General features: G+C 34.1%; 9 protein-coding genes and 1 long non-coding RNA gene across 21 annotated transcripts; 7 read left to right on the top strand and 3 right to left on the bottom strand.

Annotated features, from left to right (window-relative positions):
- The first annotated feature begins 10199 nt into the window (after nt 1-10199).
- Nucleotides 10200-10787, top strand: LOC123684975. The gene is made up of 2 exons (XR_006748221.1): nt 10200-10456; nt 10535-10787. It is a non-coding gene; the product is annotated as an uncharacterized LOC123684975 (long non-coding RNA).
- An 11664-nt stretch (nt 10788-22451) lies between these two features.
- LOC123685310 (tigger transposable element-derived protein 4-like) lies at nt 22452-24643 on the top strand. The gene is made up of 3 exons (XM_045624967.1): nt 22452-23126; nt 23183-24326; nt 24535-24643. Exons 1-3 carry the CDS (start codon nt 22754-22756, stop codon nt 24641-24643), a joined length of 1626 nt encoding a protein of 541 aa, XP_045480923.1. The 5' UTR covers nt 22452-22753.
- Nucleotides 24644-51577: 26934 nt separating this feature from the next.
- On the bottom strand, nt 51578-55622 carry LOC123684970 (cyclin-A2). The gene is made up of 5 exons (XM_045624507.1): nt 55301-55622; nt 54854-55243; nt 54008-54231; nt 53501-53708; nt 51578-52326 (listed from the first exon to the last, which is right to left on the bottom strand). Exons 1-5 carry the CDS (start codon nt 55451-55453, stop codon nt 52000-52002), a joined length of 1302 nt encoding a protein of 433 aa, XP_045480463.1. The 5' UTR covers nt 55454-55622; the 3' UTR covers nt 51578-51999.
- A 221-nt stretch (nt 55623-55843) lies between these two features.
- On the top strand, nt 55844-57517 carry LOC123684972 (thymidylate synthase-like). 3 transcript variants are annotated; one of them, XM_045624510.1, is made up of 3 exons: nt 55844-55993; nt 56400-57108; nt 57165-57517. In XM_045624510.1, exons 1-3 carry the CDS (start codon nt 55980-55982, stop codon nt 57372-57374), a joined length of 933 nt encoding a protein of 310 aa, XP_045480466.1. In that variant the 5' UTR covers nt 55844-55979; the 3' UTR covers nt 57375-57517. The 3 variants fall into 3 exon arrangements, with proteins under 3 accessions (XP_045480466.1, XP_045480465.1, XP_045480467.1); XM_045624509.1 differs by lacking the exon at nt 55844-55993 and adding an exon at nt 56091-56321 and having other exon boundaries at nt 56396-57108; XM_045624511.1 differs by lacking the exon at nt 55844-55993 and adding an exon at nt 56093-56284.
- On the bottom strand, nt 57457-85902 carry LOC123684973 (organic solute transporter alpha-like protein). 2 transcript variants are annotated; one of them, XM_045624513.1, is made up of 6 exons: nt 85326-85902; nt 67862-68013; nt 66236-66474; nt 66082-66178; nt 65748-66003; nt 57457-57688 (listed from the first exon to the last, which is right to left on the bottom strand). In XM_045624513.1, the coding sequence occupies exons 2-6, from the start codon at nt 67919-67921 to the stop codon at nt 57495-57497; spliced, it is 846 nt and encodes a 281-aa protein (XP_045480469.1). In that variant the 5' UTR covers nt 67922-68013; nt 85326-85902; the 3' UTR covers nt 57457-57494. The 2 variants fall into 2 exon arrangements, with proteins under 2 accessions (XP_045480469.1, XP_045480468.1); XM_045624512.1 differs by lacking the exon at nt 85326-85902 and adding an exon at nt 70123-70609.
- On the top strand, nt 79702-89159 carry LOC123684971 (slit homolog 1 protein-like). Its single transcript, XM_045624508.1, has 2 exons — nt 79702-79955; nt 87776-89159. Exon 2 carries the CDS (start codon nt 87785-87787, stop codon nt 88955-88957), a length of 1173 nt encoding a protein of 390 aa, XP_045480464.1. The 5' UTR covers nt 79702-79955; nt 87776-87784; the 3' UTR covers nt 88958-89159.
- A 41-nt stretch (nt 89160-89200) lies between these two features.
- Nucleotides 89201-99091, bottom strand: LOC123684969 (alpha-(1,6)-fucosyltransferase). Of its 3 annotated transcripts, XM_045624506.1 has the most exons (9): nt 98958-99091; nt 98415-98553; nt 98065-98352; nt 97843-98008; nt 97605-97791; nt 97228-97465; nt 96750-97077; nt 94686-95111; nt 89201-91038 (listed from the first exon to the last, which is right to left on the bottom strand). In XM_045624506.1, the coding sequence occupies exons 2-8, from the start codon at nt 98528-98530 to the stop codon at nt 94791-94793; spliced, it is 1644 nt and encodes a 547-aa protein (XP_045480462.1). In that variant the 5' UTR covers nt 98531-98553; nt 98958-99091; the 3' UTR covers nt 89201-91038; nt 94686-94790. The 3 variants fall into 3 exon arrangements, with proteins under 3 accessions (XP_045480462.1, XP_045480459.1, XP_045480461.1); XM_045624503.1 differs by lacking the exon at nt 98958-99091 and having other exon boundaries at nt 98415-98717; XM_045624505.1 differs by lacking the exon at nt 98958-99091 and having other exon boundaries at nt 98065-98349; nt 98415-98717.
- Nucleotides 99092-99266: 175 nt separating this feature from the next.
- LOC123684968 (transcription factor SPT20 homolog) lies at nt 99267-126965 on the top strand. 7 transcript variants are annotated; one of them, XR_006748220.1, is made up of 12 exons: nt 99267-99765; nt 99962-100091; nt 100315-100479; nt 101762-102130; nt 103390-103825; nt 104384-104763; nt 104818-104997; nt 108316-108439; nt 108526-108932; nt 108989-109541; nt 122585-122795; nt 124360-124573. XR_006748220.1 is itself a non-coding variant. In XM_045624499.1 (12 exons), the coding sequence occupies exons 2-12, from the start codon at nt 100056-100058 to the stop codon at nt 124790-124792; spliced, it is 3024 nt and encodes a 1007-aa protein (XP_045480455.1). In that variant the 5' UTR covers nt 99267-99765; nt 99962-100055; the 3' UTR covers nt 124793-126965. The 7 variants fall into 7 exon arrangements, 6 of the variants coding, with proteins under 6 accessions (XP_045480455.1, XP_045480456.1, XP_045480453.1 ...); XM_045624499.1 differs by lacking the exon at nt 122585-122795 and adding an exon at nt 124629-126965 and having other exon boundaries at nt 104821-104997; nt 124246-124458; XM_045624500.1 differs by lacking the exon at nt 122585-122795 and adding an exon at nt 124629-126965 and having other exon boundaries at nt 124360-124458.
- A 3523-nt stretch (nt 126966-130488) lies between these two features.
- LOC123685309 (MFS-type transporter clz9-like) lies at nt 130489-131289 on the top strand. Its single transcript, XM_045624966.1, has one exon. The coding sequence runs from the start codon at nt 130489-130491 to the stop codon at nt 131287-131289; it is 801 nt and encodes a 266-aa protein (XP_045480922.1).
- Nucleotides 131290-138012: 6723 nt separating this feature from the next.
- Nucleotides 138013-141076, top strand: LOC123685308 (spectrin beta chain, non-erythrocytic 1-like). The gene is made up of 3 exons (XM_045624965.1): nt 138013-138258; nt 138324-139969; nt 141004-141076. Exons 1-3 carry the CDS (start codon nt 138013-138015, stop codon nt 141074-141076), a joined length of 1965 nt encoding a protein of 654 aa, XP_045480921.1.
- The last annotated feature ends 3103 nt before the right edge of the window (nt 141077-144179 follow it).

Here is a 144179-nt window from a genome sequence, read left to right as displayed (position 1 = left end):
AAATATATAATTTTGAAATTATTCAGCATTAAAAACGTCTACGCATTTTAATTATTAATAAGGCACAGTTAAAACGGGAAATGGGTCAAGAGGTTTTCAGCCCGGCTAAATGCAGCGCTGCAAGTCGCAGATGTGCTTGGTTATGATGCACAATATTTTATTTGTTGCCTTTGGGTATCCTTCAGAGACGCCGGCCAAGATTTTGCCAGGGGTGGGTTTCTCTTTTTCGTAATATGGTAATCAATCTTTCTTCGACTTACGAGGTGCGATCAAAAGAATGAATGTAAAGTATTGCTGATTTTTCAACATAGCTCAACTAAGAAGTTGAAACTTATATTGGATCGACAGGAGTCTGCTAATGAGTAGGTGCAAACTGTTTCATCAGACAAAATTGAATATGCTGATGTGCATCAAAAGTCCTATAAAAAGCAGGTTTGCATCTTTTCATTAGTAGATTCCCTTGAACAAAGAAAGACATAGAGGTTTTCAAATTGCCAAATGAACTATTAAAGGAAAAAGAAAAACCTATAAACAAGCACAATGACGTATAGGATTTGAAAAATTTTAAGATTTGCATTTGAAGAAAAGAAGAGTACCTACCTACTTGAAAATGGACAAGATTCTTGGCAAGATAACTTGGAAATTAACAAGATTCTAACAAACAGAAAGGCAAATTTAGTGAATCTAAATTACTGTGACTGTTTAGACTAGCATCGGAATATCTTTTCCAGCCATTTTCGAATTATTGCAAAAAACTAGTTACCACCTCACTCAAAAACCAGATCTATCAAACAGATGGCACTACCAGTGCCTTAGCCATACTACTTTTTTTCGTGTTAATTCAGAGCTTCACAAAATGCATATCAAAATTTCGGGACATAGAGTTAAGTCTGAATCGAGATATTGAAGATCAAGTGACTCCAAATTTGTTGTTGTTTGAAAAATAGATAAAAAGCAGTTTCGTGTATTGATAAAACACTGTTTTTTCATGAGAAAAAATACTGATCCATCGACAATAACGGTTGAAAGGTGGTATGATGACTTAAAACGTGGTCCAAGAACCAACGCTCTGATGTTCGCCCGAATTTGACAGCTATTTCAGACACATTCGAAAATTCCTCAATATAGTTTTGGCAATCGTAAATTTAAGTTGCGTGAGATAGCGATGGAGTTGAAGATATCAGAAAATATCTATGTTGTCCATTTGTCCATGAGAAAGCTTTGCTCGAAATAGGTATACTTGGTTACCGCGGATCAAAAACAACATCGCTGTTTGGGGGGAACACCACCACGTGATTCCTCTGTTCAAAATGGAATTAGGTAGAGATATTTCTTCTTATAAATCACCGATTTTTATTGGCTTTTCACATAATTTCTTAATAATATACATTGTAGTAGGTATTTCAATATGTTTAAATTGTGTATGAAAACAAAAATAATTTTGATAACTTTTTTGGTTTTCGTGAAAGAATTGAATGTATGGTATTCCTACAAAGCACTCAAGAATTTGAAAATATTCGTAAAAAAAATTTCCAAAGAGACCAAACTGTGATTTTGTCAAAATTTATAAAATGACTCATAAAGTATTTACTTTCGACGAAAGTTGGAATTATTGTAATATTCCTAACTTCTACTGATCATTCAATCGTTCTGACAAGACCGCACATTATTTTTATCCCTGTTTCACTGGGAAAATATTGACAAATCACGAGAATGTCATGTGGTGGTGTTCCCTCTTTAGCGGAATAAACAGAATATTTTGCATCGATATGGAACAGAGAATGAATTCATCACTACACTCCTGAGTCAAAAGAGCAGATTGAAAAGCAGTCGGTGAAAGCTGTCCAAAGGGACCCAAAATCACAAACATCAGCTGGCAGGGTTATGGCATTCCGTATTTTGGGACATGCATGGAATATTGTTGACAAAGATAAAACCATCAACAATCAGCATTACATAACGTTATGAGATCGATTGAGTGGAGAAATGAAGAAAAAACTTCTCGAAGTCAAAACAAACAAATATTCGCTTTCACCAAGACAATGCTTGTCACAAATCGATGAAAACCATAGTCGAATTCAAGGAACTGAGCTTACAATTACTTGACCACCCAGCTTATTCTTCAGATCTGACCCTCAGTTATTTCTGGCTTTTTGTAGACCTCAAAAGAATGCTGCACACAGTCTAGAGCAAGAACTTTGGCTCTAATGAAGAAGTGATTGCCAAACTTGAAGCCTATTTCGAAAGCAAAGACCAATATGAGTAAAGGATAACGATGGTATTAATCAAAATACAAAGGAAATTATAACGGATATTTCTCAAGGAAAAGTGCCAACCATAGTCCATAGACACGCCTCCCATTTATGTTTTCCATAGGCAGACTCAATGGGTTTTTGGGCAACAACCAACTTCAACACGTTTACAGCTATAGCTAGGTAGCTATGTGCATGACATCAGAATCCAGGAACAACAAATATGTGTAAAGGATAACGAGGGGATCATTCGAAATACAAAGAAAATGATAACGAACATCCCTCAAGGAACACTGCTAACCGTAGACACATGTTTCGGGTTTTCGAACCTCATCAGTACGGTGATCAGTACGTTATCATTTTCTTTGCAAAGACTAATCTTTCTTCAGAAATGATATTGAAAAGTTAGGGGAGCGTTGCAGTAATGTATGATTATGTTGACAAATAGAGTATGTAGAATTTTTGAGAAGAAATATGTTTTTATTAGTAAGACCTGGGACTTATTGAAGCAAAAGAAAGCCATTAGAACATTATACAACATGAGAAGCACAGAAAGCTGCAGAGAGGTTTTTAAACGCGAAGGCGTACTTACAATTATATCTGTCTTCATTCTCACATGTGTTAATTATGTCCATACGAACCAAGGAGAGTACACAAGACACACAGAAATACACCAGAGAGAAAAATAAGTATGCTTTACCACAGCTTCGCACAAAAAGGGAAGGACAGGGCCCTAATTATACTTGCCTAAGACTGTACAACCGACTGCCAGACGATATCAAAAATCTTAGTAGGAGACAATTCAGCAGAAGAGTGAAAGAAATGTTGCTGATGAGGACAATCTATTATATAAAGGAGTTTCTCGATTGATGCAGTTTTGCCAGTTCCCGGAGTTTTAGTCTTCACTGCTCTTTTAATGTGTTGTTTGTACAACTATATTTCTGTTTTTTTATTATCTGTGGATTTTTGTTTATTGTGTTTATTCGTGGACGTGTCATGAAACTTACTTGATGACAAGATATTTGTTAGAATATTACTTCATCCGAACAGATTACGAGAGAGACAACCAACCCTACACTTGATAGTGTTATTGCATGTCGTGCGGTGGCGCTACGAGTCTGCGCGTGGCGAGGCCATCGAGGGCCATCGAGAGAGAAAACAAGAATGGACCTTCGGTGGTCGAGAGCGAAGGTCGGGGATAAGACTTTAGAGTGACAGTCTCTTCTAACCTGGCTTCTGTCAGGTCGTTCTGCCTTGTGAACTTTACTTGCTTTTGAGATAGAGTTAAGACTTACTGAGTGTCTAGAGAATAAACGATTATTATCATCATCTGTGTATTAGTGAATACTCTGTATTTATATAACCCAAATATATAATCCAATAGGTTATGGGCTCCAGGGCACGTTTAACTGCGCGACAATGTAAACACTTATTCTGAAAATATGTTGTGTAAACAACGAGAAAAACATTGAGGTAAGTTGAATTTCAACTTAATTATGAGGCTACTAGAGATATTTTATTTAGTTCAGTGAATGGAAATGAATTATTTCATATTCATTCCTGAAATAGAGAATTCCTGTTATACAGTATATACTATATTTGGTTAATGTGTTTACTTATCTATTAGACAAGGAATCAACTTTGATTCTTAACGGTTATTGACAGTTGATGTTTAGAGAAACGAGATATTTTGCTATACACATGTTTTATAGATTTAGATGATTAAGATTCAGTTTAGAGAAACGAGATATTTTGCTATACACATGTTTTATAGATTTAGATGATTAAGATTCAGTTTAGAGAAACGAGATATTTAGCTATACACAAGTTTTATAGATTTAAATGATAGATTCAGATTAGAGAAATGAGATATTTTAATATACACATGTTTTATAGATTTAGATAATTAAGATTCAGTTTAGAGAAACGAGATATTTTGCTATACACATGTTTTATAGATTTAGATGATTAAGATTCAGATTAGAGAAACGAGATATTTTGCTATACACAAGTTTTATAGATTTAAATGAGAGATTCAGATTAGAGAAATGAGATATTCTAATATACACATGTTTTATAGATTTAGATTATGCAGATGTAGATTTTGCATACTCATTGTATCAAATTGATTTAGATGTTTGTAAATTTAGAGATTTCACATTCATCATTTGAGAAAGTAATATTATGTGAATTTAGAGTATTTTTCAGAGCCATAATTTGAGAGATGTACATACATCATTCGAGAGGCTTACATGAGGAAATTTCAGAGTGTTTATTTAAACCTTTCAGAGCCTGAGATTATGTAAACTTTAGAAATTGTGCTAACATACTTTCTGTTTTAGACTGGATAATTTTATAGAATATACATACCACACCTAGAGAATTGGAGCATGTAGATTTGAAGATTCTACATACATTGCTTGGAGCATGTAAAATTGGATGTTTCACATTCCATAAACATAATCCAGAGATGGAGATATTTTGAGACTATATATATTGATGAAAAATTTGGGGAATTATTTATTTCACTAAACTACAAAAACTGCAGAATGGTAAGATTAGTGATAACTATTATTTCAGGGCTTCTCTCATACAATGCTTGCTGTGCTGTGTTGTTTGTTTGTAAGCTAGGGATATTATAGGATTCAAGTATTCATCCCGTATTTGTAAAATGGCCATACCTAACTCAACAGGTTTTCATTGCAGTGCGTGATACCGCTTTTGTAGTAAGGTTTACAAATATGAGGTGGTGATATTTGAAAACTTGATAATTCCGTTTCGGATTGTATCAGATTGCTGTGCGTCTGAGGCAATTCAGAAGCACGAAACAAAATTTTATATCTTATACCTGGTAGTAGATGTACTAAGAGAGCATATAATGCACAAAAATCTTAAGATACATAATATAAATATTTTGTTTCATAAATCCTGAAATAGATGGCAGCCAAAGGAAATCAAGGAAAACCATTGGTGGATTATCATAGCGATTCCACCATTTCCGTAAGTGCAGAAGATATAGGTTTCATGCATTACGAGGAAAGAGAGAATTGTCAGAACCAATGTAAGTTTTTCATGCAATTAATAATTGCCCATTTCCTTGATTTTAGCTGACTAGAGCAGTATCAACGAGTGATACGTAAGAGAGATGAGAAATGCTAGAGAAATTTTAGTCATTACACAAAACCCCTTTTGAGATATTAGAGATTTAGAGATTTGAGAGAGTAGAAATTGTCGACAATAGAGTAGAGTAGAGTAGAGAATATTAGAGATTAGAGTGCGAGAAAACCCAGGTATATAAAAATTTATTCATGTTACAAAGGTAACTAGAGTTCTGAGAATATTTTTGATTAAAATTTTTGGGGTTAAAATTCTAGAGTACTAGAAAACCCAGGTATTTAAAATTAATCCATGTTACAGAGCAGAATTCAAATTTTAAGATCTGGATGGACAGTCTATGATCAGAGCTTTTTGACAAACGATTTGTTGGACGTCATAGAGCCAAGTACGACTAACCAAACTTTTTCAAAGGCCAACAAATCCAAGAGAAGTAGTTGAGTATGAGATATTATCATAAACAGAATTGAGGAGAATTATTAAAAGAAAACTTTCAATATCCGAGACCCTGTTGAAGTAAGTAGAGGTTTGAGGTTCTCCAGGAAGTGCAAGTCAAATGCGACACTCTCACTTCAGGTAAGAGCTTACTTGTACTCCATTAAAATGGAGAAATACGAATCGGTCGATGATTTCTGTGAAAGATTCGACTCGATAGTATGAGAGTATGAAGCTTTCGAGGTGTGATTAAGCTAACTGCTCAAAAAGATGAGATCTGCACTTTATCAGGCTGTATTACCAGTCATATCCGAGTTACGAGATGCAGATCTGACCAGGAGACAGACCCCAAACCAAGAAGGTAATTTAGACGAGATCAGAGAGATTAGAGGTTGAGAAGAGGTCTGAAATTGAAGAGGAGACTCCAAAATTTCAACGGGTACATAAATTAAAATGCTTCCGGTGTAACAAAGAGAGACACTGGTCAACCGATTCAAATTTGTGCAACAGAGTAAGTAAGTGACTCTGTTTCGGTTGTGGGACAATCAAGTAAGAGGATTGAATTAACAATGGTGGCATGAACGAAACGTTCAATTTAGAGGATCGAGTAGAGGTAGGATGAACAAGCCACGTCTCAACACTAAGGTCGAAGCCACGTTGACCAGAGAAGAATGAGAGAGAGTAAGAGATTCAACAAAGAGGGTCGCTCCAAGGCAAGAAGGGTTGGAAGTATAAAGCATAGAGAAACTTAAACAGGTAAACTTGATCCAATCATTAACTTCTTTGCAGATTCTGTAGCAACAGACCATATCGTAAATGATTGTCTGATTTTGAGAAACTTTGAGAGATGTCAAAATATGAGTATAGAGAGCGAATAAAACGAGAAAGCAGTCATTGTAATCGATGGTAAGGGTGAGTTAATCTTATATTTAGATTCTATAGATGAGAATACTAAGAAGTGGCAAAACGTATTTGCAGAGAAAGAGATTTCTGAGAATTTACTTCCCTTATATAAACTCGCAGACTCTGGGTTCAATATTTACTTAGATGTCCAAGTCCTAAAAGTTTTCAATAAGATTAATAATGAATTTGTTTTAGAGAACAGGTCCTAAGAGTTTATAATGAGGTTAATAATGAAATTGTTTTAGAGGACAATTCCAAATCCTAAGTGTTTACAATAAGATTAATCATGAGATTGTTTTAGAGAGTCAAGCAACGATAAGCGAAGAAGATGAGATGAGCTTACAATCGCAGACACATTCCAATAACGAGTTATTAGGTTCGGAGGGAGAACCAGAATCTGCGATTGGGAGGGAGAAGTAATATAATCTCATCTTTTCAACTAAAGAGAAAGTTCTACAAGTTTCAACTGACAAAACACATGAAACACAATCTGAGCAACAAGAAAAATTGGGATTGCAGTCATATCAGTAGAGAGGTAATTTAGATCGATAACTTGGAATCACTCCAAAACTTAGAACGTGAAGTATGTATCATATCGACAATGGAAAAATTACATTTTAAAGAGACAGAATGAGAGCTGAGAAACAACAAGTTGACACACACTGACACGATGGAACTTATTAAACCACCATCTCATCCAGGTCAGTAAAGATTCATTAATGTCTACATAGAAGACTATTGGAGACTTGCTAAAGCATATCCATTAAAACAGAAGATGAGTTGGCTGAAGCATTAAAGAAATTCTTAATATCAACAAGAAACTTGTTGGAGAAAAATGAGAAGGTATATTATATCAGGTCAGATTAAGGTACAGATTTACCGAAAGGAAATTCCCAGAAGTACTGAGTAGAGAAAATATAGAGAATGAGAGAGCGGAGAGGTTTAACTTGACGATCCAAAAGAAGGTTCGTACATACATTTTTGATTCCAGACTACCTAAGAGTATGTGGGAGATTGGTATTGATGCATCTATAGATGTGTACAACAGAACACACAAGTCTATCAGATATCAAACACCGTTGACAAAGTTTGCACCAAATGCAAAATGCCACTTTGATCAAATTGAGAGATTTTGGATGTATTGGAAGTATTTGTAAGTATTTGTAGGATTTCACGTATACCTACTTATGCGTTTCGTCCCTGGCACACACACCGGACTCATCAGTGTGACTTTGGTATAATTGTGTGTGCCGTGTCACAGACGCTTGGGGAATTTATTATTATCGGGAGCCGCCGGGATTCGAACCCGGGACCTTTGTCGTATCTCGGTGCGTGAGTCTACCTCTTAACGTTTAGGCTACCGAATGCTGTGTATATATTGTTGCTATGTGGAGCTTTATGAGAAGCCGCCACATGACTCCCTCCCCAGTGACGGAGGAACGAAACTTATGCGTGTTACGAGGTCATCGGTGCAGCCGGGTGATTGCCGCCTAATCAGAGCTGCACCTCGCGGCATCGTACGGACGGGGAATGCCGCCTATTCACGTCCGGCATACCGCGGCAGACCAAGGAGCACGTATTGCACGTCATGGGAATGGGCGTCTAGAGTTTCGTTGGAAATTGCAGATAAATGGGAGCTATGCATCGAGCTTCTGCTTTCCAGGACACATCGTTAAGATGGCCATTCCCATCACGTCGGGCTTGCATGCTGTGACGACGGAAACACGAGGCTCGGCGTGCCATCGGCTCTAGTGTCCGACGGACACCCCAGTAGCCGTAACGTTGAGCGGGGCAGTGAGTCGCCTCTGCGCTCCAACGCCGCAGTTTTCCGCCATCACGTCGGGGTCACCAATGTAGGATTTCACGTATACCTACTTATGCGTTTCGTCCCTGGCACACACACCGGACTCATCAGTGTGACTTTGGTATAATTGTGTGTGCCGTGTCACAGACGCTTGGGGAATTTATTATTATCGGGAGCCGCCGGGATTCGAACCCGGGACCTTTGTCGTATCTCGGTGCGTGAGTCTACCTCTTAACGTTTAGGCTACCGAATGCTGTGTATATATTGTTGCTATGTGGAGCTTTATGAGAAGCCGCCACATATTATTATGTATTGCGATGTTCGCATACATTAAGATTCCAAAACCCAGCTTGAAATTTGGATAATGTGCCCTGAAAGCTGTCCTAGTGGGTTATACCGCTACAGGATACTTGACGTGGCATTCAAGCTCGAGCTACATGTGAGATTTAACAAGAAACTTGCCTACAAAGATGTTTATAGAAATAAACAACTTGATGACACTAAAGAAAAATTACAGACCCAGGAAAATATAATCGACTGGGATTGGATGAAAAACTCGAAAGAGCCAAAATAAGGGAACTGCCGATCAAAAAGCCAATACCCTGTTACACTTAAAGAAAATCGTAAAGGACGTAAGCTATGCAAGGTTTCTTAATTACTCAGAGAATAATATTTTAGAAATTGGGCTGAACGACCTCGGTCGATTGCCTTTGGATAACTAGTTATCAATAAAGATCAAACTATTAATATTATTATTTTAGGTAAATATGAGAAACCTGATAGAGAAGAAGATATGAGGCTTTGTCTTATTTCTTCATTAAATAGAGAACCAATAAAATTCAAGGAAGCTATAAATTCTAGAGAAGGCCACTTATGGAAGAAAGCTATAAAAAGAAGAAATTGATTCCATGATACAAAATAAGGTTTGGATTTTGGTAGATAAAAGGAATCTTCAAATATCTGGAAAACGGGCAAACATTATAGACCCGAAATGGTATTCGAGAGAAAATTAGAGGCAAATGGTCTTATACGATACAAAGTAAGATTAGTCATACGAGGCTTTAAGGTCAAAAATATCTATGACATTAGACTTCCTGTAATTAGAGCTACATTTGCAATAATAAATAAGTATGATTTACATGCTTGTCAATCAGAAATAAAAACCTGCCTTTTTAAATGGCACTATAGAGGAGATCTATATGAAGATCCTTGATGGAGTAGACATTGACAATGAGATCAAACGATCTTATGTATATAAACTCCAGAAAGCCCTATATGGACTGAAGATAAGTCCAAAGAGATGTAATAAGAGATTCACTGAAGAGATCCAGAAACTTGGTTCAGAGAATGATATACATGGACTTGTTTATATACATGGAGGAGAAATGATATAAATATAAAGAGAAACCGAGAAGAGAGGTATATAAATCAATCAATCAAATTATACCATGAATATATTAGATAGATTAAATATGAATGACTGCAATGCTCAAAATACTCCTATGGTAACCAGACAGATTGAAAATAGGATTAAGAGAAATCAATCGGAGAATCTACAAGATGACTCAGATAAACTAAAGATGAAAAGAGTTCCTTATAGAGATGAAAAGAGTTCCTTATACAGATGAAAAGAGTTCCTTATACAGATGAAAAGAGTTCCTTATAGAGATGAAAAGAGTTCCTTATAGAGATGAAAAGAGTTCCTTATAGAGAAGATATTGGTAGCTTAATGTATCCATCAAATGGTAGACACTACGTTTGCTGTTAACTATTTAACGAGAAAACAAATGAAGCCGACCGAAGCTGATTGGAAAGGTGTAAAGAGAATCATCAGGTATATGAAAGGTACTGTGAATTTAAGTCTTAAATTCACCGCTCAAACTGAATACTAAGAGGCATTTACCGATGCAACATTTAGAGACCATACCGACTTGTCATCAACTGAAAGGTATGTTATTAGATTGTTTGAAGATGTAATAGCTTGGAGGAGCCATAATCAAACCTATGCCACATTGTCCACTTGTAGAGCCGAATACCTAGCCATGAATAATGCCTATCAAGAATTAATAACTCTTGACAAGGTACTTAGATTTGTGATAGGAAAACTGATGTTTCCTATAACACTCTGGTGTGATAACAAATCCGCTGGAGACTGCACCAAGAGAGATGGTGATCACAAACTAAAGGTATTTGATGATCGTTTAGATGACGACCTAATACATAGAGAGAAATCTGGACTTAGAAGACATATGGCTGAAACACATGGTGATTTCATAAAACAATGTGTTGAAGAAAAGAAAATCACAGTGAGATGGATTCCAACCAAGGAGAATGTGGCTGACATAATTACAAAACCTTTAACCATCAGACGGTCATAAGGCATTAACTCAAAAACTAATAATTTAATACTAACTCATTGAATTTTTGTTTTCAGAGTATTTCTAGGGACTAGAGTATAAGCTAATTGAGTTCTGTTTATAGATTAGACTTGGAGTGGAGAATGCTGGTTGTAGTTCGATGATGAAGGGAGGGAGTGTTAGAATATTACTTCATCCGAACAGATTACGAGAGAGACAACCAACCCTACACTTGATAGTGTTATTGCATGTCGTGCGGTGGCGCTACGAGTCTGCGCGTGGCGAGGCCATCGAGGGCCATCGAGAGAGAAAACAAGAATGGACCTTCGGTGGTCGAGAGCGAAGGTCGGGGATAAGACTTTAGAGTGACAGTCTCTTCTAACCTGGCTTCTGTCAGGTCGTTCTGCCTTGTGAACTTTACTTGCTTTTGAGATAGAGTTAAGACTTACTGAGTGTCTAGAGAATAAACGATTATTATCATCATCTGTGTATTAGTGAATACTCTGTATTTATATAACCCAAATATATAATCCAATAATATTTCATATGTGTAATTTTTTGTATGAAATAAATAATAATAATAAAGTGTTATATATATTTTACAAGTTTAACGCCCTGTATTTCTGAAGTGAAAACAGTTAGGACCTATGTTTGCAGCAATTTTGTTTTTATTTTTATTTGTACATACTTTCTAACCTCTCAGTTTATTACACCCAGGGCCGTCGCTAGGGGGGAGGTAGGGTAGGCGGTCGCCTAGCACGCCAAAATTCAAGGGCGGCATTTCAAGCTTGATCAAAAAATATCACATGTATATAAATTCAGAGTACTAAATGAGATTTGAATCGGTCAGCAAAACAGGAAGGAATACTGACAAATTTAATCAACATCAAAAACCATCAAAGGTTGTCGACATTCGCTAAACGTTGCCGAATTTTATTGCCTCTTTGGGCGGCTTCTGGATTATTCTTTTCAATTCTTCAATCAGAATGTTGATTCCTAAGAATATAATGTGAAATATATGAGTCTTGAGTAAGTTCTGCATCTTAGTTAGAATAATATATATTGAGTTATTTCCGCACATAAGAGCTCGATTAGGACGAATAAGGCAGAAAGTTCGGCTTTAGCCGAACATGTTTTGAAACTAGACCACGATATGGATTTTGAGGAAACCAGCATTGTACATAAGTAAAAAATAAAGAACAAAAGAGAAATAGCGGGAAAAAATGTTATAAAACTAGAAATAAACTCAATGAATAGAATAACAGACTGTGCGAATATCAGTTAAATTTATTCCAATATAATAAAGGATAAAAATAGACGAAATATATAACCTAACATAGAGCAACGAGTTAAGATTGTTGATTAAAAACTGAAGGAGGATGGATGATGGATTGTTTATTTATCTAACGTTTTGCATCGAGAACACACATTTTTTCATCTGATATTACCGTAAATTTTGTGAGAAATTTATTTGGCGAGAAGATTTTCCAAGTATATAATTGCATATATGTTTGCGCATCTCAGAGATCATGAATACTAATAAAATTAACGATGGTGCTCACTCTGTTGTAGAAATACTTATTTCATAATGGTGAGAGAATTCTCTAGTTTCCTGTCTTGTGTTCTGTTGTATGTGATAGTGATTTTTTTTGTGTTTTTGAAGAGTATTTAAAATTGTATAGTATTCATTGTATTTATTTTTTTGTGTTTTGAAGAGTATTTGAAATATTATAGTATCTATTGTAAGATCTGAAGTAGGATAATTTTTTTAGACTTGAGAATGGCTACAAACAATTGCTGAAACGTCGTCATTGCTGAATAAAAATAAAAAGTATTTCACTGGAATAAATTTGGTCAGCTATACCCAATAACTCAATATATATTGAAATATATGAGAATCGATTCCATTTCATCATTTTTAACTTATCCTTCTTGAAAAATATAATTAGTTTCTTTTATTTCATACCAGATTCCAGTATAATAATAAATAATATTTTTCATTTTTTTATATCAAAACTAGTGTTGGGCGCGGGCGCATTCGAATTCAAAATAATGATTCATCCCCATCATCCGATTGTTTTACTCGATAATCTCAAAGAAAAGAACAAAATGTTTTAGCTTTTTATAGAGTCGAAATTGAGCAGAAGAACTTGAAACCGCATGTCCCACTCTAAAGAGGCGGCAAATGACGGAGGTCGGCATTCTCTACACTTTAGGAGAAATTGGGATTCCTGGTAGAATTAATTAAATATTTTTTTAAATTTCAACGAATTTCACAAATAATTTCTTTATCAACTTCGCTAACCTTTAACATCTTTGCATCAAGAATGTCTGCAACATCTATTCCAATTCAAAATAATGGTTCAACTGCATCATCCGGTTGTTTTATTTAATAATATTAAAGAAAGAAAACAAGAAATGTTCGAGCGTTTCATGAAGTTTATGGTTTATTACATTCCACGTTTCCTAAATCATATGATTTATTCGAATTTGAATCCATAAAAAATAATTATTATTGGAATGCATTTTTATTTATATTTTGATTATACGAACCTCTACACTCAACGTATCTCGCGAAACACAACTCGAGTTGCCCTCTCGTGACTCGGTGTATAATCGAATATTTTCTATGCTCTCGTGATATTATAACTGTTTATTCAATGAATATTAAATAAATATTCAATGATTATTCAGTTAATACTTATTCGAATATTCCACGTACCCTCCGATGATTGGACTATAGATCTTCGTTGATATCTAGCAAAAAATTTGCAAATATTTAACAGATCTATTTAACGAACAGAGAATACTGAACACAGTTTACTATTATCTTATGCATAAATGTAAAAACGTTCGTTATTCTTGGAAAGTCGGGAGTACTCTGGTTTTACCAAAAAAATAGTCATATTTTACAGAAATTATTTTTATTACATGACAATGTACAAATTACAATAGATCCTTAAATAGACGCAGTAAAACCTTCGCTGGGACAATACAATCTACATAGACCCATTACAGGTCCACAGATACAAAAAGAATGATCAAGCGGATTATGAAAACATTAAATTCTTCAAGAATACACTTCGTGTTCAATTATACGAAATTTTCATAGAACTTGATGTATGTACTTTTTTAGGCCTCAGATTTAAAATTTTAATTCAATTGTATCTTTCAATTTCAATATAGGTAATTTCCAGTAATTTTAATTTAATAAAACGATAGTAAATCACAAAACCCTGTTTTAATTATTCCTGAATAGTGAGTTAAGTGATCATTCAAACTTTCATTCGTAACTTCACAAATGATTCATAAATATCCAACTACTCACTGAATAGAAAACTGTATCCACTGAATAACCAGTGAATATTCACTGATTATTCAAGAATAGAAAAGTAGTCATTGATTATTCAACTATTCAGTGAATACTCGACTATTCACTGATTATTCATGAATAGAAAAGTAGTCATTGATTATTCAACTATTCAGTGAATACTCGACTATTCACTGATTATTCATGGATAGAAAAGTAGTCATTGATTATTGAGCTATTCACTGAATATTCGACTATTCAGTGAATATTCATGAATATTCGAATAATGCAAAATGCAATTATTCGAATAATTATTCAATGAATATTCGAATATTCAAATCATTCATTCATGATTCCCAGCCCTAGTTTGAATATTTTCTATTTGTGATGAAACACCCTGTAAATCAACTCCTGATCGGTTCCGGATAGCTCACGGCATTGTATGAAAGTTTCCGCCGTTGCTATAATATAATTAAGAAAAGGCTGTAATCATCCAGCTTATAATTTACATATTATATCGTAGAACGTGAAACGCAAAGACATTAAATTGTGATTGTCCCCCATGAATATTGGAGGTATTCGTGGTGCCTAATCTATGCAAAGCAGATTTTCTGGTCCGGAAAATTGAGGGTTGTGACGTTGTGAGGTCGAGTCGCAAACGCGAATACTGAAAGGGGTTTGGTTTGGGGGTGGTTTCGACCCATACTGCTTCGAGTCTGACCAACCAATCTCGATTTTACCTTGATACAATAATAACGGAATCCTCTTTACCCCATTCCAACTAGGGATGTTATGGAGCTTCGATACCGATTCCGATAAGTCGGAATTTCCTTTTGAAATTATACTTCTGGTTCCGATTTCGATTCCGACACTTTTGAATTGGATAATAAGAATTTTACTATAGGGGAGAGTGGGGCAAGTGAGCCATACGGGGCAAGTGGATCTTTCGCAATATCTCCCTTGACAGGCAATATATCCGGCAACAATTAATACAGTTCACGAGTGAATCAATTACCTCGTGGTGTCAATGAAAAACTTTGTGACAAATAGTGAAACTTAAGTGGATATGGAGATTTATCGTAATACAACTTTTGTCTTGTTATATTTCAGGTGAATTAAACAAGGCTTTTTCATAATTCATAGGAAAATTCTAAATATTTCATAGAATACATCATATTACATCAATTATATATCATATTATTATTTGGCTTGATATTTAGAACATTGCCAAACATAAACATTAATTTCACTTCTCATGACACATTGGGGCAAGTGACTCTCGAGTACTAAAATAATCACAAATTAATCCTATAAAGACCAACTAAAAAAAAAAGCAAAAACAGCGAGAACCAAAGTAGTCATAAGCATTTGAGAATGCTGGACCAAGTTCTTTGAATAAAAGCAGAGAAAAAGAGAATGAACTCTGAGGACGAAAAGAAAATTTACCGGAAAATCAACAACGATATCAGATGAAGAAAAAACACAATATAACGAAACATATTGAGACAATTTTCACGAAAAATGAATAATGTGTATTAATATAGCACCTCCATGAACGAAGAGAAGGACTCACTTGCCCCACGATATGGGGCAAGTGAGTCATTTGAAGTTTTTTTCAAGTCAGAAATTTTCACCTAAGAATTATTATTTTGTTAATTTTGTGTGTTGTGTATTAAATACATATCTAAAGTTGTTTCTCAATCAATAAACATTGTTTTATTCGCAATTTTGAGGAAGTTATATACCTCGTTAAACCTTAAGGTGTCTCAGTTGCCCCACCCCCCTCTACTGAATTACCAACGAAGTCAGAGCGATTTAGATCGACTGGCAAAGCATTAGAGCAGAGGAGTCCATGCTATATCGTTTTGAAGAGATTATACCCTGTATCTAAGCGATAAAAATATTCCATTAATACAAACACTAAAGTTAACATTACAGAATATAGAGAATAAAAACCACACACAAATGAAAGATTTGAAACTAATAAAATGAACGTCTACCAACAGAATTCAAGATTCGGATTCACTTAGAAAATGTTATTTGCAAAAGCCACATATCTGGATCTTCGGTATAAAACAGTGAAGCAACCATGGAGATGATAATTTCACATCAGACGAACATGCGATTTCGGACAAAGTTCTCATATTCAAAGGACTATTAGATGAATACAAATTAGTCAAGATCCATTATTCTGTTAGTAAGCTGAGTACAATGAATTAATAACAAGTTTTGATACTTAGTTAGCCAATATGTAGCAAAAATTAATAAAGATTCGATAAACTGTTATGATCAAGACAAAAAAGTAGGACTCCAAGAAACCGAAGGCGTAGCGAGGATCAAAATTAGGGTGGCAAACCATGATTGTTCAGGTTACCACATTTTATGAAATAACAATAAATTCCCCTAATTTTATAATTTTCAATAGTATAACTATTTTTTATTATTGAAATGGTTATTGCAAGAATTGTAATTAATTGCTGCAACAAAATTCAATAACGATTTTTTTTTGCTTCCAGAAGGGGCAGCTACCTCTTGCCCCTCGCTGAGTACATCCATGTTTGCAGGTCCATGTTTATAGAACTGTTTTCCTTGAAATTATCCAAGAAGTCTCTCATTTTCCATATCAGATATAATGTTCGAGCATAATATTTGACCAGAAATAAATTTCAATAGAACTCGTCATAACTGAGTAATATCAATTATTCCCTAGAAAGGCCCATGGAGCCACATATATTTAAACACAGTACTGCGGTCTCCAAGGGCGCAATCAGCTCATGAATGAAAGAGCGCACAAAAGCTTCTATCTTCAGTGGTTTCCTCATTTTTCAGTTTTATTTGCTGAACATGAAAAATCAAGCCCTTAAAATATTCTGCATAAAATGTTATAATTTAAGAGGAATCAATTATTTTACTCGAACGATTCTGAACGAGTAGTCAAGATGAGAACAAGGATTCTGGATTAAAATATTCTGAGGAGATATCAATAGCGTCCATCTCAACCTAACAGTGTCAGATCTTAGATATATCCAATATCACCCTCGTCTTTGAGTTGAACTCATATCAAACAAACTTCTTGAAGCATAAAAATACTCATTTTATTCACAAAATTGGTAGAGAAAGATACCAAGAAATTCATGTCCAGTAGGTGCCCCTGATATGATGAATTAATTCCTCGTCTATAAGGACCGGAGTTATCAATTTTCCCTTCATTAATTGCAATAATAATTAATAATTCCAAATTTTTCAGGAAAATAAAATATAATTCTTGATTATCTTTAAAATCATTGCATTTATTTTTTCCATTAACAAAATCAAACAGCGTACCTAGATTTCAAACCAAAAATGAGCAAGTAGGTACTTAGCACAATTGCAGAGTAGTTTGTAACTGGACGATTTAGTTGATTGTATTGTTGAATTGTCAAACTGGCAGCCACAAAAATTGTAACAACATAAAAAAAAAATTATTCTTCCAAACATATATATCAGTTTTGGAAATTTTCTTTTGAATCTCCTAATTCTAGCTGTTTGCATCATATATAGAATCATATATCATGTTTAATTCAGAAAAATCTATCTTGCATGAACCATATTAAGGTAATTTACTCCTTCGAAAGCGGGAGTGAAGTGAAGTAAGTCTCACTTCCTTGGGTAAAAACATAGCATAATTCAGTTTATTTTATGTTATGTGTTTACCTACTGGACTAACATTTGTTATTTCCGTAACTTACAAAAAGTATTAGTTCTTTTTTACGGTTCCGCAGAATCATGTTCTTTTCACAAATGGCAACAAAATCAAAAACAATTTGCAATGAAGAGTATCGGAAACGCTCTATTTATATAATTTTTAGTGGAAGCCTTAAAATAATTCTCCTTTCGGCAAAATCTACAACAAAATTATTCTCGCTATGAAATTCATCTGCCTTACTTACCATTTGTAATTTTTCGAAATTTTTGTGGCAATAAATCCTTTACTTTTTTTACCGCTGCTTATTGAAAAGTATTGAATCTATAATCTATATACCTATCTAAAAGCAAGATGGCTATACTCATTTATCATTCGTCTTGGTAATCAAATTTAATTTTGTATGCCATACAGATTTTTGTATTCTCAAATTTGAAATGTCATAATGATTATTATTGATTTATTTATTTCTATATATTTCCAATTAAAATGGTTGGTGCATGCACAGAGTGGAGTCTTGCAAAAAAATAGTATATAACTCGGGAATGCTTTTTACCCTCAGTGTTTTGTGGAGCTCTCGAACATCGCTCTGGGTTCAGTAAAGAACTTTTGGAAAAATCATGCATGTTATTCTCTTAGATTAATATAATCTACTATTAGTGCCACTACTCTAATTGTCAAACATTTAGCCGCCACAAAAAGTCACACTCTTACTCCCAATAATTTTTAATTAATTTTTCACATTTTTGGGCGTTCAACTAGCGAAAAAACATAATCTACTAAAAACGAATTTAACCCATCACAATAAAAAATGTTTGAGTCCCCCCCTGAAGACCCCAACAGTGAACAGTGTTGGTTGAGATGAACTTCATATCGAGATCTTTCACTTGACTGCACGATATATCAGCTTCCCTCAGCTACTGTTCGAAGTTTTCTTCGATTTAGATTCCTCGTGACTAGTTTCGTTATTAAAACAAGAAATTTTTTTAACACAGCATCCTTCAACCTTCATGTTACCTGAGGACGATTCGAATACACGGAGAGTAAAATTTAAGATGGACTTAGTTTTTTATAGACCGCCATGTCGTCTCCAATTATCCATGATGCTTCTTTTGTTGGCCTTCATGAGGTGATTTCAGTGCTTTCATGCGAAATAGTAATTCGAGTTATTCGGTTTTCTAGGAATTACACAGATCGCTCCAAAAATGTATATTACTACATAAAAAACGAGGAAAACCGGGAGCGGTCTTTCCTTTACGCGACAATTTCTATCTTGAAGACCACATAACTGTATATAGGCTGCAATTGACGCAAAAAAATTCAGGGCATTTCATTTGAATAAGTGCACTTATTGACATTTCAAAAGGTAATTTTTGAAAAATTGCAGAATCTTTCGGGCTACCTGTAAAGTGATAGGTATATTTGCAGAAGTCTTAAAAACTTTTCAAGAATTCAATGAAAAAATACAATTGTCTAGAAGAGTTTCAAGATATGATCTTCAGTTCAAACCTTTAGCTCCATGAAATTATTCTAAAAAAATGGCCTACGTTAAAAAAGTAACATAAATAAATAATGACAAGTGGAGTATTTCGAAATCAGAATTTAATGGAGATTATGAGTATGATATGAAAATTGGACATTCTCATTTGAAGAAACAGGATGTTATTCTGTTCCACCTATTTCGGAGCAGCCTGTAGAGTCAAAAATAATTTAAGCATATGCGTTGAGTAGGTACTGTCGATTCCGTCAAAATTTGAATCATTCTCCCAGACCTGAATTTCCAAGAGTGATCGACCGATCGAGCACTATTGATTCACCCTGTATTTGCCAAAGGATATGTAGAATTATCTAATCATGAATTTCAAATTGCTATACGTAACGCTAATGCTGAGTCAAAAAATCAATTTTCCTGTCATGTGATGAATATAATATGGTCTTAATTTTCACATTAATCAGTTGCATTTTGTGGTCAATATCGAAACAATTGTATTATCTCAACAAGATAACTTGCCCTTCTCTAATATGTTTAACACACTTTGATAGCACTAATGACAAACCAATAAGAAAAATTCAACATTTTCTAGGCACTAAAACCCCATCTTTCAAGCCTTTCAATTAGGGATTCATCAAGCCAAGTAATAATAATAATAATAATAAGTTTAATCACCAAAAAAATGTTTTACATAGATAACAAAAGAATAGTTGAGATGTAAATAAACATTGAAATCCCACTAAAACTAAAGTTGCGCTTGACATTTTAACCAACTACTCGACTTGAAAATCAAGCTCGTGAAAAATTACATACTTGAGCTTGACTTGACTTAATTTTAGATATATACTGCTTGATTTGATATCAAGCTACTTGACTTGACATTTATCGACTTTATTAGTAGTTTTTTCACATTTCTTTTGAATCTATTGATAGATTTTAGTAATTTCAGAAATCGAAAAGCTGGAGCCACATTGAAAATGTAGGTTTGAAAAACCATTGAAATTAATTGATGTTTTTATTCAATATGAAAAAGACTCGGAGAATACCAGAAACAAGAAAAATATATAAAATTCATTCAAAAACTATTACACACTTGATTTCACACATGATTTTTATATGAAATTAACTAGGGTTGGGCGTGGGCGTAGTCGAATTTAAAATAATGGTTCATCCGCATCATCCGATTGTTTCACTTAATCATCTTGAAAAAAAAAATGTCTGCTCTAGAGGTGCCGCAAATATTGGATGATGGAATTTTCTACTTTTTCCAAGAAATCGGAATTCCTTGAAGAGTGGATTGGATAAATTTTACATTTCACATATATGATTTATAGTGATTCAATTTATTTTTCTATTTAAAAAAAAATGATATTTTCGGTTCTTTTATACAATAAGTTTAATAAAAAAAATTGTTTTTTTGCAAGGTTTCTTCTCATTTCATTATTTTTCATTGATGTGATACTACACAATAAAAGTGCTAAAAACTAAGTAGCTTGATTATGATTCAAGTACTGGATAAATAAATACTTGACTTGACTTGAGATTGAAAAACTACTACTAGACTTGAAATCAAGTCAAGCTCAAGCCAAATAGCTTGAAAATCAAGCCAAGCAGTGAATCCCTACTTTCAATATTCATTAAAACACCACTTTCTTTAAAAAATAGTATATATATGGTTTTATCAAGAGTATTTCGAACAGAGACTAAATGCGAGCGAAAAATCAATATAATCGCACCTTGAGGAACTCCACAATCTGCCGATTCGAACTATATAGAAAACGCCGAACCCCCTAGCGGGGGTGGTAATCACAGAATTAACACTTGTTGATCATAAATAACCCGCTAATTCTTATGTTGACTCAGAACCCCGCGGTGTATAATCTGTAGGCATTGAGAAAACAACGATCTGTCCGATACGATAATCGTCTGTTATTTTCACCTCCTTACAAATTAGCGGCCCTAGGCAACCTCGGGCAGGGAGAATCACAACCACCTGCCCATAACGAAATATTATGTGAAGGAGCTGCTCTTATCTGATCCCCTGTGTTTCAGACTGTGTAAAATGATGGGTAGAACACTTTGTATCGTTGCTCGTACCGCCCTGTAACGAAAATTGATTTATTGGTACGATCAAAAATGTTACGGGGGGTTGAGATAACAGAGATACTTTGTTGGATCGTTTCTTTTTTCAGTTTTTGTCATACGTGGACGACATGTTTCGATTGATGAATTCGAAACACCTTTCTATAACACTATGTAAAGTTTAAGGCTTTAATGGCCAGTTGCACCATTTACCTAAACAATGATTAAAATGTTAATCAACGATTAGACAAATGGTGCAACTGGCCCTAAAATTCACAAATCTTACTTGGCATCTAATTTGGCATTTGAGGTAGAGAAAGGACTTGGCTGCAACCCAGCGAACTACCCGCATATAACACTGCAAGCTCTTTTTGACAGATGATATAGTTGTGCTCATTCTCAGCATTTTCTTCTTATGAACTAAGGTCCGATTCTTTTTCGATTAGAAGTTACAAGAATTTAAAATAAGTTATTTTCATTTTTTAATATAAAGTAGTCCGACTAAAAAAATACTTGTTGATATGACAACTAGAACTTTGTCGATGCACAAAATAATAGTTTCATTTCGGATATCATGTGGTGTGACGAGGTTAGGACGGTATCAACAACAAACATAATTAACATATATGGGCATTGCAAAACTCATAGACCATTTTAGACCAACACGATTCCAGCAACGTTTAAGTAGATTAATAAGAATAATGTGGTTTATAGGTAAAATGTAATGACTATGACAAGTAGAAGAAATGCGGACAAAACGACATATGCGGACAAAATGAACTTTTAGATTTTTTCAAAAGTGGCGCCGTATAATTCGGGGTTTCCCAGTGATTCAGTGTCTGCTAGTGATGATAGCAATCCTGCGAAGAAATTGACATCCTACTGTCTGTTTCACTGCGGTGCAATACAAATGTGTTTAGGTCGGTTGATTTTTTTTGTTCACTTGGTTTCTGAATTGCTTCTGGAGAGTCTCATTACAATATATCAATATCATAAAAAGTACGTATCGGACAGAATGACATACAGTGAAACCTCTACTAACGGACACCTCCGTTGAGCGGACACCTCTATTGAACGGACGCATTTTCATAGTCCGGAATTCGGTAAATGCAAATCCTTCATATGGTACCCTCTCTTGGGCGGACGCTCCCTTGGGCGGACACGGACACCTATTTTTCGTATACTAGGTTTCGAAACTCTCCCTTGAACGGACAACCGAAACATATGCAACGTAAATATTTCATGAGAGGCTTCACTGCGTACTGTGCAAACTGTGTTCACATGGTATCTGTGATTCACAAAGGGGGAATCCCCGGTTGCAGATGATAATCAGCATCGGCTTTCATGGTCTAGTTCCGTATAGTTTGATCTTCCCGATAGCGTGTCCGATATATTCCGTTGAGAAAGCAGAAATGTCTACAAAACGTCGAGTATTGACTCTCGAAGAGAAAATTAATGTAGTGAATATATACAATGAGCAAAAACTTAGTGTGAGAGAATTGTCTAAACGTTGCAATATTGGAAAAACAGCGGCTGCTGAAATTGTCAAAAAGAGGAGTGAATTATTGGATCAGTGGCGTTCTAATGACAGTAAGAGTAAAAGGCGAAATTTTTTAAAACCAACGGGCTCAACTATTGACAAGTGTTGCTTTGAATGGTTCATCAAGGCGAGAAATAAAGGAATTCCGTTGTCAGGTAATTCATTTCTATTTATAACAAGAATCATCTCCTAAAAACGTTCTGAATTTTAGGGCCCATCATTCAATCGAAAGCAAAAGAGATTGCGAACAATTTAGCCTATAAAGACTTCAGTGCATCCTCTGGTTGGCTGGAAAAATTCCGTAGAAGGCATAATATCGCTTTTAAAGCCATATCAGGGGAAGCTTCAAGTGTAAATCCAATAGACGTAGAAATGTTCTTGAGTAAATTGCCCATGTTACTGAAAGATTATTCACCGCGAAACATTTTTAATGCTGACGAGACAGGGATATTTTTCCGCGCCTTGCCAAATAAGACCCTAACCTTAAAACATGAAAAATGCACCGGTGGAAAATTATCTAAAGAAAGGCTCACGATACTTCACTGCGTAAATTTGGCTGGAGAAAAGGAAAACCTCTTGGTGATTGGGAAGACTAAAAAGCCCAGAGCTTTCAAGAACATTAATGTGAGTGATTTACCAGTTTTTTGGAGGAGCAATAAAAAGGCTTGGATGACATGTACAATAATGGAGGAATGGTTGAAAAATTTTGATAGAAGAATGGGTATGGAAAGGAGAAAAATTTTGTTATTTTTAGACAACGCGAGTTCTCATCCGAAAGACATACGTTTAACAAACATTCAGATAATCAGTATCATTAGGAATTTCAAAACTTTTTATCGAGCACTAGTTGTGAAAAAATTGTTGTCTGAAATTGAATCAGTTAGCAAGGCTGAAGTTCTTACAAAGAATATAAACGTACTCGATGCTATTTATTATATCAAAACTGCCTGGCAGAGAGTAACAGAAGAAACTGTTAGGAATTGTTTTCACAGAGCTGGATTCAGACAAGAATCAGTCGAACAGACAACGGAAAATGATATTTTTTCAGCTGAAGATGACATCCCTCTATCTGTTCTACAAGACATATGGAGAAATGCGCGAACGATGGGCTATAGAGATAATCAAGTCGAAGATTTTATCAATATTGACACAGATTTGATGATAGAAGAAATAGATGAAAACGTTTCTATCTATAATGCTGGCGAAGCAGATCAGTCTTCCGGTGAATCGGACGAAGACCCAGTCGAAAATGAGGGTATTCCAAAGAATTATTCCCAAGCCAATGGCATTTTGAAGACGTTGAAAGGGTTCGCCAAGAATAAAGGAGACTCAAAGGCAGTAGAGATGCTGTCTGAGTTAGAACTTCATTTCCAAAATCAAGTTTCGCGAACAAATACACGCCAGACATCATTATTGGATTTTTTCTCAACCACTTGAAATATTTGCATATTCGTTTCTTTTAAATATGTTTTTTTCTAAAATTTTTTTGTTTTATAATATATACGTATATATGTCCAGATCTCTCGTTTTATTGAATTCACCTTTCAAATATTTTGTGGGCAGGCCCTCCCTTACACGGACACCTCCGTTGGGCGGACACTTTTTCACGGTCCCAATGGTGTCCGCCCAAGAGAGGTTTTACTGTACTATTCTGATGGACAAAACGACATAGTATGTCATTTTGTCCGATAAAATATATTTTTGGAAATAATATGGAATTTTGTTGATTGATTTTCACGTGAAACTAATGAGCTCACCTTCATGTTGTTTTGTACTCATTTTGCACGTACCATACGCGATATAACGTGAAATTCTGCTATGTATCTTGTAAAAAATACGATATCCTTTCCTACTGAAATTTTTTCACCACTTCCTCAGTGACAAGGCATAAGAAAGCCAAAAGCTCGCAAATGCATGTTAACGCCTTATTTTGACAAAACCAAGGCTAAATCTGCTGCGACCAATCCATCCAAGAAGAAGAAACAAGAAATTACTGAAACATTATTCAATGATAAAAAAAACCCTGTGATAGAAAAACAAGGCCGTTGAAAAATGAAAAAGTCGTTGACGATGAATAATTCGACACTGAACCGTTTCAAATTAACAATAAAAATGAAGATGTCGATGAATGCCCTTGCATTTATTGTAATGTCGTTTTTTTTCGTTTCATACCTGGTGAGAAGTGGCTGCGTTGCATGTGGTGTTTTCACTGGGCTTATACATCGTATCCTACTGCCTCGAGAACCAAAACCTTCATATTTTCGAACTTTGCATTCAAATATTATGTTTGTCATTAGGTCAATTACTAGTATGTCATTTTGTCCTTAGTATACGGACAATAAATGGAAGTATTATTGCAATAACTAAAAATATATGATTGAAAAACAAAAAAGTATGTCATTTTGTCCGCATTTCCTCTATAACATAGAACAAACAGGCAAAATTTAAATACCAGAATAGAAGAACATATAAAGGACTGTAGGACATCAAAACAAACTAATGGACTATCAAAGCATGTTTACGAAACTGACCATGTGATGAATTTTGCAGGCCCTAAGATCTTTTCTGGAGACCCTCGAAATCCACAATTGTGATAACAATGTTAATTTTATGACAGATTCTATCGGACTGGACCCTATTTACTTGTTTGTTACCTATTTGAATTGAATGGAAAAAGAGACAGCCAAGTTTGACGCGCATTTCTGTGATATCACTCTGGTAGATTTTAGTTCTATGACATTGACATCATTTTTCATAAGCCATTAGTATTGTTAGGAAAAATTTTTGAAGTTTTTAGTTTTTCGGACCATTTTTTGCTAGTAGGTAGAAGTTTTTATGATAGTTATTAGAAGTAACCATTTTAGAATTGAAAGTTTATTGACATTTATGATAATGAATATTGTGACCTTTTCACTTGAATCAGTTTCTTGGATAAAACAGTTTATTGAGGAACAACTCACTTTTCGGAAAACCTCAATGGCAATGTTGTACGTTGTTTTGATTGTTGGTTGTTTTTAACTAACTAAAGATCCCTGAAAATGGCTATGACTTGGATTCATGAAATAGAGAGTTTTGCAGTGATCTTTGGATTCCATTACCCGATACTCACCATCTTCATAGGATTTGGGTAGGGTTTTCAACAATGTTTTGATGCCAGTAGATGTCAAAAATGATTGCTTAATTGCATATTTGTATGAAAATTTTTGAAAGCACAATATTTCTGACTTCATTGATGATCTAGAGCTCAACATTGTTGGAAATTTGTAAATGTGTAAATGTGTGTGAAATGGTATCAACACGATGATGTACCACACACAGAAGGAGATGATTAAATGCTTGGTTAGATGAAAATTTCACGAATAAATGAATTGCTCAAAGGGGATAAATGCCAAAGCCACCTCGTTCACCGAATCCCAATCCGTTAGATTTTTATTTATGGGGACACATAAAGCCTCATATCTACCATGTTAAAATCATATGTCATCAAAAATTAATTGATAAAATTCGAGATGCAGCAAACCAAAACCAAAACGACGCAAATCTGATCCGCCGAGAAATAGAAACTTCAGATCGTCGATGTGAATCTTGTGTTCAAGCCGATGGCAGATATTTCAAACAGTTTTTATTGTTGAAGAAGGTTGATACAAAGTATGAAGTTCAGACATTCAGAGCTTTCAAATTTTTTTTTTCTCAAATTCTTTTAACTTCTCAACGAAAATGAATCGTACCAATGTTCATAGAAAAAAATATTCCGAATGTGTGCAGCTATCATCTTTTAAAGTTTGCTATAGAGATTGAAGAACACCCTATACATATTTGGCACATTTGAATTTCAATAAATTCCGGAAAATTACTAGTTCTTCTGCATGTTCGTTGCAATTTTCTTGAGCGAAGAAATATTTCTTTTTCGTGATTTGAATAAAATCCGAAAACGGAACCCAAAATTTCGGAAAATCCCTGATAATTGGAAAACCGGTCCTGTCCAATATCAAACAATTGAAACCGTACATGGCGAGACTGATTATTCTGTTTTTTCATAAATGTAATTTGTTCGACATCACGTAGAGATATAAAGTTTTTTCTTTATATTCTTTTCAATCCTCTGAAAACTACCATATCGATCGCACGAAACTGAGGTTTTTGACAGCAAAACAACCGAAAAATTCGGGAAATCGAGACCTGACTAAATCCGATATTATTGCCAAATTTGAGTTCGATATCTATAAAAAAAAATTAATAGTAAAAATTTGTTGAATTCTTACAGAGGCGTACAACTAGCACTTATACGCTTTGCTAAGGAGCTTGAAACAAGTTATAAGGAATTTTCAAATCAAATTCTGACAAGACAAAAACAGTGTGTTATTGCAGAATACCTACTGAATAAGTACGACAAATCTTTGAAATACAGAGTGGCCACTTTTTTAATGGGATATTATTGGTAACTTTTAAACCATAAGAGTTAGAAGGTCGGTCAAATGGAGAAAATGTTGCATGCATAGAAGCATTGTCAAGTAGTTCAAACAAATCGAGATTATCAAGGCCGGTTATTGAGATATCATAAGAAAAGTGAATTCTGTCATTTTGAAATTTCTTTTTTTTCCACCTTAATTCAAATATTATCAAAAAATGTTACAGGAATTTTATATTCGACAGTAAATTATCCTCAATTTGACGTAATCAGATTTCGTATCCAACGTTTCATACTCTCTGGATCAACGTCAACCTCATTTTTTTCAATACGGACCTGCATATTTTATGACACTTTTCGAAATAGCTTTTAATGCTGAATTCAACGATATATCATACAATGTCATTCAAGTTTTAAGGTGATATTAAAAAAAATGAGATTGACGGTGGTCCAGAGAGTACGAAACGTTGGATACGAAATCTGATTACGTCAAATTGAGGATAATGTACTGTCGAATAAAAAATTACTGTTACATTTCTTGATAATATTTGAAATAAAGTGGGAAAAGAATAAAAATCAAAATTACAGAATTTACATTTCTTATGATATCTCAATAACCGGCTCTGATAAGCTCGATTTGTTTGGACTGCTTGATAATGCTTCTATGCATGCAACTTTTTCTCCATTTGACCGACCTTTTAACTCTTATGGTTTAAAAGTTACCAATACAATCCCATTAAAAAAGTGGCCACTCTGTATAATTTCTTTCGCAAATGCTTCATATTCTGAAATACGAGGTGAAAATGTTTTTCTTAAAAACTGACTATTTATTTATTGCTCCGAAACCGGTTGAGATATTCAAATGAAATTTGATGGGTTTCATGGGGTAGTTATTGCGCATTTTTTCACATAGTCTTGAACAGCACCTTTTTTGCTTCAAATGGGGCCGTTTCTTAACGATTTCATTCTTTAAACGATCCAATAACGCTGTTGATGGTACCTTGCACATCCCAGTATACTGATGCCATAACCTTGCCAGCTGACTGTTGTGTTTTTCCTCGCTTTGGATTCCGTTCATCGTGTGCAGTCCATTCAGCTGACTGTCGATTGGACTCCGGAGTGAAATGATGGAGCCATGTTTCATCTATTGTCACATATCGACGCAAAATTCAGGTTTATTGCACTTAAACAGCTTCAAACACTGCTCAGAATCATTAACACTTTGTTGCTTTTGATCGATTGTGAGCTCGCGCGGCACCCATTTTGTACCCATCTTTCTCATGTACAAATTTTCGTGAATGATTTGATGTACACGTTGATCTTGATCAACTTCACTTTACGGTCATTTAAAATTATGTTGTGAACTTTTTTATTTTTTCGTCAGTCACAGCCTCTTTTGGGTGTCCACTGCGTTCGCCGTCTTCGGTGCTCATTTCACCACGTTAAAACTTAGCAGACCAATCAATAATGGTTGATTTTCCTGGTGTAGAACCCAGACTCTTCATCAAGCTAAGATTTTGCTTCAACTGTATTTTTTCCCTTCAAAAAGCAAAATTTTATCAGCACACGAAATTTTTTTTCCATATTTTTGCAAATACAAAAGTAGCTACACTTACAACGAAATATCTCACAAACTAATGGTCGGAATGCTGACAAGATTCGTTGAAGGTTGGTACTTACTAAAAATCATATGGATTTAATAATAATAATAATACTAGCACAACATCTGTGCATCGGACCGGGGACTTTTCAATTGGCCTAATAAGATAGTTCTTGATAATGTTAAAATTAAGATGTTTAATTTTTTTGGTATAAAACACCATGAATGGTTTTTGTCACAAATTGAACAAGAAATCGAAAAATGATTTTTAGTATAAAATGTCTCTGTGGCGTAACATTTTTTCGTTAAAGAAATTTAGAGCAATTAATAAAAAGCAGTATTAAATAGAAACTTTAACACTATGCATCTCGGAATAAGAAGCATTCGCGAAAAAAATTTTTATAATACTCTGTCATTATTCTTCCATGAAGAATCACCCCCTGAAGTTTGTCGCACTTATTCACTAACACCCTGTTTATTTAAACTATAGGAAACAGACATTAATACAAAAATCCTTATCAGCGTGCGAATTTTGAAAACAGAAAATTTCATTATTCTCACAGTACAGTATATCCTCGAGCTGCACTTAATTAGAGTACATGGAATAATTAAAGAATAATCCAATTTGATTTTGGCTGGCATATGTCCCAATGCAGATGCAAGAAACTTAATGCATTACAAGAAAAAACTTTATATCTCTACGTCATGTCGAACAAATTACAGTGATGAAAAAACAGAATAATCAGTCTCGGCATGTACAGTACGCAAAAATTGAAAGTTAATGAATCGTTCAAGTAAAAACGTAATAAATTTACGTCCAAAAATGGTCAAATGTGGGATATTAAATAACATAATTACGGTGGTGTAATTAAAGCGTGATATAACGGCTTATAGCTGTTGCATGTAGGACATGGAGCCACCTTCCAGACATCCATCTTCTTCATTCCACCCTACATTTCACCTGCTCGAAAAGCACGTCTCGAAAAAGGAAGCGTTTTGAATCACGATTCGATGGAGATTGATTTTCGGTTGATGGACGAAAAAAATTGTTTCATACTTGATGGTTGATTATGATTCAAGTTGTTGCTTTTTGTTGTTTCGTTTTGTTGATAAATTCAAATTTGAAATATGTGGGATTGTTCACTCAAAAAGTCGATGTAGAAATTCTAGATGAGTACTTTCATTGCACTACAAGCTCGTCTTTGACCGAGGTTTATTTTGTTTCCTTTATCTGTCCGCTTTGTCGCCCCTTGTTTCGCCATCTGTGATTTTTGCATTCAGTATACGCTCTTACACGTTGTTTTTGGTTTTTTGTATCATTCTCGTCGCAAAATTTCAATACTGCAGTTATCAAAGAACTGAACTGAGTTATTCGCATCGAAAAATTGTGGTGTGTTGTATTGTACAATTTAATGTTTTTCATTAATATTGCAATTTATTTGTGAAGACATCAGTTTTGAATTGACTATACAGGGTGTTCGTAAATTGAAGGAACAAACGAAAATGACAGATTCCTCGGATCATTTCAAGAGAAAAAGTCCTATACCATGGGCTCGCAAACGCTTTGTTTTCGAAATACAGATGTTAAAGTTCCAGTTTTTTTTCTCATAACACCTACCCTTCACAAAATATTCAACTCAAATTTGGCATAGATATTCCAATTCAAAATTGTCATCATGTGATATGCTAATTTCCAATAATTTCAAATAATAATAATAAATATCAAAATAATGATATCTTTTCTGGAAGTGTGCCTGCTTCTTTCCTTCAGAACTTTTTTTTCGTGAACCACTAGTAGTTCCGAAAAATGTAAAAGGAAACTCTGGTCCAGTACAACACTCTTTGGTTTCTTGTAGTTTTGTAGGATCTGCTACTGAATTCGAAAAAAAATTCAAACAGCTCTCTAGTAATCCTCAGAAAAATCTAAATTTTTATAAAGATCCATTCAGTAAAGTGTGATGAATAAATTAATTTCAAGTTTTAGTTCTTATTTACCTAATATGTAGCGACAATCGAGGCGACAATTAATGAAGATTCGATAAACAGGTATGATATATTATGAGCATCACAAAAAAGTAGGATACAAGAAACACCCTGGATCTCAAAAACAAAGCGTTTCGGGCTCATATTAATTGAACTTTTCTTTCTTAAAATTATCCAAGGAATCTTTGATTTTCTTCGTATCCCCCAATTTAGGAACACCCTAAATAAGGTAAGAACAATCGAATCGGTCATCAAAATAAATGCTATTATTATTTCGAATAATTTGGTTCAAACTTCGTTATCAAACCTCTTTTTCTCAAATTACAGATATGAGTAAACGTTGTCGTCAAAAAAAATTTTTCGATTTCCCCCCAAGAAAAAAAGATCTACGCCCTCGACTATTGTCTCATCCTGTAAAACGCACTCCAATGAAATAATCTCCCAGGTAAACTCTGATCTCGTATTTTCTATACATTATCCAAAGCAAAAAATGAAAATTTGAGTGAAATCGCATTTTTTTTTTCGAATGTTTATATTTTAATTCATCAATCTAAACTGAAACAGAACCTCTATTTTCGACTCAGAATTAATTTTCAATCGCCACAAAGAATATGAAGCATTTCTACAAAAATTATCAAAATATTTATCGAACAATTTTGATACATCATCATTCATCAACAAACTAGCGAAACACAATTCACTATTTCTCATCAGGATCAGGCGGTAACAGACCAGGGAACGTACCATCCTTCATCTGTTGTTCCCATTCACTCACCCAAGCGTTCGGGCATAACTGACCGTAGGTGGTTCTGAAGTACATGCAAGGCTTGTGACCTTTTCCCATCAGTCTGAGACATCTGTGCCAATCCAGAAACGACCTGTAACACCAGTAGGTCACGTTCTGGGTGGTGTACCTGGGGTCGGGACACAGAGTCGATTCCCCTTTCTGGATTTTCTTGATATAGCTTGGATCGGCAGACATCACTGATTCTGCGAATTTATTTTCTGGGTTTTTGTGTTATGTCAAAAATATTCACCGAGTGAAATGACAATTGTGGAATTATTTGTTTCTGTGTTCTAGTGTTCTATGAACAATGTCATAATCTGTGTTTTATAAGTCTATGGGCAGTGGACGGCAGACAACAGATAATTCAGGGAAGCCCAAAATTTCCTCAGTGAGTCTTTTGTACTTACCATGATGGGGGGCTAGCAAAGCGCGGTAGCGGTGGCTTCAGCTACACTCAGGAGCGACAGGTTTGATAATTTTATGAACTAAAAAAGTATTTGGTAATTTTTTACTTTAACGCCCCCTCGTGTTTTTCACTTTTTTGTTATTTTATTATTATTTTTATTTATTTGGGGAAGCTGCCTTTTGGATATGTTGAAATACACTCTTACAGCTATTCAAAAAAGAAACGACAAACGATCATCACGGTTCTGAAATGGTGGCAGAAATTTTCAAAATAAAAAAAAAGGTATTTCAAAAGTATTTTAGGAAACTTGAAATTCATCTATATATTAGATATTCTCCGAAGTTTTATACTTCTTCTGACAAATGTCAGATTTTCAATTTGTTTTCAAACTTTAACACCCTATTTCTCTTGAATGAAGTTTGTTAGGATATATGTTCATAAAAACTTTTTCATGAAAAGAGTTGTTCTATCTGACACCAAAGTTATTGAACTAAAATCTGGACCATCCTGTATTTCTATACTCGCGGGGGAGAAAGATTTCACCGTTTGCCAGGTCAAACGAACCGACGTACCGGTCTGCATTTCGAAGTATAAGCTTCTGAAACTTCAAAAAATAATATATATAATTTTCAAGTTTCCTAAGTTACTTTAGAAATTCGAGGCTTTATTTTAAAAAACTGTTTATACAATTCAAAGTATTGTTCTTCGCTGTCCACTACTTTCTCCCATCATTCGGGCAGCATACGAATCCCGCGCTGAAAAAACTTGACATTTTTTGAAGCGATCCACCAATCGATCCAAATCTATCAACACTTAGGTGTTGCACTAGAAAACCGGATCTTGCAAATACAGCAATTCCTCCATGATCTTGTTCTGGTCTGCAATAATAAGCAGCAATTTGGTAACCAGCAGGTGCCATAAAACCATTCCTCTCAGACGAACACCAGTGCTCCACTACACTGACACAATCGGGGTGAATAGAATCGAGAAAAACTTTCAGGCGGGTCAGTTTATTAACATTTACTTACATTTACTTGTACTATTTTTAAACCTTTAATATCACAGTTTGTATGTGTATAGTTCATTTTGGACAAGTCATGGTTTACAACTTTCATTTGACTTTGGCTGACGGTTGGTGGGATTTCCAAAAAAACTTATTTATCATGATACTTTTATGCCGAAACGATGGTTCCAGTACTTGAGGGAGAAATTCGGAAAGAAACGATAACTTGAATGTGCATAATGGCCAGGTTGTTCGGAATTTAATTTCTCACAAGACAAATTCGGAATATTGCCATCGAAAAATGTTTTCAAGTCCTTGGCAGATGTTGAGGGACCAAGCCTAGACACATGAACATGAGACAGCTTCATTTTAGGTAGACTTGGAATCCAACGAGCCAATTATTGGCTTGCTGAACGTTCTGGGTTCTTTGACATTTGAAACTAATGGTGTTTCGTTGACCTTTTTGATTTTAACGTTTGAATTCGATTTCCGTCCCCTTTCCATTATCTTCCAGTATTCAGCATTAGTAACGAGTTGGGCTGTTACATTTTCATCAACGATAATCACTGCAGAAATTGGTTTAGGTGAACCTGGAAGTTTAATAGGTACTACATCCACAAATTTTTGGAAGAACCGTAGTCACTGGATTGATGGAATAATTAGTTTTAGGATTTTTCGTCTTATCAACGGAATTCCCATCAGCTGTTTCATTAAATGAAGCTATCATTACATCTCCCTTCAACATGTGAATTTCCGCGAAAAGATTATTTATTTTTTTATTTTGAGAAAGAATCAATTTCATTAATTTGAGTACGTAAAGGAGAACAATCCTATGCATGGCTCTAAGAATAGCAATGTCAATCGGAGCATCATCATGCTTTATTTATTGAGAAAAAATCAACAAAGAACTTGGATCGCTTACGGATAAATAGTTTTTACAATGCCAACTACTTATAGATCCATCTTCACGCATTCTACCGAAATTTTTAATAGAAATGCACATACACTTTAAATGAAAGCTATTTTCACACATAAAACACTCAATTGATTCTTCATATCGATCAATTTTATTTGAACAATGAGAACAACTTAAACCACATACTCTACTTGTCTACCTTTAGATAATCTTCTTCAATTTTCTTTATTTCTGGTAACGGGACCAACATAAAATCTTGCTTAAGGCTTCAAATTCTCATCTCAATCGAACCTGCAGTTTCGAAATGAATAGAATACAAAATTTTGAACGGCCATATTTTCGGATCCCCTAGTAAGATATTGCCCATTAACAAAATTAACTGCGACATTTCAAATTCCCTGAAAATTTCAAGTTTCTAGGTCCTTCATAGGTTTCTAGGTACGATCGTACAAAATCCAATTTGATTCGTCATGAGTAAGTCGAAGTTTGACTAATCACGAATTCTTCCTCAAATTCAATTATGTCCGTCCGGCCGCGGCCGGTTCGATAACGTAGGTTATCGTGGACTCTTCGATAATCAACAACTCAAATAACAAAGGCACTTGAAACTCTCAGCGTATGTTCTGTATCCTATAATGACGTTCTTCGCAAAAACTTCATCGAATTTTTATATTCTTGCGATGTTTCCTGCCACCCTGACCATAAATTCTACCTTTGTCCAAAAGATTGAATGATCCGTTAGAAAAGAATCCGAAATAGCTACTCAATTCACCACAAAAAAACTTCTGCCGATGAAATGCGAAGTTCCAAACTAGACACCTAATGCATAATGCAAAAATATGTCGCGTTCTATCGGACATTTCGCCAGAAGGCTGTCTTTATTATCACCTGCATGAGAAATAGCAATCACAATCGAATCACATCGCCTATTGATCTTTTTATGATTTTTTCCTGGAGAACTTTTTGAGGCAGGTGGAACGTCTGACGATCGGCAAAATACCAAATATTCACAGCAGGTGGTTGGATTAAATAGAAAATGATAACCTGCGGATCTGTTTGGTTATTAGCCGATCTGAGAAACCCTCTGCTGTTCCGTATCTATATATCACACCTATTATAACCTCATAATTTATGCTATTAAGTTAGATGGGGAATGGAAGATATACACCCTGTGTTTTTGGTTAAAAGCCAACTTGCAAATTTGTTGATAGCTGCATGTCTGTAGGCTTTTGGGATTTAGAACAGCGCGGAGATTTAATTTCATTATGGGTGGAGTTGAGTTCAGAGATCTGAAATGGAATTTGGATATTTTAGATGGTTTGGATAAAACCCGAGTTTTTTCAAATTCAATGTTTTGGAGATTTTCATGGAAAGGTAGGTTCTCAATGAAGAATCGAATGAGAAGAATAAATTGGTGGTATACTTACTCTTGTATATCATCTAAAAAAAATTATCTTTCAAATTTGTATATGATACGATGAATAGTGGACCTATAAACCAAACAAATTCTTTTTAAATTTCTCACATTTGAGAACTGATTTCAATAGAACAATTAAACAATTGCTAAACGTTGTTGAAGCGTGTATTTTTCCTCGAATGAATGGCATAACCTACTGAACAGTGAACACAAATGGCATAAAAGGAATACCAAAAAATAGTACAGGATTGCCATTACAACCATTTTGAATTGTATTGTTCCTATTGCAAAAACCATTTTGTAGATACCAAATAATCAAAAAAAAAAAATAGGTACCTATCTTTTTTTTTCTTCATTCGAAGTTCTCTTTATCTCGAATCGAATACACCATTATCGTGAAATTCGCACTTTTTGGAAGTAAATGCTGCGTTCTTTCCATGAACCTACGAAAATTCTATCCTTCTTGTATCTTCTTGCATCCTGGTAATTTGTTCGACCCTCTCTTCGATCAACCGAAAAAATTCTAAACAAATCATTGCGAATGATATTCTGTAGTTCAATAAAAAAGAATTTATTGTTTGCCAATAGAAATGCTTGAATTATTTGAAGTGTTCACCTCGATTTTGAATTATATTAGTACCTTATCACACTTCAGATCTCGTCAGGTCTCCAGAACAAAGAAAAATAACTGCAAATTTTAATTGGCAAAAATAAATGTTGATTATTAATGTCGCACGATTTGGTTGGAAGTGTATTGGTTGGAAGATAAATCATGGACTCCAATTTAGAGGTCACGACCGATTTGTCAAAATCACGATAATCGTGACAAGTTTCTTTCGTATGAAGAAAGTTTGATCTCTTATTATTATTTTATTCTCTTCGATGTCGATAAGTGAGGAACGTCAATAGATTATCTTACGCAATATTATTTATCAATAGAACTAAAATTACCGAAAATATTCGTTTTGACAACTAATTAAAATTCCGTTAATTCAAATCAAAAAAGTTACATTCCAAAAAAAATCTCCTAGGTATTTCAATCAAAATATTATCTTCCTAATACTGATATGAATAACATAGAAATTAATATTTCCTCGACAGTATATTGTACCTAACTTGGAAAATTTAGTGCCAAATCAAATGCTGCGTGGTTATAATTTATCAAAAATCAATAAAACATAAGTTACTAAATGGCTCTATGTTTCCAAACAATTAATAAGTATGTACCAGACCCTGCGCGAGTAATTTTGACGCCTGAAGCAAAAAATTTTCGGTGTCCCTGCTGAAAAAGTATTAACAACTCTCCCTCATAACCATACCCCCCTCAAAAAAAAAAAAGCACCTGATGCGAGGATAATATAGAACTTTCTTCTTCCGATGAAGAATCTTGAAACCGTATGTAAAAAATTAAATTCTAGTGAATGAAGACAATTGAAATATTTTAATATGTACAATGTTTAACCAAGTGTTTCTAAGGTTTTTTAATAAAATAAAACTGCAAAACAAATCAAATACATATTAATAAGTCAAAGATATCGAAATACAGATTGTATATCGCAAACATAAAAAATCCAACTTCCACATGACACTGCATACGATCGAAGAATGATGATTACCTATCACAACACCAGATATAAAGGGCGGTTGAGCATGCAAAGTTTCAGTATTGCTTCAAAAACTAAATGAGATTGCAAACATGTGTTCCGCTGAAAGCATTCGATATTTAACAGCAACTAATTTGGAATGCAAAATCGTAGGAATTTTCCGAATGTTGAATGTGTAAACATCGGCTTCCCAAATACGAAAGCGAAGGTATCTACAGAGTTGTTTTTCGTCTTTGTGGAATACATAATGATTTTATCCCCCTTTCAATGAGGGTAACAGGAAATTCTGTTTTTCTCCGATTGACAGAAAATATGGATTTTGCAGACACACATCAATCAACAAAGTATCACTTTTCCTGACTGGGCAGCAAAGTCTCTACTTTCCTGCCTAGGCTGCAAAGTGATTATTCTCAATGCGAATAAAACATTCGACATTTTCCAATATTTTTTCCAACTTCCTTATTTCTGGAGGAGTAGGTACTTATAAGTCACTATTACTGTCCATGATATAAAATATATCCGATATTTTTCCAGAAAACTGTCAGATATTTCATAAGTTGTCAAACTATAATAATCATGGACATATGTATCTATATACATTTCCAGAGCAACCAACCATTTCAACAATTGCGATTACTATCAAATTTCGTTTAAATTTAACACTACAGGAAAAATGAAAAGATTGTGGGAATTGAAATAATTTGCGAATCCAATATTCTACTTGTATCATTACAAACAATCGAAGAAAAAATTATATGTTTAACTCGGCAAAAAAACTAGATTCTGGCTGAATTCCTAGACTCGCTACGCTCGGTTATGAACTATCAGCCTCGGCACTCAGCAATCAATCTACTAGTTTGCTGCATAGTAAAGGGTGTTTTTTTTTAGAGCTATAGAACTTCAAATTGCAATGAAACAACGATGAATTATTCGATTGACATGAATTTTATTTATCCGCAAAATAATCTTGTGGCATTACATTTTAAATATGATTTTAGGCATATGACCGCCACGGCTGGCTCGGATGTAGTCCAATCTGGACGTCCAATTTTCGATGACTTTTTCCAACATTTGTGGCCGTATATCGGCAATAACACGACGAATGTTGTCTTCCAAATGGTAAAAGGTTTGTGGCTTATCCGCATAGACCAATGAATTTACATAGCCCCACATAAAGTAGTCTAGCGGTGTTAAATCACAAGATCTTGGAAGCCAATTCACAGGTCCAAAACGTGAAATTAGGCGGTCACCAAACGTGTCTTTCAATAAATCGATTGTGGCACGAGCTTTGTGACATGTTGCGCCTTCTTGTTGGAACCACAGCTCCTGATGGACATCATGGTTGTTCAATTCAGGAATGAAAAAGTTAGTAATCATGGCTCTATACCGATCACCATTGACTGTAACGTTCTGGCCATCATCGTTTTTGAAGAAGTACGGACCAATGATTCCACCAGCCCATAAAACGCACCAAACAGTCAGTTTTTCTGGATGTAACGGTGTTTCGACATACAATTGAGGATAAGCTTCACTCCAAATGCGGCAGTTTTGTTTGTTGACGTAGCCATTCAACTAGAAGTGCGCTTCATAAAATGGACGTAGTGCGCGATACGTATTCCGCACAGAACCATTATTTTCGAAATAAAATTGCACTATTTGCAAGCGTTGTTCAGGCGTGAGTCTATTCATGATGAATTGCCAAACCAAACTGAGAATAAATCATTTGACAGCTGTTAAATCGGTCGCCATCTTGAACAGTAATGCCAACTTAAAGTTATATACCTCGAAAAAAAACACCCTATATAATTTATTATTGGTTGGGCTGCGTTTTGTTATTTATTGAACAGGCGATGGTTTGGAGATGTTGTTTTCAAGAATCAAAGATGAAATATGAAAATGCGACCAGCAAGCTGGGTCGAATTGCCACCCCTTAAATAGAGGCGCCTGCAACGGTGGCTTCACTGTTTCACTCCTAACGCCGGGCCTGATAGATACGATTAAGATGTTTAAAACACTAGTAAGAGTAAGTGCTCACTTACTCTTGAAAAAAGTTGGCTATTTTTGAAGGGACCAGCCTTCATAGTTTCTAATGAAATTGCTTCCTTTTCAATTGATTTCAGCATCGTGTCTTATGGCGCTCACGCCGTTTTTCATTCAATTACGATTTGGTGCCCCGGTAAAATGACCGGCGGCAGCCCTAATTGACCTTCCAGTGCGTGGTGCATCTTTAACATCGAAATTACCGGAACGGAATCGAAGAAACCCAAATTGCTTGTGATTGGCTATTACAGTATCACGTCCAAAAACACTATTTACATTTTCAGCCGCCTGACTGGTATTTTTGTCTCAATCTAAGAAAAACTATAAAATTTAGCGTATTTCCTTTTTGCTAGTGTCCATCTTTGTGGCGCGCTCAAACTTAACTGAGTCAACTCATCACAAAACTGCCAGAATGTTTTTGTAGTGCGAAATCTCATCTTTCTAACGCCATATAGTGAAACCCGATCGGACTTGTACAACGCGAGATACAGATAACTAAAGCTATCTATTGGAAAAATAACGAATTCCTTTTTACTACACCTATTAAATAAAAACATATGATCAAATATTAAAAATTGTATAACATTCTAGTTTCCTTTTTTTTGACTAGCGTATTTTTGTATAATATTTTCAACATTATTCAGACTGCTGTAAATTATTCTATGTATATGTATTCACCCATGTGAGTGCGCACGCATATTTTTCGATTTTTCAGGATACATTTTTACATTTATAAGGTCCGCAGGTCCGCGAGGGGGGGCCATGGCCCCCATGCCCCCCCCCCCCCATATCCCCCCCTGTCTCAAACGAAATCTAATCACTGAATACACCAGTATTTTAGACATCTTAGGTACGAGGAAGATTCATCCTAATGAACAGTTCAACATAAACTAATAAACATTTCAACTTTCGAACAAGCAAAATATAACAGAAGACAATTAATTGAAAATCTCCTGAAGAAACCTCAAACTTATCATCTTTATAATACGCTCAATAATACGTATGATCGGCTATCTATTCGTGGTTAGTTGCAAAATTATCTGATCGATGAAAAAAATATCTTTATTGTTAGTCTACATTATAATATTAAATTTATAATGAATGTTCAGCGAATAAGAATAACTCTTCATTTGCCATCTGTACTATAACATTGGTACCAAATATTAGTTATGAAATTTTGGCATAGGTGGCGAACCAGCGAAGAAGTAATCTTTATTATTAGTCTATAAGCGCGTTCGGTTATTACCTCGGACCGCTCGGACTTGTCTGTTTATTACATCCAGATTGAGGGGAACACACATCTGGAGCGTTCGGCAAAGATATCTGAGCAATCCTTAGAACATTAATAATTATAATTATCTATATTCTAAGGAGCAATCAGATGTCAATCTTTTTCGTCGGAGTGTCGGACGTTTTCGACCTAGCAAAACGATTTTATCCACAGAGTTTACCTTTGTCTATGGATTATTGGATTTTATCTGTCTTTGATGTTTGTTCATTTATAAAAATTAACATTTCGTCGTAGTTTGTATTGAAAAATTTCAATATCTAACTTGTTATACTTCTATAATTGGATTTTAAATAAAATTATGGGTATGGAATGCAGATAGGAAATGAATAGGCAGTGTGTATATTTTTGGAATGAGATATTTGGTGGTGACTTTGGACAATATCATTAGTAAGACTTTGGGGACAGATAATTTTTTCGTGTAATTATATAAAGCGTTGTGCATGTTCAGTTTATTCAGGAGAGCGATGGACATTCAAGCTAGGGATATGAAGAAAAAGGCCAAGCTTTTAAAAAAGCTGACCATGTTTACAATATATGAAGTGGACTGGTTTCATTACTTCTAAATAAATGAGACAGACTTCAGTGAATTTTCCACCTTATTATATCGAAATTATGTAATGGATGAAGCAGAAGAAATTTACTCCTTCAAGGGTATCGACTGGGACATCAGTGTCCCAGAAGTATTTTATGAATGTCCTGTTCGGCAATAAATATACCCAGCATGGAATCAATTGGGAATATAAAGCCAGATCAGTGTATTCAAGGTACTATATCTATATTTGTGTCAGCTAATAGTTTATTATCATACGAAAGTTTCAGAGAAAAAAATACCATATTCAGGAAAAGGACTCGAAGTTTGTCAGTTGGACCCGAGGCTTGTTGCTTTTCTGAATGGTGTTATTCTCAAGAATGGGGAGTCAGTGAAATTATTGGAAATCAAATGTCTATTCATTGGTAAGTTTCCAGTAAGTTATAGAGATTATTTATATAATTGTTTATAATTTCAGGTCAAATTATTTCTGCTGAAAATACTGAGCACCATTGCCAATATTTGAGAAGAGGAAAAGCCAGCTAATTTGAAAGAATGAATAAACATTATGCTAGAGTCTGATTAAGTATGGCAACTATGAATTTGAAAAATTACGACTCTATAGTGTTCTCATCTGGTGATAAGACGCTCAAAACTGTTAGTGAGCCATTTGATGAAGAATTCACAAAAAATAATTCTTAAAACTTGTAATGATTTATTTTAAAAATATGCTTTACACTTTGTGTAGCATGAAAGTTTAAATTTTTCAATTAGAAAGATATTTTTCCAAGCCTTTTAATTGTGCTGTAATAAGACCATCCAGAATAAAAAAAGTTCCGAATCATACATGTCTGAAGTTGTACATGTTATAACTTCCAGATTATTGAAATATTTGAGTCCAGTTGTTATTAGTAAGAGAGTAAAGGATTTGCTTTTGGATCATACAATATACAGGTTGAGTGATTTACTTAGGAATCATTTTTGTAAATATTATTTGATAATTTGTAACTATACAAACATATTTATTTTTTCATTACAATGACTATTAATACTATTCATTTATAGTTTAAGATTTTTTGATTGACAAGCCATGTAAACTTTTGATGGCGTATGTTTTTATGGATATCTTGTGTGCAAATAAATTATTATTATTATCAAATACTGCTGTTGGGACATAGAATAGAATAGAATAATGTTTATTTTCCCAAAACAAAATTAACAAAAAAAGTTCTATACAATCAGTAAATATAGTATAAACCTATTAAAAATAAACATGCTGTACTTCATTGTTTCATGCTTCACATGTTATATTTTTTGTAGTGTGTTATTGTCATTAAGACACAAGATTAAGTTAGAACGAAGTTGTCAATAAAAAATCGTCACAAAAAGTCACCTTCCAAGTATTTATTTTATATAATTAGAAAGCAACTCAACAACTGCATTGATTTTACATATCATTTATTTATCCTATGGCAGTAAGTTATCCCATCACACATTCCCTTGGCACCATAGTTCATTAAATTACTGATGAAAATAAAAAGATATCATCTTCCAAATCACTTGGATCAATTTGACATGAAAATTTAACCAATTCCTTTTTTTCTTCTTAAACTTCCATTGAAACATTTCTAAGTATATATAAAACCGCTTGCACATATACGTCAAACTTTAAACGTAAAATCACAGCCCAAACGGGACCATCTAGAGCAAAAATGACAAGAATAAGACCCCCCTCAAAATCGTCTGGAGATCCCGGGAAAAATCCCAAACCTTCGATTCTCCCCGCGGTTTTCGAGTATACGGGGTGTTTCGGATCATTTTGACATTTCAAGTCCCATATATCTGTGGACAATTTGGCTGTCAGTGTCATGTTAATAATAAATATTCCATCGATATATGAAAGTTCTTGAAAAAGTTTGCAGTTTCCAAAATTGTTATTCAATATTTAAATAAATGCCGACAGATAAAATGCAAAGTCTACGGCGAATCAAAAATTCGATAGATATTTGTCAAAATTTGGAAATGAACATTTATATCATCGAATGCATTTTCCTCAATTCAGGTTTGTTTGAAGGGTTTGTATTATTTGGAATTAATTGGATGAATGTTACTTTATTTCAGGAATTTTTCGTTTATTTTCCACAATCTATAAAACTACATTTCCTTTCGTGAGAATTTGAATTTATTGCGACAGAAGATGGAACTACCAAAGAGAACAGAAGCTTCATTCATCAATTCAGTCTTGGATTGGAGTAAAAGTTATGCTACTATGAAACAGTATTAAACAGATAGAAAGACTCCTTATGGATAATTCACAATTGGCTTTATTACTGGAAAAAAAAGAGCCAAGTTAGTCAGATAACAGTCAAAAGTTTCCATGAGTTTTTTGAATATCTAAAATATACACTTTTACGACAGAGGAGTGCAAAAATATAAGTGACCCCGTTTTTGAAGAATTTGAGTGCAGTGCTGTTGAATTTATAATGAATAAGTCAACTCTTTCATACTAATAATTTCAACTATATATACCCTGTTATATTATATTCCGCTCAACTGAAACATGTATTAATAAGCCTTGGAAATTAGAGACTCTCAAACTTATCACCTGATTTCTCAAAAAGGTTTCACCAAGATAAGATATTGTAGGTAATTGCTTATGAGGTAACATAGGCCATGGGTATTTGAAAGGCAAGTCTATTCATTATGTCTCTTTTTAGTTGGTTTATTATAGCTATACTGAATATTTCTAAAAATAACATTCACTTTAGATGTGAATTAATAACATTCACTTTAGATGTGAATTAATTAAATTTGGACTTATGCATCATATCATATATGACTATGAAATTGAGAAAGACATATTTTTCTAAATTCCATTATAAGTCTTTCGAATAGTACTTTGAAGATATTGATTTCAATGACGTATGGAATATATCAGTTGAAATACTAGTCAAAATGTTACGACAGAAATAAATTTTGAAGGATCATTCAGTATATGAAGAATTTAACATGGCAGTCACTTTCGAAATTGGTATCAATTTTCCAGCAATTCAATGAAGGTATAAAATACTTTAAAAAGCAACTATTTATTGAAAATTTCCATGTCATGAATGAATGATCAAATTTGTATAAAAATGTTGATACCTACCTATTTGTTCACTAAAGTTTCCAATCTTTTAATCGTTATAGGAATAGGTGCTATATGGCCATTTCAAAAATGCTATCCTACTGATTTATTCATTGCTTTTCATTTTGGTAAGAATTAAATTATTCATTGATTCAGATCCAAAGTTAACATTTGAAAAAATCAAGTCAATGTAGTTATTGACCCATATGGGTCAATAGTATTGGCCGATACAATTTTAGTACCGATTTCAAATACTCAGTTCCTTTTGACTGAAGTAAAAATTGAACAATTATCTTTGTATCTTGAAATGAATTTTGCACTTTTCCAGTGTTCAACAATGAGATCATTATTAAATTGACTCAAGAAATTAACAGAGTATGCTATATCAGGACTAGTTAATACTGCTGAAGATATTAATAAACCTATTAATTTCTTATATGGTTCATCATTACAACTCTCTTTTGTTGAATCAAAATTCAATTTAGTTTTCACATGTTCACAATCAGACATGTTGAATTATTGCAATACATATTTGAAGAATATAATCGATAGCTTTACTACCTTTTCCATAATTTCTAGTAATATTCATCCCTAATCATTTTTTAGCTTCCCCTAATTTCTTTATCATAAAATTTTCTATCAGAAAATTCATTCAGAATTAACATTAGTTAAAACAAAAAAGTCATCCATGTACAATGCAACAATAGTAAGCCAGTTATTTTTTTATTTATGTAAATACTATGATCAATTGTTGATCTTTTGAAACTTTTATCTATCAAAATTTTATTTACTATATAGGACATAAATTGCCCTGTTTAATTCACTTCTGAGTAAAACCCAGAGCCACAAGTCTCGTTCTATAACATAGCATCAATACAATCTTCAGATACTAAAAAACTCCTTAGTTCGTCAGGAATTTCCAATAGGTCCTTCAAATTGTTCAATTATATTGTATTTCTTCACAAAATATGGAATAGAAGAATAATTTGCTGCTCAACTGAAAAATGTATTGATAAACCTTGGAAATGAGGGACTTCTTATAACCTGATTTCTCAGATATGGGTATCCGAAAGGTAGATCTATTATTCATTCTGCCTCTTTTCAGTTTGTTTATTACAGCTATACTGAATATTCCTAAAACAACATTTCACTGTAGGTCTTTTCATAGATCTTATCGAATGATTATGTAAATTCAATATTTGTCAAAACTGAAAATAAACATTGAATGCAGTTTCTTTATTTCAGGTAGTATTTCTATTGACTGATAACTCTCACATTTTGATTATGCATTTTTCCCAAATTTTTTAAATAAGAAAGAAATTGCCATTTCTAGAGAAATGAGAATTTCAGATTTCAAAATGTCTCATTTCTCCAAAAATGACTAATTACTACTTCAAATATATACACCCTATATAATAGTTGATCAAATATTGTGTATTTCTTTACAAATTAGTTAATAATTTGAAGCTTTAATCTCAATTTTCAGACTTGAATTGGTCCAACATCTCTAGATATTTCTAATTGATATTCCACAAATAAAAATCCTGTATAATTATCCATCCAAATCCTGTATAATAATCCATCTTCTGAAAAGAAAAACAGGTGAATGTTTACTATATAAAATTAATTTTGATAATGATTCAAAAGTGATGAAATTTTGCTTACTTACTAATTTTGGGTATTAGATCACGAATCCGGTGACATAAATTCCTCAATCCTGCTGGTTTTTTTTTAAAATTTGTAAAATTGGCTTGATGAAGGTAAGGTTATCCACATTAATAGCTAGTTTTCTTGTATTTTATCAACTGATTCTCGTTAGAAATGATTAATTAATCACATTTCAAGCTTTTCCCTAAAAAAAATGGCTTTTTCTCGTCAAAAACTACTATTTTATTCATTGTTTACATCCGGTGGCGGCAATTATGTTCAATACGTAACGTCTGTCAAATGCCAAATAATCTGCAACGTTGCCAGTATGCCCAGATCTTCTTGATGGGATCGGTCTTTACTTGGTAGAAATTCATATTAATAAATTGTTTGAGATTATGACGTATTATAAAACTGTATGGAAACTCATAACATGACAAGTCTCCAGGGTGGCCACTTTTTTAATGGGATTGTATTGGTAACTTTTAAACCATAAGAGTTAGAAAGTCGGTCAAATGGAAAAAAAGTTGCATGCATAGAAGCATTATTATTGAGATATAAGAAAAGTAAATTATGTCATTTTGATTTTTTTTTTCCCACTTTATTTCAAATATCATCAAAAAATGTCACAGGAATTTTTTATTCGACAGTAAATTATCCTCAATTTGACGTAATCAGATTTCGTTTCCAACGTTTCGTACTCTCTGGGACACCCTCAACCTCAATTTTTTCAATACGGACCTGCATATTTTATGACATTTTTCGAAATAACTTTTAACGCTGAATTCAACGATATATCATTCAAAGTAGATTTTCAGGTGATTTTGACCCTTATCCAATTTTCTTTGGGTCGGATCTGTATTACCTTTATTCAGTTTAATTGGCAACATGCAATATGCAATAAATGTCGATAAGAAAGTCAACTTACCCATCTTGAACTAAATGGAACATATTAGAATCAAAGCAAGAAACCAGTATACTCTGGTTTCTTGGTTCTTCTTTTATAATAATCATTTAAATATTTCAATTCATAATAATTGAACGAAAGTATCATTTAACGAAAGAAAAATCAGATGATTATTCGAAAGTAAATGAAAATTAATGAAGTAAGTGTTTGAAATGTCCACCATTTTGTAAAATAGGTACACTTTACGGTTCTGGAACCCATACTTCTTATACATTTGCTTGTTTGGTCTCCTTGAATACCTTTCGAAACATTCTCAATTTTTTCGCGAGGTATCACTATTGTTGTATTTGTCATTTGTTCCGTTGAAACAAATTACAGAATCGAACTTTATTTTGAGATCATTACGATATAATTTGTGCAAGGCTTGGTATTCAAATTTGAAATCATTGTATTCGCGTCTGTTGACTATTTTATTAACAGCAGTTTTTGAAAAATTCCATTCACTGGCCACAGTTCTCGATTTTTTTCTGGGTTCGATTGAATTTGGGTCAGAACATTGATATCGTTAATAAACTTATTTTTTCTTACATACACACCATTAAATTTGGATGAGGGTCAAAATCATCTGAAAATCAACTTTGAATGACATTGTGTGATATATCGTTGAATTCAGCGTTAAAAGTTATTTCGAAAAATGTCATAAAATATGCAGGTCCGTATTGAAAAAAATGAGGTTGAGGGTGTCCCAGAGAGTTCGAAACGCTGGATACGAAATCTGAATACGTCAAATTGAGGATAATTTACTGTCGAATAAAAAATTCATGTAACATTTTTTGATAATATTTTAAATAAAGTGGGAAAAAAAGAAAAATCAAAATGACATAATTTACTTTTTTTATGATATCTCAATAACCGGCCCTGATAATCTCGATTTGTTTGAACTGCTTTATAATGCTTCTATGCATGCAATTTTTTCTCCATTTGACCGACCTTCTAACTCTTATGGCTTAAAAGCTACCAATACAAACCCATTAAAAAAGTGGCCACCCTGTAGACTTGTCTTGTTTGGTTTCCGAAATAGTTATTTAGTAATCTTCCATTCAACTCTTTCTTAGTACCTATCCTCTCAATTAATTTTTACTTTAATCTTTAATAACAGTAATTAATGATTTTTCAATACTTTCAATCGGTTTGTCAATCAGAAATGCTTGACTGTGTAGAAATAGAGTATAAAGTTCTAATAAAGAGTCAAAAAAAAATCGGTTACAGCTTTTAAGGCCTTTTTTTCAGCTAAGAAATTTTTTTTCAATGGCACCCATAGCTTCAGCAAGCGTTCAATAGCTAGAACTAGTGAAAGCCATCGAATTCTAGAATAAGAAAGAACATTGCTGTAAGTTGTTTCTGCATACTCACGAAAACCTTTCATCGTTCGACCCTTACAAAAAATATCGAAAAATATTTGAAAATTTTAAGACCAATAGAATGCACAGAAATTAAAATCATATCGGCGGAAGTGGAAGCAGTATTGTGAAGTCTATGCGCTGGACAACCGATAGTTTCATTATCGAATTAAAAAAAAACTCGCCTTTATTTTACTTCGAAGTAAGTACCGCACTGACAGCGAAAATATTTTATATGGAAATATTAAGGTACTCTAAGGATTCAATATAAAATAAAGTGATTGCATAAGACTATTTTTTTGAACAATTTTAATAATTTTATTTTCAATCCTTCGGTTTCTGAAAAATAATGTTTGAGCAACGGAAACAGCATTTCAGATTTATGATTACTGGAATCCGTTGAGATTCCATGAAAACAAATTTTGTCTCACCTACACTATATAAGGAAATATGAATCTCATAACGGTCAAATTACTGACCGGGACAATTGAATAACTAACCGGGACACGGGGACTCAATGGTCCAAACCGGGACATGTCCCGGCGTACCGGGACGTATGGCAGCTAATCGTGAATAACTTTATGATGCAGATACAAATCGACTAACATGTCGATGGCGTTATGTTCACAAATACCTAAACTTATTGTGTGACATCTACGTTATATTTATTTCTACTACCACTTACCGATACAGCCATCTATTGCAAAACGGCGCGCCGTTGCCGCGGCGGAAGCAAAGTTGTACGCCTTATATAAATATTCATATGAATATCTAAATATAAATATTTTTGAGAGGTTAGGCTTGATATCGGTGTAATATGGGATTTGGTCCCATAGAAAAACTCGAAGCCCAAAATGGCGAACCCCCTCAAAATTTAAGGCTAGGACCGCCCTTGATTTGTCGTCATGAAAAGTTAGGATTTGCATTAAATATTTTCATGTGAGCAAGGGCGAAACGGTATATTCTAGGAAAAAAATCATATAGAATTCCAACCTAGAACCAGCATAGTATACCGAGTGAATCGTCTGAAATCAGCTAACGATACAAGGTTTCGGAAAAAAAGCTTTTATTTTCTAGCCGGATACCCAGTGAAGGATCTACCGGCATAGTGACGGGGTCCAAGGGGCGGAGCCCCTTCGGCGAGCAGAGCGAGTTTGTCTTCATAAAACGAATGGAGATTTTAAAAGTGATTCCTCCTTGGAAATATACTTTCTACTAGATCAGACCATTTTTCTTTTATATCTTTTCATTTTTGTAGAGGAATTAGGTATCCGTTTTTTATACTTCTGAAATGAGTAGAATGAGATTAGATAAACGTAACATAATTTAAACTAACCTCTACAAATCTTTGGGTTAAATGAAGTTCTCTCATGACCATTATTCCTCACGTTTCACACAAAATGAGCACTGCATATTTTATGGAATACTTTAGGTTGCCATTTCTCTCAAAGTATGATCAGCACTACAATAAGTTTTAGATGAGAGACATTTGCTATCATTTCTCAAATATTCTTATCAAACTCTTCTCGCACTAATAATCCATATCTTTCCTTTTTTCTCGAGCTACTTTTTCTTATTGTAATATGAATTGTGGCAACCAATTACATATCAATGAATTTGTGGATTTCTTGCAGTAAATAATTAATAATATTAAAGTCCATACCTTCAGAATTTTTCCGTATTTTTCAATATTGAAAACAAAATCAATTCAAAACTTCTTAGTATAGTTAAAAAAAGCATAAATTTCTAACGCCTCTTCAGCAGGCAAGTAAAAGTGTATATTATGAATATTGATTATGTTTTACTAATGATTTCATTTCATTTAGCCACGAAGGGCGCCACTTGCATATATCAAAGAACTGACATAACAGCTGAAGCTCAGGATGCTCTGTACTAAGATGCATCTTACTCTGTACCGTTCGTTTATTACAGATAAATCTGTAAAATCCGACATATCTGTGGTCACGTGACTAAAAAATCCGTCCGCTCTCGGATGCTATTGCCGAACGCGCTTACTGAGAAAAACATTGACCTTTTCGTCCTTTTCTAATTACGAAAGAATTTTCATAAATAAATCACACTCTAAACTATTTTTGAGCACCAATTGATTATTTCGAAATAAATCAAAATATGTTACGCCACTGCCATAGACGCCGGTCAGACAAGGAGCTGCGAATGTTGGCATCAAAACAAATTCTTCAGTTACAAGCATAGACCTAATATCAAATTAGGTGATATCAATAATAATAATATAATAATGTAATGATATTAGGTTTATGGTTACATGGCGATTTCCATTCCTCTTATTAATGTTCTAAGGTCTATGGTCTATGCTCACAATCGACCTACATGTATTGAAGGAATCTATAGGCAAACCATTTCGTTAAATATTAACGATAGATGGCAGGCCCTGCGAAATCATATTGCAAATATTGTTAAATCAATATTAGGCATTTGTTGTAAACCAGAAAGAGCCAATCAAATGTTTTCTTTTACTTGAGCGCATGGAAAATATCCAATTTTTTGAGTTTTTTTAATAAAATATGGTTTTATGAACTAGAGGATTCCAACCCATAAGCTTTATTCAAATTGCTTAAGCATTCCACCTAGTACCGACCGCTAAGCGGATTTTAAATCACTCTAAATTTGAACCGAAGAAAAAAGATCTTAGAATAGAATGTAGATAAATTATTGTTCTAAGATTCGGATTAACGGTGATAAGTGGAGCTTAGGAAAATTGTCAGATTTGACAGAAAACGTCTACTAAGAGTTAAGGTATGAACAGATAGACGCGGGAAAGAAACTTTTGCGGGATGGAAATTAACGGCGTTAAGTAGTAAAACTTCTTCCGAGAAATTGTCACTTTCAGATTCATACTAATAATCGTGTCTCATTATTTTCGCATAGGTGTGCATGCTTGCTAGGTTGTTCTCCTATTTGGATTGTATATAGTTTCATACGAACTTCAGATTCTCGAAAAGCTTAAAATTCATGAAATAATCTTACCTTCCATGACTACACCTATAAATTACAATAATTTAAAATTGAAAACCCTCAACCTCTCTAGGAATTTATTGTACACCTGTATTCTCTGAATGAAATCATACTCAAAATATTCAGATATAGTTTTCAGTTCGGCTTTAAATCAGATTCAGTGCAGAAATCGAGGTATTCAAACATTTTAAACTTATTGAATCAAAACAACTTCCCTTTTATCTAGGTGCCCACAAAATTCCCACCCAGATGTTAGACCTACTTCAGGTCATTAATAGAAATGTCTGTTTTACAACAACCCCCGAGCTTCAATACAAAGAATACCGAAGTCCAATATGCGTATGTGAATCCAAGGTATATATTATCCAAATGCAGTATTTAGCAGTGTCTGGCATCGGGGCTGCGTTTCAATATGCGCCCTGGCTTAAGGACGTGTAAAGCAATTTAGTTCAACCATGCGAAAATAAAACCTTGAGACTTACATATATTGATCTGACAACACAAAAAGCAATCAGAAAATTTTAATATATAACTGAAAACAAAAATAGTCCTTGTTTTTTTTTTATTAGAATAACATACAATTTCCTACTCTCAAAACTTAGTTCTAAAAATCTGTAGTATAAAATAAATAATATTTACAACACAAAGGTTTTCATGACTAACTTCAGCAAAAATTTTATGTCAGAAAGATGTTCCAGTATAATACAAAAGATATAACATTTTTAACAGATTTTAATAACATATTTATAACAATATGTGACTTGTAGAAAACAATTCTATAATTAAAAAAAAAAATGCAAACGTCATTTATTCCAATTTGAAAAAGAAAAAACATGCAGTTGAGTCAAAAGTATCTTTCGGATACAAAAAGGTAAAACCTAAAAATGATAAATTAATAAAGTAATGTCCTAAGGCACATGAAAAAATCATAGGCAAAATCCTAAGCGTTACTCAATTAAATCCTTGTTCCTATTTTTGGTCTGTTTCAATTGATGGAACTTCTACCATACTAAATTCCCTAGGCAAGATTTTAGACACACCATGATATTTTGGTGACTTGTACTTTTCTTGAATTGCTTTCTGTGTCATATTTGGTGCTTTTCTGTGAATATCATCTAAAAAGGTTATGCACTTGGTCAATTGTTCAAGTTTGAAACCGGTCCCGTCTACAAACTCTTCTGACCAAACATCTTTTCCAAGAGTATACTGAGCCAATGCAATAGAGGATGCACCAAGAACAGATGGGAGAAACTCTAGGAAAGGTTCAGCCTCCAAAAGTCCTAATTCGCATATGTACTGAAAATTAGAGACAACTTTAGTAATACATTATTTAAAATAATAATATAGTAGTTTCACTAAATATACCGAAAAATGTATACATGAATCTTTTGAGGCTTTACAAAACTTCTATCGATATTTTACATGGCAGAAAAATGCTAAATTGAACTCAATACAGCTTTACAATTGGATAAGAGGTAATATGAAAATGTGAAACAGATATTTCACATTTGAATAACCTATTTGATTGATCTTTCAATTCCTCTCAAACTTTTTGGTGGCATTTGCTGGGCACATAAAAGTAGATGTTTTGTTTCAATAAAAGAAGTAGAATCCATATAATCCGTCAAAACATTGAGTCATCATCACTTTGAATTATAAACCAGCAAATACCATACAGTGTGGCATAATGAATGAATAATATGGTACCCGTGGATAAAGGACATTAGGACGGTTCAGAAAATTTTTTTTTTTCAAACATACAATAGCAACGTCATATTTTGACTGACAAGATCCTCAAAAAGTTCTACTTTTCCTCTGCTGGAAGGAAAAATGTTGTGTAGCAATGATAACTATCAACTATTATACTTCATGTCTGTCAAAATTAGTTTAGTATGACAAAAGGACCTAGGCAAATTTTCTATGGATCAATTAATCAATAAATATTTAGCAGTCTTTAATATGAATTTCATTTCAAGTTGGATCTACAGATTTTTATGAATTTTAACATTTTAAAAAAAAGTAATATATTTCATTCGGAGAAGTGACTTTACATGGCTCGTCATGAAAAGTAACACTTTTTTGTATTTAATAATATACTTTCATAATTTTTTTTTATTTTGTTATATTGAGGTGGGGTGAAGACTGCGCCTCACAGATTTTTCATTTGTTTATGTTTTATGTATGTTTTGATTTGATTTCCATAAATTTAGTGATTTTTTTGGGATATTAGACATTTTCGTAAATTCCAAAGAATTACACAATTTACCACTACTTTTGGTGGCAGGACTCCAATTGAAGGAATTTTAGATAGTATTCATTCCAAATTGACATCAACATAAGTTAGGATATTTACACCCTAACTCAATCATTAACGAACGAGTTGACATTTTTCATAGTGTCAAATAGTATATTATGGTTTTACATACCACATTAGAATTGCTACTGAAATAAAATCTGAATCATTACTCACCATAGCTAAATCAATAACTTTGGATTCATCACCTTTAACCAATATTGACATCATTTTAATGAATGAACAAGGTGAAGGTGTTGTTAGATCAAACTGCAACACTTTCAGAATCAAATGTTCCATTCTTATGAGTTGCCTTCTTGTGTAAGTATCATCAGTGATGTATACAAATTCAGTAATATCAGGTGGGTATACTTCTTCGTATTTCCTAAAATTCAAAGGAGAAATTTAATAAAAAGACTACTAGTACTAGAGGTTAAACAAGAATATCAAAAGAAAATTGGCCTACCCTAACATGATGATAAAAATAAACAATGAAAACTATTCCAATATTAATAGCATTCTTTTGAACTAATCTAAAACTTCAAAGTAATCCGAGATTACTTCAACTCATCTAATCAACTCTACAACCTCGTGAGCTAGGTTGATTCGTATAACATGAGTTGCCAGAAGGAAAGTAGGCGAACTAATCTCGAACTATAGAATGTATTCTCATCAAAAACTTACGCAGCAATGTACATGGCAGCAGTTCCAACAAGCTGTAATTTTGACCTAACTACAGACATGTAACTGAGGAACCTATCAATGAAATATATGGCTAAATACAATGTTTCAGTATGCAACCTATACTCCTCTGCAACTTCTACCAGCCAATCAACAAGAATGGTCCTCATATTATGACTGATGTCTGGTTGCTTCTTCATGTATCCAGGTTTTGGTCTGTTCTTACGCTGTGGAATAAGAAAAATTAATGAAAGATACTGAGATATATAGACATGCAGATGCAGCTACTCATTTCTATACACAAATCACTAATGAAAAGCTGGTGGTCTTTTGTTCATTTCTATTCCAGCAAAAAACAGTAAAACGTACTTAACTTTAACGACGGGTTTCATAAAACTTTGACTGATCAACTAGTTGATAGTAGTTTGAAATCTATGGATGTGTCAAAAATGAACTGCAATTGAACACAGAAATTATTTTATCAAGAAAATAATCACGTTGAGAATTTTATGAAACCCGCCATAAGAATTCTGAAAAATTGGATACAAAACAGATTTAAATATTCAAAATAAAAAAAAACTTTCACAGTAATCTTGCCAAATCTACAAGTGACCTTGAGAGATCATCTAGCGTTCGTAGCTACGTTGCCAGCTTGAAAAATTATTTAGGTGTTTTAAGAATGTAGTAGAATTAGGACAGAAAGTCAATTTTCTGCGACCAACGGTTATTAAAATCTAACAGATTGACCTTATAATAATAACTTAAATTCACAGATTACTGTTTTTGTTAATATATTGAATGAATAAACTATGTGCACAATCTAGCAAAAAAAAATAAATAAATAACTACCTCAATAAACCTCATATACTGGTATATATCGGTCTGATATTCTACAACTTCTGCTTCATCAGGCTTGTCCGTTACATTAAAACTAACATCAGAGTAGGTTTCATCCAATTTAGGAGACCTTTGAGGCAGGCGCAAATCAGATAAAGAGTAAGCTTTCTTCTCCTCCTTAACTTCTTCCACTTTCAGAGGAACTTCCTCAATTACTACAACTTCATTCATTTTTTCATCTAATGGCTTCTGATCTGTTGATTCCTGATCTGGACTATCTTCATACACTTTGAAAGCTTGAAACTGTGCAACGGGAAGAAAAAAATTACGACGATTTTGCTGTGGTTGTTGTGGAACTGCATAGGTGTTAGATAAAACATTATCACGTCTTACTCCAAATACCTAAAAGACGATAGACATTATCGTTTTTAAATTTAAGATATTACAAAATTAACATACCGGCTTTTGTGCTCCTTTATCAACTTTCTCTCCAACTTTATTGCCGTCTAATAATCCCAAAACTGACCGTTGTTTTTGGGTGGCCATAGTATCTTGTTTGTGAGAAAATTGAATACGATTCTCTTTATCTTGACTAATTTTGAAAGTGGCCATTGGTTCTGTTCGAGAAAGGTTAAAATTTATTCACAAGTTTAATGTGCTTAAAATGGCGGAAAATCAAACCGAAGAAGTAAAAACAGTACGAACTCCCTAAATATCCATCCCCAACAAATAACGAGTAACGACAAAATCTAAAAGCTGAATGGCGGTTAATTTCATTGACATTTAAAGAACATAGATTAATGTTTTTAAATTGAGTATAGAATTTTTTGACGTATTCTAGACAAACCGTATACATTTATTATTCAGTTCATAATTAAATTGAGAATTTTATTCAATCAAGTGATTTCATAGTATTATATGGAAATACCATTTCATGGAAATAAAGTAGTTAATATTAAAATTATTATCATTATATGAGAAGATGCCATTGAATCAAATCAAGAATGAAGAAATATTTTCTATGATCTTACAGTTTTCCCGCGTAAATTAAATAACTGGAGGGAAATGTGAAAAAAGGCATATTTAATATATTTTCCTTCATTTTTTTTATTTGGATATTATCATAAACATTGAAAAAATGCAAATCGAAAAGTAAGTACTTAACTTTAATTCATAATATTCATTCTAATATTTCACTTACTTATTAATCTTTGAAGCTTGTGACGAACTAACCTATTAAAAATTTTACATTGAGAAGTATAATTTTTTTTTTTTCGAAAATTCAAGTGTTCTGAAAAATGTGTGTTGAAAACATCGAAAACACTCATTTGATCAATAAGCAGCAAAGTATCAAATAACTTTAATATCATGTCAGTTGATTGGGATTCTAAAACTCAAATGAGGGTCTTTTTTAAGATATACTCCACAATTGATCATCTTATGGTCAGTTCACCTTCATTCCTAATTTTCAATGTCAGAATAATTATTTACCTTGTATCTTATGATCCATACTAGCAAAAAAATAAATAACTACCTATTGATAATGATTTTTCTTCAGAAATTATATTAATGGTAACGAAAATAAAATTAAAAATGGATTCCATAAAATTGAAGACCACGAGGAATATCAGTATCTCAATCATATTAAAAATATTCTTAATAAGGGAGTAAAAAAAAGTGATCGAACCGGTGTTGGTACCTTATCAATATTTGGGGCACAAATGAGGTATACACTTAATGAAAGCTTTCCATTACTGACTACTAAAAGAGTTTTTTGGAGAGCAGTGGTAGAGGAACTCTTATGGTTTATAAGAGGAAGCACAAATGCATTAAAATTAAGAGAAAAAAATGTTAATATATGGGATGCCAACAGTACCAGAGAGTATTTAGACTCCATTGGTCTCCCTCATAGAGTGGAAGGAGACTTAGGACCTGTTTATGGTTTCCAGTGGAGACATTTTGGCGCAGAATATAAAGACATGTATTCAGATTACACAGGACAAGGTATTGATCAACTGATGAAAATAATAGAAACCTTAAGAAGCAATCCAAATGATCGTAGAATGATAATGTGTTCTTGGAACCCAATTGACCTACCTAAAATGGCTTTGCCACCTTGTCATTGCCTCGTCCAGTTCTATGTAGCCAATGGAGAATTGTCCTGTTTATTATATCAAAGATCTGCAGATATGGGCCTTGGCGTACCTTTCAACATTGCTAGTTACGCACTTCTTACCAATATAATAGCCCACATAACAGATTTGAAAGTGAGTATTTGGGGTTGTTTGTGGTTTATTTGATTGAATGAAGAGAATATTTTCAGCCTGGAGAATTCATACATTCAATGGGGGATAGCCATGTTTACTTAAATCACATAGAAGCTCTTAAAGTTCAACTACAAAGAGAACCAAGGCCTTTTCCTACATTAAAAATTAAGAGGAAAGTGGAAAAAATTGAAGACTTCACTTTTGATGATTTCGAACTAATAAATTACAAACCTCACCCAAAAATTAACATGGTAATGGCTGTTTGAAGGGACAACTATTAATTTTATATTATAATATTTTATAGTAGTGTAACTGTAATTGACTGTTCATCAATGAAAGAAAAAAATCTTTAGTTTAAGGTTTTATTGATGTATTTACACTTATTTTTATATTAAATCACTAAGATCTGCACCTTTGTTTATTTGGCCCGTGGTTATTTTCAATTTATTATGAAAATCCATAGATGTACCTACAGTCTTAATCTCTTTCAATCTGTTTTGTGGCAGTTCTCTCTTATATAATTTATTGGCAACAAAGGACAACAGTACCATTTCAACAATCATTAAAGTGTTATGTATCACTGAAAATTCAATGAATTAAAACAAATATATTGCAATCTTCACTCCTAATGAAGGGTGCATCAGTAAGTAAAATTTCCTTTTTTTTTTCATTTTCGTGTGAATTTGGTACTGTGCGCTCCCCCTTGAATAAATCCCTTATCACGATTTTCTTTTCTTGAGTTAATCAAGTAGAAGTATTTAGAAAAAGTTTGTAGACTAGGAAAAGGGCAAATTTGAAATTTACGATTTCAATGACTCTGATAGAGATACTGATGAAGATATTGTTTCGGATTTCGTAACTAAGCGGTCATTGAATTTGACGATACAAAGGAGATCGGGGTCGAATATACAGGTGTCCCGGAAGTAACTGTACATACCCTTATCAGAGGTAGAGTAGGGCTAGGTTAGTACGGATTGACGAAAAAAAAATAATTTCTGTCTTTCCTTGGAAAGCTTCATGGGGATTTTCATATTCATGGAAATAATGAAATCAACATAAGAACCAAACTCGTCGGTGGAATTTATAGAAATTTGGGATGTTATTGACACATGCCGAGATTGAGTCAGAGAGATATCAGTTACTTCAATATTCCAGGACAGGACTCATTATTCCTCATTTAAAGTGTTCAGGTTAGAAATATTACTTTGTATTTCGAATTTGAAATCATTGTTTAGTATTCTCGAAAAGAGCATAAATTTCTGCTTTAATATGCGGTATCACTTAAAGTTGTCACATCTAACATTCTTTTTTTATGAATTTTTGAAATTGGACAAAGATCGAAAAATTGATCTATTCAGAATAGAGCTAGGTATCTCGTGAAAATTGTGAATTATTATAAAATCTTCTCAAAACACAGTGAACGTCTATGAGATGGTAAGAATATGCTAATATATGAAATAATTCATTGACAGCAATAAAAAAAAAACGAGAAAAATATGCTCAAACACGAATTATGAATTCCTCGAACATATTTTGTGGTTATTTTCTATGCTGACAACTGAAATTTGGAATAGTTATCAGTTATTGGTTGATGATTCATATATTGCTATAAAATTTACGAATTATCCAAATTACCAATCTGACAAATAGAACATTTGCTGATATTGTTTCTGTTAGGAGTTGAAAATCTAATATATTTATTATCTGTTCAACATTTTCGAAGATAAAATATTTTTTATAAATGAAATTAATTTTCTCTAATTCTGTGGTTATTCCGTTCATTCTTCCACATCTTGTAGAACAAAATCGTGCGAGAATATATCAGAAAAGTACAGTTTTCATGGTTATATTTTATTATTCTATGTTGGTACTCCGAACTTTCCGCCACGGCTTTATCTGTCAATTCATCAATTTGCCTTAAAGAAATCAGTTCTGCCAACCAACATTTTTCAATGCAAAAATCGCTAAAATATATTCATGGAAATATTTCATTAATTTCAATGAAAATGCAATGAATTAGAGAAAATAATGTATAATACTCGTACAGAAGGCTCATTCTACCACTCGTTCATTCCAAAACTCGCCACTTCGTGGCTCGTTTTTGAATTTTGAACTCGTGGAAGAATATCAATGCCTTCTGCACTTGTATTATAAATAACTATTACGACATTCAGACAATTTTTCAATTCTGAAAAAAGTACCTCCGAACTTGAACTCAAACTAGTTATTCGGAGGTTACGGGTTCGAGTCCCGCTCGGGGAGGTTCTTTTTTCAGAATTGAAAAATTGTCTGAATGCCGTGAAATTAATTCCATTTATGAACATACAGACGTTAAACGATTATTCACGTATTCTTAATAAATATTGAGCCTGTCTATGTATCCTTTTCAATACTGAAATGAATATTCTTCTAATTTTAATATAATTCCAAGTATCAAGAAATCATTTCCAATCATCCGAAATCTTCATGATTTCCGAAATCGATGTTTCTTTTTGACGGAGTGATTACCCCTTCGTGTTATGCCAATCATCTTCGATTTTGAAACAGTCATAACTGACCGTCATAGTGCAATAAGTTTCGTAAATCGTTTGGACAAAAAGTCATCCATATGGTTCACCGATGGATCGAAATCAGAGAGAGGTTCTGGCATTGGGGTATATGGACCTAAACTGAGGATCTCTAAAGCCCTGGGAAGTGAGCCGAGATACTGGATGTTTATTTATGCGCTCAGTGGTGGGATTCTGTAACGGCAAAGCGAAGCGAAAACGTGACGAAACGACAGTTTTGCTCGGTTCGGTATTCTGTAAAGGGATTCGGCAATAGTCGTGTTTGCCGAAGCAAAGAACGACCTCATGACGATAACGAAACATTTTAGGTTTCGTTGTCATTACGAAAAGTCCGACGACGTTTTTGATTGGTTTACTTTTACCACGTGACCAAGTCTTAAGCGTCTTATTATGACACTTGAATGATTTCGATTTCGAGGTTATAATTTTGAATGTTTTGCTTCACAATATCACAATTCTTAATATTAAGTTAAGTTCCTTTTTAATTTCGAAATATCTTCAAGTGCTTTTCTCTGTTGAACGAGGTTCCAGTCAGATTTTCTTCGAGTGCTTAACATTTGTTTTTTGTGATCATTAAGAATAGCATCAAGCTCTGAAGGTAAATTTTAAGCAATATATTTTGTGAACACTACAATCAATAGCATAACAATTGCTGTTATACTCTGGTTATACATTATTTCTTATTTGAATTTGCAGAATGGATTCAGAGAAAAGAGCAAAAACCAATCCGCTGCAGTGGTCAACATTTCTGGATTTCGCGGAAGTTAATCCAGAAATATTAACGAAAAAATTTCAAGGAATTAATGGCAGGAAGACATATGAAGAAAAATGGGCTGAAATAGTGACTACATTGAATAGTATGAATTAATTGAGTGATATCCTTTTCTGTTCAAAAAGGAATGCTCTTCTTCTGATGGCTTCAAGATTTTTATGTGTGTACAGTTGACTGCTCCAATTATTCCTGGTATTCCACATTTTTCAAAAAAATTCCCTTTATTTTGGGTCTTCTCAGAATCATTAGGGAATTTAATTCTTCCTTGGAATACATGGTTAATCAATTTAGTCACTTCACTAACACAACGACTGACCATGGGTTGACTTACTGCTAGCAAATATTCTTGTCCAATACCGCGTTGGTAATTTCCACTGGCAAAAAATCTCAGAGTTATCAATATTCGCTGTTCAAATGGCGTTCTCGTGTTCCTCCAATAATTATTCATAAATGGTTTCAATTCATCGAATAGAACGTGAACTAAATGTTTCGACAAACGGAAAACGTCTATGAATCTCTCATCCGTTAAGTTAAATGGATCACTTCTGTCTCGAAGAAATCTATTCTCCTCTCTTGTAAGAGTTAGACGAACTCTTCTTGAAATTTCCTCGTCGATGATCTGAATCATTGAAAACATGATGCATATTTCTTTATACCTATACACACTATTAGTTGACTCCCCGAACTTATTTTGTAGTATGGGTAGGTTTTGTAACTGGAAAAAGAATGAAGGTTTTAAATTATAATCCACTGAACGAGTTTCCATTTCGAATTTCTTCCAGTGCTCAAATAAGACTTTTTGTAATACTCAATATTTGCATTCAGGTGCTGTATTCAATTAGCTAATTCATTCTTAATGAAAAACTAAACAGTTTAAAATGGTATGAAACTCTTTGTTAACTAACTTCCAATGAGAGTCATAAATCAAAATATAATTTCTGACAATACTCAAGTTAAATACTGTGTATTATTCAAAGGACATTACAGCTAGAGTCCATAAAAGGGACTCTTATCTCATTGCACTTATTAGGGATTATCTCAGGTACCTCATAGGTCAAAACCTGCAGAATCCTACAGTAGCTTAAATATCTACTTATTTGCAACGTTGCCAATGTTCCTTCGTGTAAAGTCGGTAAGCTCCGACAACGAAACTAAAAGCGTAAAGATAACGAAACGATAACGAAAAAGACGCTTACAGGGGTAGGATTCTGTAACTTTCGTTATCATAGCAAACGAAAGCGATAACGTTACGAAGCGAAGCTAAGCGAATCGAATGCGGTATTCTGTAAGCGTCTTTTTCGTTATCGTTTCGTTATCTTTACGCTTTTAGTTTCGTTGTCGGAGCTTACCGACTTTACACGAAGGAACATTGGCAACGTTGCAAATAAGTAGATATTTAAGCTACTGTAGGATTCTGCAGGTTTTGACCTATGAGGTACCTGAGATAATCCCTAATAAGTGCAATGAGATAAGAGTCCCTTTTATGGACTCTAGCTGTAATGTCCTTTGAATAATACACAGTATTTAACTTGAGTATTGTCAGAAATTATATTTTGATTTATGACTCTCATTGGAAGTTAGTTAACAAAGAGTTTCATACCATTTTAAACTGTTTAGTTTTTCATTAAGAATGAATTAGCTAATTGAATACAGCACCTGAATGCAAATATTGAGTATTACAAAAAGTCTTATTTGAGCACTGGAAGAAATTCGAAATGGAAACTCGTTCAGTGGATTATAATTTAAAACCTTCATTCTTTTTCCAGTTACAAAACCTACCCATACTACAAAATAAGTTCGGGGAGTCAACTAATAGTGTGTATAGGTATAAAGAAATATGCATCATGTTTTCAATGATTCAGATCATCGACGAGGAAATTTCAAGAAGAGTTCGTCTAACTCTTACAAGAGAGGAGAATAGATTTCTTCGAGACAGAAGTGATCCATTTAACTTAACGGATGAGAGATTCATAGACGTTTTCCGTTTGTCGAAACATTTAGTTCACGTTCTATTCGATGAATTGAAACCATTTATGAATAATTATTGGAGGAACACGAGAACGCCATTTGAACAGCGAATATTGATAACTCTGAGATTTTTTGCCAGTGGAAATTACCAACGCGGTATTGGACAAGAATATTTGCTAGCAGTAAGTCAACCCATGGTCAGTCGTTGTGTTAGTGAAGTGACTAAATTGATTAACCATGTATTCCAAGGAAGAATTAAATTCCCTAATGATTCTGAGAAGACCCAAAATAAAGGGAATTTTTTTGAAAAATGTGGAATACCAGGAATAATTGGAGCAGTCAACTGTACACACATAAAAATCTTGAAGCCATCAGAAGAAGAGCATTCCTTTTTGAACAGAAAAGGATATCACTCAATTAATTCATACTATTCAATGTAGTCACTATTTCAGCCCATTTTTCTTCATATGTCTTCCTGCCATTAATTCCTTGAAATTTTTTCGTTAATATTTCTGGATTAACTTCCGCGAAATCCAGAAATGTTGACCACTGCAGCGGATTGGTTTTTGCTCTTTTCTCTGAATCCATTCTGCAAATTCAAATAAGAAATAATGTATAACCAGAGTATAACAGCAATTGTTATGCTATTGATTGTAGTGTTCACAAAATATATTGCTTAAAATTTACCTTCAGAGCTTGATGCTATTCTTAATGATCACAAAAAACAAATGTTAAGCACTCGAAGAAAATCTGACTGGAACCTCGTTCAACAGAGAAAAGCACTTGAAGATATTTCGAAATTAAAAAGGAACTTAACTTAATATTAAGAATTGTGATATTGTGAAGCAAAACATTCAAAATTATAACCTCGAAATCGAAATCATTCAAGTGTCATAATAAGACGCTTAAGACTTGGTCACGTGGTAAAAGTAAACCAATCAAAAACGTCGTCGGACTTTTCGTAATGACAACGAAACCTAAAATGTTTCGTTATCGTCATGAGGTCGTTCTTTGCTTCGGCAAACACGACTATTGCCGAATCCCTTTACAGAATACCGAACCGAGCAAAACTGTCGTTTCGTCACGTTTTCGCTTCGCTTTGCCGTTACAGAATCCCACCACTGAATACCGCATTCGATTCGCTTAGCTTCGCTTCGTAACGTTATCGCTTTCGTTTGCTATGATAACGAAAGTTACAGAATCCTACCCCAGGAGTGTCTTAAAATGAAACTCAAGGGGACGCATGTCTACATCAACACGGACAGCCAGACCACGCTGAGATCCCTAGAATCGTACTGCCAGGGTTCTCTGTTTACCTGGGAGTGCCGTAACACCATAAAGCAACTGTCCGTGTCCCGAGACAATAAAGTGACTCTACTATGGGTACCAGGGCACTGTGGTGTTGAATGAAACGAAAAAGCCGATGAGCTTGCAAAAAGTGCAGCGAGGTTAACACCTGCTTGACCTGAACCTTTCTGTGGGCTAGGAAAATACCAATATAAGGCAGCGGTCCAGCAATGGGAGTTGAATAACAAGATAACTCACTAAACAAACACTCCTGGACTTACTCAGGCCAAGAAATTCGTGTTGATTTCACCTACCTATGCCAGAAAGCTCTTGAAGCTGTCACGAGGTGATGATGAGAATGCTGACGGGACACTGTCGGTACAAACATCATTTGAGGACGACCTCGAAGAATCTGGCGAGATGACATGACCATAGATAAGTAGATAGCCATGATTTCAAGAGGCCTTGAGGAAAATCTATGTCATGAAAGCAAGGACTGGAAATTTGGGACGGAGAGGCGGTGACAGCTGTAATAATCCGAAATATACCGGGTGGCCTCCCCAGATGCGGATCTCATTTTGAGAGAATAAATGAAGATATTTTGAAAATCTTTTTTTGTGATGTATAAAGGGTGGTTAAAAGCACAATTTAAAATTATTTTCGTATATACAGGGTGTTTGGAAACAAAGATATAGACCAAAGTCTATTTTTTTTATCACAATACCCTGTATATGAATTCAAAAATAGAATCGCAAACTCGAATAATGATGATTTTCTTGAGATCACTTTATCCTTAGAAACACCATATAAGGGCGAAAAATTGAAATAATGGAGTTTTTTAATTGGTATGAAAAAACCCGTTACGCCGTCGATATACAGACAATATTTTTTCGAGTAGACATATTGGCCACTTCTATGCAGAAAAAAAAAACAACTCTGGATTATACAGAGTGATCATGATTAATATTCAAACATTAACTACAAATAATGGCCAAAACCTTTCTTATTTGAAATGGTACACCCTGTATTTTCATATCTTATTGAATACAAAAATTTCGAAACTTTTCTTATTTGTTTTTCCTGCACCTATATACAAGTTATTGGCCATTATTTGTAGTTAATGGTTGAATATTAATTTTGATATTGAACAAAAATTATGAAATGATAAATATTGATGTATAATATAGAGTTGTTTTTTTTCTGCATAGAAGTAGCCAATATGTCTACTCGAAAAACATTGTCTGTATAGGCGGCCTGACTGCTTTCTTTATTAATTACCAACTGAAAAAAACTCCATATTTTCAATTTCATCTACATCGTAAATGGTGCTTCCAAGGATATAGTGATCTGAGGAAACTCATAATTATTTGACCTTGCGATTCTTATGCAGGGTGTTATAATGAGAAAAGTGTAATTTTGGTCCATATCTTTGTTTTAAAACAACCTGTATATATGAAAATTATGTTAAATTGTGCTTTTGACTACTTTATATAACCACAACAAAGATTTTCAAAATATCTCCATTTAATCCCTCAAAATGAGATCCGCGTCTGGGGTGTGCCACCCGGTATACAGCAGTGGTTCCTACTCAAGAAACCAAATTTTCAATAAAATTGTACCTTTCGTTCTCTGTAGAAGTCCACGGTACCATCGACTGTGGCCCACCCCGTATATTACTGATTGGTTGAATAAACCACGTATAGGATGTAAACTTTCCCGTTAGAATTTTGAAAATTGAAAGGTTTTTCAATCATATTTCAATAATGATGAATTTCAAAACTTTTTCATTTTCATGGAATTACCAATTTTTCTAAAGTACTACTTTGAGCCAATTGTCATTTATTAATTGCTTTTTTATTTGGTAATAATTGCATTTATTGATATTCTCCCTGAAAGTGTGTACAAGAGCCAAAGATCATGCTACATCTAACTGAGATACAAATGCTTGCCCAGACTAAAAAGACCTTACTGATACATCCTTCAGTTCTGTAATAATGAAATTCCGAAAATCAGTTCAATTGATCCGCAGAAATAGTTTCACTCACAATTCCCGTAAACTGTAGGTGTAATAGGTGGCTTGCAGGGAAGAACATCAGTCCATACCAAAGCCCTTGTTATCAACCCCTGTAATTTGGCACAAATCAAAACTAGCTGTAATACCAAAAATTTCTGGGTCAATTTGAATTCATCTTCTAATACATTCTTCAGAATATTAATTGTCATCAACATTCCCCAAATGCCCATCAATATGGAGACTATTATAATAGGCTGGAGGTACATGTAATTGACTTGGTACAAGCTCTGAAACATAACATAATTTTACATAACTCACGTACTGCTCGGTCAGCCTAGGCTAGGCTCTAACAAATATTTGTCTACCTCTCTTTCTGCCCACATGACTAAAAGGATCATATAAACAAATCCTTGAACTATAGGAAGTTGGAGAACTAATATCCTCAAATAATGTAATGTTTTCCTGAAAACAAAATTACATTAGCAACATTATACTATCAGAAATCAATAAAGAACACACTTCTCCACATTGAGTGTTGGTAGACAAAAACAACAAGGCCAACAGCAACATGGACCAACTTTCAGGGTCAAAGTACCAGGTTTTAATTTTTGTACTAATTCTGCTTCACCACCACAGTAGGATACGAAAAGACACCATAATTGGTACATGCCAAACATAAACATTCCTTGAGTTAAGGCTTCGGCTAGTAAATGTGCCCTAGGAACCAAAATAACAAAAAAAGTTGCCACTGATATCACCTAAAATAAAAAAAATTATCTTAATTTTGATTCACCAAAAAAAAATGCTTTTTCCGGTCCGAGGTTTGAATTCTCGACTCGTTAGAGTCGCTCTAGCACTTTCCTAAGGTAATAAACTGAATTGCTCTGGAAGGATATTTTTATTAATTAAAATCAAAGTATGATGAATCGAGGTATTATTGCTTAGGTTTAGTTATTTACTCAGTACCAAATTTAAAATTACAAATTAATTGTCAATTTCATTGTAAAATTCGGACAAATTATAAAGCATTATTATCTGATGTCCAAAAACCATTTATTACCACTTGATTAGTAATTGCTATTTAATATAATTTTCGCGTGTACTGCATCCTAAATAAACATATAGGTATTGGAAAGCAAGTTGCAATAAAATTTCTTTATCTTTATATTATTTGTTTTAAGTTGACAAATACCATCTTTCTATGTAATGTAAGAGATGGGCTGGATAGATAGTTCGTGATTACTGAACAATATGAAAAAAACTACAAATAATACAATCTTTCAATTTGGCCCATTTTTTGATATCTACACTTTAACGTATAACCAATTAGTTAAATAATTATCAATGAGGATGATTTTCACTTTTAAATGCATTATTACGACGTTGTTTCCACAGCTTTAGTGCTATTTTTCAAAGTTCAATTCAAAAGTTTGTACAAATAATTTCGCGTAAATTCAAACAGGTCAATCTCAATGTTATAAAGCCATTTCAACCATTTCTCGATTTTAATGACCTTTTGGCTGAAATATTACAAGAAACGTATGATAATATTTATACATCTAATTGTCTCCAATGAGATCAAATGCAATTGCAAAATTTGATGTGGAATATAAAATAAATAGTTATGCTTCCTAGTATGTACTAAATAGACAAAGCAAGCAAATCCTTCTAACAGCTTTAACTTCTACAATTCTTATTCGATTTTGATGGAATTTATTATGGACACAAATTTCGTGAGTGCTTTCGTAGTAATTCAAGGTCTTCCTCATCTGCATACCGGAAATTCAATATTTCGCGATATAGGAGTCCGCTTCTGATATTTCTGATCGGGTCATAAGTATTTCCAACGGAGTTTTCGAGATCAAAGTTCACCATAATTTCATATAGGTACTTCGTATTTAATCAATTGATGAGACGTAATGAAAAAAGTAATGAAGCTTTCGGATCGTTCATAGAACAGCTGATTCTTGGTTTCAGACCAACAATAAATTCTTATATCTCAAAACGGATCACAATTTGGCCCAGATACCTAATTTAATTTCCCAGTAAACTCTCACTTGGACTCACTAGTAACTTCTTACCTAATAATCGATTACGTCAAGTTGAAATAAACAAGAAGAGTAGTTTAAGATAGTGCATACTAACCGGATATACGCCAGTGATGAAAGCAGAATGAGCTTTCACTCTCGACGATGAGTTCTTCATTATGTATTTCAAGGTGTCCAAAAATATGACCAGAACAGTTACTACCGCTAGGGATCCTATCGAAACTAATGTGATTCCATAGATATTGGTTGCTGAAAGCGGAATTTTAGTATAAATAAAATTCTGTAGATTTCTAACTAAATAAAAATCAACAGGTCAAGATCAACAAATCTCAAGATAGGGTAGTACCATAGTATAAGGATTCCTTTATACTATGGTAGTACATAGTAGACCTAAGGTTTAATCCAGCGGTTCTCAAACTTTGTTCTTCGCGCCCCCTTGTTATAATTCGAAAACTCCCCTATCTGTAGATGTAGGAATTCAAATTACACAATTACCCTTCATTTGAGAATAGACCTGTTGGACTATCACTGCAAGAAGAAGAACAACTGATAGATGTTTCATAAAGTTCCTTACAAAAGTCGAACTTTGTTAACAAATCTTTGACAAACTTCTGAACTAACCTTCCCAACGACAACTCCGTTATAAAAGCCAAAGAGCTAAGGATTCTCTTGCCCACTACTTTTCAATATATTTTTGAGCGACATCCCTTATCTAGGAAGTACAAAGACAGCACAATTTGCAGATGACACTGCTGTCTACCACTCAAATAGACAGAAGAAATAAACTCCTGAGGAACTTAAATTGAAGGAAAAAAGATTGAGTGGAAAAAGGAAGCCAGATACCTGGGAATAATTTTGGACAAACAACTCAACTTCAATAGACACATTCAATAAAACAAGAAGAAAGCGAGACAACTCCACAGACATCTGTATCCCTACTAAACCGAAGTATCAAGCTGTCACTGGAAAACAAAATGAAAATAATTAAATATGTGCTTCTCCCAAGTATAATATACGCAGGGCCGATCTGGTGCAACTCAGGAAGCCAGAAGTATAACTAACTGCAAAGCACCATTAACAAAGTAATGAGGTCATCCAAAGGAGCTCCTTGGTACATGAGAAACGAGCAAATCAAGAAAGATCACAAAATTGGAACAATCAAAGAAACAGTAAAGAAACAAACAGAGAAGATTAGAGAAACGATAAAATACCATTCAAACATCGAGCTGAAAAGAGTTCTGAAAATACCAGTAAGGAGAGCAGACAAGAGGTCTTACCTAATAAAAACAGAAAAATAGAAGAAAACGAGTCAACAGCACAGAGGGGGTTGATTGACAGTCTCCGAATGCAAAGACAGTCGAAAGACCTTTAGACTATTATTGAAAATCAAAATGATTTACATATGAACAATTGTAGAAGAACGGAATTACGGAAACTCGAGACATGAGGCATCTGGAATAAGTTCCGGCCCTCTTATTTAAAAACAAACCATGAAAGCAAGACTTTCTTGCAAGTCTTGCCTTTTCCAACGCCTTATCTTTGTCAGATTGGATTTTCTGCACTTGCTACCTTGATATCCAAATACATAAAAAAAAACTTCAAGTAGAAAATGAACTCATAGTGGCCATCTCTAACAAGGAACCAAATTTAGAGGAATATTGCGCTCAGGTTAGCCATTGATTAGTCCTTAAAATGTTTTTTCGCTTTATTAAATAAAATTTCATTGAATATTATTTCCTTTATTTTATTATTTATCATTATTATTATATTTATTATTATCTTTTCATTTTCAATCTCTTGTGCGCAAAGCCCCCCTGGCAGTCATGTAGCGCCCCACTGTGTGAGAAACGCTGGTTTAATCGTTTCCTAGGTAAGAAATTAATAATAAAAGTACTTCCCAAAGAAGTATTGAAAAGAAGACATTAATTTTTACTTGTAGTAGATGCCTATACTACTATACTATACTTTCGGTAACAATAATAATGATATATATTTCCTGTTCAATTTACTTTTGGTCTGTAGTTTCCAATAATGAACCTTTGAAATCGTTAAAGGAAAAAAATGAAATCCCAAATAAATTTTCACAATATACGTTAAGGAGGTAGACGTCCAAATATATTTTCTTGGAAACTAATAGAGCTATTTGTATGTTTGTTATTATATCTTATTGATCCTCCTAGATCGAGAATTCGATCCTTAAATTCAAAAGGCTAAAAATCAAGGGGATTAATTGCAAGAAATTCTTTTGTTCATATTGTAGGTACACTTAACGAAATGAAAATATCACACCTAACCTAAGTAAACAACATTTGAATCCTAGATTTAACAACCAAAATTATAATCGAAAATACGTCTCACCTGTCATATAAAGGGAAATTGGCGGTATATTTTCCGAAGCACATTGGGAAATGTTTTCCGCAACCACTGTTATAGGCATATTTTATTTTTTGAACAAAATCTCTCTTCAATCAAGTGACGAAATAATAAACTGAACCTCCTGGCATATCCTAGACATGAACATACGACTGATACACTCAAACAAAGCACTTTAAGCCCTTGTAATCCTTCATGATTATTTTGTTAACTCAACAACTGAAACCGCTTGATATAAAATTCTGATTTACACTTTTACTTCTTGAACATGCTATATGATTGAGACACAGGGAATAACAGAGCTATTCGTATATATTATTATGTATATGGCCTACAAGCTGGAACTTTCCCCTTTCATCCAAGCTATACGTTCGCGATTTATTGAATATGGTAATTTAAAAAAAACGCAACAAATTGAGCACGAAAGATTGCTATTTCTTTTATCTAACGGAAAATCGCACCGTAGAAAATACTATTGGAATAATATTGTACTTGTTCTGTCAGTTTTCAACTTCCAACTAAAGTATTCAAAATTTCGTTACTGTATAGGGCAAAATATTTTAATTGGTATCATCAAAATAGTTTACCTATACTCGTTGTCTTAAATTGCATTTTATTTCATTTTAATTTTTTATAGATGGAGAATACTTTGTGATCTCTTTTGGAATTGTCACGGAATTCAACATTTCCGCTAGCCTGTTGAAGGCCAATGGTAAATTAATCTGTCATTGCCTATCTGTGACTTGACAAAGTTTTCTATGATCTGAATGTACGCGCTTATGCGCAATGTTGGTTACCTTCCAACTTACTCCTTCCGTAGTTAGCAATTATGATCAAATAAAGGCGGATTTGCGGGGGGGGGGGTTTAATGGGGTTAAGTACACCCCCCCATGAATATCGAAACCCTGAAAAAAAGTTACGATACGTGGTGCACATACAATATTTCATGCAATAATTTCAAATTGGTAATTTCCCAAATATTGCATATTATTAGTTTTGAATCGTTACTAAACCCAACCCCCCTTCCCCCCCCATGAAAAAGAACTATATCCGCCCTTGGATCTAAGATTAATTATTGTAAAAGTGAAAGTTGAGTTAAAAATTATTAAAAGTAAAAACTAAAGAAGTGTTTTTCTTGTCAAGCCCACTGCACTCGCATCATAGCCGAATGTATTTCAGACCATTCTGAAAAACTTTGGTTTTGTGTCGGTCTGTGTGTCCGCAAATCCTTGTAACAGCTTCAATTCCTATAATTCATATCTGATTTAAATGAAATTTGGTATGGGTTTCCTGTTTGGGCCATAGATGCTCCTATACGAACTTCACCTCTTTCAGTTTATGGGGAACGCGTCGAGTATGCGCAAACATGAAATTCCCGCATTCTAGTGATCTGATTTTGAATGGATATTTGGGTGGGCATATAAATGGATTAACTTCTTTAGAATATACGCTGCTACAGCTGTGTGAAGCTGGCACCCCCAAATGCGAATTTTGGGATAAAAATTTCAGGATCGTTTGTCTATTGTAGGTCCACGTTGATCACGTTTGTCCATCTTTTTTCTTCATATATGCAGGCACCGTTCGAGAGATATAAGAAAATACATATTTTCCGTTCCCTTTCCGAGCAGCACCCACAAATTACAAAAAAGTGTTTAAAATGCCATAATTTCGAAAGGTTGATTTTTTGAACTCTGGGAGTGCACAAATTGAATTATTTGATGAACCTACGATGGACAAACGATACCGAAATTTTGAACTCAAAATTCGCATTTGGAGGTACCAACTCCACACTTCGCGTAATTTCGAATAGTTGATTTTTTTGGTTTCTATGGTTGGACAAATGAAATTATTGGGTGGAGCAAAGTGGACTCACGTTGGACGAACGATCTATGGCATTTTAAACTCTTTTTTTAATTTGGGGGTGCTGCTCAGAAAATGAACGGAAAAGATGTATTTTCTCGTATCTCTCGAACTGTGCCTGGACAAATGAAAAAAGGGTGGACAAAAGTGGACCTACGGTGGACAAACGATCCTGAAATTTTGATCCCAAAATTCGCATTTGGGGGTGCCACCTTCGCACAGCTCACTGCTACGCGTATATTTTTAAGCATTCGCAAATTTAAACATCTTAGGATTTAGGTACCTAATTGTGTTACCAAACCATGTTAAAGTAATGTGTAGGGCTGTTTTTTTAAGCGAAAGACAAGGAAACATAGTATCACACTCATTGGCGGGATGTTTTTGCCTATAATGGTATTTTACCTACATTAAATGAATGAATGAATAAAAAATGATTGCCTTTTTACACGCTCGGTGGAACATTCAGACATTGTATCCTTGATATTGGCTGAAATTGAAAAAAAAATCATCGTCATTTGAAAACAGACTTTTCTCTGGAAAAAGCCATGGTCAAAAAGCTAGGTAGGAATATCAACCCTATATTATTAGATTTGATTAAAGACTTCAAATAATTAGCCGCACGTCTGAAAATAAAACATAGATATTGAAAGTTATATCTTTCAAAAACCACTCTCTTATTTCTATTAGTCTAAGGATCATTGGTTTTTGACTTTGTATACTCAACCTGGGTATGATAAATATTTATGAACCAAGCTGTAAATTGTTGTCGACAGCTTGGTAATGATGTTGTTTGTAAGAAAGTACCTACTTTTATTTCTTGAAACCGTACAGTACCTACCTACAATAGAATTATAAAAGTAATTTTACCTTTTGCCGGATTTACACAGGTTCACAAAATTGAGTTCTCCGAATGTACATAAAAGAAACTCGGACTTAGGCAAACAAAAATTTACAGAACCTGTTCTATTGAATTGTGAAATATTTGCTGAAATAACTCTTAAAGTGAATAGCCTTGTGCAATAATTTTCGAAAGAAGAATAATTTTCGATTGTCATAGAGAAATACTGATATCAGCTCGAAAATTTGAAGAAAAAATTACTTCATTATGTTTTAAAAGTAGGGAAAATGTTGACGAAAATATTCATGATAATTCCTAACTGGAAAGTAGGTCAAATAGATCGAACAGATAATTTAGCGAGAAAAATTTATATCTGAGTAAACACAAAAACTAACTGAACGAAATTTCAGACATCATAACAGATAAATATCCTAAAAAAGTGAAGTGCACTTTCGATATGTTGCATTTCAACGTTTATTTTCCTTATTTTGTTATTGTTTGATGTAATTCTTATTGGGAAAGATTTGTCAGATTAGTTTTTAAGGCAATAATTGAAGGAGTGTTTTGTTATAAGTAGGTATTTCGGATTGAGATAAACTCCAGTTAATGTTCCTTCTATATAAAGTGTTTTCGAATAGGAATTATACACTTTGAGATGCTTAAGAAGCAATATACTGTGTATTATTATTTGATATTTCTCATGTCTTCAGAAGGTTATGCTTTTTAATTCAAATACGTACACGCTTCAAAAACGTTCAGAAATTGTTGAATTGTTTTAGCAAAATCAATGCCCATTTGTGAATACTACTAATGAGAAGTTTAGAAGTCATGAACGACATTATTTAGTTAATCGACTGTTTATTCGTCGTATTTTTGACAAATTTGAAGATTATTATACCAAGTACGAAAACGAATGACTATTAATCACCCGCCAAAGTGTACTTAACCACTTTTTTCTAGTTAGTACCAAACTTCAAAAGATGAATGTCAAAATTCCGGAACATAATAATTTTTTTAAATTTCGTCATCCAACTGTGATCGTTTCTGCTATGAAAAAATTATATCAGGTTATCTCGGTATGTTATGCCAAAAATTAGCTTTTCAAGAAAAATTTTCGATTAAATATACATTTCGGCTTGGAACATTGAAAAAAAAGATATTGACATTTTAATCATAAGGGAGCTTATTATGGGATTTTCGTTTCTAGACTTTTATACGGAGAATTTATTCTCAATGTTGTTATTGTTGAATAAATTAACATGCCGAGTTAGTCTGATATATTTTTTCATAGCAGAAACGATCGGAGTTGGATGAACGAATTAAAAAAAAAATGAAAAGTGGGAATCATTCCATTTTCCTGAGTATACCATACGCATCTTGGGATAACCTTTGGTCATGTTGGGTTGTCTGATTCGCTTGTAATTTTTGATCGAAAAAGAAATAACAAAACACCAACATTTGTAGCTGCGGCACTCAGAACATTTTAGCTGTAGATTTTGGCGATTTCCATTAAACTGTCGATATCTTGAAAACTGAGACACTAAAATCGAATTTGTATATTCAGGTCGGGCATAATCTAAGCTAACAGCATGCGCCACGTTTACGTCGGTTTACAGGACACCCTGTATATTACTCAATAGCTATCTCAGTAAATATTGGTCTTACAAAAACAAAACAAAAATGGGCAAATATGAAGTATTTTTTATGGAGAACTTAGATAGCTATTGAGTAATACAGGGTGTTTTAGTTCGACGGCCTATTAGACGTTTCTGGAGAACGGGGCCGATTTGAAATCCGAAATTTCGGAATATGACATTGTTCATGATGCTCTATTCAGCTAAAATATTCCCGAAGTTCCGGCACTTCCGGTTAAGTATACAAGAATTGAAAAAAAATGTTTTCAAAAAAAACATTTTTTTTTTTCATTTTATGTCTTAGATATTATCAAGATTTCTATTTTCAATTACTGTTTTCTAAAATTATCGCGTTAGTCCTCATAGTTTTCAAAATATTAAGGAAAAACCGAAAAAAACAGAGAACTTCCATAGTCACTATTACGTGAATTATTTTTACTGTGAATATCCTATGCGTATACTCAATTCACTTTCTCAAACTAGAATAATGTTGGAATATCATGCATTCTACGGTGAAAAATAAGGGTAGTGTCCAAACATGATTATGATGTCAAATTCAATAATTCAAGAGTTATTCGAGATTTTATGAATTTATGTTATACGTAGAGTCAATTTCATTCAATCTGTTTCTGCAGGGTGTCCCATAAGTGGCACGTCACAGTGACACCGGAGGTAGGTCAGCTAAAGAGGGACCTAACCAGCCTAACATGACCCCAGTAAAAGTTGCATGGTTTTCGAGTTATTACCAAATTACGTTTTTTAGTGAATTTTCACCTTTTTTAACATTGTCAGGGTCAGAATTCTGCTGGAAAGCTCTCGAAGCTAATTTTTTTTGTTGTAATTGAATCTTAAATAGTTATTTAAGATGACATGAGTATGATTCTGTCAAAAAGTTATGTGGATTTCCGTAAATTAATGGATAAATCTTGATTTCAATTGCTAGCAAAACGAGAACTTCGACTTTGGACACCTGCTGTGAAAAAAAAATTCTTGAAACAAAACGAGCAACTAACATAAAAAAATTGGGCATTTTAGACAGATTTAGAAATGGTACAATACACGAATCTTATGCCCATAAAACTAGAGGTATTTTCATCATTTTACCGATGCCCTACTTAACTAAGTTGAAACAGGTAATTTTGCCGCTTGCTATGACATTACATTTGATACCGGGCTTTGTTATTATTTGTTAAAGTCACAATAGGGAAAAAGATGGATTAGGGGAAGCGAAAAAGGAATATTATTGAAAAAAAAGGTAAATTAATTAAAAACAGACTTAACTTTCGATTATTTATTTAATTCTTAAATCTAACTTACAGTAAATGTTCAAACTGTTTCCCTCGGACTCTAATGCATAAATGACACCGTTTTATAAAATTACCTTTTTTTTCAATAATATTCCTTTTTCGCTTCCCCTTATCCATCTTTTTCCCTATTGTGACTTTAACAAATAATAACAAAGCCCGGTATCAAAGGTAATGTCATAGCAAGCGGCAAAATTACCTGATAGCGGGGTTCCTAGTTTCAACTTAGTTAAGTAGGGCATCGGTAAAATGATGAAAATACCAGTTTTATGGGCATAAGATTCGTGTATTGTACCATTTCTAAATCTGTCTAAAATGCCCAATTTTTTGATGTTACTTGCTCGTTTTGTTTCAAGGATTTTTTTTTCACAGCAGGTGTCCAAAGTCGAAGTTCTCGTTTTGCTAGCAATTGAAATCAAGATTTATCCATTAATTTACGGAAATCCACATAACTTTTTGACAGAATCATACTCATGTCATCTTAAATAACTATTTAAGATTCCATTACAACAAAAAAAATAAGCTTCGAGAGCTTTCCAGCAGAATTCTGACCCTGACAATGTTAAAAAGGTGAAAATTCACTAAAAAACGTAATTTGGTAATAACTCGAAAACCATGCCACTTTTACTGGGGTCATGTTAGGCTGGTTAGGTCCCTCTTTAGCTGACCTACCTCCGGTGTCACTGTGACGTGCCACTTATGGGACACCCTGTATAGTGCGTTTCAAATCAGTATTCTATGATCATAGAAATTGAAATATGCAATTATTTCAAAGTGATAGGTGTACTCATTTTTGAAGCTAGTAAATTATAATTACACGATTCACGTTATTCAAATAATGAAATTCTGAATCTATATTCCATATCCACGGTGAATGCAACAGAATTGTTTCGAGCACTTGTCGAGCATTCAATCAGAAATATCCACATTTACCACCAATTGACGAGAAGATATTTCGGAAGTATGTTTCAAACTTTCTGTTACTCCCTTTTCATCACCACGCTGATTTTTTCCTGAATTCATAAAAAGTATTCTACCGCTTTTTTATATGATTTTTCAGCTGTTTTTGAGCTATAAGAGATAATTGGAAAACGACGTGAAATGAAAAGTTATTATGACTTTTTTCTTATTAGTGCTATCAGGGGAAACATATAGATAAGACTCTTTCCAGAGCCACGGCGGCTATGTGGGCATGCAAAAGACTCTTTGGAAAGACATGGGGAGTGAAACCGAAAATGGTACTGTGGTTATACACAGCGGTGGTACGCCCTATTGTCACCTATGCATCTCTAGCATGGTGGACAAAAACCGAGGAGGTCACCACACGCATCAGGTTGCAGAAAATGCAAAGGCTGGCGTGCATTGGTGTCACAGGAGCTATGCGCACAGCTCCTACGGCAGCGCTGGAGGTCATACTAGACTTGCCTCCCTTACACCTACATGTAAGGAAATGTAGCCTGCTCGAAGCAATAAGGATTTCCCATAATGGAAAGCTCCTTCCTGGGAACTGGGTTGGACATATGAGGATACTGAATCAACTAGATTCAAACCTCCTCGCAAAACCATCAGATATTATGCCAACCACCTACGATTTTGAAACGCCCTTTGAAACGGTTATAAATGACCGTCATAGTGCAATAAGTTTCATAAATCGTCTAGACAAAAAGTCATCCATATGGTTTACAGATGGATCAAAAACAGAGAAGGGCACCGGCATTGGGATATATGGACCTAGACTGAGGATCTCTAAAGCCCTGGGAAGTGAGCCCTCGATTCTACAAGCCGAGATAATGGCTGTTTATGTATGCGCCCAGGAGTGTCTCAAAATGAACCTCAAAGGGGCGCATATCTACATCACCACGGACAGCCAAGCCACGCTGAGATCCCTGGAATCGTGTTGTCAGGGGTCTCTGCTGACTTGGGAGTGCCGTAACACCATAAAGCAACTGGCCAGAGGAAACAAGGTGACTCTACTATGGGTACCAGGGCACTGTGGTGTTGAAGGAAATGAGAGAGCGGACGAGCTTGCAAAAAGTGCATCTAGGCTAAGACCTGCTGGACCTGAGCCTTTCTGTGGGATAGGAAAAGACCAATACAAAGCTGCGGTCCAGCTATGGGAGTTGAACAGTAGGACAATCCACTGGACTAACACTCCTAGACTTGCTCAGGCAAAGAAATTCGTGAAGATTTCACCTACTTACACCAGAAAACTCCTGAAGCTGTCACGAGCGGAGCTTCGGGTGATGGTGGGACTGCTGACGGGGCACTGTCGGTACAAACATCATTTGTACCGTATGGGTAAGTCAGCAGACGAGATTTGCAGGCTCTGTGGATCGGAAGTAGAAACTTCTGAACACTTGATATGCAAGTGTCCAGAGCTGGCTGGCCTAAGAACCATTCACATGGGCAAGCCGGTCCTGGATACCAGAGAGGCCCCTAGGGAGGTTGTCAATTTTATTAACGTTGTTGACGACCTCCCTGGGTTTCTATGAATGAGTAGGGTAGTGAACAAAAGATCTGCATGGTCGCAGTTCCCGGAAGGCTCACCGAAGCAAAACGACCCCAGTTCAAATAATAATAATAAATAATATTAGTGCTATCAACATGAAACAAAAACATTCCAAACCTACAGGCACTTTTTTTGATAGAATCCATTGATGTTATAATTTATTTTTTATTGCCATTAGTTTTTAAGGTACCTATAATACAAACTTGTTTTTTTTAATATGTATAAACCATAACAATTTCTATAACAAATGAATGAAATTGCTTAATTTTTCCTTTTTCGAAAATATATAACATGATATATAAATTTCTTATCAAAATCATCGAAAGTTTCAGTTTCATTAGGCAAATCAACCAAGTGCCCATCTATAATAATCCGCGAACTTCAGATAATTAAAATATTCGACGGCCACCAAGGTCTCCAGATTCAACATTGCTAGATTCTTTTCTTTGGTTACATTTATAAATTTGAAAATGTTGAAAAAATCTAACGATGTTAAATCCAGAAATCTTGGTGGCCATCGAATATATTAATTATCTGAAGTTCACAGATTATTTTAGATAACCACTTGGTTGATTTGTTGTGTGAAACAGAAACTTTTCATGATTTTTTTGTTTGGTAAGAAATTTATATATCATGTTTTATAATTTTGAAAAGGGAAAATTGAGCGATTTATTTGTTATAGAAATTGTTATTGTTTCCTAAAAAAAACACAAGTTCCTACTATAACTTCAAAACTAATAGCAATAAAAAATTAATTATTACACCAATGGATTCTATTAAAAAAAGTGCCTTTAGGATGTTTTTGTTTCATGTTGATAGCCCCAAAAATAAAGAAGTTATGACAACTTTTTTACGCAAATTTCTAATTTCCTCTTATATTTTGAAAACAGTTAAATTTATCAGGTTGCGGTTTTCATCAAATCAATTCTGTCAAAAATCGATCCCAAAAATATGCCATTCATTTTTTTTTTGCTCAAAGGGGTTCTGAGATTCCCTCGCTAGACAACGAATTGGGACACCCGATAGACATATAAAAATAGTTAGAGGAGCGTTGGAGTACATGTACCACTTTTAAATATTAACGAATAGGTAGTGTTAATTTGATCTTTAAGAAAAAAATGTGTTTTTCTGGCTGGACCCGAGACTTATTGAGTGAACTGTTAATATTCGATATTCTTAATTTCCAAACCGAATAACTTTTAACAAATTCATGAGCATCAAGTGAAACTTGATGCATTGTTTCTCTTATCATTGTATATTTTCGAATTTTCAGGTCTAATTTTAAACACCTAGTAAAGGAATTCAATAAATTGCATATTTCAAACGTGAAACGGCATGATATAATGGTTTTTCCTGTGAAAATCCATATATTGGACCTCATCCAAGATGAATGAATAATTTCCGATTGAGTAGAGAACTCTATCAGTGTCGCTGATGAAAGTATCATTTTTTGAAATTTCGCGCGAATACTCACCAAGTTTTCTCGAGTGCCACTTTAGAATATTCCTAAAGGTAAATCCAGTAAATCGATATTTTTTCACATTTTAAACAAACATTGGTAAATGTCAATCGAAAGATAAGATAAGTCAAGACATGGTAGAAGTCATGGAGAACTACTAGTTGAATCAGTGGAAATAATTGTTCTGTTTCGCTTTTTTTATATGCAAACTTAGGTGAGTTTTCAATGGATAAGTCAATTAACCATCTGTAAGGGTAAATTTAGTCATAACACTCCCATCATTTAATATTTCGGATATTTAAAAAACAGCCAGATAAGTATTAACGTTCTTGCAAATATCCCAATTTAAATCAAACGCGAAAAATTCAAGTTTTGCGTTTTTCTAACGAATTCAGATTACTTCGAGAATCAATTTTCGAATTGTTTTCATTGCAACAACTTAAAAAAACCATGTAGGTGCCGACATACGCATCTACCAATAATTATTAGGCTATGTAAACATCAATAAGGTTAATAAAATATCTTACTATAAATCGAAAATACTTAAAAAATTTCCAGACAATTTATAAATAGAAAAAAGAGCCTCATGAATTATTTTTGCATTATCTTACGAGATAATGAACTGTTAAATATCGAAATTAGATCAGATCGTTTTGAAGTACAGAACATGTCTATCTAGGTATATTCAATTGTAATCGTAATTATTAAATATCAAAATTTTGGGTGAAAGGGCATCAAAATTATACAAAGTTAAAAAAAAGACAAAGATTAATATATCGAAGTCAAAGAAGGCACCTTTTGAATTAATACTCTTACGACTTTTGAAAATACAATAATCATCGAGACATTTTTCAAACGCATTTTCAAAAATCTACGTCAACACTCATTCCCCGAACAGAGCGTTTTATCATTTCGTCACAATGCTGTCTATCATTTTCGAATTTTGAGCCAAGTCAAACAATAAGGGTTGATTCACTGGTGATGAATTCGTGGTCAAATTTAATTCTATCCATCCAGCCCTAAACACGATAACTCTCGAACGGAAAAACTAGGAAATATGAATTGAAATTTTGAATTGAGATAAAGAATAACAATTTCAAATCTCATGCAATATTTCATGTCCATCGTGTCATCAAAACCAGGAGAAAATGAAAGGATAATATCGATAAGAATTCCCGAATATGTCCGTGACCTTAATAATGACGGAGTTGAAATTTCGGATGTAAATATTAATCTTAATTTGTTTTTGTTCAAAATTTGAGAATTTATAAGAAGAATATTGGGAAAAAAAAATCCCAATATTTCTAACAATATTCACAACACTGTTACACAAGTGAATTTTCTTTACACGAATTTTAAGGACTAAGTGTCTGATTTCTTCTTAAATTTCTATAAGTATTCAAAAATGAGTAGGTACTGATTTTAATAAAACAATTTAACAATTTCTGAACGTTGTTGAAGCGTGTACCTATCTTTTATATCATTAAATAACATATGTGAGTCATAAGAAATTTCAAAGAATACTAGGTACAGTGCAGCCATTTATAACCATTTAAAATTGTATAATTCTTATTGGAAAACCCTATATATATGTGAAATTGAATCACATATATCATTTATATAAACAGTTCTAAGGTCCCCAATTGGTGCTTGAATTACGATCTTTTGAAAGTCCTGACGCCAATTGAATGCTTTTCTCGATTTTTTTTGGAAATTAATCAATTCCTAATTCCTAGAATCGTGTTGCAATGAATTCAGAATAAATTCCCTAAGTGTTCTAATAACTGATAATTGCCTATATAGTATACGTTTTATAGTTGTCAGCCAATCTTCCTGGTTTTCTGAATCACTCAATTAGGAAATCAGTTCAGAACTAAGATAGCAGGTGCGGAAATTTCATTGATAATTTATATATTTTTCCTAATTTTATCAAACCCTTGAAATGGCGCCCAATCTGCTATAAATACACTCCAATATAATTTCCTGTACAAGTTCCAGAAACTGCATTCGAAGTAATTAAAAGATAAATAAATACATATTAGAGGTTAGAAGGTTGAAGCTACACTGAAAATTCCAGAATATTATTTATTGTAAACTTGGTGAATATATAAAAAAAATTGAGAAAAGCGCCGACTTGTCATCAAGAACTTTCGAGCGCTAGACAATAGACATTTCATATCTATCGAATTCGTACTTTCGAAATTATTAGTAAAACAAAAATTCAAACAGTCTTTCTCGAGCCAAATTACGTAGATGGGATTGCGATACAAAGATACAACAAAAGATGAAAAATCAGGACTATATATCGGGTGTCCCAAGGTGAGTGGCCTATTAGATTATTATGGAAACTATTGATGGTAAAGATTTCAAATTTTGTGGATAGATATTTGGCCATGTAAGGTACATTTTTAAAATAATTTCACATTTCCAGTGTTGCCCGATGTACGACAATTTGGCAACAACTTTGTTATTTTAAATGGGACATCCGGTATTTCTATTTTTTTTATGATACTCCATAAAATATTAAATCTATTCACTCTTACTTTTCCACCCCTATCTTTAACGGTTTTTGAGTTATTAATTATTTTTCGAAATTTTAGATCAAATTGGCCTATTACGAAAATGACTCTAGTTCGCTCAATATTTGAGATTTAAGTCAGAAATTTTGCAAGTCGTTAGATATTGATCTGATCTGTGTCACTGTTTTTGAATTATGGTTGTCAATAATACAGGACGGACCAAAAAAATCATCATTTGCCAAGTTACAAAATTGTAAAAAAGTCTATTTTTTCAAATGGACACCTAGTATTTTTTTCTATTTTTGGAATCAGTTCAACACACTCTACAATTTTTCTATTCACGTCCCTATACCTATCTTCACTGGATTCCGCGTTATATGTGTATATCTTTCTTGAGCCATTATTTATAGAAAAACCTCGGAACAAAACACCTGTTAGGCAATAATTGTTTATTTTGACATTTATAGATTGAACTGATTCATTGATATATCGATCTATGAACGACATAGAGAAAATAACAATACAAAAGAAATTAACGCTTATTGAATCAATGTGAAATCTAATAAACGCATATAACTCGGAATCCAGTTGAGATAGGTATAGGGACGTGAATAGAAAAATTGTAGAGTGTGTTGTACTGATTCCAAAAATTGAAAAATGTACTAGGTGTCTAATTTGAAAAAATAAACTTTTTTACAATTTTGTAACTTGGAAAATGATGATTTTTTTTTGGTCCGTCCTGTATTATTGACGACCATAATTCAAAAGCAGTGACACAGATTAGATCAATATCTAACGACTTGCTAAATTTCTGACTTAAATCTCAAATATTGAGCGAACTAGAGTCATTTTCTTAATACGCCAATTTGATCTGAAATTTCGAAAAATAATTAATAACTCAAAAACCGTTGAAGATAGGGGTGGAAAAGTAAGAGTGAATAGATTTAATATTTTATGGAGTATCATAAAAAAAATAGAAATACCGGATGTCCCATTCAAAATAACAAAGTTGTTGCCAAATTGTCATACATCCGGCAACACTGGAAATGTGAAATTATTTCAAAAATGTACCTTACATGGCCAAATATCTATCCACAAAATTTGAAATCTTTACCATCAATAGTTTCCATAATAATCTAATAGGCCACTCACCTTGGGACACCCGATATACAAAGCGTGTTTTTTTAGAGCTATAGAACTTTAAATTGCAATAAAACAACGATGGATTATTCGATTGACATGAATTTTATTTATCCGTAAGATAATCTTGTGGCATTACATTTTAAATACGATTTCTGGCATATAACCGCCACGGCTAGCTCGGATGTAGTCCAATCTGGACGTCCAATTTGCGATGACTTTTTCCAACATTTGTGGCCGTATATCGGCAATAACACGGCGAATGTTGTCTTCCAAATGGTCAAGGGTTTGTGGCTTATCCGCATAGACCAATGACTTTACATAGCCCCACAGAAAGTAGTCTAGCGGTGTTAAATCACAACATCTTGGAGGCCAATTCACAGGTCCAAAACGTGAAATTAGGCGGTCACCAAACGTGTCTTTCAATGAATCGATTGTGGCACGAGATGTGTGACATGTTACGCCGTCTTGTTGGAACCACAGCTCCTGGACATCATGGTTGTTCAATTCAGGAATGAAAAAGTTAGTAATCATGGCTCTATACCGATCACCATTGACTGTAACGTTCTGGCCATCATCGTTTTTGAAGAAGTACGGACCAATGATTCTACCAGCCCATAAAGCGCACCAAACAGTCAGTTTTTCTGGATGTAACGGTGTTTCGACATACACTTGAGGATTAGCTTCGCTCCAAATGCGGCAGTTTTGTTTGTTGACGTAGCCATTCAACCAGAAGTGCGCTTCATCGCTAATGGACGTAGTGCGCGATACGTATTCCGTATACGAACTATTATTTTCGAAATAAAATTGCACTATTTGCAAGCGTTGTTCAGGCGTGAGTCTATTCATGATGAATTGCCAAACCAAACTGAGAATAAATCACTTGGCAGCTGTTAAATTGGCCGCCATCTTGAACAGTAATGCCAACTTAAAGTTATATACCTCGAAAAAAAACACCCGTTCTAAGTTAGCATGTACAATGATTGCTAAAAAGTATACATATATTGGAGAAACATCTTTTCAGTTTAGAATAAATTCTGCATATTCCAATCATTTATTAGAATTAAGACATACGTTTAATCCGTACTTTTGAAATTCTACATAGCGATGTAGTAGCTCTTTACTTACCCGGGAGATGGCGTCGTGTGTTGCACATCTCTCGGAAGATAGGAACCACTTAGGATATAAACCTGGTCGTTCTACGGCCGAGTCACCTGAGATACAATACCACTACCGGAGTTCAAAAACCCAGTCCCTAGAACTCATAACATGAATTATGCCATGGCGATTATATATATTAAACACCCAACAAAATTCTAATGCAACAATTCCCACTAATATAAGAGAACTCTTTGGAAATAGAAACAATCCAAACGCCATCAAAGTAATTTCGGCAATAACCTTCATCAGAAATACAAGGAAGCAGTCAACTCAAGATCGTCATCATCTTCTTTAAAAACTAAAAGATGGAAAGACTTTGCTAGAAATTTGAATAATTCTAGCGATATGTGGAAGTTGATCAAATCACTGAAACTCAGAAATACTCCACGTAAAATTCCACCCTTCCAAAGTCAACAAGGTCGCCTATCAAAGACAAGGAAAAAGCAGATCATATAGCCCTGTCATACGCGGAAATCCACGACTCCACGAAATCCCTTTCAAATACAGAAACAATTATTCAATTCCAATTAAGAAAATCAAACATAAACTAATTCAACATTTGATTATGAGAATCCAACCCCTTTTCCGATCCCTCCTTAAACCATCGTCTTCTTAATAATAATAATAAACTTTATTCACCAAGAACAAATACTCATGACCTTCCCATCAACATGATTGCATGGGTTGTCAGTATAAATAATATATTTACATAAAAACGTGCATCAAACACTTGATAAAAACAATTAAAGTTCTTGTTAACCCACCTGAGCGACAGTTGTTTTCCTTCAAGCACTCGACATGCCTCAGTAAAAATTTACACTCTTTCTTAAATACCTATGTAAATAACCAGCCATATTTCGAAACTAGATAAAACATCGAGCTAGGTACTAGTCTTTAAATTATTCTTTAAGAAACACATAAACATTGTATATATAACGTTGTAACATATTTTATGGAAATTTATATAAAACTGCTGTATAGCAAAAAAAAGTTGTTTTCCTTCAGGCCGAGTCACCATGCTCCGCCATACAGATAAGGCACTTAAGGCAGGTTCTACCCTTTAATGTGCATATGCCGCTCCTGTATGGTGTCACCTAAAACCGACACCCTTAAGGCCACTTCAACTATACCAATAATAATATTCGATTAATAACTATTAAAAACAGATACAAATGTATCACCGAACTCCACGGATTGGAATAAATTTCTACCATAAGAGAGTATGTTAATAAAATATCATCAACATTAAACGAAAAACTGAATTATGTGAGCGATTCTACGAGGAAAATGACTAGAATCAGACACAACAACAAAAATTTAAACGATAAGCATATTCTGCCTTACGAACATCTGCCGATTTTCATGCAGTCTATTTGAACTGTGTACATTTTGTATATAGTTTCTTTCAATTCTCTCGAGCAGGTTTTTTATTTTTATTTTCCTGTATATAACTAAACATATTTAAACGCAAATTTCATCATCCTTGTATGAAACTTTTCAAAGACTTTATGTCCTATTTTTATGAAAACTGTAGTAAAACAAAAATTAATTGCAGGAACTATCAATTGTATATAATTAAATGAAAACTATTGAAAAAATACTTGTATGAAAAACGTGTAAATAAACTCTTTTTTCTTTCTGTTTAAGGCAGGGGCCACTGAATATTTCACTGATCCTCAGTGTTTCCGAGATGAAACACTGTATCCTCTGAGAGCACCTACAAAATTGGCTTCAGACCGCCTCGCTAAACCGCAAAAAAAATTAAAAATGATGGCGACGAGAAAACATTTTCTGGAATATTTCTTCAGAAAAAGTTTTTCTCAAAAATATTTTTTAATTTACGATCCTGCAAATACCTGGTATTAGGTATAAGGCTGTTTGCGGTTTGAACCAAAAATGTACAGGAAGTTTAGGAGAAGATCTTGAACTTGCTACTTGGACAATTCATCAAAACTCAAAATTTTCAAATTAGAACCTATATTTTTTTATTCTTTGAATCAACTCTACGGTTGAAATTAGGGGGACTTCAGCAAACCCTATATACTTAAAATGAAAATTTCAAGAGTTATCTAGAAAAAGCTTGAAATAAGGAAAAACCACAATTGAACCGCAGAGTGGAAGTAGTCTGTGACTTCTGTAAAACACAGAAAGAAACTAAAATTCGGTGTTTCGATAACTAACTTTGACATTTCATGAAGCATACATACGGCACCGAACGAGAGTAGTTCAGTCGAATGCGCTATTAGTTTTCTGTGTTTTATATACAGAAGTCGCAGACTACTTCACTCAATTAATCAGTTAAAAATTTAGGTTTTTCGTTATTTCTTCCTCGATATCATCTCTTGCGGTTTTCATTTTAGATAAAAGATTTGCTTAAGTATAAACACTCTCATTTTTATACGTAGAATTGACTAAAACATTTTTTTCTTAAGAATCCAATTAACGCATGAACCGTTAAGTTTTTACCCAAGTCATGACACATTTATTAAATTGTCATCGAATAAGCTATCTAATGATGTAATAAATATACTGGAATACTGGATGTGCTATTTAAAATAAGAAAGTAGTGGTCTGTTTCCGGTATAACCGGAAGTTGTAGAAATCTGAAAATATTTCAGAGAGAAAGATCACTGTCTCAAACTCAACATGCAAATTTTCAGCACAAATTTATGATTAGCTCTCCGTAAACGACTAATAGGCCATCGCGGTGAATCACCCTGTATATAAGAGTCTTGTAAATGACACCGGGACACTCATTTTTGCCTAATGACATATTATTCGTTTTCGAAGCCTAAGGTATACTTAACTGACCACATTCAATAAAATATTGCTCAGAAATTAAGTTCCTGTAGCTAGCTATGCCTCGAAAACGAGAGATAATATTCATAAGACATTCTTCCGGTGTCATCTACGCGACTATATGTATATGTTTGTCCAGTTTATGATGAAACATTCTGTATAAGTGATAGTTTCGTTTTGAAAATTTCAGTTATTAAAAATCTGAAGAAGGTACTGGTATAGCAAAACAATTGTTATTTTTATTATTAAAATGGGAAAATAAAATAACTGTCATTTAATTTCGATTAGAGTTATCTGTTCGGGGAACGATCGCTCAAAAACAATAAGTCTGTGTATACAATTTTCTGTTAATGAAAATAATAAACCAAAGCATCCAGAATTTTCGCCTACTTTAATAATGAATTATCTTATTTAGAAATCAATAATGGACAGATACATAGAATTCATGGGCCTCATCTCCATCATGCTGCTATCAACAGCTTTAGCTGGATGCCCCTCCAAGTGCATTTGTTGGAAGAATGCAGTGAAATGCTCAGAAAAGTCTCTAATGAACGTGCCAAATTTCCAAAGACTGGAAAACAACCCAACCATCATTGACCTATCCGCAAACGAAATAGATTTTATTGCATACGACGATTTGAGCTTCGATAAAGCCGAATTCGTACACATCTTATATTTGAATAATTCAAAAATAATCGACGTTGACGATACAGCATTCAAAGAACTCATCAGCGTAGAAATAATTAATCTCTCCGAGAATCTTTTAGGGGATTTACCGCCTAATACGTTCCTGTACAACACTAAATTAATTTTTTTAGATTTATCCAAAAATTTATTCAGAATAATGCCGAAATTGGTGTCCTCTAGCCTGGAATCACTAATCCTTACCAACTCTGGAATACAAAAAGTTGAAAACGACAATTTCGCACAATTGCCAAATTTGAAATACCTGAATTTACAGAGGAATAACATCAAGATGGTCGATTTAGAAACGTTCAAATATTTGCCGAAACTAAATTTAATAGAGCTTGAATTCAATCGGTGGAAATGTACCTGTCAATCAGTTGAATTATTCAATTATCTGCAAGAAAACGATGTATTAGATATTAAAAAACCAATCCAATGTAAAAGCAATACAGATGTTTTCATAACTTTTTTTACCGAAAATGGGACTTCTGAACCTATCAAGGAATTATGCGAAAACAGCAAGAATGATTTATCTTATAATTTTGTTGGAAACTATCTAGAACCAAAAGAAATATTCAATCAACGCAGAAGCGCTGAAAATCAACGTAAAATGACAAAGGAGAACAATCAAAAAATACAGAAATCAGAAAAGAATGAAACTAACACTGCAACCCATTACCAGATAATAAAGAAACAAAATGAAGAAAATCTAAAAACCAAGTGTAAGAAAAATTTTGACAACATTCCATCTTTCACTATTACAAATTATATAATTTTTTTCGTCGCCGTAATTTTAGCATTCATTGTAGGCTTAGCCTCAGGTTGTTTATTTGTGGGATCCTCGAGTAATAAGAGAAAAGATAGCAGTTCTAGCAGTGATTCCTTACTCAAAGGGAATATTTTAGTTTAATGAAAAATTTGGTTTTTGGTCCATGTGCAATGAAAATAAACAGATATATTCAAGCAAATAAGTTTGTACAAATTCATACTTAACCAATTGTATATTTTATAGTATTAGGTATATTTATTAATTATATTAATTAAGTAGTGTCTGAAACTCAAGAATTTGTTATCTTTTTTATAATAAATTTAATGACTGAGTTAACCAGTAAGATGCCATTTTTTTATCCTCAAAATCCAATCAAATATCGAGCAGACTTCATAGAAATATATTTCTCTCAAATAAAATTACATAAATACACAACATTCTCATCAATAAACAATATTTCTAATGTCTAATAGTATAGGTACAAGTGGGGTCATTAATTTAATATTCAAACACCTTATATCTCTAAAAACATACACTAGCAAGAATATACAATCCTTGACAAAGAGTAACAGCCATACAGATATTTTTTTACTTTACATTGTCTCTAAACATGAAGTTTATTCATTCAATATTGGTGCATACAGATCTGGAATATGAGATTAATTACAGAAGCTCTTGATGAATTATTGTATTGCACACTTTCCTTCAAATTGATTTTATTCTCAAATAAAAAAAATTGAAATTTGAGCAAGTTTATCCTGAGATTTGAAGAAAATCTCATTTTTAGTTATTTTGTTTAGTTGTAGCGGTGTATTTCAGATAAGCATGTAGAAAACAGAATATTTTTCCAATATTCATAAAACATAAAATTTCATAAGGAAAATAAAAAACAAAAAAATGGAATGAAATCGGGAATAATTATAAAAAATTTTAAAACATTGAAATAAATGCAAATATTAGAAATAAGAATTCAATTTGCAATTTTAGTGGTGGAAGCACTATAATAAGTCTTAATAGTTTGATAGTGGTAATTTTAAGACTATACATACTTAATTAAAAGAATATTTCTAACATAATATTATATTTTCTATGAAATTCATGTTGAAACTCATTATTTCCGTCAGAAATAAGTTTAATTTTTGTTACCAAGCTTATAACGAAACTCAATATTGATATTTGAATGAAAATCCTTATTGTCGAAGTGAATTCTACATTGTTAGTCGTCTCATAATCATAAGAGAGTATACTTTATTGAGAATTTCATTTGGCAGTATTTCTTAATTTATTTGTATTTCGCAGAATAAAGTAAATTTCAAAGTTTTTATCATTTTATAAATAAATATAAATAAACTAAAAATGTCAACGAAAATCTAATCATTTTCTCAATATAATGTCAATTTGAAATCATTATTATTATTATATATACCATTCCTCAGTATTTTTCACGAGATTATAAGCTGACACTAGCTTCTATTAATATTATGTGGAATCAAAACTTAGTGATTCAATGAGTGATGAAGAGAAATATTACTCTGAAATTTTTAGAAGGAATATCGTCTTGGTTATGGAAGAATAATAATGGCTCAGTAATGTAAAAAACGATAATTGAAATCAACGAATCAATAAAAAAATTAATTTCAATTTCGTTCAATGATCACTGGTCTTTAAATCTTTTTTTCAGTAAAATGTCTTTTTATGGGGATTGATATATAGCACAAATGTGACTTTTAGTTTCTCACTTATTTTTGGGCTATCAGCTATCAATCGAAAGAAAAATATGGAATAGTTCAAGATGAAACCTAAGGTGAGTAAAAATATTTTATAATGGAATTAATAAAATATGGGAATAATTTTAGGAAAACCAATTCATTATTTTGGTTTATTTATAGAATAAGTGTTGAAATTAAAATTGAAAATAAATTCACTCATTTTCAATTAATGGGAGCTGCAATTAGAAAAGATCAAAAATGAACTTGACTAGTTTAGAGTTTGTGCAAAAATAAATATGAGTTCATGTCCTAGTATTATTATATTCTAGTTCCCTGAAATAGAGAATATAAGTTTTCTTGATATATTGTTGTAAACTACTAGTATGTTTTGTAAACGTTTTCGTTGTTTAAAATATTCAATCATACTCTTACCCAATGATATACATGTTGTATCAAGCAATGGACTTTCTCGAAAAGTATTTCATTTTAATTTTTCGATGTTTGAGTAAAATAATAATAATAATAATAATAATAATAATAATAGCAATTTATTTCAAAAATTATCACAGTCTAGACAAAATTAATCACAGAATGAACAATCTATCACAGAATGAGACAAAAAGAAACAGGTCAAGCGAGAAAAGAAAAAAAATTTTCAATGCCGGATAGAACAATAATCGTAATACTCATCCAGGCAATACGGTTCACAATCCACTAAAAATTGACGAACCTTAAAGTCAAAAGAGCCTGCACCATCAAGATCCCGCATGGATTTAGGTAATGAATTGTATAATTTCATACAAGAATACAGCACACTATTCTGAGACTGTGTCAGAAATAGTCTTGGAAGATGAAAAGTATGAACTTGCCTTGTGTTGTTAATATTTTGAAATTTATTAAACAGGTATTTATGCTTGGATACAAATTGCAAAGACTTGTAAACAAAAAGCCCAGTGACTGTCAGGATGTTATTGTCCCTGAAAATATTTCTACAGGATTCCCTAAAATGCATTCGCAACATCAACCTCAATGCCATCTTCTGAGTAACAAATAGGCGACGCGCAGAAATGCTTCCACCCCAAAATATTATACCATACGCTAGTCGCGACTCGAAATTAGCGTAGTAAACAGTTTTTAAGATATCGACGTCAACCTGACGTTTTAGTACATTAATGGAATAATTAACCGATAAAAGCTTTCTATTTAAAGAATCAACATGCACATGCCACTTTAGGGTACTATCAATGAATAACCCGAGAAATCTAACAGATGTCCCAACTGGAACGTTACAGTCATCAGTAATATTTAAAGATGAAGGAAAATCATGTCGAGAGCGATCAGTATGAAAAAACACCAGCTCGGTTTTTGTTGAATTTAACTTAAGGTCATTATCAGAGCACCAACTCCCAATCCTCCCAAACACCTCAGACGCACCCTCAATAACTGAGGAAACACTGTTACCACAAACGACAACATTTGTGTCATCCGCATAAAGAGAAAGTTCATAAGAAGGTGAGTCAATAACTCTAGGTAAGTCATTTATATAAACTATGAAAAGCAATGGGCCCAGTACGCTGCCCTGAGGCACTCCAGATGTGATCTTGATTTCATCTGATAAGTATCCACTTCCTTCATATTTTAGCTCTACTTTTTGAACTCTATTGGTCAGGTAGCTTCTTATAAGGTCCAATTGCCTATCACGTATTCCATAATGCTCAAGCTTGTCCAGCAGTTTTCGGTGGTTAACACTGTCAAATGCTTTGGACAAGTCGAGAAACACACCCAGAGGAATATCTCCTCCATCCAAGACCTCAGTAATTTTTCGCAATAGATCGAAAATCGCAGTTTCCGTAGATTTATTAGATATAAATCCATGCTGAGATGGATTAAAGATATTGAACTTTCTGAAAAAGGACACAAGACGGACACAAAGTATCTTTTCAAACACCTTTGAGAAAGTAGCTAACAGGCTTATGGGCCTATAATTGCCAAAATCAGCTTTAGAGCCTTTTTTAAATAACGGTTTAATAATTGCCATCTTTAGGGCATCTGGAAATATTCCCTCAACAAATGAACGATTAATTATAAAGCTTAAGGGTTCTGCTATTATATGAATACATTTTTTTACTATTTTCATAGAAATACCGTCGAAACCACATGAAGAAGAATTCTTCATTTTAATAACCATTGATACTAATTCTCGAGCTGTCACCTCGAACACATAAAAAGAGCTTTCGTTTCTCTGTACACCACAAGTATTTCCCTCCCCAGAAAGTTCACAGCTTGTACCACAAGCAGAAAAAAATTGATTGAACTTATTTGCAACATCTTCTGGATTGCCTGCAGGAAAATGGTCATACTCTGTATGACGTTTGCCAGTGAGATCTCTGACAATGCTCCATGTCATTTTTGATTTGTTCGAAGAGTTCTTAATAAGACTCCCATAATGAGCCCGTTTGAGCTGTGTGATCCGCCTGTCATAATACTTCTTTGCAACTCTGTACTGATCTAAGTACAGAGGGTCAACCCGTGACATTGTATAGAGTATATCTAATTGTCGTTTGATTTCCAACAACTGAGGATCAGAATTGCAAAAATTCAACCTACCAGAGGAAGCTCGAAAGGAGACTGTGGGAAAGGCATCAGCAAATACTCCATTGAAAATTGACGAAAAACAGGACCACATGTCTTCTACTTTTTGTCTATTGATGTCATATAATACTGACCAATCTATATCAGTCAAAGCACTCAGAAAAACTCTTATATTCGAGGAACTAAAATTTCGGCGCTTAGACGGCATTGCTTTTGGAGAAATTAAACTATTTATGTTGAAATTGATCGATATTGCCTTGTGATCAGAAAGATGTGGTTGCATTATTCTCACCTGACCACCCTCGACATTTGTGAATATGTTGTCCAGACAGGATGACGAGAGAAGAGCCTCCCGAGTTGGTTCACTAACAATTGGTTGAAGACCATACGAGTGTAGCACAGACAACAGAGTTTGTGTATCCCTGTGATTTGGTTTGAGTATATCCACATTAAAATCACCCACTATGACAAACCTTGCAGACCTTTCACCATTCAGGATATCAAGCAATAGTGCAAGCTTTTCAAAAAACCGCTCAATATCACCCAAATTGGGTTCGCTTGACCTGTAAACACATATGACAATTAAATTCAAATTATTATTAACTTTACATTGAACAGCACAGCATTCAAAAATATACTGAGCACTTAATTTACAAATATCTGTTCTGACAAAAAATCTTTTAAAATAATCACGAATAAAAATTGCAGTACCACCATGTCTGTTAAGCGGACGACAGAAACTGCTCACAAGTAGAAAACCCGGCAGTGAATACGAAATCAACTGGTCCTGATTTAGCCAATGCTCACTTATGGCCAGAAAATGACACTCATTATCCTGAATAAACTGTTCCAGACCTTGAAATGCTGTTGACAAACATTGGATGTTCAGGTGTGTGATGCATAACTGAGAAACTGCATCAGAGGAGTCAGCCGATGTTAGTCCTTTTTCTGCTCTGGATTGATAGAACTGCTTGCTCTCTCTAAAAAAGTTTTCTCTGTGCTTCTTTCATTAGCTTTCTGAAAATTATAATAACGTGACACCAGAGCCCCATTAGGCCAAATTTCCTTATTCCAGGCTTTATCTAAATTGACCTTTTGAATAGACACCTTCATAGAAGAATATATTTGGGGATGCTTAGATTGCAGTTTTTCGCAGATAACTTCTGGAAATTTATCCAATAATAGACTCTTCATGTCCTCAGGCTTTGCACCAGGCTGCAGTCGAGATACATGTAAAGATATAAATTTGGGTACTGCCTGTATATTAGACAACTGCTCATTTGTACCCACAACAAATTTACGATTGTTACGTTTGTTTTTGGGTTTAACTGTTAACCAATCATCATTATTTCCCTTAGATTTGTTGATATCCGTGGGAACAGGAAGAGTTACAATATCCTGCATTAAAGATTTATGCTGAGCATGTAAAATTGCTGAATTAACAGTTTGTTTATTTATTTTTATTTGACGTTTGGTATTTGCCAGTTTTGACATCCCTAAATCATTGTCAATGTTCTTATTGACAGCCGTTGATACATTCGAGCTACCAGAAACTATCTATCGAAATATAATTCGAAATAAAAACTACACTCGAGTTTCCAAAAATAAATGCAAGCTTTTAGAATTTTCATATTCATTTTCAAGGAACTAGGCCAATAAATCTATCCATTATTCTAGTTGTGAGTTATCTCTGAATATGTTGGGAATTTGGCTGTTTCGACCTTATTCTTTACCTTAAAACTGGGATAGAGAGCTACTTGATTGGTTCTTAGATTATGGCCTTTGCTAAAACCATTCCAATGATTTCCGGCCACACCTATAATATCACCTTCCGACATAGCCATCTCTCCGTTCTTGAGGGGCCTATGCGGAAGAACTGCTATTACATTATGAGCATTTTGACCACCATAATAATAGATATCGTCCAACGACTTGAATCTATCGTAGGCATCGGGGTAGTACGTTTGCATTATTTCGTAAGCTACTCTGCACACCTAAAGAAAATTAAAATAAAATTTCTGTTAAACAATTATAACATTATAAGTACATTTTTTTGTTATACGAAAATGCAAATAGGATATTTGACTGATTTTCTAAATCTTCTCAAATTATTCAATGATATTTATTGCACTTGTAGAAGATATATACATATTTTTATTTTGTATAAACATTCCACAAAATAATTGCCATTATTAACTCAATAGTTTTCTTTGGGACGATCACACTGATGTAAGTATTGAACTTATCATTACTGTTTGAGGTTAGAATTCAATGTTGTTTTAAGTGCCCTAAGTATTCAATGACTTTTATGTAGGGAAAATGAATCTGTTCAAACTCTCCAAAAACCATTATATATTATTGTGAAAAATGTCGAAATTTTCAATAAAACGCTAACCTCTAAGAAGCAAAATGCAAAGGATACACGTGTTTACTTCAAATTGACGTCATCTGATTCTGCACAATCCTTTTCATCTCTCATCTCGTTATAATTAATAGGTATTCGTTCCCCAAATCTATCATTCTATAATTTCGTCTCAATGTTTGTAATTTTCGAACGTCACTAATGACGAATTCGTTTGTAAAAATGAATGAAAAGAGCTACAAACTAAAAATTTTCAATGTAGGTTCAGACATGAATTCTGCGGTTAAGTTTGTTAATGCACGTTTCATCAAGATGAAAAATTGCATTTGGATATAGAATGACAATTTATAGCCTCGTTGGAAATTTCACGTTGATCTAGTAACAAGATCCATACAAGAAGAATATCGAAAAAAATTACCAAATAATTCTGTAGCCACAAGACTCACCAAATTCAGATTTCGAATGTTTATATCAAATAACCATTTCAACCTTCATGCAAAATTTCAAACTGATTGTATCTGGATCCTGCTAACTTATTATTGATTAATATGTTTATAATCAGTATCCCTCCCTTCCCCTCACCATAGTAAATATATCAAACTGATTACATCTGGGTCCTGCTAATTTATTATCAATTGAAATGTTTATATTTTTTTTTTATATTTTATGGTTAAGGGAAGGGATAATGAATTTCGTAGTATCCAGGTTCTGAACCAAAGAAACTTGATATAAAATGAAATTGATGTATTTCTCCATCAGCGTGTACATATAATCTAATATGAAAAGAAAAACAGACTGGTTAAATATAATATTTAAAACCAGTGTGTTTTTCTTTTCATATTAGTTCATATAAAATATCGAAAAACCAAAATTCAATATTTCAGTAACAACAGATCCGACCAAGTTGAAATTTTATGAGTATCTTAAGAATAAACTTTAAAGCTTCGTGTCAATAGCGTCGCGGACAAGTAGAAAATTCAAGCAGGATATCGAAAAAAATGAGGACAACACTGAAGTGATGTCGGAAGCATTTGCGCGCTCGTCATTCATACGTCAATTGCACCCTTCAAGACCACATATACCTATAAACAGTTCTGAGGTCTCCAACAAGTTCTCAAAAGCTCCTGACTAAAGTCAGCACTTTTTATACTGTAATACTATGAAAACATGTACAAAACAGGGATAAAATGACAAAATATGTGACTGTTAACAAACTAAGGCCTTTCCCAACTTGTCGTTATGATGAATTTCCAGTACTTTCTTTACTTACTTGGGAAGAAAATGTACAAACAAGATAATCACTCATGGACAACATGTGAATGTCTAGAATGATACCAATCAAAGATGAATCTGAATATCGAGTTGATAAAGCAGCAGTTTTGGCAATGGTAGAATCCCCGATAATTTCATAGCTGGGATACTTGTTTTGTGCTTCTTTTATTACTTTTGGCTCATCTGATGCTAGGTACACTCTTCGTTTATCAACTCTCTGTTTGAGCTCCAATTGATTATAATATTCATCAACCCACACCATGTATTCATCGACTCTATGAAGAGCAGCTTCAGTTCCAACTTTATCAGTTCTTCTTACATGAACCCTGCAAAATTTTGAATTGAAAGAATGAGAAAAACAGTCTGAAAACAAATTTAAAGTCAAAACTTCCTGGTCTGTGAAATGACATGAGGCTTTTAACACAACGATAACCTTAAAGGAAAGAGAATACATTTTAGATAACTCTAATATTTACCCAACTATTGGATGTTTAAATCCTATGTTGTTCATGGCTTCCTGTATGATGGAAGCGGTTTTTTTTTGTGGCTTCAATAGGTACTTAAGAATTTGCCCCACCCACCATACAATTGGATCTCCATGCAGTCTTACCAAACGTGGAGACAAATCTTCTGGTATTGTGAGAGGTAAAAATGGTGGTCTTGGTGTTAACGAATCAATTATTGGCAAGTTCACGACTTGTGTTTGTGCATTGCCTTGAAAATATAATTGTAAGACATTTCAAATAATCAGAGCAATTTATAAATATGAGCCAATAAAAACTTGACTCATTTTTTTAGTTGACAAACTGCTTGTATTGATGATGCAAATAAATAGTTGAAAATTATTTAATACCTGGCCAGTTGCTTGTGGACTCTCCACTGGGATCCAAACAGTTTTTAGAAATAGGCTGAAATATATCTTCCCAACCTGGTTTGTGGTATCTCCATCCTTTCGACTTCAAAATAAGTGTTCTTTTGGTACCATAGGCTACCATGAAACAGTAAACTACATGGTGTAATTGACAACCATAACCACATCCCTTGAAAATCTATGTTCAGAAAGCACAAAAATTCTTCATTCAATCAATTACCTTATTCAAACTGCAAACTAACTTCTTTGCATTAGCACAGTCTGATGGATTCTGCAAATATTCGAACCGTGTTTGTACCAAATCACTCAAATTTTTAGATTCTCTCTCTCTCCAAGCTGCGTATCCATCAACTTCTTGTATTTTGTCAATATCATGAAGTAGAGACCTAAGGGATGAGCAATAAGAGCTCCAATTCTGTTAAACAATTAAGTAGGTACTCACCTCTTCTGCTCTGATCCTAATGTTAAAAGATGGTTTATAGAATTTGTAACATCCGAAGGCGAACCACTTGTTTTTTTCTGTAGATCTAACAATCCTGAGTGTATAAAATACCAAAATTCTTTGGTATTACTTGATATCCTTCTTCGGAGTAATTCATACTGACTATTTGGTTCTTCCTTTGGACTTATGAAGAGTGCATCCTGATTTTCTTTATAAGAATGCTCAGCTTTAGTGAGACGAGATTGGAAATTTTCAATTGCTTCCTTTTGATCACCCTTGAATGAACTGCTAAAAAAATGACGTTATTAGAATAAATCGGGCGAGTTAACTTCCTTTGAATGTAAACTCACTCTAATCTGATGTCTCTAAATATTTCTTCTAGTTCTTTATTTTGTTTTCTCAAAGCTTCTAAATCACCTAAAGCTCTAGCTAATCTTTCAGAAGTCTTTGTATCCGAAGATTGCATGTGAGTTCCTAATATAGGAAAAGCTGTAATTATGAAAATCATAAGCCAAATTGCTAAGAATGCTGCTAAAATTCGGTGCCATCCTATTGAATTTATATGTTTTCTTATTATTAAATACATTCCAATTGAATTTCTTTTGTTTATACTATTTGTGTCTGAAAAATTTTGGGGTTATCCGTATTTGACAGACGAAATTTTATAGTTTTCTGCTAATAATTTAGAGATAAATATTTTGAATATTCAGCACTAGATGACGTTAGCTTCATTTTCACAAAATTTTTACAAAGAAGGTTTACTTTTTTATGAATTTCAATAACTATTTCTCCATTAAAATGGGCGAAATCATATATCAAACAATTTAAAGCTCACTTCTAGAATATGCAAAGATTTATATCTCTAAAAATATAAGAATAAATTCACAACTCACCAATTTAAAATCATTTCAAAAATATTTCTGATCTCTTCGATTTTTTTCTTCCCAATTCGCAACAATTATCAAGTTAAATAACAAGTTTCACACTTTCACTAATATTGGAGCTGGAAAATACTCATATACCCCAATGCGTATAGTTTGAATAGTTGTCAACACTAATGACATTGCTCATTAATGAGAATTTGTTTCATTTGAAGTTATAAAAACATTTCTCTATTGAATTATTCGTACAAATTCTTTGATCAGCTCAAAAAGATTCAAGAACTATACTTGTTCATTCCAATAAAACATAAAGTCTTATGGTTTGACTAAATACATACAAGTTGATTTCATGTTCGATGTATTAAATATTTGGTATCAAATAGATGTTTTGTTCTGAGATTCTGAGATCCCATTTATTCGATTAACAAAAAATCGAATAATTGTTTTCATTTTCGCACATTCAAATGTTTGCGGGAATATTTCGTTGTATTATGATTGGTCTTCCTAATTTCTTCCGATAGAGGTCCACAATGGGCTCCCAGTATGTTTGTAAACTGGGTTTTTTACAAATTTTCTCGTAGATTCGAAATTTGAAGCATTATATTGTTGAGTGAATCTTTTCATTTTATTTTAAGGACATTTTTTTTAAGATCACCAGATATTTTCCTCATTTGTACCGGTTTGTACATATTTTTTTGATGACAAAAGGGGTTAGGTTTCGTACCCTTGCGGCCTTATTGAAATTTTAGATTCTAATATGATCATTTATATCGATAAAATCTGAAACATGAATGAATGGATGAAATATAAGATTCTTGAGGTGAGTATATTTTTCAAGTAAAATTCAATCTCTTGACCTACAAATAATATTCTCACAACTGTATGAACAGATCACTTGTCAAAATTTCATTTTGAAACAAAAAATGTCTCAATCACCTGTGACTGAGGTTGCACTCAAATTTTTGTAAAAAATGTGTCTCAATAACTCTTTAATCTTAACATTTAATTTTTTACAGGTCTTCAAAATTATACAAACACCAACAAGAAGTTATTGAAAATACATGACATGAAAATCTCATCAAGTAATTGTTGGAAATAAGTTTTATAACGATGCAAAATACAGAGGCATCATGTGAGGAGAGTGAAGTAAGTTTTTGAAATTGAAAATACAATATTCACATTATATAGTCTCCTGCTTCTTTTTTTATAACTCAAAAACAATTCTCATAACACCTTTTGTTGTCTTCATGAATATTCAAATTGTCCTATTAATCAATTTCAATTCCCTTGCAAGAATGAAAGATTATGAATTGAGAATATACTCATTTATGATATCCTGATAATTTCTAATATTAATTTTTTCTTACAGCGAGTAATAAAAAAATTCAAAACAAGTCGTTCTTCATTGCCTTCTCTTATATCATATGAAAATTTGAATGAACCAGAAACATCACAAACTGAATTTTGTTTGTTTTCAAAACTACTGGAAATTCACCATGAAGAAAGTAAAAAGAATACTGATGAAATAATAAATGTGAGTAAAAATCTTTCAGTGCTGTGATTTGGTGTGGCATATTTTTTTGTACTAGTAGTCTTCTTTGGAAAAATGTTGTTACTAGGAATATAGATATAGTGACTTTTCATTTCAGTACAAAAATAACCTTGATGTTGAAAAATATATTTTGAATAAATTATACCATTGATCACCATAATTTTGTTTTTCTTATTAGATTATATCATTCTATAATTTAATAAATTTCCTTTCATTGTAAGGGACAGCATGTGACTATTTTTGAAAATTAGCTTTCGATCACAATATGTATTCAATTTTGAACTGTGTTTTAGTTTTTTTTTTTTTTTTTTGAGCTGTTACTTCAATTTTTAATATAAATAATTAATCCTTGCCGTCAGAAAATTCAAATTGGCCAACAAATTTTTTATTATGATGGGTTGTTCTAATTTCATCTTAATTTATTTTAATCTCTCTATACAGGTTGCCCTAAAGTAGATTTGACAAAATGATAGGGTAAATAGTACTAATGAATATATGAACAAATTTCCTGAAAACATGGGTCATACCTATTTTCACTTCCATCACACAGGAAGTTAAAATTGGAAAAACATTTCAAAATTCGGGAAAATTTACTTTCCGTAACAACTATCCTAATTTTTCAATAGAAATCCAGTCAAATTGCAAGTATCCTTTTTTTATGGAAAATCCATTCTTTAAATGTCTGATTTAAAAATGGTGAAGTTTATAGCTTTTGACTACAAATACCATTTTTGAACAAAAATCTTAAGGAATTTGTATTCTGCTAAAAAAAAATTATGAAAATGTCAGTGGTGTTCATGTTGGGGATGTTGTAATATTGAATAATTCTCAGTCTACGTCACTGCATTTTTTTTTAAACATTCAAGAAACATTTACTTTCAACAGATCATCATCAAAAGATCCATTTTCAAATTATTGCAAAAAGACGAGTTATTTTAACACCTTGCATTTCAGAAGCGAAAAGATTTAAGGCCCATGTTTGCAGGAAAAATGTTCTTATTGACATTAATACTATCCTATTAGTTTGTTATAATTACTCAAGGGCAGTGTATAAAAAAGTGTTTATTGTTCTTTTTTTGTAGAACAATCAGTTCGAATTAGTATGATTTTCAAGTTTTATAAAGATCCATTGAGATTTATTAGTGCAAAAAGACAATAAAACCTTTTTATTTTATGACGACATTGACTCTGAATACATTGTGAAATGAAAAAAAATATATTTTGAACAAATCGATATGCATTAATTTATCAATCTCCTTTCTAGGGTTTGAAATATAGTTCTTTTCTGTTAGAAAAACTTGTAATTAAAGAAAGACTGAATACCCTTATTCTAAATCTATATCCTGGAAACAAAGGCTTTTCAATGGCTTTTCGATCTATCCCCCGTTCTGAAGTGGGATCTGAAGACACTGCCAATATAATCGAGACAATGCAGTGGCCGTATGAAGATGATGATATACTCAGGCATATAGATAATGAAGAGCTTCCGCCTACTCTAGTAGATGTATTTGAGATGCATTATAGCCACTTATTCTACAGTGGGTGTATTATTGCTGAAATCAGAGATTACAGACAAGCTTACCCCCATTCTAATTGTGATATTCATCATGTTTTGCTTCGACCAACTCTAAAGGTAGGATATAGTTTTAATGTTTTTATCTCAGCCCTCTTATACCTTTTTGAGACCTCTTACAAACTCAGAGCTTATGCCTCCAAATCTGTTTTATTATTATTCATTTATATGACTTTTTTCTTTTTCTCTTTTATTGTTTAGAAAATTATTTTATATTAACTGAAAAAGGCACTAATGTGAAATAAGGAGCTTTTTCACATTTTTCAATAGGAAAGAATTTAATGTGGTATATTACTTTTTTACATTTCTTATGTCATTTAAGCATGGAAAGAAAAATTCTGCATCAAAATTTTTGAAATTGTTTTATCAGATTCGGTGCTCATTTTTGAATACTGAGAGAAATTTCAAAATAATGCATGGATGACATTGATTTAATCGACTCATTAGTTGTCGTATGAGAAAATTGAAAGGTGTACCAAGTACGGATCAGTAATTTGTGCTAGTACTCTCGTATTATGTAGAGAAAATTCACTATCGAATTTGTCTACAATATGATGAATAGTGAGTCAATTTGTTGGAATGTGTATCTTTTCATAATTAAATGACATAACCTACTGAACACAAATGAAATGAGCAATGTCAAAAAATAACGAGCGTTCATTTAAATTCGTGCTGTGCAGAAATTCAAGTTGATTTTCTGTGACGAGTAGCGCTTAGCTTGTACCATATCACTAACATTTTGTTTACTTACTTCGAATCTGGGAAAAATATCGTACAAGCTAAGCGCTACTCACACTCACAGAAAATCCACTCTAATTTCTTTACAGCACTCTTGACCACGCATTTTAATGAACGCACACTTATTAGTATGCTGCCATCATAACCATTGTAAATTATATAATTCTTCTTGGTAAACCTTATATATACTTAATTCAGTCTTCTGAAGTAAAAACTTCCTCATCTGTGAGAGCTCATGAAAACATAAGATGATATAATATTTTCAATACAAAAGCTAAAAAATAATAAGTGTATAATAGAAAGTTTCAATTTCTCCTCTTTCGATCTACATATGCCATCAAGTATTGACACTAGATCGTGGAAGGACATTCAAATTTGTCTATTTCGGATTAAATCTACCCTTCCATTGAAATTCAACAATTTTTTATAAATTGAATTCTTCTATCGCATTTTTTCGAATTTCTTTAGAAATAATCAGAAAAATTCAATTCAAATTCGTCCACTCTCAGAAAGATGTAAAATCAACAAGTGCTTAAAAAGACTCAAAATAACTCTGTAATAATGGGATTGTTTTTTTCCAGAGTATTATGTCCGATATCAACAACATAGTAGAAACTAACAACTCAGCATCAGAAGAAAAAGACGAATGGAGTATAGAAGAGAGACACATGCTAGAGAGTCAGATTCTACTGGCTGATAATTCTCATATATGCTTAGACCCGGACAATACAGTATGTTCGACTCAATTAAGGCTGAATCACAGTAGGAACATGTGGAACTCCCATAAGTTCCATAGGATGGCTAGAAAATTCTCTCAAGTTACTGTTAATAGGAAAAGGAAATTAGATCAATTCACTCATAGAACAGGATTAGAATTATACGAGTATCTTAATAGGGTTAGGACGAAATCGAAATCCCCAAACTCTGGATCCAAGATAAGGAAAACAGAGATAAAGGAAATCAAACCCATAGCTGTACCTAATTTGGATTCTCCAGCTATCGGTCCTCCTTCTCAAGGTATGGATGCCATAAGAATGTGCTTAAAGAGGTTTGGGTGATTTTTTTTTCACCGTCTCACATTTTCAATCCGTTTCATGATTGTGTTTCGCCTTGGACCAACTCCATATGGTCCAACATTAAATTATTGATAAAAAAGTCACTGTACAGAGTGGCGAAAAAACTCAACATGCAATGCTACATACACGGTCCACTGTTTCATTGTTACTGAAATGGCATTCCATCTGAAGGCAATGACACTACTTTTTCCTTCCTCTGCCCAACTCCCTGCCTGTGCTCCCGGTTTCCCAAGGGTCATCCTGTAATATTATTGATTCAACTTTATAGTACAAAACTCAATATCCAATTGAGGTCAATTTTGATTGACGTAAATTGGGTTATGCAGACAGAAAGAGTTTTGTCCTAGAGAAATTAAACTTGGATCAGATCAGCAGAAATAAGTTTATCTTGGTATGGAAGCTAATAAAACTTTGTTACTACTACTACTCACTGGTGTTTTAATCCCATTTTTTGACATTCAACCTTCAAGTGTCAAATCTTCAATATTTCAAATTGCAGGTGTTGTCATCAATGAGTTCAAGGCCTACCAACCTCCTGTAGAATCCAATGACTATCTACCTCAAATAGTTGAAGAGTATGTATTGGAAACTAAATTACCCCCTAAGGATAAGAATAAGCAGCGTGTATACCATATCAAACTGTCGATACTGCAAAGACCTTCAAATTCGGAATATTTAGGAGAATTGTATCTTGACAGGGATCATAAAGAGAACGAAAGGAATGGAGTAGCATGTCGCTTCACATTAGGTACTCGGATGCATGTGAATAAATATTTACAACAGTTTTCAGAGACTTTTACCAAGAGTGGTAGGCAAAGTGTTGTGATGAGACGTGGTGGTCGTAACACGAACTTCAAGATCTCTTTGGGTCAGTTACAGGTAAATAATATGAGTGTTTGTATTTGATAGAATTCATTAAGATTTATAATTCAGCAGAATGCAGCTCAATCAAGTGCCCAACAGAAACAACAGCAACAAGTTGGTAATCAACCTCAGCAACAAAATCAGCAAGTTGGTAATCTACCAAACCATATTATTAATGGAATTGTGTCTGGTGGGGTGAATATCGTTCAAAATCAGGTTCATACAAGTACCTCAAGTGCTTCTGTGATGGTAAGCATAACTAAGTAGGTTTCTTCTCATTCAAGTCGAAATAACAGCAAAAATGTTATGGGAATTGCCGAAAAAGGGAGTTAAAATGTTAATATTCTAACAGTGATCTTATAAACCACAGTGGCAACAAGCACGGTCTCGTTTTTGATTGGCTAGCATAAATATGGCGGCCTTTTGTTTACATTCTCTGTTTACCTGATTTTTGGGATTTATTCAAAATGTAAGGTCTATTTTATGAAGTCACTGTAGTATTCTTCAGTTGAGTAAATTTGTTCTATATAGAATCAAATACTATCAGGTCCAATCATTTTGATTTTGACGTGTGTCAGTTCAGTTCAGTCAAAGTTCTTTGGTTCTATGTCTTCATTCGCTATTGTTAGGCTCAATTTGAACTAATTGTCGCCACTGTGTTTAATTAATAGCGTATTCGACTGGCTGCACCAGTGCAAATTAATTCGAGCTGATTATGTCATTTAGCTCTACAAAAATTCGAATTAATTCGAACTGGTGCTGCCAGTCGAATACGCTATTAGTTACTGTAACTATTCTTATTCAATGTCAATGGTTTGAATGAGAAAATAAAGATTAATGTGTCCAAATCAACCCATATAGAGGGTGATTCACTATCATGGCCTATTAGACAATTATAGAAAACAGATCATAATTTTGGGTTGAAAATTTTCATATTGGGGTTTGAGACAATCTAATTCTAATTACCTAATCGCCATTTTCTCCTATTTTTGCAGTCTTCCTCTATCAAGTTCCTTTCGCTGATGGGCTTGTGGACAGATCTTTGCCACTCAAGTTCAGGTCTTTCCCTTTTTCTGGATTGTGCTGGTTGCCATTGCAAAACCTGTTTGGGGAGTCTTGTGTCCGGCATACGTTTTACATGTCCATATCATGTTAGTTGCATATTTTTGATATCTCTCATTATGCTGTCTTCGATTCCCATCATCTGTTTTATAGTATTGTTTCTTATGTGTTTTTTTTTATGTCCTTCATCCAGAATATGCTATTTAGGCAGCCAATCACTTTCTTTGCTTGAACTATCTGTCTTTCAATTTCATTTGTATCCGTACCTGTATCATCAAAAGTGTTCCTTTTCTGTATAATCTGTTTAAGCCAAAATATGTTGTCAGTACATAATCTCCTCACACGAAAACCACTCTGCTCTTCTTGGTTCTCTCTGAAATTTTTCCATACAATCTACTCAATGTACTCATCACCGATATACCGCGGTAGTTGTTGCATTCTTGTTTATTCTTTTTTTTATGGATTGATGAAATGTAGGCAACTTTCCATTGTTTTGTAATCAGGGAACTATTCAGAAATTGATTGATGTCAAGTTTTCAAAAAGCTTTTGCCTTCCATTCTTCAACATCTCGGCGCATATTCCTTCAGGTCCAAAGGATTTGCTGTTTTTATATCAATAATGACCTCTTCTAGTTGTACATGTACTTGTTGCAAAGAGGAATCTTTGAGGTATTCAGTCCTTGAATCTTGAAGTAAGTCTTGTATCTACGTTGTCAGAGGACAACAAGCTGCTTGCTGCTATTACTGTGCTATTATATCCGTATATCTTAAAATTCACCTCGAGAATATTCTCGTCAATCGGCTCCCATTCCCATTTTATTCTTCAGATTTTTTCTTACCAGCAAAGAGACTCCTCTGGCTGCTCTTTAATCTGTTTGGACTCCAGTGAAAATGTGAACGTAATCTCCGTCGATGATGGTGCCAAACCTTCTGTCTGATGCCTTGGACCTTCCATCTCGCCAATCTCAATAACCTTTTCCGTTGCTTAGTCCGTTTGCCACATGATCCGTCCAAAATTTCGAGGCTTTGGTTAGGCTCTTTGGTACTTGATGAATTTGTTACAAGTATTGGAGAACCTGTCCAAAGCCTCAACCCCCAACCTGAAGACCAGGCTAGTTTTTGTTTCACGGTGAGTATTTTATTTCCCCACTACTCTCCGAATCCAGTGAAAAGTCCCCTAATTCCAATGGGGACGCACCCAATGGAGGTAACTAGCAAGTCCCCACACGGGTTATATGTATATATTTTAGGAAAAGAGATCATTGTCTCCAACCTTAATATGGAAATTTTCAGCATAAAATTATGATCAGTTTTCCATATGCGCCTTATTAGGACATAAAAGTCATAGCTACTCCTTGAATAGTGTAACAAGAATTACACTCTAGGTCCTAAACTGGTGTCCGCGGAAACATAAGTAGCCTCTATTCTACCACATACTCATGCCAAATGTTGACATCTTCTTGCTTTCCTTTCTGCCTCTAGTGTCTCGTTCTGCTAGACCTGTCAATGATTTCTTCCTACCTATATGGCCACTATCTGGTCGGTTCTGCGCCTCTATCTCCAGCCGGCCTCCAGAACTGGATGCCCTGCTTCTCTTCACGTATTGCTTGTTCTGCTATAACCTGTCTCTTGGAAGGGTAGAGGTTAGAGGATGTTCTTAGGAGTGGGCGAGGTATTGGCAGGAATGTGGTGTTTAGGGGATCATGGGATTGTTGAGTTATGGGGAATGTAGCAGGCTGGGATTAGCCACGCCACATTTTCTAGTCATTCTTAGTTTTGCTGTCTACAGCAGTCAGTTACTACAAGCCCTCCCACCACGTCAAGGTGCTGACTTCGGGAGAGAACCTAACCTAACCTTACGTGAGAGGTTTCATAAAAACTGATCTGGTAAAATCACAGGAATCTCGTTTTCGAGATATAAGGTGTTTTCGAAAATTCACTGATCTTTTTGATCTTGGGGATTTTTGGCATAACTGGTGACATCAGAGAGTCAACTTGTGACAAAAAATAATCAGGAATTTTTTTTTTCTAAAGCAATTTAAAAATATTTCTGAGCTCAAAATTCGAAAATTACCTGATGAAAATTTGTGACATCCGATTTGATGAACGGATCTGAAAGCATCTTTCGGGTTTTTTTTTTTTATTCATTAACAATAATACAAATTTTTGTTATTTATTGCATTCAGAAAAAATTATATTCGTGAATATATACCTGGGATTTTGTAGATATTTTTCTTATGCCACCAATTTCACAAATCACTAAAATCTTTTGACTGTTCCAAGAGCTATTTGAAATTTCTCCAAATTCCAAAAACATTCTGTATCTCGAAAACAAGAGCCCTGAAATGTTTTAGAATATCGTTTCCCTACTTACACATACGTTCTCTATCTCCACCTGACGTCCCACTGGACACCAGTGAGGACAAATTCAAAAAAATTGTTTCCTGCAACACACAATCAACGAATTTAAAAATGTAAAATTTGTATATTTTTTTTTATTCAAAGCCGAGTCACTTGCAGTCAAGTTCTACGAGTAAGCCATCAACTCAAACACTCACTAATCAACAGTTGGAAATTAATGCTCTTGCTATAAAACTGATGAATTTTGGGCAAGAGTTTCAAGCAGCAGGTATGTAAAACCAACTTTTTTTCAAATATCCATCCTTGATAGTTCAATCCCCAACTGATTGAAAAACATTTCTCTGGAACTTTCAGCTCATGCAAAACAACAGGAACAACAACGTCAATTACAACAGCAGCAACAGCAGAAAGGCTCTACAAATGCTAACAACACGATAATCAACTTACTAAATAGTGGTCCAGTCAGTAATATAAATAGTGAGGCTAACACAGTTGTGGTGAACACGATAAACAATTCCTCCTTACTACCTCAACAAATACAAACTAGTACTCAACAGAAGCTGTTAACTCCGAGAAAAATGACTGTAATGAACTTGCCCTCGAACGCTCGAGTAATAGGACACGCAGGCAATTTGGTTGTGAATAATAATCGTTTGGCAGATTTGAACAGCTCGTTGAGTGGACAGCAAACCATAACCTTGACATCGGTTAACAGTAACGAGAGTTTCAGTTATACTGCTGTTCCTGTTAAGCAACAAGTGGTAAGTCGTTTCAACTCTATCACGAAATTGTCGTCAATGTTAGCTATCGTTTTCAGATAAGTCAGAGATCAGTATCCACTTCAAATGAGTCAAATAAACAAACAGCTTTATCGGCTCTTTTAGTTGGTACCCCTGCAGCTGATAGACCAGACATTGTGAGTTCCAATAACAGCTCCCTTTTGTTGGAAAAACTAGCCAGTTCGAGTTCATCGAACTCCTCTCAAGGAACATCACAATCCTTCCTTCAGAACCCAAACAAACCCCAGCAGTTCGTCTTGCAGTCCTCTAAGATAAACACAGTTCAGTCGCCAATGTCTAGTCCCCAGCAAACGTCCAATACAATAAATGTTCAGAGTTTGAAACTCTCTCAGTTGCAGAGTTTAACAGGTATACAGAATCTTCAAGTTCAGTTACCAGGATTTTCACAACCGATCTCACTTTCGTCGGGGGGGAACATACAAGGTCATCCAACTGGTCTGTTGGTTTCTTTACCAGTGACTTCATCTTCTGGTACAAGCACCATCTCTCAGGCAGCTAATAATGGAACAGGTGTTGTGAACACTGGACCAACTGTTGTGTTGGCAAACGCAGCTGGCTTGACAAGTCTTGGTAAATATATGATATTTTTTTTATTTAATGTTTAAATTTATTTGTATCGGATATCGTTAACGCGGCTTACGGTATGAGTAAACCGGAAGAAATAGTCACGTAAGGAAAAAGCGTTGTCTTTTTTCATGTCTATCCACTACACAGGTGTGCATGAGAGTATCAAGATTCAAGCAGCAAGCATTCTTCACACCCAGTTATAGAGGGAAAGGTTCCGACTTCCATTTTAACATGTAACATGTTTTTTTTTTGTATTTCGGTTTCTACAAGAAAAATAAAGGAAACTCACAATACTCACTTGGAATGTATGAAATTACAAAGTAATTGTGTGTCCAATTGGAATTTATTTCTGGTCGGATATTATACATGAATTACTCTCATGATTGATATATCTGAAATGGACCAGTTATAATAATAATATGTAGGAATATTTCAGAGAATGTTATAATATCATACAGATGTTAATTAGGTTACATTAAATGAAAAAACGTCATAAAAAAACCCAATGAAAAGAGAAATCAACATTATAATTAAAAAATATGTAACATATACTATCCGCGCACATAGTCCTCATGTATGGAATAAGTGTCTAAATCAATCAACAATTCCTTAATTTTTCTCTTGAACATTTATGTTTGTGCACCTTTTGAGGTTGTCAAGAAGTTCATTAAACAGTCTTATAAGCGCATAAGAAGGGTGTTTCTCTGTTATCGTGAGTCTATGTATCGGATAACTGATATTGAATTTTCGAGTAACATAATTGTGCATAGAACCACACTGCTCATAATATCACAAATTTTCAAATATGAAAGCAAACACTTCATAAATGTAGAGAGCAGAGTGTTTGAGTTCACACCATAGGACATCAAACCTAACCTCATCAAGCTCTCAAAGTGGGCGAAATGAAAAATTTTGAGTGAATGCACGTCTAAGTATCAACTTAGTTTTTTCAAACTGAATGAGACACAATTTAATTTATTTCCCAAATGAACAACCTTATTGTGGCTGCTGTCTCCAGTTTCAGTTATGGTGCTTTGATTAATATCACCTTAATCTTAATTGGATTCAAAACCAAGCCATTCTTCTCAAACCAGTTCTCCACACTATTAAAAAACGGAGAAGCAGTCCTGATCAGCTCAGGATAGTCTGAGTCCCATCCTAGCAAGTTAGTGGCATCTACATAATAAGTGATGTGGCAAGTGGTCAGATTTCCGGGAACAGCTTCCCCGGTCCCAGAATTCGCACACTTCGAACACTAATAATATTGTTCTTAAAGAGAAAAAATAGTATGGGTCCTAGCATGTTACTCTGAGCTACCCCCAGGGGTTTTCTTTTATTTCTAATTTTACAAATTTACCATTTTGTTTCACCATTGTTCTTTGTCTCCTTCTGATTGGATAAGTTTTCATCTATGTAGCCATGTTGATTGATATTCAGTACACTGCATGAAGTCATAAAATCAACCATCCTACTGTCTGTAGTTTTCAAATGAACTCCCCCTTCTTGTGTAGAAAAATTATTACTGCTAATTTTAGTTGTTCTGGAGAAATTACATACATTACAACTTTTCTTCCGTTGTTTTTTCCGAAATTGGAGGCTTTATTGTGAAAAAAAACTGGTGATACATTTATGATTCAAAGTATTGTCCATCGCTGTTCACTACTTTCTCCCATCTTTCGAGCAGCGTATGAATACCGCGTTGAAAAAAGTGGTCATCTTTTGAATCGATCCAATTTTTTACTTCTTCATAAGACCGGAAGTGCATGTCAGCCAGGCCGTGTGCCATTGATCATAATGGGGTAGGACTTCTCATTTCAACGTTTCCAAGTACGTCTTGACCATGTTCGCAACATGGGGAAATGGACAAAACTGTTGAACTAACTGGAGTGCAGAGAGTATATTGTTATAATTGTCTACATCAAAAACTACATTTCTTTGAGGTAACCGATCATATTAGAAGACATTCGTGAAACAATCTTAAAAATAAACCTATAATGTTCAAATCGTTAACCATCCGCAGCAATGGACAGTCGTCACCTCTTCTTGATACTTCGCAATTAATTCAATAGGTGAATATTTTAAACTGTGTTCAAGCAACCTAGGAAATTTTCTCTGAATTCATTTATATTTTCGTTACTATTTCTATAGAGTTTGTCCTTAATATGTCCCCAGAAAAAAAAATCTAACGGTCTATCAGTAAAAGCGGAGATATGAATGTTTTTCTATATCGCCATTTTTCCAATTTTCGCTTATAATTCGAAAACAAAAGAAGTTGGCCAAAAATGAATACTACTCTCAAAGTTTCTCAGAAAAAGAGAACGAGAATGGGGTATCAGATTTTGTCTATCTCCTCTGGTTTAAAAGTTGTAGTGCTAAAACATCGAAATTTGCCCATCCTGTACACACCGATAATGACAAAGTATTTCATCGACTAAAAAACACTCGACCGCGGCACACTCCAGCACTTTATCTTTGAATATCTTGTTTATTGGCGACCGATTTAACAGCTCTCAAGTGATTTATTCTCAGTTTGGTTTGGCAATTCATCATGAATAGACTCACGCCTGAACAACGCTTGCAAATAGTGCAATTTTATTTCGAAAATAATGGTTCTGTGCGGAATACGTATCGCGCACTACGTCCATTTTATCGTCGGCAAAATCGTCCATCAGAGCAGTTAATTCGATTCACCATGGAACGTTTTCGCACCACGTTTACTCTTATTGATAACTCGCATCCCCAGAGACGCCGTACAGAAGAAGCTATTGCTGCTGTAGAGCGTAGCATTGAGGAAGACCCGAATGAGTCTATCCGCCATCGAGCACAGGAATTGGATCTGTGTCCATCCACTTTATGGAAGATTTTGCGGAAGGATCTTGGTTTGCGTGCTTACAAAATCCAACTCGTGCAAGAATTGAAGCCAAACGATCATCAAGTAAGGCGTAGATTTGTCGAATGGGCCCAAAATGAGATTGCCGTTGTTCCCGATTTTCATAAGCGAATTTTGTTTAGCGATGAAGCGCACTTCTGGTTGAATGGCTACGTCAACAAACAAAACTGCCGCATTTGGAGTGAAGCTAATCCTCAAGTGTATGTCGAAACACCGTTACATCCAGAAAAACTGACTGTTTGGTGCGCTTTTTGGGCTGGTGGAATCATTGGTCCTTACTTCTTCAAAAACGATGATGGCCAGAACGTTACAGTCAATGGTGATCGATATAGAGCCATGATTACTTACTTTTTCATTCCTGAATTGAACAACCATGATGTCCAGGAGCTGTGGTTCCAACAAGACGGCGCAACATGTCACACAGCTCGTGCCACAATCGATTTGTTGAGAGACACGTTTGGTGACCGCCTAATTTCACGCTTTGGACCTGTGAATTGGCCTCCAAGATCTTGTGATCTAATACCGCTAGACTACTTTCTGTGGGGATATGTAAAGTCATTGGTATATGCGGATAAGCCACAAACCCTTGACCATTTGAAAGACAACATTCGCCGTGTTATTGCCGATATACGGCCACAAATGTTGGAAAAAGTCATCAAAAATTGGACGTCCAGATTGGACTACATTCGGATGTACACGGCTGGCTCGGGCCAGCCGTGGCGGTCATATGCCAGAATTCATATTTAAAATGTAATGCCACAAAATTATCTTGCGTTGTTTTATTGCAATTTAAAGTTCTATAGCTCTAAAAAAAACACCCTTTACAAACAAAAAGATAAACATTATTATCTACTCAATTAGCCTAACTTAACTACTTAACCAGACTAATAAGGAAACATTAAGTTATGGCTGTTATTGCCTTCAATGACTGCGCATGTGACTGAACAAGCCAATTCTTGAAGATATATTTCTTCCACACTACACACACTGGTGGTTTTCTTCTGAAAGATTTCGACGTGGCCTGTCTGGTTTATTATCGCTAAAGAGGGAAACGGTCCTTCTCCATGCGGTGCGATCTTGGGGAGTTTCTTCCCAATTTTTTTTAATATTTAGAGCCTTTAAGTCCGAGTGTAGCACATCTTTGCATTCAGTTCATTGACATTATTTCGTATGGATTGAACATTCTGTGAACTAAGGTTTCTTGTCCTTGTAATTCTTCCATCAGCGACTTTGAAGGCAATACTAATGGAATTTTCCCATTTTGGCAACATTTTAACCCTGAATTCTCTATTGGGGAACATTTTTATGAGAAAGTTTCTTATGTTGCATTCAGTAGCCATTCTTCCCATAACCATGCTTTCCTCTCAGCACTAGTGAAACTAGCATTCTGTGTTAAACTTGTGATGTCACAATTTCCTTCTATCACGTTCTGTTTTTTGTTTTTATGTTTTTTGGACTCAACTGTTGTCCAAACTTCGTGTTGAGTGTGTTTACTTGAGAGCCTAACTTTTTGTTGTGTTTTTCTATTAATTGGTAGTGTTTATTCCTTGAACTTGTGTTTTTATGATTGTCAGCACCTGTAATGAATTCATTCAGATTATATTTGCATCAAAACACGATTTTTTGTTCGAACTATACATTTTTCCCGAATTATCTCATAAGGGTTATGTTTTGTTAGGTTCAGTCGTAATAATATATAGGGTATTCAATTTGAAAAAAGAAAAATTTGGCAAATGTTCATTTACAATATTTGATAAGCTGCTTTTTGTGTCCTGTATATCACTGGTCCATTTCAGATACTATTCGAGAGAGTAACTCATGTTCAATATTTGACCAGAAATAAATTCAAAAGCGCTTATCATAACTTTATATTATCTAATATTCCGAGTGACTAATATTAAAAAAAAAATTGAATATCTCGAAAACCATCAATATTTTCAGAGAGAGGGTTCCTTTATTTTTCATGTTGAAAGCGAAAAAGTGGTATAAATAAGTTTCCAATTGAAAAAAGTCTGGCCCGTCCAGGAAAAACTGACAGAAAATATAATAAATATGTAGTGGTCAAACAATAAAGTAAATCTAGAGAAAGTTAATCAATATATTTTCCCAAACAAAAGATATAGGAGGATCTCACCACTGTTTCAGGACCCTGTTAGCTCTTTCGGCAATTACCTCGGAACGCTCGGATTAGTCTGAAATCTGAATCGTTTGTTTATTATATCCAGACTCAGGGGAGTCGAAGTACACATCTGGACCAAAAAATCTGATCAATCGGATGTCGATCTTTTTGGTCGGACGTTTCCGACCGAGCAAAGCGTAATTATCCACAAATTTGAACTTTGTCTAAGGATTATTGGATTTTATCTATCTAACGAGCGTTCATTTGAATTCGTGTTCAATAGGGCTGTGGAGAAATTAGAATTGATTTGACTACAAGTAGCGCTTAGCTTGTACCATATGTAGTTCCCAGATTCGAAGTATGTAAACAAATGTTAGTGATATGGTACAATCTATGCGCTACTTGTAATCACAGAATATCCACACTAATTTTCCGCAGCACTCTTGACCACAAATTTTAATGAATGCTCGTTTTATCATAGACAGATCAAATCTTTAATAACGAAGTGGGACTCCCGCTTCGTTATTGCCGCAGATGCTGTGTACCGTTCGTTTATTCCAGATAAATCTCGATGAATGTGAAGTTATTTGGTCACGCGACTAAAAAATCCCTCTCAGATCATAGTGCCAAACGAGCTATGCATATAGACGTACTTTAATATTAACCTCTATATAACTATTGTATTAGAAATATTCTATATAGAAACACATGTATTCTATACTGTGGTATAACCTCGCTTTATGTCTCTCAAAAATGCACTAATATAATCAATATTATACCTATTCACGTTTATAGTATATTTGAATTTCAGTTTTTTTGAAAATGTTAATTAATTATACATAACATACAGGGTGTCCCATTTGAAAGTGTCCACCCTCAATAACTCAACAACGAATCAGAATTTGAGAAAACACTCAGACAGGTCGATTTTTGATGACAGGGGGACATGATCTGGGATACAAAGCTTGTTTCTATTAGCAACCTCATCGGTAATTTGAATAGGAAAAGTGGGTAGTATTGTAGCACAAATGTATGCTTGGATTCAAATTCGTTTGAATCTGCAGTACGTGTTCTATGAAGTGATTATTCACAAAGTTACAGGATGTTTTTATGGAATTATGGTACCGATAAAACTAAATGGAACAGATATGTTCTAATTGATCGTATAATTTCTATTGAAAGAAAAATATGCTTAACAACCAGTATTAGTATAAATTTATCACAAATTTTCAAATTTCTCACCATTAGATTGCAAGCAGCGATAAAACCGTGATTATCTTTTGTTCGAAGACGAAGCAAAAACAAACAATAAGGTGTTTAAAAAGTGTTTTTTCACTTCATGCTTATCAGAATCTGCACTGCCAGGCACTGTAGGCAATACGCAAAGAGATTATTGCTTTCAGAAAATTTCGTTTCAGTATTCTGTATTGCAGAATTATTAGAGGTGCGTTTTATCAGTTCCTAATGAAAATTACAAAATGGTTTACAAGTTGGAGGAGAGAAAGGAAACTGGATATTCATGAGCAAGTGTCCACAGAATATTGAAGCTGGATAAGTTCCATCCTTAATATAATAGAGTAATATATCTCATCCTTAGGCTCAATAAGAGGTATTTGATGAAGATAGTGCAAGTCTATTCTCTGACGTCCATCCATACAGATAGCGAAATGGTAGATTTCTATGAAGATTTAAATACTGCTCTGTGCATGACTCAAACTCACTATACGTTGATGATTGGAGACTTGAATGCAAAACTAGGTCGAAGAGAGGATGATGCTGAGATATCAGTGGGATATCATGGTTACGGTGTAAGAAATGAGAGGGGACAAATGCTCTTGGGTTTTCTAATGCAGAACAACCTGTATGCCATGACATCTTTTTCCAAAAGAGGCCCCATTTTAAGTGGACATGGGCGAGCACAGATGGTACAACCAAAAATGAAATAGATCTAATAATATCAAACAGGAGAAATATTGTAAGAGATGCGACAGTGTTAAATGGGTTTTCTATAGGAAGCGACCACCGAATGGTTCGGGGATCCATTGAGCTGAGGCTTAAACTCTTTCGAAAGACATCTGCGAGGTGGAGACCTCTGGATGATGTTGAGTCCTACCAACAAGAAATAAGCGCTAAATTGTGTTACATGGAAGATGAGCGAGATACAAATGTCACATCTTTAAACAACACCATTATGAATGTCGTCAAAGAAGCAAAAACAAAAAGCCAAAACAGGACTACCTCAAAAATGGATAAACTCAGCACATATGCGAAAGCAATGACGAAGACTAGAAGGGAATTGGCAGACAAGTACTCAAGTAACATCGACCAAATAAAACAGCTTAACAAAGAAATCTTAAAGTCGATTCGTAGAGATATAAGAACTTATAACAACGAAATACACAAGATTATAGAGTATAATAAAGGAACGAAGTCTCTTCGAAAAGCCTTCTCGGAAGGTAAAAAAAATTATAAATAAGATTGAAGATGAAAATGGCCATCTAACAACAAATAAATCAGAAATCTTAAACATCGTCGGGACCTTTTATGCTGAGCTGTACAGAGAACCCCAAATGCAAATATTAAATACAAACATACCCAAAATCGAAAATCAAGGGTCGGAAGATCTGCCGAAGATTACACAAGCTGAACTAGTGATGCCCTTAAGGAAATGAAATATAACAAATCCGTAGGTGAAGATGAAATCGAAATTGAGGCTATAAAGCATGAATGTAAAGCTCTACATCAAGCTATTTGTAAACTCTTCAACGCATGCCTTATAAATGGTACTACTCCTTCTCAGTGGGATCGGGCAACTATAATTATCCTCCATAAGTCTCCTCTCGCATATGTATAAACTGTTTATGAGGATTATCACGAAAAGAATCACCAACAAACTAGATCTATATCAACCATGTGAACAAGCCGCAAGATTTAGCACAAATGACCACCTTTAGACTCTGAAAACCCTCATTGAAAGGTGTGTAGAGTACAACCGGCCACTCTTCTTGATATTTGTCGACTACGAAAAGGCATTTGATATTATCAATCAGAAAAAAATGTTACAAGCCTTTAGTGCAGAGTTGATCACAGATATATTACTATTATCCAGAACATATATAAAAAGGCAACAGCGCGCGTGAAAACACAAGAAAACACGCAAGAATTTCGAATTGAACGAGGAACACGACAGGGAGATGTAACATCGGCGAAGTTATTCACGACGCTCTTGGAATACATGTTCAATAGAATTGATTTTGGAGAAATGGGAGTAAACATGAATGGGGAAAAACTAAACCATCTACGTTTCGCTGACGACATCATAATAATCGCAGATCATATCGATGAGGTCAGAGAGATGTTAGAAAAACTACAGAGTGCGTCAAGAAAGGCAGTATAAACGGCGGTAAAACGGAATTTATGATCAACCTCGTTATGAGCGAAGATTTGCAACTAAACAGTAGCTCTATTAGACAAACCAGCTCGTATAAATATCTGGGCCACGAAACTAGTATTGGGAGGGACAATCAGACCTGTGAAATAAAACGCAGAATTGAGCGTACTTGGGGCGCCTTTGGCAAACTAAAGCGTGTCTTCAAATCGGACATTCCAATATGCCTGAAGAGAAAGTACTTACTTATGGAGCAGAAACTCTCACCCTCACCAAGCAGTCGGCAAATAAAATACGCATTGCACAAAGAGGAATGGAAAGATCGATGCTGAGCCTTTCTCAGAAACCGAATCTCTAATGAGTAATTGAGGAAGATGACAGGTGTTACTGATGCAGTATTTAGGATAAAAACCTTAAATGGAATTGAGCTGGCCACGGGGCTAGCTTCACTGATGTACGCTGGACAAAAAAGATTATGGAGTGGAGGCCTCGACAGAACGCACATCGAAATAGGGGACGCCCCCCAACGAGGTGGCCCGACGACATCAAGAAAATCTGTTCAAATTGGATGAATGCCGCACAAGATCGACAAATGTGGTTTGGGTTAAGGGAGGCCTATATCCAGCAGTGAACTTCGACGGGCTGAATGTTGATGATGATGATGTGTTTTTGTACAACGTGTGCTTTTCGGATGAATGCACCTTTTTCCTTAACGGAAATATCAACAAACATAATTGTAGGTTTTGGTCCGATGAAAATCCTCACCTCTTCTCTCCTCAACGTCTGGATGGGTATTTTGGGAGATCACTTGATTAGTCCTGTGTTCATTCCTGGAAATCTCACTGGTATGTGTATCTGGATTCTCTCGAAAACGTGATTGATCTTCTAATCACCGATGCTTTGGAGGCAAAAGAAAATCTTTTAATAATAATAATAATAATAATAACATTTATTGATCTCTTAAGACATTATAAAATGTATGAGATAAGTCACATCATAGAGAAAAAAGAAAAGAAAAATAAACAAATGAATTACAATTCAGTATAATATATAGCAACAATAATAATAGAACAAATGCCTAACAATTCAGAGGAGAATCATGGAAATATTCGTTTATGCTATAAAAACATTTTCCAAGCAATAAAGACTTTATTCTCTTTTTGAAACTTGTACGATCTAAAAATTTGATTGATTCAGGCAATTTATTGAACAATTTTAATCCTTTATAAGTAGGTGAATTTTCGAATTTGGATGTTCTGTGCTTAGGCAGAGAGAGTATAGCAGTGTTTCTAGTAGGATAGCTGTGATAACTAGAAAGTTTTTCGAAAGATGCATAATGATCCCTGATATGTACAAGAGACTTATAAATATAGACACATGGAACGGTCAAGATGCCATTTTTAATGAAAAATGGTTTACAGGAGGAACGTGGATCCATGCCAAAAATCAGCCGAAGGACCCTCTTTTGCAGTATAAATACTCTGTTCATTTCTGACGATGTACCCCATAGTAAAATATTATAAGATATGTGACTGTATACCATACAATAGTATAGTTTCAGTAGTGATTCGAGTGGAAAAGAGCTCCTTACGCGACTGATAGCATAATACGATTTGCTTATTTTACCACAGACATAATCAATATGTTGAAACCATTTTAAGGTGTTGTCAATGTAGATGCCCAGAAACCTAACACACTCCCCAGACTTGACTACTCCATCACAACAATCAACTGTCATACTACCTATAGTGTTATTTTTCAAGCCAAAATGTATAAACTGTGTTTTTTTTATATTTACTATTATTTTATTCTTGTGGCACCATGATACGAAATTTTCAACTAAAATTTTACAGGAACAAACGAGCTCATCATGACTTGATGCTGTTATTGATACTGATGTGTCATCAGCAAACAGAGTGATATAATCTGCTTTCAGATGACTAGGCAAATCATTTATAAATAATACAAACAAAAGAGGTATTATTATACTCTTCAGTTAAGATGTTCTGCACTCTTACTCTCATTGTTCTGTCAGTTAAGAAACTTGATAACCAATCAAGGAAAATACCTCGAAACCCTAGATTATAGCATTTACTTATTATGAATGAAAAGTCAAGTACATCAAATGCGCGAGAGAGATCAAAAAATATCCCCGCCACAAATAAGCCTTTATCTAAGCTTTCATAAACATGCTCAACAAACCCGAAAGCTGCCGTTTCGGTAGATCGGCCCTTCCGAAAACCATGTTGACAGTCGCCATTCTTTGAAACACGGTTCTTTCAAACACCTTCGATAGTACGCTCAGAATTGAAATCGGTCGATAATTTGCGATTTCACAAATGTCATTCTTTTTTTTGTATACTGGTATTACAGTGGCTGTTTTTAACGAAGATGGAAATATACCAGTGGTGACCGACAAGTTTAATAAGTGAGCGATGGGTTCAGAAAGATAAGCGCCGGCTGCCTTGAGAATCTTCACTGAGATGAAATCTGTACCCACACTTTTTTTATTTTTTAAACTTCTGATGACGTCTAATACTTCAATTTCATGAACAGGATAGAAATAAAAGCTGACTGATGACATTTTACAGGTGGTACAGAACCGAGAAAGGTTACCCCCATAATAACTACTCAATTCATAATTTGCTATATTAGAAAAATACTTGCCGAAAGCTCGTGCTACTGTCTTTGGATCAGAGCAAATAGAGCCATCAATTTGAAGAGCAACATTAATTTTTTCATTATTATTATTTCGACCTGTTTCCCAATTCACGATGTTCCAAATTGCTCTGTTTTTATTTTCAGAGTTTTCTAAAAACTTATTATAAAAATCAAACTTAGCTTTTTTGAGCAGCATATTATAATCTAACTTACATTTTTTATATAACTCGAGGGAACTTGTTGATCTGAGCTGTGAATGGATCCAATATATATTCTTTAAATGAACACTGGCTCTCCTTACCTCTGCAGTAATCCAACCATCATTGCATCTGTTTTTCGATGAAGTACATATCCGAGGAAAAGATTTATCAAAGAGAGAATCAATAATGTCCAGAAACTCCTTGAAACCAACATTTATGTCGGCTTCACCTCTGTATATGTGTTCAAAACTAATTTCAGAAAGATTTTCCACAAATTGATTCAAAGTTAGAAAGTTTTAGAAGAGGAGTTACGCTTTCAGCAGGACGAAGCTCCGCCGCACTTTTCTGCTCAGGTGAGACACGACCTGAATGGTAGGTTTCCTGGACGTTGTATAGGCCGAAAGGGTCCAGTGAATTGGCCTCCGCAATCGTCGGATCTAACACCGCATTATTTTTTTTTCTGTGGGGCCACTTGAAATCACAAGTTTTTGAAATTAGAGCTGCTGATTCCTACGACCTTAGAGCACGAATTGTGGCAGAATGTCGTAACATTACTCCTGAAATGCATTAACGAAATAATTTTTAAGAACGATTGCATGCAATCTAATGGCGAGCACTTTGAGCATTTGCGGTAATTTTTTACTTTGTTGAAAATATTTTTCTTTCTAGAGAAATTATACGATCAATTAGAACTTTTCTGTTTCATTTAGTTTTATCGGTACCATAATTCCATAAAAACACTTTGTGAATATTCACTTTATAGAACACAAACTGCAGATTCGTACAAATTTGAATCCATGCATACATTTGTGTTACAAAACTACCCACTTTCCCTATTCAAATTCCTGATGGGATTGCAACCCTCTCCAGGGGGTTATTTAGAGATTAAACAGAATCGGAAAATTCCTGTCTTTTTAGCCGTGGTCTAATCGGTTTTTATCTGACGTTTCGGCTACTACAACGGCAGGCATCTTCATTCTTCAGAGCTTTCTAGGTCTTAAATTGTTACTCGAATCGATGATGGATTTCTCTTAACTGAAGCGTCTAAAGTGACTTAATCACGACAATAAAGCCCGAAATTTTCCAATTCTAACCCCTATTATATTGGAATAAGTAACTAATAAAAGTTTCTATTCACAAAAACATATTATAAAAAAACTTTGTAGTAATCATCACATGATAAGCAATAGATGTGTCAAAGATTCAATTTCTTACATTGGACAGTTTTTATAAAATTATGGTATTCCATTTTGGGTCTTTATAAGGTCCATTTATATATGGGACGAATCGTAACACTGCTTTCCAATCAGTAACATAAACTAACAAAATACTTGCTGCCAAACTATATTTCAAAGCACTACCCCGATAGTAGTTCAAGATTTCTTTTTGTTTCTCTCCAATTTTCGAAAGCTTGAATTGTTTGAATGAGTAAGAGTTTAAGTGTAGCTTCAGCTAATCTTCGCCTTTTCGGGGCAAATGTATGTACATTTGTTGAATAAAGTCGGTTTATTATTATTATTCTCCGCTCTTGACGGGTTTTTTAGGTTGTTCCGGTTTTTTGGAGTCTTCTGAACAAGCAAATTCTTCAGAATTCATTACAATTGACGGTTGTGCCCTAAATTATAATATCCATCTATAAAATGACAATAGGTAATTTGACAGTATAAAAAAGATTGACATCCTCATAACACGTCACTAAATATGTCCCGACCCTGACACAAAGGTCGGTGTTATCTTTTTTTTTTCATTAGTACCAAGCTTCAAAAGATCTTCAAATATTTTTTCTAGGAAAACTGGACGTGTGTCAAAAAAAAAATGAAAACGCTCCAGTAATGTAAACTTATGGTAAAATCTGAAGCAGGTAGCGAGTTTTTGAAAACGGAATATACAGGGCGTTTTTTCAACCTGCAAATTTAATCTGAACTTATCATAATTCCCACCCTGTATTTCTGAGGAAGTGTTGGAATTATTGGAAGTATACAATCATAATTACGCACAGGTAAATATTTCGCGAAATAAATACCTCTGAAATTTTTTTGATGTTTATAGTGAATAAACATTATATTATAGTGTTCTACACTGAAAATTTCATCAATATTGATCAAGCCATACCAAAGTTATGAAAAAAAAAAATCGGTCGAATCGCACAAATCACTCTGTAGACTCTCAATAAAGGTCCCCAACCATAAACCAAAGATTGTTTCGAAACTGCCTTGACTAGTGTAAACTTCTTCTTAAAGCTGACGGTCTCCTCCGGAATCACCCTGTATACTGCATTCGGTATCTGCCACACCGTTCACACTATTCCAACGGTAAGCTCCATGCGTTATGACAAAGTACATACATATAACCTCAACCTTTCACACCGTGTAGATAGGCCGAGAAAAGGGTTCGAACTGTGGGCAATAGATTACAATAATATCAACATAAAAAATGAAGAAAAGAAGTACGCCAAATTCTGTTTGATAGGAATTTTTGATTTCGAGAGGTTATATTGAACACAAATAAGTTCTTTATTCAGGACAATACAAATAAAAATAGTGGGCTTCTCAATAAGAAATAAATTTATTTTTATAGAGGAGACTATAAATCGGGCATTTGAACCTAAAAATTAGAAATTAAGGATTGATTTGAAAATAGGTACATGCATTGGTTGTTTTTGAGCATCATGCACGAATCTGCGAATTTTAGAAAAACAATAATTATGAATTATAAGCTAATTATGCAAAATCTCTTTATATGTTTAGAGTTTTTTCTTATGTTTGTATATGTTGAAGGCAATTAGGAAACGAATATTAGCATTAAAAATAAAGATTGTTTTTACAAAGTACATGATTGTATCTCAGCGAAGAAATCTTTCATCCATGTTTAAAAAATACATTATAAAATTCCTTTTGCTCTCTTCTAATTGGTTCCCTGATTGATTATGCATATTTTCCATGTCTACTAAATTTCCAACTTTTTCAATAAACGGTTCATCAACAATATCCTCAGGATTATCTATTTCAACTCTTTCATTATGTAGAATACATCCTGATATCACGAGGAGACAATTTTGATCTGGTCTTTTTTTCCTAGAGGGAGAACTCTAACAGTTTATTATAGTAAAAATGTTTTGAATCTTTAAAATGAAATTTAGGCAATTCTTGCAAAATTAATTTTCTTGATCTCTGCATACTGAAATACACATACAGAAATAACAAACTATAACTAAAAAGTTAACTAATAATTAGGAAAAATTTCAACTGAATAAAACATAATTGTAAAATGAGGATGTGATAAAGGTTCCTAGTCTCTATTATTCTTCACAATACGTAATTTCCTTCGATCCAGAGTATTTCGAATGTTTATGCAAGATGAGATAAAAAACATGTTGATAATATTTAATAATTATGTACACTATTGAGATAATGAAAAGTTTAAAATATTTAATTCAAAATGCTCTGCAGCTCAGTTAGTCAGTGGAATGAAGAACCTGAATCAACAAGGTATCAGGCAGAGTGTGCCAGCGACAGTTTCACTAACACAAGGCCAACAAATTCAACTAATAACTTCTCTTCAAGGTCAGAGACTACAGCAAGCAAATCTGCAACAGAACATTACAAGAACAATTCAAAGAACACCTATAACAATCAAGATGGCTTCTACCCCTCCCAACACAAGTCAGTTGACAGATTTAAAATTTGATATTACAGAAAAATAAAGTATAGTTGAATTGTAATTTTTAATGCATGCTTGCTCCAAAATTCAGAAGAGATAAATATCAGTGAAAGGATATTTTTTGTTTGTTGTAATTAGTCAAATTCAATTAGTAATTTTCAATAAATCGTAGATTCGAGTCAAATAACCATCAATACGAACACTCTGAATCAACAGCTTCAAAAGCAAGTGCAGCTGCAACAATATCAACAGTTGTGTCTTAATCAACAGCAAAATGTTTCCAGTCTAGGAGAGAAAATCCGAAGAAGAAGTGACACTTCTACTGATCCTCAATAACTTGTTTTATAATACTCATCTGGTTCTTATAAATTCATTTTATCAACATAACACTGCCTTATGGTTTTGTGATGGCAAAACTATAAAAAATCAGATTTCATGAAGCTATTCAGCTACTTGATCTCTATTCAAACTTCAACTGATTAAATATGTGAAATAAATCTAACATTGACATCTAAAAGATAATTTAAAAATTCAATATTTATTCACACCATGCCGATAACATTTTTTCAAAAGGTTCATCCTTTTCATTTTTGATATATATGGAAGATTAGATCATTCAAATTTTCTTTTCATAGACAAAAGGGGGGCTATTAAAACATACTGGAAAAAATAATTTGGCATGAATAGAATGCTAAAATAAAAAAGACATATTCGTGTTTAACGTTCCGATAAATTTAAAATTTGTAAACCTTTTTTATCACAGTTTTTATACATCTATCATGTGATATCATGTATAGTTTTATATCTGTTATTTGACACTCCCAAAGTTTATCATTCAAAAATTTGGATTATCTGGTCAAATAATGTTTATTTCTCCATAAGGTTTTATAAAATTATTTTTCAAGTATTTTTAAATTTAATTGTGAAATATTAAGATTTTTTCACGAAACAGTTAAAGATCCTAAGGTAATTTCACCAAATACCATATGCAACAATCCTTATTATTATATGAAGATTGAATTATTTTCAAAATTCAAAAATTTATAAATACAAAACAAGGATTTTTACATGAAAAATTTTGGAGTTTATGAAAGAATCTCAAGAGGTAAAATGGAGGTACTTCGAACATTACCAGATAAAACAAAAATAAAATTTTTGAATACATTATTGTTGTTTAATAGATTTACCTTTTTTCAACTTATGCATTTCCAAATCCAAATTTGTTTTTTGTGTAACTTCTGAAGACTTGCATTGATTCGAAATCGATATACTTTCTGCTATAATTTAATATTAAATAGGAATAACAAAAGCAATGCTTTTTGAGTACAAAGTTCGAACTTAAGCTTGAAAAATGAAGAAAGATTTCTGAACTTTGTATTATATCCATTTCCAGGCATTATGCGGAAATTTTTTTTCGTTTCTCATTGTATTTCATTGATCAATGAAATATTTCAGTTTTGAAACAGTTCATAACAGATCTCATAATATTATAAATTGATAATTGAAATGTGAGGAAAAATTTACAAGAAAAACTATTAGATTTGTAAATATTAGTTGAATATATACTTAATTTATTTTCATTTTATTGAACGTCACAACTTTGATCACATTGCATTAAGCTGGTTGGAATATATTCTATTTTAGATAATTGATTATGTATATTTTCCATTTAACTTATATCAGAATAGATTTCATATTATTTTTTCAGTGTGTCTTGTATATATTGTAAATTTTTTTTGAAATAACCTTATGATGAAGATTTTCATTTTTTTTTTGTACTTTTGGGGGCATGGTTTATGATAAAAACAATTTTTTTTTATTGTTGATTTTATTAATATTCGTATTCCTTATTAGAATTCAAAGGACAAATTTTTCAATTTTGGAATCAGCATATGGAAAAATTTGGAAAATGAATTGTCTTGTATGAATTGTGAAAACATATGATATATTTAGAAAGCACTGTATTTAAAATTTGACAAGGGGTTAGTTTTCAGTGAAAAATTTTGAATTTTCAGCAAGTTTTTGGCCTAATAAATCTCATCAAGTTATGAAAAAGATATTGTTCAATACTCCTGATATTAAAAATAATTTTTAACAATTGTAATCTGACATTTCAAGGTACAAAAAGTTCAACAACTGAATAACATGTTTGTAAATACTACGAATTTCTTCACTATCACATTTGTATTTAATGTTTGGAATGAATATTGTACATGGTATCTTGTATTATAAACAATAAAATGATAGCGAAAATGAATTGTAATATAGGTGGGGTATTGTAGTATTTTGTAATAATGTAAACAATTAAAAAATGTTGAGTATTATGATTTTGTAAATAAGTTAACATGTTATCAAATATTTGCAATACGTAAAGCCAATCAGTTTCCTACAATAAATTAGCCATAATTTGAATTTTCCGAAGATAAAATACATTTGTGGCTCCCAAAAATAACACTAAGATCTTTATAATGAAGAATTATTTAATTTTTAAATATAATAAGTTTCTAAATATGAGAGTTTCATTTACTAGAAATATCAGTATCCAAAATTCTTGTTTTAAGGGTGTTTGATACCTTGTTCATGCCAATGCTATTCCAGTGCTAATCAACAACATTTGTGAATTCCAAAATACAGATTTATTTCATTTTTTGAGTGAATAATGACGTGATAAATTTGAACGTATCTTTTCGATTTTCAAAAAAAAATCGAAAGTATTCCGCAAATTGAACTTTGAAATTAAAAATATTCTTCAAATGACTGTTCAGCTTTAGAGAGAGTTCTCATTTTAAGTAACTCAACGTTAAATGTTCAGTGATATTATGAGTTTTGAATTGGTGCAAACATTTTTTGAAATTCCTTGATTTGCTCTAATTATTGATGATTATCAAATAAAATTATGCTATTTGGAACGCCTTCCAAAGGTTTACGCCTTTTTGCAGCATAAACGCCAATGGAATCTTGAACTGCATTTTATGACTCGAGATGAATGACACTCTTATGATTTACGAGGGTAGGGTTTCTCTGGTTGGCTAAAATTTTGGAAATTACTCGAGTTCATGTTAATATTGCAATGAGGAATAAGGATAGTGTTGGGTTATTGACTTGTATTGCTATTAAATATTGATTGACTAGACTTGTAAATAATCTTTATTTTATTCACAACATAATAAATACATGCTCTAGCCGAGCTCGTGGACTGTACCGGTACTGCACAGGCGCAGACTCGCTTTATATAGCTTATTGCAGTAGCACTTGGCGCAGTATGGTTGCCAGATCGCTGACATACTGCCGGCCTTGAAATGTCTACATTTCAATAAATTAAAAAAGAACAATATTATAACTAATTCATATTTTCGTCAATGGGCAGTAAGCAAATTTTGCTTACTGCTCTTTTACAAACACCACCATCACTGACGCGCACAGACACCACTCGTACGATTCCGTCGCTACCAGCGTGAAGCGATTCTATGCGGGCCATTTTCCACATGAGTGAAGGTAGGTTGTCTTCCTTTACCAGAACTAATGCCCCCTTTGTTACCAGGTTGGGGCCGTTGCTTTTCCATTTTTGCCTCACTTGAAGGCCAATGATGTAATCAACGCTCCATCTTTTCCAGAATAACTGCACCATTTTTTGTCTCTACTGATACATCTTCCATCTGGAACCTCTAAATAACTGTTCTGGGGCAAGTTTGTGAAGGGTCGTCCGATAAGAAAATGTGCAGGCGTGAGTGGGAATAAATCATCAGGATTAGAGGAAAGTGGTCGAGAATTGAGTATAGATTCTACTTGGCACAATATGGTCGAAAAATCGTCAATCCGTAACTTATTGATGCTGATTACACGCTTAAAATGATGTTTCGTACTATTAACGCACGCTTCCCAAATTCCGCCAAAATTTGGTGCCTTTGATGGAATGAATTTCCAAATTATCCTTTCATCGGTAAAATGTCTATTGATTTGGTCATTGTTTTCTTTGAAGAAGCTGGGGAACTCATTATTGGAACCTACGAATTCGGTGCCATTATCTGAGAAAATAGTATTAGGCTTTCCTCTTCTCGCTATGAATCGCCGAAAACATGCAAAAAAGGCCTGCGTTGTTAGTTCAGTTGTTAACTCGATGTGCACCGCCTTCGTCACCATGCACACAAATATACAAATCCATGCCTTCACTATTCCCGTCTTCCGAGACTTAATATCCTTAAGATAGAAAGGACCAGCGTAGTCGCATCCTACATAGGAAAATGGAAATGCCTGGGAAAGTCGTTCAGAAAGTATATTGCCCATAATATATTCGCATGTTTTTGGTTTCGCCTTGAAACAATCAATGCATTTGTGAACAATTTTACGAGCAATATTCCTACCGCCTAAAGGCCAGTATTTTTGTCTTATTATAAATAATTATTGCTGAGGTCCGCAATGAAGAAGTTTTCTATGTTCATCGCACATTATATTTATGGTTAATGGATGATCCTTTGGCAAAATGATTGGATGATTTTTGTCGTAATCGAAGTCTGCATTAGAAATTCTACCTCCAACTCGCAAAATATTCTTTGAATCAAGAAAAGGATTCAAACCTAAGAGTGGACTCGAACTCTTAACGCATTTTTTTCGCCTTAAATAAGGAATTTCTTGGCTGAAGAACCTGGCCTGAGCTAATCTCAATAAAACATTAAAGGCTTCATCTATTTCGCTTATTCCTAAACAACCGAACATTTTATTATTCGCGTTATTCACGAATCGCAAACAATATGCAGTTACTCTTATCTTTTTTTTCAAATCAGAGATTTTTCGAATATAAAATCGGACTTGTCAAGATCAACTTTTGAAACTATTTTCGCTTCTGGCACTTCTGTCAAGGTATCGTTATCTTTTTTTAAGGATATTCATCACTATTGCGCTTTAACCAATGTGGACCATGAAACCAAAAAGTTTGTTCTTGTAAGGTCACTTCCAATAGCGCCTCTAGATATCAAATCTGCAGGATTCTCTTTGGATCTCACATGATGCAAATCATTGATATGGGTTAGAGTTTGTATTTTTGACACTCTATTTGCAATTAATGTTTTCCATTTGTCTGGGGGACCCTGAATCCAATGATAGGTGACAAGTGAATCTGTCCAACAAAAGGTTTTCTGAAAGTCAAGTTTTATTGCACCCTTAACCTTGGCTAATAATTTAGAACCTATTAGCGCTGCGCACAGTTCTAGTCTAGGCAATGACAATTGCTTAATAGGTCCTACCTTGCTCTTGGAATAAATTAAATTACATCTGATTTCGCTAGAAATTTGACTCCTTATATAAACACATGCGCCATAGGGGAGACCGGGGCTAGTTGGCCATAGGGGTAAGTTAGCCAACCGGGTTTATTTTTTATCCATATCACCAGATAGCGCTAGTAGTCATAAGGAATGTGTTAAACATCTTTCCGAAACATCTGAATTACACGTTGGTCTCTTACCATCAGTACCTACAGAGATCGTACATATTTTTTTCCGTTGGCGAGTGTTCGTGGTAAAATAATTATTTTGTAGTTTTACTGTGCTTATGAACTCAAGGTGAGTTTGTTTCTTATGTTTTATATTTATATTGATTGGAGGGTTTTTCGTCTACATTTTACATCTTAATTGAAAGATATAATCCATCTGAATGAAAAAGTAGAAAGCCCTTTAGGTAGTGATGTCAACTGGGGCAAGTTGGCGAATTTGCCCCGAAACGTAAGATTCATTTAATTTGTTATTTTTCAGGAAATAGAAGCATGCGTACCTATAAAAGGAAAACAGAAAGAGGCAAAACACCGAAGGGGGTCATGCTGGAAGCGGTGTCTGCAGTTGTAAAGGTAAAACAATCAGTTAGGAAAACAGCTCTCGATTTCAACATTCCTAGAAAAACCCTTTCGAGATTAGTACATACTAAACTTTCCGTTACAGGTATTTCCTCGGCAACAAGAAGAGCATTTGGGTAACTACCTGAAGAAAGCAGCAGACATATATTACGGTTTATCACCGTACGTTTCCAGTACGCAGTTGCTATAAATGCCAAAAAGTTGGTTGGAAAAAGAAATGGCCGGGGAAGATTGGTTAACAGCATTTATAAAAAGGAATTCTTCTCTATCTATAAGGACACCGGAGGCCACCAGTCAAGCCAGAGCATCCAGTTTCAATCCGACAAACGTCTTCAAATTTTTCGATAATTTGGTAAAAGTATTGAGAAAATACCAGTTTCTACCGTCTGATATATACAATATGGATGAAACTGGAATAACTACAGTGCAAAAACCCAACAAGGTAATAGCTCGTCGAGGATTTAAACAGATTGGAAGAATTACATCAGCGGAAAGGGGATCTCTGGTGACGATGGCTCTTGCTGTTTCTGCTGCAGGAAACAGCATTCCTCCTTTTTTTGTCTTTCCGCGGGTCAACTTTCGAGATTACTTTCTACAAAATGCTCCAATAGGTAGCGATGGAGACAGCAATCGATCTGGGTGGATGATTGAGGCAAATTTCATAAAGTTCGCAAAACATTTCATTAAATATTCTCGAGCATCTCAAGATAAACCTGTACTTCTGCTCTTAGACAATCATGATTCACATCTCTCGATCGAAGCTCTAGATTTCTTCAAAAAATATGGAGTGATAGTTCTGTCATTTCCTCCTCACTGCAGCCACAAGTTGCAGCCACTGGACCGAAGCGTTTATGGTCCCTTCAAAAATTACATAAATACAGCTGCAGATGCTTGGATAACAAATAATCCTGGAAAAACAATGAATATCTATAATATTCCACAGTTAGCCAAAGAAGCTTTGCCATTAGCCTGTACTCCAAAATTATTATAATTAATATAATATCATTATTGATTTTTCATTTCTTCTTGCATCTTACATATGGAGCAAATTACCCCAGACCTAAGGCCAACTTACCCCGAACCTGGGGATAGTTGGCCCACTTGACATCAACACATATAACTAATTATTACACTGAAAACATTTGAATTACAAATTACTTTGAAGTATTTTAGATAAGCCCAAACTTGAAGCATTTTAAATAAGTTTTGCTTACTAAGCAATTTCAATTTATTCATCTCAAAAAGGAAAAAGTTTGAAAAATGGGCCAACTAGCCCCGGTCTCCCCTAGCCTTTTTCAGATGCATCTAAAAACAAATGAATTTCTAAGTATTGTGCATTTCGCAACAAAGCATGCCTCGGAATTTTTATATTTTTTAACTCTTGTAAATTAACTAAAAATTCAATCCAATTTTTCCTTAAATTATCAGAAACTAGTTCATCCCAATCTCCCTTTTCCTTCCAAACCAATTGGAAAATAAAGTTTGCTTTCATGACTATGGGACTTACTAGGCCCATATAGGGTCAAATAATTGGCTGATTGCCGATAAAATGGATCTTTTTGTAATATTTTTGTTTTCCTTTAAGTAACCTAGTTCTTGACTATTATTATATATTATATTCGATTGTATCTGACGATGCATTCCAAAATACACCCAGAGTTTTACTATTTAGATTTTCGCTTAAATTCAGTATGCTAGACTTTACATTAATAACAATATTGAAATGTTCAATGAGATTTGAAGAATTGGTTAACCATTTTCTCAATAGAAAACCTGATTTTCGCAGCAATTCATTCACCGTTGATTGCAGTTGTATTAAGCGGACTCATTGTTTCTACCGTCTAAATAATCGTCAACATAAAAATTTTCTTTAATTGCTTTAGATGCCATTGGAAAAACATCAGCATTTTCATTAGCTATCTGCTGTAAAGCTTCGGATTTTCGCCAGAACATTCTTTGGAATCTAGTCTGACTTTGATGAAGCCATACCTCTGTCTGTACATCTTAGATATATCAGCTGTAAGTACGTAATAAGGTAGTCTAAATCTCAACAGAATATCAAATAATTCAAATTGTATAGTTGGTCCTGCAAATTGTAAATCATTCAATGAAATATTGTTGTCAGCCTTTTGCAGAGAAGTCAAATACAACTCTACATGGCGTGGTGTCGCTATCCTTATTACAGGATGATGTGGAACATAATAAACTGTACCGTCGTCTTCTAAATCATCTATGCCTACTTCTACTTCTTTTAAATGTCCCAATTGCATATATTCCTCAATGAAATCCATACTGTTGTTTCAATTTAGCATTTTTTGATAGTTTACGCTCAAGGTAATGAAATCTTTTAATTTCCATTTCTTTTGTTCTTCCTAAATGAACCGTATCATTTTTAAATGGAATTATAACTATGAATTTATTATCTGGAGCTCTAGAAAAGTTTGAAATGAAGTGATTTTCACAAAAATCATCTTTGCTATCAGGACCTCCACAATCTTCAATTTTTCTAAATGTTCACTTAACAACTTGTTTGGTTCGATGTCATCAATTGCTAAATTGCTAAAGACCTGTATACAATTTCTAACTCCGCAATGTCTTAATTCTCCACTTATTATCCAACCTAGTTTACTGTTTTGCAATATGACGCCATTAGATTTACTTGTTCCATGAGTAGCAAATGATAAAATATACCTACTCCGCATAGTATATCAATTTCCTGACTTTTATTAAAATCTGGATCCGCTAATACCTTGTCTTCAGGAATATTCAAAATTTTAGGATTGAAATCCTAATTTGGTAAATATTGAGTAATTTTTGGTAGTATTAAACAAGAAATATTTTCGGAACAGTCGCTAACTAATGAATGCATTTTAACTGATATTTTGTACTTGGCACATGTACCAAAATTACTGCCGATGCTTGATATGCTATACGCTACTGCGCATTTATCCAAACCTAATCGATTAGCTAACTTTTCTGTTATGAAATTGCTTTGGGATCCTGGGTCAAGCAACATGCGTGCCCTAATGAATTGTTTGTGTTTATTTTCTACATTGACTATAGCGGTTGATAGTAACGAAATAGTTTTACTGCCGGCCATAGCCACGCTTGCTACTGAAACAGTCTCTAAAGCCACGCTATTTTTTTCATTGTTTGTTTCTGTGGAAATACCGCAAACTTTTTCGTCAGTATTTTCATGTTCAGTTTCGTTATTTACTTGCGTATGCATGATTTTCATGCCTTCGTTATGTAGTAATGTAATATGATACCTTTTACATTTTCTACACGTTGATTTGTTGCATTCCCTCGTACTATGTCTAGGATTTAAACAGTTTTTACATAACTTAAGCTCATTCACTTCTTTTATTCTGTCATCAATACTTAGACTTAAGAATTTGTCACATTTAAAAATGGAATGTTAGCCTTCGAGCCGCGAAATTTATCATGTCGACCAAAAGTGGAAAGCAGCCAAGAAGCGATAGTGGAAGGAAACCTGAAGATATCGTGAGCCAAAGGGAATCAACAGATTCCAATATGTACAAAAAAAATACTGAATCAATCCAAAAACCAGCCAGCGGGGTATCTAAAGAATCGAAGAATACAGAAATACTTTTTGAACTAGAAAAATTGAAACTGAAGAAGAAACTTGAATATGAACTGAAACTAATAGATTTAGAGAAGCAACATTTAAAGAATGGAAGTGAAAAAAACACAGAACTCAAGAGCGAACACACATTAGACAAAACCGAGCCCCAAACAGAAGGTCGAAGAATGGTTAGAAAAGTTGAGTATAGTGCCAAGTGAAATTAAAGAAGACACCAACCCAAAGGAAGAACGTATCAGACTGAACAATTTTTTTATGAGACAATCCAGTTCAAAAGACTTACCAATTTTTGCTGGAGATCCAATGGAATGGCCAAGTTTTATCACCCAATTCAGAGAAAGTACTGACCTGTGTAAATATTCGAAACGGGAAAATATGAGCCGACTCCAACGTTGTTTGCGAGGCAAAGCCAAGGAAAGTATGGAGTATCTTTTGAATTTTCCTGATCAATTAGATAAGATATTATCTGTACTGGAAAGAAGATTTGGTAGATCTGAATATATCGTTGAAGAAATAATGAGGAAAATCAACCAGGTATCATATATGAAGGAATACCAATTTGAATCTTTGATAGACTTTTCCAATAAAGTATTGAATTTAGTAGCAACCATCGAAAGTTCAGGCCACAATGGACAACTCTATAACACCCAAATTCTGAATGAAATGGTGAATAAACTTCCTTCTAGTCTGAAGATTCAGTGGGGTTCTCTACTGAAACAAGGAGAAATTGCAAACCTGAAAACCTTTTCGAATTGGATGGAAAACATTTCAGAAAGTTTGTGTCTTGTATCCAGACCAAAATATGATGACCGACGAAGACATGTGCCAGCCTCAGCAAAACACGAAATGAACTTTTCTACTCGTAGCGAAAATATCCGATCATGTCTTTATTGTGGAGATACGAGTCATTCCATTACCAAATGCCAATCTTTTGAAAAACTGTCCATAGATGACCGATGGAAATGGGTAAAATCGAAGAGAATTTGTTTTTCATGCTTGAAACAGAATCATCAAATCCAACAGTGTCGTTATAAGAAAGTTTGTGGTAGGAATAATTGCAAAAAGCTTCACCATTCTTTGCTGCATGAGGATGAAAAATCTACAGAGGTTGATGAGCAGTATATTAACGAACCCTCTACTTCTGGAACCTGCAACCCCTATTCTCAAGCCGAAAGAAATTTGAATATTTCTAGCACAATACATAGAAATATCCTTTTGAGAGTTGCCCCTGTCATCTTGACAAGTTCAACTGGAGTTCAAATACAAACTTATGCACTTTTCGATGAAGCCTCTACAGTAACGATGCTCGACGAGGATATTTCCAATACATTGGCTTTACGAGGTGAAAGTAGACCACTTTCTCTACAGTGGACCAATGATTTTTCCAACTACATAGAAAATTCTAAAATTGTATCATTGAAAATATCTGGAGTCGCCCCAGGAAGTAAAACATTTACTCTCCATCATGTTAGAACTGTCAAAAACCTGTCACTGCCAATTCAAAATGTAGATATAGAAGATATCTGTGAACGTTGGCCGTATGTACAGAATGTTCCAGTCAATTCATTGAATAATGCCCAACCAACCATACTGATTGGGCAGGATAACTGGCCGCTAACAATTCCTCGCAGTGCTGGAATGATCCTGTGCTAACAAAAACTTGGTTGGGATGGTTGATACATGGAATACTCGCATCAAATGAGCCAAACAAAGAATATAGTTATTTAATTAATGATTTCCATGAACAAGATGATGATTTACACAGCCTAGTGAAAAATACTTTCAAAATCGAGGACGTTGGTACCAAATTCCCCGAGAAATCGAAAGAGGACATATACGTAGAAGAAATTTTAGATAAAACTACGAGAAGAATAAGTGAATATAAATGGGAAACAGGTTTACTATGGAAGCATAAAGAAGTCAAGTTGCCAGAGAGTAAGAATAATGCATTCGTGAGACTGAAGTATATTGAAAAGAGAATGAAACTGGATGTAGCCTTTGCCGAAGCCTATAGAAATAAAATACATGACTATATGAATAAAGTATATGCTAGAAAGTTAACTAGCCAGGAGTTGGAGATGAGAAAAGAGAACGAGTGGTATTTACCACACTTCGCAGTTGTTAACCAAAACAAACCAAACAAGATACGAGTAGTTTTCGATGCAGCAGCAAAATCGAACGGTATCAGCCTCAATGACATGCTTTTACCTGGTCCAGATTTGTACAGCTCAATTATAAGTGTGATATGGAAATTCAGACAACAAAAAATTGCCTTCAGTGGAGACGTGAAAGAAATGTTCTTACAAATTAAAATAAGAAAAGAAGATTTACCTGCCCAGAGATTTTTGTGGAGAGAAAGTGATCAAGAAGAGCCTGGAGTTTACGAAATGTCTGTCATGTTATTCGGTGCAGAATGTTCTCCAAGTTCAGCTCAATCTGTCAGAAACAAAAATGCCGATGAATTCAAAGACATATCCAGAAGCATCCAATGCTATAAGAAATTACCACTACATGGATGACTACTTGGACAGTTGTTCTGATGAAGAGAAAGCCATCCAGTTGATCCGCCAAATGATAGAAATTCACAAACATGCTGGATTTTCTATTTGTAATTGGAATTGTAATTCTAAAAATGTTCTCAAACTAATTCCTGAAAATTTGCGAGACAATGGTAACAAAGATTTGAACCTAAATGATGGTGAGATGCCCTGTGAGAGAGTACTTGGTTTACAATGGAACCCGAATACAGATGAGTTTTTCTTCAAATTAAAATTTCACAATCTGAATCCTGAAATATTGAATGGTACTTGTATACCGACTAAAAGAGAGTTGCTGAAAATTACAATGTCTATTTTCGACCCACTTGGTTTTATAGCAAATCTTGTTGTATTCCTGAAAATCATATTGCAAAATTTATGGAAAATCAAACTGGAATGGGATGAAAAATTACCCGAAGAATATAATAGTCAGTGGCAAAAATGGAGAAGACTTCTGCCGAATATAGAATCTCTAAGGATAAGAAGATCGCTTTTCACACGTCCTTTGAAAGGCTTTTCAGTACAGTTACACATTTTTTTGCGGATTCAAGTGATAAAGCGTATTCAGCAAGTGCCTATTTGAGATTAGAACTGGATGAAAAAACAAATCTTGGAAATATATAATTAGTTATTATACGGGGGGAGAAATGTTTCATGTTTTTTCTCATAGAATTATTATTGAATTTCAGATTGACAATATTATTGAAAAGTAATATAGGAATTGTTCTGCCTTCATTCTTTTATTACATTTTATTGATATTGTAACGAATTCGCAAGCCCTACGCCACTGCCTCTTTCTAGAAGGTACCAGAGGCACCGAGAGCTCGATAGAAAGATCAAGACGCTTCTAGAGAGAGATGCCAGCGGTATATAACCAATCGAAGCCGCAGAGCAGGGCAGTGCGATAGAAGCGGCGGTCAGTGCCGTACACTCAATTAGATATAAGTTGTAGAAATAAATTAATGTAGTAGTGAAAATAAATTAGTGTAATAGTTGAAATAAATCATCTGTAAATAGTTATTTATAGTTGTGTACCTGAAATAAATTAGTATTAGCCAGAAGTACCGATTTAATTAACCGAAAAATGTTACAATTGGTGTCAGGTGTGGGGTTCGCGTGTGTTTTAGAACCGAGAGTTAGTTAAATCGTGAACATTTATGTGGATATTTTTTTGTGGGCATTATCGTGGACATTTTTTTTTAGTAGACATTCTCGTGGGCATTTTTGTGGGAATTTCTGTGGACAGTAGTGTGAATATTTTTTTTGTGGCCATATTTTTGAATGCCAGTTACGAGATCGCAGTCAAGGAAAATGGACCAGACAAGCTTCGAATTTTTCAAAAATGCTTTTGAGCAACTGACCAAGCAAATACAGGATAACCATATAGAAATTAAATCTAACAGAACAGCAATAAAAGAAAGCATCAAATCGTTTAAAAATGAAATAAAGGATAATTGTAGAAGAATGATGGATAACACGAAAAGGTTAGAGAATACTAGGAATGAGGTTGAATCGAAGAAACTGGAGGATCATGAAAGGAACCAGAATAATCAGGAAGTGTCAAAAATGATAGATGCTACACCAGATAGAAAAAAAAGAACGTTTGCAAATGACTGAAGCCAGAAGACTGAAACTGAAAGAATACAGGGCGTTTCAGGAATTCCTGAAGAATGTTTGCAGCGTGGAGATCTGGTTGAAACAAAAGCTTCAGATAGCGGCAGATGAGAGCTATAGGGAACCTCATAACCTGGAAAGTGAAATCCAGAAGTATTCTACATTTGAGGCAGAGGTTATGGACAGCGATGAAAGAGTGCAAAGCGTAATAAACGAGGGACAAGAGTTACTACATTCAAATCACTATGCCAAAGATGAAATAGTCATAAGGCTGGAAGAAATCAAAGAAGATTGGAAGAGAATGTTGGAACTCAGCAGATCAAACGGGAAAAGCTGAACGAGGCATATCAAGCACTGCTCTTCAGGAGGTCCGTCGAAGAGTTTGAGGCTTGGCTAGGTGAAGTCGAGATTCAAGTTAGTAACGATTTCGGAAAATACTTGGCTTCAGACAACAACATCCTAAGATGCCATCCCGCTTTGGAAAATGACTACCAACAGCACCTAGAGAACTACGAGAGCATCAACGAGATAGATGAGGAGGTACAGTGGTTGAGCGACAGGAAATCGCTGGCAGCGTCTTTGGACATGAGTATCAGTCTAACTTCGGTCCAGAGCTTACAGAAAAAGTATCGGACGCTGGAGGTCGAGCTGAACTCAAGAGAACACATCGTGAAGAGTTTGATGGATAGGGCGGTCAACATGATGAGATCCGGTCATGAGTTCTCCAATGATATCAGTGAGAAGGTGAAAGAATTGGAGAATCGATTTGTGATGGTGAGGGATATGGCCAGTCTGAAGATGTTGAGGTTGCAAGATGCCCTTGAATCGGAAAAGTTTTACGAGGAGAGTTCAGAAGCTGAGGCCTGGATTGATGACAAGTTGTTGGCTCTGGCAACAAGTGAGGTTGGTAGAGATGAGATTTCCATTCAGATGTTGCAGGGAGAGCTGAGTATAATAACTGCTGAAGTTGAAGCTTACCAGGAAACGATCGATAAATTATCCCAGAGATGTTGCCATCTTGTGGGAAGAGAGCACTACGATGCAGATAACATCAAGAAAAGAGAGGAAGAAATAGTGCACCAGTTCAAGAAGTTACGTCAGCTAGTAGCTAAGAGGGAAGTTTCCTTCTCTGAAGCCTTCCAGTATTTCGGGTTCCTCCAAGAATGGATCAAGGACCAGATGACCAATTCCAAAATTGAAAAGCATGGAGTTGATGTCGAGCATGTGGAACTTCTAATTCATGCCTTCGACACTTTTTACGCTAGTTTAATGAATAGCGAGGCAAGGCTCCAATTATGTTTAATCAGTGGAAATGCTCTGATAGAAGCTAAATGCAGATATAGCGCCAAGATCCAGGAGAAAATGATTGAGGTCCAGACTCAATGGAAGGATCTCTTGGAGCTGGTAAACGGTCTGAATGAACTCTTGGTCGGAGCAAAACAGGTGCATATGTTCGATAGAAGAGCTGAAGAAATAATCACTTGGATATGCGAGAAAGAGGTTGACTTGTGCTACGATACCAATAGTCAAGACTCGGAAAGTAACCAAGATTTGCTCAGAAAACCTCAGACTTTCGAAGGCGAGTTGGAAGTGATCGAGGACAAGGCGAACTTTATAGAGCAAGAGGCCAAGAAACTTGTCGAGGAATTCCCAGATACGAATGAGCACGTTGACAGCAAGAAGGAAGATACGCTGGAAGCTTACAAATATCTTGTTGTGTGCGCAGAGAGGAAGAAATATAACTTGCAGCAATTGGAACCATCCCGAGTTTATAAAAACCAAGACATTGACGAGAAGATCGAAATCCTGAAGTTTGGATTAGGGACCTGGGAGAAGCGAGTCTTGCAAGTGGAAGATCCGATCGGGAGGCTTTGCGACTTCGAGGAGAGGATCAAAGTTCAAGAGAAGACCGTTGGGTGCTATTTCTGTGAAGAAGGAAATTGCAGAAACGGAGAATCCTTGAGATTTAGCCACGTTGCCGGATATGTTCAGGGACTGAACAGCTTAGGAAGGGGGCAGTGTAACGAATTCGCAAGCCCTACGCCACTGCCTCTTTCTAGAAGGTACCGGAGGCACCGAGAGCTCGATAGAAAGATCAAGACGCTTCTAGAGAGAGATGCCAGCGGTATATAACCAATCGAAGCCGCAGAGCAGGGCAGTGCGATAGAAGCGGCGGTCAGTGCCGTACACTCAATTAGATATAAGTTGTAGAAATAAATTAATATAGTAGTGAAAATAAATTAGTGTAATAGTTGAAATAAATCATCTGTAAATAGTTATTTATAGTTGTGTACCTGAAATAAATTAGTATTAGCTAGAAGTACCGATTTAATTAACCGAAAAACGTTACAATATTTTGCCGAGCTCCTTCGAGTATTTGCCAATCCAGCCTTAGCCCGAAACAGGTACTGCACAGGCGCAGATTCGCTTTATATAGCTTATTGCAGTAGCACTTGGCGCAGCATGGTTTCCAGATCGCTGACAGATAGGTAGAAAACTTGTAATTTATTTATTTTTATTTATTCAACATAAGCAGGAATCCTAACAGGAATAACCCAATTACGAGGATTCACCAAAAAAAAAAGAAGATATTTACAATTGAAAATGAGCATAAACTATTAGATAAAACACTCAAATATCAATATATCACAAAAAATAAACAATTCATTAATTTCTACATAGATACAAATATAATTTTTCCCTAAAAGCAACTTGTGAAATGTTTAAAATGTCAATAAAAAAGGTGCCAGTTAGAAAACCGCATGATTCTCAAAAAAGTGGAGTTATAAAACAACGACGTTCGCGCTCTTGGGACATAAAACAGTTCTACGACGTCCGGTGAAAGCACGAGTGTTCAAATAAATTTCACTAATAAGGGGAAAATCGAAGTGACCATTCATTATTCGATATGAAAAAGTTTGAACGAATATAACCCTTCTTTGCTCCAAAGTAGTCAATCTATAAAGCCTCAACCTTGCACCATAAGGACACTCAACTTGCCTATTCCCGAATCTGTAGTATAAGACTCTAGTGAACTTCCTTTGTACTCTTTCGATCAGATTAATATATTTATGATAAAAGGGATTCCAAATTGAGGTTGCATATTCAACTATACTGCGAACAAGCGAAAAGTAAAGAATCTTTAGCGTTTTCTCACTTCTGAATGAACGCGAAATTCTGAGAATGAAACCGAGCATTCTGAAAGCTCTGGTATAGTATATCCAAAGTCACTTGAACTAGTCTATAGAAACGCTTGGCCAGAGATAATTGCAAAACAGTCATAAACCATAGGCGCACACTTTTCAAACCCTTGAGTTGGAAATAATATTTTTGCGTACGTATGGGACTCAGATGTCGATTCTTTCAGAAAATTTGAGTAACTTTTGCTGTTTCATCAAAAATGATACTTTGTTATTCTACGGTGTTATAATTTGATTATTCTTTATTCTCGACCTGTAATATACTATCAAGAAACTTTATCAACGATGATGAATATTTGCATAGAATTATAAGAGCACGAAAGTGTTTGAGATTAATTTAAAAATGTTCTCTCTGAAGATAAGACAAACTAGTGTAGAATAGGTGCATGACCTTGAGATCCTTGAATGACATCCTTCTACGTCAAATTAGCAGCTACGTTGCCGAATTGAATTTTGTTTCTTCGTTATTGTAAGGCGAAATTTATGTCCCTCAGTGGAAGCAGAAGGCTAAATGATAATGATGTACAGGGTGATTCACCGCGATGGCCTATTAGACGTTTATGGAAAACTAATAATAATTTTGTGCTGAAAATTTATACAATTTCCTTTTATACCGGAAACAGAGAACTACTTTCTTATTTCAAACGGCACACCCAGTATATTATTGCATTATCAGATAGCTTGGTTGATGATAATTTCAGCAATATGGCAATACTTGAGTATGAGCTCAACGGTTCATAAGTTGAAGAGATTCCTTTAGATATCTTATGAAAAGTTTTTTGCAAAAAAACCTATATTTTTTATTCATTCAGTCAATTTTACGTAGGTACTTAAAGAGTTATCGAGGAAAAACTTGAACTAAGGAAAACTGCAATTTCTCATTGAATGGAGTAGTCTATGACTTCCAGAAAACGTAAAAAGGAACTAAAAAGTCGAATTTTCATGAATTGTAATAAATTATTCGTTAAGATGGTTGAAAATCCATAAACCAATAACATTTTCAATTACGAATAATTAATGACATTTCATGAAATGTCAAATTAAGTTATCTAAATTTCAATATTAGTTTCTATGTTTTCCGGAAGTCATAGACTACTACACTCAGTTAGAAATTGTAGTATTTCTTTAGTTCTTCCTCGATAACTTTTTCGTATTCAGAATCAGAATAAATATTCAAAGATATATGTAACATATTATTAAAACTGTCCCGACTGATGGCAGGAAATAGTGAAATATTTCTATTTTCTATAAAATACTTGATTGATTTTTCGATCTGGCTACGTAGCTGCTAATTTGACGTATAAGAGCCTCAACATCATATATGCATATTCTTCATGATTTCTCAAACCAGTAATATCATTGCTAAAAATCAGAAAATGTAATGAAAATTTTGTTGGTTAATCTCATTTTAATCAGTTCTTCCTTCAGTGGAATGAAGATATTTATTAGGATGCGTCGATGCGAAATCATTTTCTTCAGAACCCATAATATATCAATTCTGACTTTGAAAGTAAATGGAGGAATATATTTGATCGCGAAATATCCATCTTTTTTTACATAAACCGTAGATTTGTGCCAAACATCATAGTCGAAATCATCAAAAGTCACACAACGAACTAAAACTACTTAAAAATGCATTTCAATAATACCCCTGTGGACCACACTGGTCTATGCGAATTATTGGAAGTGACAGATGCAGTCAATGGGCGCTTTCAGCAGAAAGATCGGTAGCGTAAGTAGCTCCGCTACTGATAGGTATCAGTTTGGTAACGTTGATTTTCTCTGCTGGACGGGTTGCTCCTTTTCTTGACAGTTCTGTTCTGTGGGTTCTTCTTGAAGGTTATGTTATGATTACAGAATTTTGGGTTATAATTGATTTTAATATCTAAGTTTAACTTCGCCTTTCGGTATTATTACTTTTTCATTTCGACACCTTCGAAACATTGATCATGGATATGAGAGTTATTCCATTCGTTTTTGATGACGACGAAGATATAATCACACAATCATTGGATCTGTTCTAGAATTGGCTGAACCCTTGCCTAATTTGGGAAGTAACGCCGTTATTCCAAAAGCCCCCCTTTGATTTTATTGTTTGGTGAAGTTTTCAGAATAGTATTTTATTAGTTATGATGAATTTTGAATAACTCTTTATATTATTATACTTGAAGTAAGATAGATCTATAGTCTGTGCAAATATTGTTTGTCCCGGATAACTAGAGGGAAATGTTGTCAACATAGTTAAAACATATAGTGTTTTCTGCTTCACCAGTGGAAGTGTGCAATTTAAACTTATAAATTAATTATGTGAAACTCATTGGCAGAATCCCTGTTTTGAATTTAAATGTGCGAATATACTTATTGTATAAAACCGAAAATAAAAAATTAACACAAGCAATTTCATTTTTAGTAGTCATCAGAGGATTTTGAGGCAATTCATATCTAAATCTAATCAAGAGTGATTAGATTTAGATATGAATTGCCTCAAAATCTCATTCCTTTCTGCCAATAATCTGTTGTGCTCTTTTAATTCTTTTGTAATTTCGGCGCCTAACCTATATGTTACGGTTTCAAGTTCAAATTCAAATTTCGTCCCAAAACCACTGTCACTTGTCAGTTACTCAACATGTTCCCAAAAAGTAGCCTAAAATAAATTCGCTACCTAAAATGGCGACTGCTCCGTAGCATACGCTCCCTAGCGGAAACTGATAAATTGCGTTCAGCAGAAAAATCAAAGAATATTGACAACTGTTCCACAACTGTTGTGTCTGCTGAACGCGCCCAATGAGTGCAAACAAAAATGGTCTCAAAGTGGAAAGGGGAATACGAGGGGAAATATTCAGCCAATGAGATCATTCAAATCGGGACATTCTTGTTTCCAAGACGATCTGCTAAATACCTGGGTTTATTTGAGAGTATTGATAGC

The sequence above is a fragment of the Harmonia axyridis genome, chromosome 7 (assembly GCF_914767665.1).
Source record: "Harmonia axyridis chromosome 7, icHarAxyr1.1, whole genome shotgun sequence".
Classification (NCBI taxonomy): Eukaryota; Metazoa; Arthropoda; class Insecta; order Coleoptera; family Coccinellidae; genus Harmonia; species Harmonia axyridis.
This window is presented reverse-complemented; position numbering and strand designations above follow the sequence as displayed.

Coding starts and splice junctions, on each gene's coding strand:
- LOC123685310 (XM_045624967.1), top strand. CDS start 22,754: ATGATAATCAGCATCGGCTTTCATGGTCTAGTTCCGTATAGTTTGATC. Junction 23,127..23,182: donor TAAAGGAATTCCGTTGTCAG/GTAATTCATTTC, acceptor TCTGAATTTTAG/GGCCCATCATTCAATCGAAA. Junction 24,327..24,534: donor GCAGTAGAGATGCTGTCTGA/GTTAGAACTTCA, acceptor TTTTGTGGGCAG/GCCCTCCCTTACACGGACAC.
- LOC123684970 (XM_045624507.1), bottom strand. CDS start 55,453: ATGGCCACTTTCAAAATTAGTCAAGATAAAGAGAATCGTATTCAATTT. Junction 55,244..55,300: donor ATAAAGGAGCACAAAAGCCG/GTATGTTAATTT, acceptor ATCGTCTTTTAG/GTATTTGGAGTAAGACGTGA. Junction 52,327..53,500: donor AAGTTATTGATTTAGCTATG/GTGAGTAATGAT, acceptor TCTAATTTTCAG/TACATATGCGAATTAGGACT.
- LOC123684972 (XM_045624509.1), top strand. CDS start 56,210: ATGTCAGTTGATTGGGATTCTAAAACTCAAATGAGGGTCTTTTTTAAG. Junction 56,322..56,395: donor CCTAATTTTCAATGTCAGAA/TAATTATTTACC, acceptor AATGATTTTTCT/TCAGAAATTATATTAATGGT. Junction 57,109..57,164: donor CCCACATAACAGATTTGAAA/GTGAGTATTTGG, acceptor GAATATTTTCAG/CCTGGAGAATTCATACATTC.
- LOC123684973 (XM_045624512.1), bottom strand. CDS start 70,201: ATGCCTATAACAGTGGTTGCGGAAAACATTTCCCAATGTGCTTCGGAA. Junction 68,014..70,122: donor AATTTCCCTTTATATGACAG/GTGAGACGTATT, acceptor TTCCGCTTTCAG/CAACCAATATCTATGGAATC. Junction 66,179..66,235: donor CCAACACTCAATGTGGAGAA/GTGTGTTCTTTA, acceptor TTTTGTTTTCAG/GAAAACATTACATTATTTGA.
- LOC123684971 (XM_045624508.1), top strand. CDS start 87,785: ATGGACAGATACATAGAATTCATGGGCCTCATCTCCATCATGCTGCTA.
- LOC123684969 (XM_045624503.1), bottom strand. CDS start 98,650: ATGTATTTAATAATAAGAAAACATATAAATTCAATAGGATGGCACCGA. Junction 98,009..98,064: donor TTAGGATCAGAGCAGAAGAG/GTGAGTACCTAC, acceptor CTCATCCCTTAG/GTCTCTACTTCATGATATTG. Junction 97,792..97,842: donor TAGTTTGCAGTTTGAATAAG/GTAATTGATTGA, acceptor TAGATTTTCAAG/GGATGTGGTTATGGTTGTCA.
- LOC123684968 (XM_045624497.1), top strand. CDS start 100,056: ATGCAAAATACAGAGGCATCATGTGAGGAGAGTGAA. Junction 108,933..108,988: donor TTCCTGTTAAGCAACAAGTG/GTAAGTCGTTTC, acceptor TATCGTTTTCAG/ATAAGTCAGAGATCAGTATC. Junction 124,459..124,628: donor TTCTACCCCTCCCAACACAA/GTCAGTTGACAG, acceptor AATAAATCGTAG/ATTCGAGTCAAATAACCATC.
- LOC123685309 (XM_045624966.1), top strand. CDS start 130,489: ATGCCAAAAAGTTGGTTGGAAAAAGAAATGGCCGGGGAAGATTGGTTA.
- LOC123685308 (XM_045624965.1), top strand. CDS start 138,013: ATGCTACACCAGATAGAAAAAAAAGAACGTTTGCAAATGACTGAAGCC. Junction 138,259..138,323: donor GCGATGAAAGAGTGCAAAGC/GTAATAAACGAG, acceptor AATAGTCATAAG/GCTGGAAGAAATCAAAGAAG. Junction 139,970..141,003: donor GTTCAAGAGAAGACCGTTGG/GTGCTATTTCTG, acceptor TTTGCTCCAAAG/TAGTCAATCTATAAAGCCTC.